Source organism: Onychomys torridus, chromosome 5 (assembly GCF_903995425.1).
Source record: "Onychomys torridus chromosome 5, mOncTor1.1, whole genome shotgun sequence".
Lineage (NCBI taxonomy): Eukaryota > Metazoa > Chordata > Mammalia > Rodentia > Cricetidae > Onychomys > Onychomys torridus.
This window is the reverse complement of record NC_050447.1, coordinates 15,858,040-16,002,218: the sequence shown is the minus strand read 5'-3', so window position 1 is coordinate 16,002,218 and position 144,179 is coordinate 15,858,040. Positions and strand designations below refer to the sequence as shown.

General features: G+C 50.5%; 1 protein-coding gene across 3 annotated transcripts; it reads right to left on the bottom strand.

Moving 5' to 3' along the window:
• Window positions 1-25,356: 25,356 nt before the first annotated feature.
• On the bottom strand, window positions 25,357-95,477 carry Nkd1 (NKD inhibitor of WNT signaling pathway 1). Of its 3 annotated transcripts, XM_036188579.1 has the most exons (10): window positions 95,182-95,477; window positions 95,028-95,060; window positions 94,286-94,419; window positions 44,402-44,468; window positions 34,963-35,069; window positions 33,026-33,121; window positions 29,010-29,157; window positions 28,463-28,547; window positions 27,425-27,552; window positions 25,357-26,839 (listed from the first exon to the last, which is right to left on the bottom strand). In XM_036188579.1, exons 1-10 carry the CDS (start codon window positions 95,204-95,206, stop codon window positions 26,247-26,249), a joined length of 1,416 nt encoding a protein of 471 aa, XP_036044472.1. In that variant the 5' UTR covers window positions 95,207-95,477; the 3' UTR covers window positions 25,357-26,246. The 3 variants fall into 3 exon arrangements, with proteins under 3 accessions (XP_036044472.1, XP_036044473.1, XP_036044474.1); XM_036188580.1 differs by lacking the exons at window positions 94,286-94,419; window positions 95,028-95,060; window positions 95,182-95,477 and adding an exon at window positions 50,184-50,276; XM_036188581.1 differs by lacking the exons at window positions 44,402-44,468; window positions 95,028-95,060; window positions 95,182-95,477 and having other exon boundaries at window positions 94,286-94,337.
• Window positions 95,478-144,179: the final 48,702 nt, after the last annotated feature.

Here is a 144,179-nt window from a genome sequence, read left to right as displayed (position 1 = left end):
ACAAGAAGAAAAGCACCCTCCCCCACAGAGACCAGACCACACAGGACGCCCTCCTGCCTGCCATCTACCTATGCACATGTCTTCTCTGAGCAGGGCAAGTCAAGGCACTTTTATGTCTTGGAGCCTGAGAGCTGAATGGCAGCTGATGGCTGGGAGAGGCCCAGCGCCTGTCCTTATGCTGGCATGACAGGCAGACACTCTGACAGGATGATGTCCCTCAGCCAGGTGTCTGGAAATGCCTTCTCAGAGGAAGCCTTGTGTCTCCAAGGGTGCAAAGAAGCCATTGTGGAGCCCCAGGGAGGGAGTGCAGGATGTCAATCCTCAGGCCAGAACCTAGATATCAGGCACCAGCAGAGAGAAAACCATCCCTAGTGACTGGCGCGATGGAAGAACATGAGCTGAGGAGCTTGTGTTAGGTGCACATGGTCCCTTCCATTACAGACACACGACCACAGTTAGCCTGACAGGGAAAGAACCTGCTGTGTGACAGTCCCAGCAGTGGACTGACTGGCTGCTAGCTGGCTGCCTCCGATCTCACACACACAGACACACACACACACAGACACACACACAGACAGATACACACACAGACACACACACACACACAAACACGTGTCCATGCACACACACACAGACACATACACACAAACACACAGACACACATGTGCGCATACACACACATACATACACACAAACACAAACACATGTGCGTACACACACAAACACACACAAAGACACACAAACACGTGTGCATACACACACACACACACACACACACACACACACACGCACATGCACACTCTATTCTGCTTCCTCTGTCCTGCTTTCTCTGCTCTCAGAGAGAAGATGGCAGCAAACTCTCCAAGATCACATGCTCTTTTCTTGGCAACCCCAGAGGACTCTCTCATGCAGGCTTCTTGTGAGGTCTTCCCCTGTAGGCTCTGTGGGAAGCATACACTGTGCCTTCCTGAGGGACCCAGAGGGGACACTTCACACACCGTGAACAATCACAGCTAGCATGGGCATCTGGGTAGGCTTGAGCAGAGAGTTCTGGAGCATACTGTTTTGTGATCCCCTTTGTAAAGCACAGTTGTTCATAACTAGCCTCTCTCTACAGTCTATAACATTCTTAGGCTCTGGTCTTCCTGCTTTCACTGTGTTCTGATGTCTCTGCCATGTCTTACCACTAGGGCACACTTTCCTGTGGTAGCCGGACACGTCTTTCTGCACCAGCACACCCTCCCATTGATCTCTCACAGTGAGGTTTCTGGATTTCCAGACCCTTCTCCAGAATTTGGACATTGCCTTTTGGTTTACGTTTACATTGACCAAAGTTGTCTGTTTATGAAGCATCCACACTTGGAATGATTTTAATACTCCTATTAAAACTATTTCATTTCTCCTCAGAAAGGCAGCGCTAATAATCTTCCACCTCGTAAGCGTGAGAGCTGTCTATTCTGTGTACCTCCTATAGCACTGTCATGTTATACTGATAAAGCTGGTCCTCTGACTATTTCATACGTGTCAATAACGCTGTCATCCTAAGCTGGCCTTATGTTCAAGTTATGTTCCTTTCCCCAGGCTCTTCCTTAGAGAGATGGCAGGCTTGATCCGGCCGTTCACCAGATGGCCAGCAGAGGGCGCTCAACACCCAGTGCTCCGCGCTGAAAGAGCCCAAGGAAAAGGTCGCATTTCTCCAGGAAAAACGCGACTTGGCAACGCTTTCAGATTAGACAATGCTAGGGGGAGAAAAAAAAGGTTGCTGCGCTGCCTCCGTCACTATCCCCCGAGTTTGTTGGGGTGCCCCAGGTGAACCCCACTTGTGATGTAGGACTTCAGAACTCTTTCGGTTCCCCATCTTCCCGCTCCTGCAAGGGGAACCTGCACCTTCCCACAGAAAGGCAGCTTTCCACAGAAAGGATGTTTTCCTGGAGCGAAAGCCCAACAGCCTGTTTAACCACCCCTCTTCCCTTGTTAGAGAACCCTTCCTGATTCCACAACCAGGAGTCTGTTCGTGCCCATTCCAAGAGGGAGGGACTGGGCGCAGGCTCCTCCTCCGATGTAGCCCCCTACCCCCACGGGGATCCAGATAATGGCGGCGCTGGGGTCCCTGTCTGAGCTGGGGAAAGGAAAGTTTGTGCTCCCAGGAAGGCACACCTGACTTCCGAGGCCCCACTCAAGACACTGTCCACTCCGTTTAGAAATGGGAAGAAGGCCCTGAGGTCAGAAGGGCTGGAGAGCTGCCCCTGCCTGCCACCAACAGCAACACTCTGCACCTCCCCTGCGGAGCACAATAGAGCCAATCTTGTTGGCAGAGGTGTTGTGAGCCAGCCCGAAGTTGTGAGCATGCTGTCCCCATTACTCATCTGTCATGTGGAGGCGTGGGCGGGGGAGAGATTGCCGCCCACACTCCCATCAGTGCCTGAAGCAGGTGGGAGAGCTGGCCCTGAGGTCAGGAGGGCAGGAGAGCTGCCTCTGTCCACCAGCTGCAGCAATGGGGAGAACAGGCCCTGCACCTTGTGTGGGTAGCACAATAGAGGCAACCCCACTGACAGAGATGGGGGTGAGCCAGAACTGATATGATACTGTGAGAGCTGTCCCCATTACTCACCTATCATCTGAGGGAGGTGTGTGTGTGTGTGTGTGTGTGTGTGTGTGTGTGTGTGTGTGTTCATTCGTTTGTGCGCACGTCCCATCTATCAATGCCTGAGGCAGGTGGGAGAGCTGGCCCTGACCCTGTCTGCTTCAGCATTCTGGAGAGAGGCCCCTACACCTCACCTACACAACACAGTAGAGCTGGCCCTGAAGGAGTAGGTGTGGGAGATAGGACCCTGAGCTGCAAATGGTGAACTCCAAGGCAATGCTGGAGAGCTCACCCTGGTGGTGAGGACAAGGGAGAGCTGGCCGGCTGACCAACCCTGCAACTACCCAGGCCCAGAATCAGGGTTATGGGTTGGCCCACCCTAACATCCACCCCATCTGTGATCTGCTGGAGTATGTGAAGGGACCTGACCCTCAGACCCAAACCAAACCAATGACTCTCTGCAATGAACACTTACAAGTAAAGATATATGGATACAAGGGTTTTGTGACTCACCCTGTCATGCTATAGCTCCCACGATGAGATTTTTTTCCCCTTTTTTTTTTCTTTTCTCTTAAATTTTATTGGGGGTGTGCTGCAAGGGCACAGGGATGGGAAATAAGTGGGTTCAAGATGCACGATGTGACTGATACAAAGAATAAATAAAAAGAAAGTTAAAAAAAAAAAAAAAACTTTGTTATGTGCATTGATGTGAAGGTATCAGGTCCCCTGGAACTGGAGTTACAAACAGTTATGAGCTGGGAATTGAACCTGGGTCCTCTAGAAGAGCAGCCAGTGCTATTAACCACTGACCCATCTCTCCAGCCTCTATTCTTGTTCTTGAGTGAACTAAAGTTTGGTGATGATCCATTGCCATGTCCTTTCTGCAGAAACACCAGATCCCCTGCATGGGGACTGAACTGCGGACATGGGGACTTTGGCGGTAGGTAAACCAGAGTCCATTTTGCAGGAGACGAGAAGAAAGAAAGCTTTGGACAGCTAACGACATTGTTCATTCTGACAGAAAGCCTTGGGGTTTGAAGGGGGCATTCAGTGCACATTTTGCAATCTTCTGAAAGCCAGTGTCTTCTCTTCAAATGAGATGGGATACAACACACAGAGACCAAAGCTGGGATTGTGAGACAGGCACACCACCATGGCACCCACCACCAGGACAGCCTCATCCAGTAACTCTGCTAACAGGAAGTCTAAGGTCACAGAAGACATGAACAGAACTCAGATCTCCAGTTGTCTCCCACTTGTTCTGTTCCAAGTGCATAGAGGGACCAATATGGAGGTTGGACATCCATTTTTTCAAAATGGTGCCCGGTCTCTACCTCGTCATATGGACAGAATCAATCAGTCATCATATTTCAGGGCCTCCTTACAGTCCTACTGCATCTGCTTGGGGTCCACTGGGACCCTGCGCTTTTCTCCATAGGGTCACCTGCTGGCTCTACTACCTCACCTCTCTGCACAGCCCTGCACAGCTGGGTCCTCAAATGTTTTGCCCGACCTCTTGAGTTTCTGCCCCTGGAGTAAAGAGACTGCATGTGTCTACAGATGGGATAAGATGCTTCTGGAATGTTCTTTGGGTCAATGAAGAGGTAGAGAGGCAAGGCAAGTACCTCCATCCAAAAGATCTGTGCAATTGTCTGATGTGGCCTGCCCAGCTCTTTCTGGAGTTAGCACCTGACTACCCTCCACCCCACAGGGAACCAGCTCTCCCTGAGTACTAGACCATGTCCTCCAGATGGGCAGGGACACAGCAGCCCTCACAGCCTCCGCTCATTCCACCTCAGTCCCCATTTGTAGGGGGGCATTCTTTCCCTAGAACAAATGACCACAGTTTAGAAGATTTGAGGCAGGTTTTGGAGCTGAAGTCTGGCACCCAGCTACAGGTTAGGACCTGCTCCCTCTGAAGTCAGGAAAGAATCCATCCCCTGCCTTCACCCAGCTTCTGGAGGTGTCCAGAAATCCTCAGCATTTTTTTTTTTTTTTTTTTTAGGGATAGCTCTTTCCACAGCACACTTCCAGATGCAGCATCTGGCCCTCAGAAGCCCTTGTCACCTTCCTATCTTCAAGACTCCCCTCTTCTGGCCAAGCGCTGCCCCCATGCCTGTCTGCCCCCCTGCTTTTAACCATTCCCTTCCAGTACCTGCCCTCTTCCACTTCCTGCTGGTTTGACTCTTTGTCTTGTGCTGGGGTGGAGCCCAGGGCACCACCCATGCTGGGCAAGCACTCTGCCACTGAGCTGCACCCCATCCAGACCCATTTATTTTTTACCAGGCCATGCTTTCATCAGTCTGTGACTGTCCCCCAAAGGTCTGTGTGGTAAAGTCTTGGTCCCCAGAGCGGTCTGTTAGGAGGTGGTGGAAGTTTCAGAGCTGGGGTCTGGGCGGCCACAGGAGGTGTGTCCTCAAAGGGGACTGTGGGACTCCAGCCACTTTCTTTTTCCTGCTTCCTGGCCATGCTGTGAATGGCTTTCTCCATCACTTGCTCCCCCACCTTTGACTACTGGACCCCAAAGCAACTGAATGGAATGACTTTACCCTGTAGGTGCCTGTAACCCCATAACCTCTAAGTTGTGAAGCAAAATAAAATTTTCTTCCTTATAAGTTGATTATCACAGATGTTCTGTCATAGTGATGGAAAGCTGACTGACAGCCATATCCCATGGAGATAATCTGGGGGTCCCTTTGTGGTATAGCATACTATCTTACATCTACAGTCCTACAGGGTCTGTGCTTGGCTTGTGGACACATGAGTGTAAGGCAGAATTTTCCTATCATGATCCCCTGCTCCTAAATAACCAACACAGAGACTCACTATTAATTACAAATGCTCAGCCAATAGCTCAGGCTTGTTACTGGCTAACTCTTACACTTCAAGCTTTGCCATGTGGCTTGGTACCTTTTCTCAGCCTGGCATGCCCATCTAGCTCTCTCTGTGTCTGCCATAGACTCTCTCACTCTGTCCTTCATCCCAGTATCCTCAGTTTGTCATACATAACTTTATCCTGACTTGCTATAGGCCAATCAGCTTCTTTATTAACCAATGAAAGTAATACAGATTCACAGTGTACAGAAGGACTATTCCACAGCACACAAGACCTTCAACTCCCAGCTCAGGGTTTTGTTCCCACTGGACGCAGCCTTTCCAGGCTGTGATCCATGATGCATCAAGGGCTGTGACTTCTGTCATTATGGAAATCCCTGTGGCCAGACAGACTCCATCCCTGGTCTAGTTAACCAGTTGAGCTGCAGGGCTGGCAGGGGAGGGGCCCACTCTCGGTATCAGAGCTCAGGTGAGCAAGTCTGCAGTTGCAAAATCACATTTCCACCCAGGACCTGCCAGTGACTGCCTTGGCAGCCTCTGCCAGGGGGATCAACCTGGGCTGCGTTTTAAATGTTCTCTCCTTTTGCTGTGATCAAAGGAGTTGCTTGTTCCCCTGATAGGTGACAAAGGATGTCAAGGAGACTAATGAGGTAACAGGGCACCGCCCCTTTCCTTTTGCCTGGAGGACAGACACTCATGTGGCTTTTAGGACTTGGGGGATGGTGGAGATATAAGGGCAGAGGCTGCCACAGGTACAGAGAAGGGTACCCCAACCTGGCAGGCTCCAGCAAGTGACATCAGTAGGGTGAACTCCCAGCATTTTACATCCTCCGGGCAAAGCACTTAGTTTGTTGTGTGGGATACAGCCTCAAGACTACCCCAGCTCCGAGGCTGTGTGCAATCCAGAACCTGCCTGTCATTGCGTACTTCTGGCCATAATGATGGATTTTGAGGTGAGCATGTGACCTCATGAGAACCAAGGAGAAGTGGCTTTGGGGCTCTTTTAGATGGACCACTGGAGGATGCTTCTTTCTGCTGATCTTGGTGTGACAGGGCAGGACTGGAGCTCCCAGGGAGCTTGTCCAAGAAGAACCAAGGAAACAGAGCCCTAAACAGTGAGAACCAGACCCTGCGTTAGTCCAGTTGATTTTAGCACCTAGATCAAGCTGCACCTGATTGGTAGGTTCCTGTTGGTTTGTTTGCTTAGGCTGTTGTGATTTCTCCTGTTTGTGGCTGTAAAACAACAACAGCCATTTCATGATCTTTTATCACATGAGCACCCAGACACCACACCCCAACGGCATCTGCCTTCTGTAAATTCCCTAAAATCTTAGCAAATCGCTCCACCCATCTCTCTACACCTGTAGACACCATCTTAACCCCCTCTGGGCTCGTCACACACCAACACGGTAGAGCCTGTGCAGCCAGACATGGTGGTACAAGCCTGTGATCCCATCACAGGGCAGGCTCAAGCAGAAGAGTTGGACATTCAGGGCCAGCCTGGGCTACAGAGTAAGACTGCCCCCCAAAGAACAGCAGGGTAACTCAGAGGGCAAGGGTGTGGGTGACCAAGCTTGAAACCTGTGTCCATTCCCCAGGCTCCACCTGGTAGAAAGAGAGAATCGACCCCTGTAAGTTGTCCTCTGACCTCCACAGGTGCCGTGGCTTGTGTGCCGGTGTCTGCACATAAACACACAAATAAATACAAGCGATTTCTAAAAACCTCTGCTAGCAGGTGCACGTCTAGAGAAGGAAACTGAGGCCTGCTCAGTTGGATGCCGCAGGATAAGTGCCTGGCAGGGGCCACACCTGCGCAATTGTTTCGGTCTTGACGTCCTCCGGCAGAATGAGACCCAGGGGAGTGGACCAGAAGGCCTGGAAGCCCAGCAGCTGCCTCTGCCTCTCTTCAACCTGACAGTCCCATTTCACAGGTGCAGACACAGAGGTAGCAGAGACATTTGATGCCCCTGCTATTTTAGGCAAGAGTTCCTAGATGAAAAGAACTGAGTGTGTGTATCTGTGTGTGTATGTGTGTGTGAGAAAGAGAGAGAGAGAAAGGGACAGAGACATATCATACATGATATATATTCTCATTAAATATCATATGAACATTAAATTCAATGTATATGTAACAAAAGGGACCTCTTAGCTTGGCTTACATGAATTGGGCCTGGGAAGTCCACAACCATCTGCACACTGGAGAGGCTGAGAACATGGTAGTTGCCCAACCCACAAAACTGGATTGCTTCCGTAGCGCCAGTATGGTGCTGAAAATATGGAAGATTCCTGGAGAGCCACTGGCCTTGATTCTGAGTTCTGATGTCAGCAAAGGGTAACAGCCTCAGAAGCGGTGGTGACAATGTGACTCACGAGCAAAAGGTAAAGGCAGGCGGCACTACATTGTTTCCAGACTTCTTTCTGTCCAGGTGACCTGTTGGAAGGTGCCAACCACTGGGGTGTTGGGGGGGGTGTCTTCAGATAACCCTTCCTGAACCTTTCCTCATAGACCCATCCAGAGGTGTGTCAGAGTTCCATAGAGGCTGTCACTCACTGGGGAGGCTGACAACCAATTAGCTGCTCAGCCCACAACGCTGGATGCCTCAGCGGTCCCAATCTGTTGTTGGAAGCCTGGAAGTTTTCTGGAGAGCCGCTGGTCCCTAGTCCATGATGGAAACCTGGAAATAGTGGCTCTGACATCAGCGATGGAAGCAGCTTGGGTAAGTCAGCTCCAGGGCAAGAGGGAGGCCCAGCTAGCAAAAGGCAGCACCTTCATTCTGTTTTGCTTTTTTGTTTGGACTGCTACCAGAAGGGGCCACCCACAATGGGTGTGTGTGTGTGTGTGTGTGTGTGTGTGTGTGTGTGTGTGTGTGTGTTCTCACAGCAGCTAAAGCAATCAGGACAGTTTTTCAGGTGTAGCTCCCTACTCAGGTGATTCTAATTTATGGCAGGTTGTGACATCAAAACCAGCTATAACAGGTACGATGGTAAATCTTAGCTGTCTGCTCGACAGGTTCTAGAATCAACGGAGACACCGTAATTTGAAAACTGGGCCCACGACCTAAAAGACACCAACCACTGTCATCTGCTTCTCTGTTGCGGTGACAAAGCACTAACCAACAGCAGCTCGTGGGAGGAAAGGTCTCGGTTTACAGCGTATTATAGGATACAGGCCATCATCTGGGGAAGCCAGGGCCTTCGCTGCTGTTGTGTGCTTGTGTTTGCCTTCTGGGGGACATGGCAGGATCTGGCTTTGTTGCCCAGGCTAGCCTCAAACTCTTGGATCTTCTTGCCTCAGCCTCCTCCTAAGGGCTGGGATTACAAGCCTGAGCCACCGCACCTCATGGTCCCAATCCTTAAGGAACTCCCAGCAGGGAGGGAGAGGACCAGGCAGATCCTTGCTGAGATGCCACAGGCAGGCACCGTTTCTGTGCTGACTCTTGTTAACAGCCCTTATGTTCTTCCTGTCACTCATCAAAACAAATAGCTTCAGTGCTTTTGTCTGCACAATGGAGACAGTAAAAGTTGCACAGAGTGCAGCTGGTGAGACAGAGAACCTCACGTAAGTGGGGGCCATGGGATCTGAGCACAGTTGTGCTCTGGCTCCACCCTCGGCATTTGCCTAGACAGTGGCTCTTCCTCCCCATTCCTGGAGAGGTGAACTTGGCGGTGCTTCCTTCAGACTTTCTTTCTTTCTTTTTTTAAGATTTACTTGTTTACTTTGTACGCAGCGTTCTGCCTGCAGGTCAGAAGAGGGCACCCAATGTCATTACAGATGGTTGGGAGCCACCAAGTAGGCACTGGGAATTGAACTCAGGACCTCTGGAAGAACAGCCAGTGCTCTTAACCACTGAGCTGTCTCTCCAGCCCCTCCATGAGCAAGACGCCTCCAGGCCACAAGGCTTAGCTGGGCCTTGCTTTCAGCCAGGGTACATGACTAAGGAGGCAACTCTGGCCCTCCCTCCCAATCCATGTGGTCCCAGGAGAGCCACCTCCGTAATCTTGTATCCCAGGACCCAGAGAGGGCCAGCTCCAAGCACCACTGATGGTTGTCCACACACAGATGTGGTTGCAAAACCTACCATAGGACCAGCAAGGCCACCACACCGTGAGAAAGCCGAGCCGTGTCGCTGGTTAAAACTAGGAGGGATGGCACCTGCCAAGCCACATGCTATGTGAGCAAGAATGAAGATGACAAGTGTCATCTCCCAAGGGACGTCTCAAAGGATGAACGGAGCAACAAGTGGTGTCTTTCCTTACAGCCTCTGTCCCTCACCAGGCTCTGGCTGGGCTTTGAGCAACATCTGGGCAGCTACTGGACAGTGCTTAGAATGTCACTGCTTTTCACGCTGGTTCTTGAACCTGTGTCATGCTCGACTTCTAAATAGACAGTGAATGCTTATCAATTACAGCTTGCAAATCAGCAAAGTGATCCTTCATTAGCTTAATTGCCTCTTCTATTTTATCAGGGTATTGTGTTGCTCAGTTCCTAATCCCCATATCTGATGCTGACAGCTGTTAGCATGTGATGCTTGCGGACTGTCTCGAGGACGCTGTCTGTCCTGCCTGTCATCTCCACACAATCTCCCCATTTACTATCTTAGGGAAGGAGCTGGCAGCCTCCATGCCTGGTCCAGGTCAATCTGGTCCCCAGGTCAGAAAGAACTGGATCTAGGTCAGCATGTGTTAGAATATGTGCATGGCCTTCTGCACCAGTGTGGACTGTGGACACCACCATCCTTGCTGACAGCAGTGTGGGGATGGCCCTCCCTGCTCACACTTACATGCTACCCCCACTGCATGGTAGAGAGAAGTGTGCTAAGATTTGCAGAAGAAGAAAACGATCCACCCAGGACTACAGAGCAGATGGATGGCCATGAGAGTCAGCCATGAGGGTCCTCCATGTGGGTGGGGCATCCCCTGGCACATGCCTGCATGTGAGACAGAGGCAGAAGGCACTGCTCTTTGGGAAGTTGCTCCTTACTTCCACCGCTGTAGGCTGGGCCATGTGACTTGCTTCAACTAAACACATGGGAGCCAGTGAAATGACCACAACAGCCCTACATCTAAGTGGTCAAGAGATACTCAGAAAAGGAAAGGAAGGCCTGAGAAAGGAGGCTGGGGGATGGGAGCCAATACAAGCACATAGCACAGGGCATGAGCCCCTGGCCTCACATTCCTCGCCTGTAAAATGGGCATGATAGAAAACCTGCCGACCACAGCGACTTTAAGGATTAACGGCAGAAGTTTTCCCAAGGGCTGCTTTCCCTCTTGCAAGCTTTGGGCACCAGAGCAAGGAAGGGTCCAATAGTCCTGTCTACCTACTATCAGGCCTGGAATAGCGCATCTGCCTGAGCTTGAGCCAGGGCACACCTGGAAGAGTTGAGTGTTGAACGAAATGTATCCCAGACCCATAGAATTGTGGCGGCTGACAGTTTACATGTCCTCCTAGGACCAACTCGCATCTTATCTTCCTGACAATCCTAAGGCCTTCTTCCTGGCAGGAAATGAGGGATCCACACTCCTAGCAGCATACAAGTCACAGAACAGCAGGTACCTGCAACCACCATGCTTCTGGCAGTGGGGCACCCAGAAACACTTCGTCCTGGTCTGAGAGGTCCCCTGCCCCCAGCAATATCCTCAGCAACACCCCCTCACACTGACTGGTCACCTCCAGCCTCACTCTCCGCTCAGTCTACATCTTGGAGAACCCAAGCTAAGTCCAGGGGAGGAAGAAGAGGGAAACCAACAGGCAGCGTCGGAATGAGCGGCAACATGCGTCAGGAGGAGAATCAGGAGAACTCCTGATGTCCAGGGACCTCAGGATGAACAGTACCATAGGAAGCCAGACAGTGCAAGTGGAAAAAGATGGGGTGGGGAGTGGATGAGGGAGTTACTCTGAGACCCAGCCTGCCCTTGTCCCCGGAGCCATGGGATGCATCCGTGTGGGGAAACATGCTCATATTGGTGTGCCAAGCATGCTTTTTGTCTGTGGTGTAAGGAGCCAACAGAAGGGAGCAAGCCCATAAGGTTGCTGTCCCCAGGCTGGGAGACAAGGGAGGAATTGTGGCTGGGCTCCTGAGAGGACTGTCCTTGTCAGTGGCTAAATTGGGAATGAGGTTTAGGATGAGAGAGTGAGTTCAAGGCACATGTCATTAGAACTCTGTTAGCCTAAAGATGGTCTCTGAAGCCATGGAGTAGATGGGACCCAGTAAGGGAGTCTGTGGGGAAAAGAAGGGGGTCAGGACTGAAGTCCGAATGATATCACTATTCTAATAGCTTTTTAATTTGTAAACAATTATATGGGTACAGCAACCAGCAAAGAGATCATAGACAGGTGCCATGCAGTTGTGTATGACATCATTTTATAAGGAAGGTTAGGTAAAGCTGAATGCCACAAACCCCAGGCTGGAAGAATTGGAACAAGCTATGATTTCAGGAAAGCATTTCAGTTGAGATTTGGTTTGGCTGCAATTGAGAACTCAAACAGGAGTGGACTTGATTTCTTCTCACAGAATAGTCTAAGCACAGACACCCATCCCCGGCATGGAGACCTTGCTCCTCCAAGTCCTTAGGGACACAGCCTTCTTCCCGCCACTCCAGCATCTCTAGGGTATAGTCTTTGTCCTCATGATCCATTTTGGTGGCTAAAACCATGGCCATCATATCTGCTTTCCATATAGCTAAACAGAGAGAGGCAGGGTAGAAGAGATGGTAAGTGTGTAGGAAGCCATCTCTAAGGAAGAGCCCCAAGAGTTACACTATCGATCAGAAATTAGTCACAAAATGTGATTGAGACAGGGAGAGAAGTGTCTGTATTCTTGAACTCAGAAAGAACCAAAGGCTGCATAACCAAGGAAGAGAGAGGGGAGACAAGGAGCAGGTGGGCACCTTTGTGGGGGTCTAAGGACAAACAGTGAGTTAAGGGGAGCTGTGGTCTGCACCCTGACAAACTGCCCTGAGACCAGGAAACCTGCTACAGAAAGGTCTCATGGGTTCAGAGACAAGGAAGTCCATAGCAACAGGGCAGAGACCATGACTATTGTCCATCTGACCGGAGAGCCCTTGACTCCAAGGGCCTTATTCTTTCCAGGCAGATGTCATGAAGATGGGGAGGTGAGAATAATTCTTTTTTTTTTTTAAAGGTTTATTTATTTATTATGTATGCAGTGTTCTGCCTGCATGTGTCCTTGAAGGCCAGAAGAGGGCACCAGATCTAATTGCAAGTGGTTGTCAGCCACCATGTGGTTGCTGGGAATTGAACTCAGGACCTCTGGAAGAACAGTCAGTGCTGTTAACCATTGAGCCATCTCTCCAGCCCAAGAATAATTCTTAAGCAGAGAATGTAAATGTAGATCTCAAAGACTCTGGGAGAGGACATAAGTGGATGAAGAGGAAGGTGGCCAGCACAGGGTAGCAGTGGGGGGACCTAGCAGGAGCAGGGAGACGGAGGACTTCCTGTCTTCTTTGGAGGTGGATCCAGAGTGGGGCCCAGGAGAAGGTGGCAACAGGAGAGAGAAAGGGGAAGTCTTTGTGGAGGCATAGCTCACAAAACTGACACCTGAGGTCCAAGCATGTCAGAAACCCGTTGATGCCGATGGGATGTCAGTGGGTAGGGACAAGTCGCTCCAGCAACTCCAGCTACGCTGATACACTTTAACCTTCTCAGGGTCATTATCATGCCTCCCCTAGACCTGGATGGGCTCCCAGGAAACAGACTTCTAACCTAACCTCACCTGGTCCTCTGAGACGCCCCCCCCCCGCCCCCACCCCACAGCCCTCTCGAAAGCCAAGATTGGGATCCTCCAGCAATCCTAAACCATAGGCTCTGCCTGTACAGGGATCATTTGACCATTTCCACCGCCCACACCTGCCGTTCTGTTTAAGCCTCTCTGTATCAGCACAGCTCTTCCTGCGCCTGGTGAGCTAAGCTGCCCTCAACAAGTGACTGACAGGAATGAGTGGATAATCTCCCAGCTCCTTGGCTCTGTAAGGGTGGGCATAGGGGCGGGTGTCTACCGGAAGCTCCCCATACTCTCCTGGAGAACAAGACTAGGACAGAGTGTCCCTCAGCGGCCCCCTCCCTCTGCTTGGCTTCCTCCCTCCCCTCCTGGTGTTTTCCCTCAAAATAAACATGTATCCAAATTACTGTCTTGAAATCCTTTCCAGAGAAAAGCCACATAGCTGGACGGCTGCCAGGTACTACAGGAGCGGTAACTCAGTGGTGGCCTCTGGGCCCCACACCTCACTAGTCTCAGGCAGCTGGCCAGATGGCTACAGCCTTAACATTTTACAAGTACCTCATGGGCTGCACCTTTACATCTCAGAGGCCACAACCCGGCCACGTGACCTTACCCAAACCAATCACTGGCAAGACCCATCGCTTTGTCCAGGCTGGTTTAGACTATATAACTTCCAGACAGAAAGGGTGTCAGGGTCAGCTATAAACCTAGACACATCACCTTTTCCAGAATGAATTGTCCAGGGTGGGTTCAGAAAATCATGAAAAGGCAGCTGGTTGACCCTCCTTGCCAAGAAGCTCCATCATTTTCTCATCTCATTCATTCATTCTCCGAGCATGCATGGAGTGTTCACTAGGCCCCCTCTTTGGAGCTCCCTGGCTAACCGCTAGAGCCGGGGGTGGGGCATGCAGACAAAACAACACAGGGAACTGTGTATGAAGGGGGTGGGGTGCAGGATCCTGCTGCTCCCACAAAGTGCCTCTTCCAAGGCCTCCCCAAACCCTCCACGCTTATGAGCCCCATTGAGTGCTCCAGGCCTGTGTTGACATCTCCTTGGCTGGCCTAGAAGGGTCCTGGTGTCCCATCGCAATGACACTTGGAAGCAGAGGCTATGTGAAGAGGGCTGACCTCAGCCTGGGCAGCCTCAGGCTGCCACCTCAGACCCCACAGGAGGGGCACAGCCCCCCCCCTCATCTCCCATCAACTTTTCATAAAAATCAATTTCTGTCCCATTTTTGCAGTGTACATAAAAGGCTGTGGCATCAATTAGCCTTCGGTCCCTCCCATCCTTCCCTCCTGTCTTTTTTGGAAGCCTCTTTGTAGGAAAATCTCATATTTCAGCAATTTGCATCATCCACACATTCCTCTTTGAAGTTCTAAGTTATGGTAAGAAAACGACCCACTTATCTGCCCATAAAAAATGTTCAAAGCTTATAAAGTCCTGAAACAGATGTACATTATCATTGGATTTGCGGCCTTTTTGCTGGAGCGCGCCTAATAGTTTCCGCCGCCCCTGGCCCCCTTCCCACCCCCATGAGCATAGCTTCTCCATAAAAGCCCGCCCGCCCCTCGGCCCTGCTGCACACACACACACACACACACACACACACACACACACACACACACACACACACAACCCCACCCCCAGCTCCTCTTCACAGAAGCCCGCCCCTCGGCCCTTCTCAGCATCTCCTTTCCACAAAAGCTGGACCCCGCCCCTCCCACGTCTCCTCTCCACAGAAGCCCTCCCCCTCCTGCATCTCTCTCTGCAGAAGCTGCTCCCCACTGGGCCAGCCAGACTTCAAAGGTCCTGGGTTGCCTGTGAGAAGCAAAGCGCAAAGTGGGAACATCGGGGCTTTTAAAATCCCCCATGTTAAAGTCAATATTGTACCTCCCCCTCCACCCTTCGCTGGCAGAGGGGCGCAAGTCCGTTTTTCCCTTATTGCCTCCTACCACCAGTTCAGCAATTGCCAGGGGGACATGCCGGCCCCAGATGTCCATCCTTGCCTGCCCCACCCCCTTCTTTTAAAAAGAGTTTGTTCTTTGACAATTTCATATATGTACATGATGTATTTTGATCAAATTCAACTCCATCTCTCAATCCTCTTATCCTCCCCCACTCCCTCTGCAACTCCTCTTCCCGATAACCCACTGAATTTGATTTGGATGGCTGCATGGACATGGGCTGTTTACTGCACCCCGGCGACTTACCACCTGCTGCGTCAGAAAAGTGAACTCCCCTCGCCCAACACTCATTAACTTCCACTCACTCCTAGTCATGGGGCTTCCTTTACCCTGCTCCACCCATGGGAATGGGTGCACTCTCAAGCACGTAGCCTCTCTGAGATTATAAGCACGGCGGCCACATCATGTCCAGAAGACAGCACCTCACTTCTCTGGTTCTTGGCATTTTTTCCTGTTTCCTTGTCTGAAATGTTTCTTGAGCCTTGAAGGAAGGGACTTGACAGAGATGTCCCATTTAGGGATGAACACTCAACAGTCACTTTTCAGCACTTTGACCAGTTACGAGTCTGCATGAACTACTGACCACTGCAAAAAGAAGCTTCTCTGACCAGGGCTGAGAGCAGCACTGATCTATGGCTATTTACAAGGTAGTTTGATAGTATGACCATTTAGCAAGACAATAGTAGTAGGGTCCCCCCATTCCCAGGGCTATGAACTCCCCAGCCACAGGCTTTTGACCGGGATTTTCAGTACCAGGCATAAATGCCCTCCTGTAGAGCATGCCTCAACTGCAATCAGAAAATGGTTGGTTGTCCCTGGAACTTTGTGCCACTATTGTACTGGTGGGCACATCTTCCTGGAAGGTCAGTATTGAGGCATCCAAGGGTTCACTACTGGGCAATACTGATGACCTTTCTCCCCCAGGAGTCTGAGTATCACCCCTGGCACTATGAAAACTAGTCGTTAGGGAGGAAGTTTTCAAGTGAGTTCTAGCTTGACTTCTCTCTGTCTCAAATGTTTGTCTTCAGTAGTAGGGTCTTACTATCCAGTTATGATGGCAACCAAAAGCAATGGCAATTGCTGTATTGGGGGCATCTCTGGGGCCTCCCTGACTAACAATGGATAAAGGTATCTCAAGCCTGACACTGGGATCTTCATTTAATAAATTATGGCTTCTAGGAGCAACATTCTCCACTCATAGACGGCACCTCTGTTCAAACTCCTTTTTCAAGATTTATTTTCAATTGTCTTACAAAACAATGGGTTTTCATCAGCTTCCCCGTACACTCCTAGTTTCACTTAACCTTCCCCACCCTCCCTCCTCTTTCTACCTTTTCTGCCTCCATCCTTGCTTAGACCCACCCACATCCTTATGTTCCTTTCCACACTTAAAGAGATGTGGTTTGACATCAGGAACAGTAGTGTTGGTCCAGGATGGAGACAGACTAGTGTACCTAAGCACCTTCATGGGGAAGCATGTCACAGACACCCACACTAGATGGGTAGATGTTGAGTCACCATGTGCCTTATAGTGAGGATCCCCTGTCCAGGACACTTTCCAATCCCTCCACCATGTACTAGCCAGGGGCATATGCTGTCTCCCACTGCTGAGCTTCCAATTTTTTTATGTCTCTTAGGTTAGAGGACACCATTTGCCATGCCCTCTCCTATAGCCTACCAGCCTTGGCTGGCTCCCTTGCCACACTCATGCACACTGGCTCCCAGCCATTCACCCAATGCCTCACCTTCTCTTCTATGTCATGGTCTTGACTGGCTTTCTCCCTGGCTAATTCCTCATCAGTCTTGCACTCTCACCTACATACGGTTCCAACTCTTGCCCCCTCAGTCTGTTATGTGCTGTTATACCTCCATGTCTCCACAGAAGGCATCCCAGCCCGGAGCAATGCAACTGTGTGACAGATGCCCCCACTCCCACTGGCCTATGAGCCCTGTGAAAGTCCATCAAGATGGGGTCTGCTTGGTTCACATGAGCATTTTTGATTGACATGAACACTCTTCCTGACACAGTTGTTGATCACTATATACTGGAAAAGTATATAAGGACAGAGGACTCTGGAGATAAACGTGGTATGGGTGTGGTCCAAGGAATGGCCTGCTGAGTCTGAGATGGTCATCTCTGAGCAGTGAGGCCCAATTATTTGTTCTGCCCAAATCCTTCTCAAAAGCGCAAATGTGGCAGCTCCTTGTAACAACAGACTGGTGAGTTATAAGTAAACTATAGTAAGACATTTGGGGCACGCACAGGCCAACGCTCAGTGGAGGAGGAGGAGGAGGAAGGAAGCCTCCCTGGAAAGGCTGGGCCAGGAGTCTCAGGACCAACCACATCACAATCAGATGCTGCACTCTAGAGGTCACAGTCGGGGGAAGTGGGACCAAGTGGGACAGCCAGGCTCTCTCTTCCAACCCTGGGACACGGATCCTGCTAAGACCCCACAAGACAACATCAGTGCCTCTGTTCTCTTCTGCACCCCAAAACATCCACACAAGAGCCCAGTCCTCAGCCTGCGCCAACTGCCTGGGAACAGAACAAGCATGCTACAGGAGCCTTGTAGCAGGGTTCTGTGACAGCAACGCCACTACCCATTTGTGCTTCTAAGCCAGTCACCCAAGACACTTCTCTGGCTGGTATTAGACCCCATGCTGGGTCTGACTGGAGGCTGTGCAAGAGCCTAGAAGTGTGAATCCTTTCCTCGCTCTACAGGACTCTAACTAGCACTCAGCTGGGCCCTTGATCTCTGGTGAACAGACAGAGATTTAGTGGAAACCATATAATTGACATAAACAGGTCTGAACAGAGGGCTCCATCCTTGACAGATGCCCATACTGTGCTTTTAGCAACCTGTGTAACTTCATGTGTAAACCCAAAGTTATTACCTATGGCATTTTCATGGTCATTCATGGAGTTGCCTGACTGCTCATGCCCAGCTGGGATGAACAGGGCAATGCCCTGGTCTCTGGTTCCAGCTTTTGTCTTATAAACATATGTCCTTGTCACAATTTCTTTCTGGGCTTTGCTCTGTGCTGGGGATTTCGCTGTTTAAAATAGTCCCTCGGCCTAGAGCAGGACTGCCTGGTTCCTAAGCATGGGGAAGCTGGGACTGTCTCAAGGAGCAAACGCCAGGCTGGAGATGTGGTCCTATGTCCAAGCTCAATGTGAGCATCAATATCCAGGAAACAAGTGTCTTTGTGCACTGACTGGCTGGTGGCAATGTCACGACAGGCAGGCAGGAACCTCTCCCTCTGTTTCCCCAGGACCAGCAGATGAGGACTCACATACTGAGTGTTCAAGGCAACTTGATTGACTAACTGCAGAGGTGAATGAGCACAGCCTAGCAACAAGCATGATCAGCCCCGAGAAAGAAGGAACCGTAGGATTCATGAGCTTCTGGGCCCTTGGTCAGCCTGTAGTCTCTAGAACGCTTTCAGCTGTCTGACTTGAGGACAGTGATGGTGGCCCATGGAGAATGAGTGGTCCTGGTTGTCTCAGCCAATGCCTGCTGGCCATTCAGCCACAAGCTTTAGAAGGCTACTGTTTACGAGGAAGGGCCCCACAGGCTGCCAGTCTCCAATCCTATCCACGTCCGTGGGCTCAGAGCTGTCACTCCCTAGGACTGGGGCTGGGGCAGTCTCATTGTGCTGTATAGCAGCATTTCCAAGTCCCCACCACAAGCCAGGTATGGAAGTAAAGAATGACCCCATGGAATGTGGTCGGGAAAAACAACAGGTCAGGCAGGGTGATCTCAAGTATGTAGCAGAAAGGCCTCTGCAGTTGGGGTGAGGGCAGGGCAGCACCTACTTCCCATGGTCTTCTGGGGCCGTGTTCTCCTCACAGAAGCTGGCGTTGATGACTGGCCTCCCACATGCAATGGTCTGTGCTACAGTTTCACGCCCATGGGCCCTTTAATCTCATCCTTTCAGCTCCATGCGGTGGGGACTGTAATGAGTCCATTGTAAATCAGGAAAGCGAGGTACAGAATAGTCAGGACACTTGTTCAGTGTCACACAGCAAGTAAGCGGCATTCTGCCAGCCAGGCCACCTGGGGCGGTCCTCCTGAACCTTCAGAAGCCACAACTGCACAGGCAGCATTGGGGTCCATGCTGAGCTCTCCAGACTAGCCAGCAGCCTTCCTGCTTCCCTTCCTGGAGAGCTGGGTGGTATTTGTTCAGGGAGCTCGATACGGAAGGCACCCTTTTCCCATCTCCTATCTTGCTGAAATCGCCAAAGACCCAGGAGCTTAAAGCTAAGTAGATCTCGTCAGGCTACTTGACAAACCAATCAAGGCTGGGGGCAATCTTACCCCTAGGGCTTTGCTATGGCCAGGCTTGCCCACCTGAGTAATGGGCTATGTGGTGAGGGCTGGGGGGACTCCCTGACACCTTCCTGTGAATGTCTTCTCATGCCTGGAACACCCCTACTCAACTGGATCCAGCTCAACTCACAGTCAGGGGAAATACATGCTATGAGCTCTAAGGCAGTTAGACCAGGCTAGGAAGGCTTGGGGCTTAGGTGATGGGCCCCAGGTCCTGGGGGTGCTTGTGCACTACCTGAAGGACCAGACACTACTCAACTCTGATAGGAATGTGATTTTGATTTTCTGATTCTCATTTAAAAAAAAAAAAAAAAAAAAGCCAGCAGCCTTGTTTTTTTAAGTGAAAACTTTAGATTTTGGACATTCATTTAAAGTCTTTGAAACCCTGAAATGAGACAAACATGGTATACTGGACCTTTCTAGGTCTGTCCCAGCTGTTGGAGGTTAGCATAGGAGCTGAGTAGGATGGGTGGGAGGGGGAGGGTGGCCAGAGCTCTGGGAAACTTGGCTCATCCCTGTTCAATCTACCCTCTGCCATGTGCCGCACAGGCATGTGGTCCAGCGCTTACTACTGAACTGGCCTGCCCATCACTGAGATGGCTAAGCCTTGTCAATACCAGCAGACTTCGGTAGCCTGTGAAGTCCTGACCAGGCCCCTCCCCAGCTTCCAGATACTGGCTATCTGGAACAAACGTGTGCCTTTGTGTAGACAGCGAGTGCCTCAGGTATTAAAGAGCGCTCGCTGGAGCTGGTCTAGGATTGGCTTCTGGACAAGTCTGCCTCCTGGAGTCTCCAATCTCCTGTATCTATGGTAGAAAGATCCTTCCCATCCAATCACAATCATTTGTTCAAAACCACAAAGAACTTTTGGCTGAATCTTCACTGGTTCTGGGGGAGGTAGGAACCAACCAATCAATCAACCAACCAGCAAAATGAGAACAACACAATGTGGTTTGTTTCCTTTTAAATAAACTAAATGGTGCTCTTGTCGTTTTGTTGTATTGGCTTTGCTGCTGCTGCTGCTGCTGCTCCTGTTCTTGAGATCAAACCCCAGGCTCTGCACAGGCTCTGCAAGAGCTCTACCACTGAGCTACATCTTAAGCATGGTTTTCAAAACAAAAGCAAAAGACAGCAATGCTGCTGCTATGCACACTTGCATCCCTAAGACCCCAGCCGGGAGGATGCCAGGGTTCTCATGAGGCCATGAACTTTCCCCACCTTGCAGTGGGTGCCTTGTCTCCCTCCCCATCGTGTTTACTCTCCTATTTACTAACCACCTACTGCACCCTGGGCCTTGAAGACCCCCACTTTGGGAGGAGCCCTGTCTTCAGGCGCTGCGGACATGACAGAGACACTCAGGACCAGGTTCCCAGGCACACCCTGCTTGCTGCCCTCTGCTGGATTTGCTAAAGCTCCAGGAAGAACAGCCTGGCTGGAAAACGATGAACTGCTTAGGTGGCCAGCTTTGATGAAGGCACCCGAATTTTGCTTTTGGAAATAGAGAAAAAGAGTAATAATGTTAGTAACATAGGGTATCAGAACTCTGGTGGAGGTAAGGAATGATCCCGTCAATGCTGAGAGCCTTTATGGTCTTTGACCTCTGCTTCTCATTCTAAGAACTAAGCTCCAAATGGCTTCCCCATCCACCTTTCTTCCTGGGGACAGGGGTCTGCCCAAACACGATCCCCAAAGCTGGCTCCCACAGTGACCTGGTAGCCATCGGCTTGGAAACAAAGTGGTGGCCACAATGAGTTCTATACTGCCAAGTCAACCTTGGCCCAGGGGTCCAAGGCCAAGTGCAGGAATCAGGAAGAGGGGTTTTAAGGAGTATATGCATATGTTATTAATGCCAAATCTCATCTCAGGTGAAGGAGGGCAAAACTATGTCCATGTCTCTGTCACTCGGGGACCACTCCAATTGGAAGCCACTGGGTCTCAGTAAGTCCAGTTCTCTGCAATGTTTGTGGTTTTGTGGTAATGGAGTGGGTGGGCTATTCAGAGCCAATGGCAGCACAGCTAGGAGAGAAACTTGGCCTATACAAATGGAGGTACTGAGCACTCTAGCCTGGTCCTCTCCTGGGGTTATGGATACTTGTTCTGATTTCCATGAAGTTTTCTGGACCGTTAGTGCGCAGTGGCAGCGGCAGCGGGTGGGTGTGCATGTCCTTGTCTCCCTTCTATTCCAATTCACATATTCCTTGAGGCAGGGCCAAAGCACAGGCTCCCAGCATTCTCAGGATGGCCTATGGGACAGATACACCACCATGTCCAGGGGTGGGATCTTGTTAAAAATCACTGTCCCTGTATCCTAACCCTAAGCCCTTAATCTAGGGGTGAGCCTGGGAGTCTATATTTAACATGCTTCTTCAGTCCTAGAATTCAAGTATTTCTCTCAAAAGGTCTTCTGAAATTATCTAGGGGACATTGCAAGGCTCTAGAGTATCACCTTGGCTGTGTAGCATACCATCTGGGATCCTGAGCTCTTAATAGCCAAGCTAATTCCCAGACCCCCAAATCAGCATCATCAGAGGTGTGACCAAAGGACTGGCCTCTAAAACCTCCTCCAGGTGATTCTGAATGCAGTTTCCACCCACTGACAGGCTGGCCAATTCCCAAGTCACATCAGGAGGGACTTGGGCTGCAGTAAGTAACTCTTGGCTGCCAGCCTGATGGGCTACATGGAGCAGGATTACTTCCTCTACTGCTTGGAAGGCTAGGGGAGAGCAAACTACTCACTGACTGGGTCAGCTGGAAGCAGGGTGTCCAAGCTTAACTCCGCCACTTCCTGGGACCAGATCCTGGGCATCAGGAGCCCTCCAAAGGAAAATGTATCAGAGCAGGAAAGACATCCTAGAGCATCAGCTCTGGAGAAGAGGAGCTGGCTTTAAGGTTCTTCTGGCTCAGAGCAGACCAGAGCCCCAAATAAAGGGGTCTTGGGGTAGGAGTAGTTTAATGATGGGAAGGGTGACCCGTGCCTGTGTCTAGTTCCAGTAAGGCAGGTAGCTGATTTATCTCTACTGTCTCTACAGACACAGCCCTGCCAGAGTGGGAACAGCAGGAGACCAAGGCCAGCACCAGGAGATTGGTTGATGGAGTGAGCCTGGGCAAAGGGTAAGGTTGCTTTGGAGAACTTGGAATAGGCAATCCCCTAGTGCCAGTAGTGTGGCTGGCAGCCCTGACCTTCACACAACTGAAGGTGTTGGGTGGTGTCCATAGCCTAGGTCATGAGTCACAGGGACTGCTGATTAGTAGGACTTTGGATAGGTAGCCCCGCTCTTCCCACCTCTCTGGCCCAGCAGCAATCTGAGATATGAATACTGGGCAAAGGAGAAAGTCAAACAGGTCCTGGCTATGCCCTTTGCCAAAATGTCTACCTGGCATGGCTGGGTGTGTGCTGCTCCCCAGACAGGGGAGGTGAGAGCAAAGTGGATATCCATCATGCCCTCCCCCTCCTATCACCAAGCAGCGAGTGCCATCCATGTACACGTGTGCCCAAAGCTGCAAGGCCATGATGCCTTAAATCTGAAAAATACCCAGATACTTCTCCAGGCTCCAGGGAGGTTGGGTGCTCAGAGCTCAGGGGCCAGGGAAGCAGCAACTGTGCCCGGGAACTGGGTCACATCTACACACAGAATCCAACTTTGTCTCCTCTGCCTTCCTCTCTCTCTTCTTTCCTCCTAATTATTTGCTCTAACCGCTTTTAAGAGGTCACTTACAATAGCTTCAAAACGGAAACCACACTTGATCTGGAAACGAGCAGCTCTAAGTTGATGCCTTCTGTCACCTTCTGTCTCCTGAGTAGACAGTGAGACAAGTTACGTACAAGGACCCTCTATGCAGTGTGTCATGGCAAAGGATGAGAGACGACCCACCGGCCTGCCAGGCGGTGACAGTGCCTCTGAGCAAGAGGGCTGAGCAGCTGTTCAGGGGGACAAAGTTCAGTGACTCTGGGGGAGGTTCCCAAGTACACTGGGCTGCAGAGAAGAAAGCCTAAGAATGAACACTATGCTGCTCCTTGGATAAAAATAAAAGAACAGGGTGAGGAAGGGACTGAGCATAACTGCCAGGTTTTCTCTCTTAAAAATAGATCAGAAAGAAATAGTGCAGAATGTCAGTATTTGAAACTTCTGGGTGGTGAGTTCAAGGTTACTGTTACACAACTGTTTCAAACTCTGTTGGGAAATTTAAATTAACAAAATTTAAATGGGAGATATTCTATAAAATGCATTTATTCTACTCAGGAAAACAGCTAGCATCTGGATAGTGCTCACAAGGGAGGAACTAAGGCATAGCATTTCACCTGCAGTAGTACATGCTGTGAGGAAAGGGAGTCAGGTCTTGAGTCCCTGCAGCCTGGCACCAGCCTATGTCCCAACCACCACACTGCACCCACGGTCCTGGAGGGCATCTGGACATGGATGCTGGGATGGAGCCTGGTGAGTTACCTTTTACTCTAAACTTCCATGGGCTTTTACAGGTGAACATGGCACTATTTTTATAAGTGACTTTTAAAAGTTATCAAGAAGTGAGAAAATCCTGGAGCAGCAGGGGACCTCCTTCCCCAGGCCAAGGATCCATGTCATAAAGCTAGCTCCCACTCCCTAGTTATCACTGCTTGTGGCACCTGTGGGCCTGGGTTTGTTTTGTTTTGTTGTTTGCTACACCCCCACCCCACCCCTGCTGTCCTCAGTGCTGACCCTGCCTCCTGTGGCAAGTGGGCACATACCCGGTGGGCCGCGCTGATTGGTCCAAACCCAGTCAACCACCATCCCTCATCAGGCTTTTGTCTCCTAGAAAGTTCTTTCCTCCTGGTCCTGGACCCAGAATGACGGTAGTTCAGGCCTGCTGACACAGGGGTGACTCAGGGACGAAAACTGTTTCGTTCATACTGGATCCTGTCATCTCGAAACCAGCTCCCACAAGGCCTTGCCCATTTGGTTTGGTTACAGTCACCTCCTGTGCGCTGGATTCTAGCCAAACAGAAACTGAAAGCTTCCTGTGAGGAAAGGCCAGGGCTCAAGTCCTTCATAGTGTTAGGGAACCTGACAACGAGGACCCAGCACTGCCACCTACCGTGTGTGTCTCCAGTGGGTTCTTGACCACTCTGAGCCTCAGATGCAGTCCCTGGATTTCTACTTCCTGTTGCCTCATAGTGCCGTCTTGAAGATTGCATCAACCAGTCCCAAGCAACCAGGAAAATTAACACCATAAAAGCAACCAATGCTCACTACCTTCAGAAGTGCATGCTTACCAACCATGCTAAACTCAGGAGACAGAGGGGCAGATGGACAGCTGCGATCATTTCCTTCTGGGGTCAGACTCTCTCAAGGCCCTCAAGAATAAAAGCCCGCACAACTGCTACTCCCTCCCAAGACCTTCAGCAGATGCCACTACAGAAGGATATGGAAGAGGCAGGGGAAGGAACCAGGACATCCACCCCTGGGGGTTCCACACAACCGGCTACATTCCCTGAATGGAGGTCACAGCTCCTAGGTGCCTTTCAACCTCACCTTTCAGGTACAGGGGTAGCTTAGTGCTGGTCTGGGTTCTGCTGTCTCTTTACCTTTGCTCCATTGTTGACACCCAACCTTGTCTAGCCCCCCTCAAAGTACTCAACCTGGGACTGTCATGTTTACCTAGGGGCCCCAACTATGTGACAATGGTCTTTTTCTGGTCTCCCTAGGCCCTTGTCCAATACTCTGTCCCAGGGTCTCAGGTGCCGTCCCATTCCACTCTAAGTTTCTATACCCAAGCAGGTCTCTCCAAAACTGCAGACTTCAAACCCGAAGAAACGACCTCTGATAAGAGGGAGGTGGCTGCTCGTGTCTGAGGGACAGGCAGCCCTTACATGACACATGGGGTCCATCTGGGTTGCAGGAGCTTCCACAGAGCAGCGCAGTGATTTCTGCACACCGGCAAAGATACCTGAGAGTGTATTTATAGAAAGATACAGAGACACGGACAGGCAGCATCTACCTATAGATACAAAGGCTGCTAGAGAGCCACAGAGTGTATTTGCTGATGGCAAACTCGGGTTTCACATCCTCCGTCACACAATGGTGCCATCTTGGGAGCCCACGCTTCTTTACGTGGTCGCTTCTCTCTGTGGCGGTTTCCAGAAGAGGAAGGCTGGCTCCGAGGACAATCATTAAACACAGGCGCATCCTTCAAAAGCAAAGGGGGGCACAGGAGGAGGAGGGGCGCTTCCACATTGCGCATCCCCCCCCAAAAGGACGGGGCTGTCTTGGGCCAAGGTGAGGGAGTAACTCCAGAAAGCACAGCTAAGGTGTCTAGGTCGAGGTGCAAAAACACAAGCGCAGGGAGACATCGACATGGCGGCAGTCCACTGGGATCCCCTGCAGCACGTTACAATCAGTTAAGGGCCAAGTCAAAACAGAATAACACTGAGAGGTAGCAGCTGTTGTCCTCTGGAGCTCTTGAGGGTCTCTGAAGCTGAGCCAGGCAAGGGTGCTCTCCTGGAAGAGCTGGAGTGGGGCAGCTGGGCTGAGGGCTCCTGCGGTTTGGGAAGATCTGCCTGGACCCTGCAGCTGGGGTGGCCCAAGGACCCTTCCAAACCCAGTCACTTCTCGGGTGAGTTATATAATCCCCACAACATATAAATAAAAGTTTAGTTCTGTGTTTCCATATATCGTCTACATGAAGGGCTAGCTAAAATATTAGTGGAGTAACAATAATTATTAATAACAATAATTGTCATAATAACAATAATTAATAGAATAATGATGCCTTCAGGCGTGGGGGCGGGTCCTTCATGTGGTGGCCTGGTGGGGTTTAGGGCTGGTAGAAGTGGTGGTAGTGGTGGTGATGTTCATGGTGGTGGTGGTGCTCGTGTCTCTGGACAGCCTGCCCAGCCTGGCTCTCATACACCACGACAGCAGGCAGCTCCCTCACCTGCTCCCGCCCCATGACGGTGGCACCTCCTGCAGCCAGTGGGGCCTGCAGGCCCCGGCAGCTTGCCTGGTTCTCCTTGGCTCGATGCTTGTGTTTCTTGTGGCCCAGAGGTGCCAGGGTGGGGAGGAGGGCTGGGCTGGTGGCCAAGTGGGCAGAGGGGGACACAGTGTGGGTGGTGGGCATCAGTGGAGGCTTGCTTCTTGCACCTCTGGCCATGTGGCCCATTCCCATGTTCTTGCCCTGGGCCTTGGGAGACCTCACAAAGTGCTTGCTCCCATCCTGAGTACCCCGGAGCCGTTGCTGGAGCTCTGACGCCTTGGCAAATGGGGTGTCAAGGAGGTGGAAGGAGCCCGGGTCCACACCTTGGGGCCTCCGGTGTGGTATGTGAGCAGCTTCTGGCTCATGGGAGCGAGAGCGAGTGGGGTTGGAGATTCGAGGGGGCAGCTCTGACTTCTGGGCCACTGAAGGGGAGCCTAGGAACCAATCCGACAGATACTTCATGAGTGCCCACTGTGTGCACTGGGCTGCCCTGGGGTTACCAGGAGCCATGACCTTTTCATCTGAGCTATCAATTTACTGTCCTTTGCTGCTCTGCATGAAAGGGAACCTTCCCATCTGCTGAGAGGTGAGGCAAGATGATGGCAGATGGGTCGAATTAAGGTGGGTGGACATTCCAAGTGTATAAAAGAACACAGAGGACACCAGAGGGAGCTCAACTAAGAGGGAGCAAAGGTAAAACAAGGCCCAAGGGCACAGATGCTGGCAGCACGGCACTTTCGTGGACCAAGTGGCCCCCAGAGCTGTGGCTGATGTGAGGCCAGAGCTGGGACGGCCTGGGAGGGACTATTGTTTTAGCTGGGTTTGAAGCCTTCCCATTCTCTTGAGTTTTGCTCAGCTCTGTCCAAGTATTACTTTCCTTTTGAAAACATCTTTAATGTTACCTCCTCTGAGAAGAGCCTGGGCTGTGTTCAGTAGCAAGCTCCCCAGCCCTCAGGGAACAATGGCCACTACCTAGCTCTGTGTTTCTGTGTGCACACACCCCGCCCCCAGTCCCTTACCAGGTCCAAACTGAGAAGTGTAGTTCTCAATCCCCGCCAGGTCTAGGTAGTGGTTCCTCCTCTCGATGTTCTCATCCACACAATGGTGGTAGCAGCCCGGCTGCTCCAGGTGGCTGTCACCTTGGAACCTGTGACAAAAACTGTGTTGAGTAGTCTTCTGGGAAGCCACGGGGGCAACCACGCAGCTTATCACTCGCTCGAAGGGGGTCCCGCAGAAGCCTCTCAGTCTGTGCCTCCTTTTCCCTATGCCCATCACCATCTGTCCCGTCTCCCCATGTTGTACCCCAGCCCCACCTATCCCCAGGCAGCCTGGAGCCTTCCATCCAGTCCACTGCCCACCCAGCAGTGCCCTAGAGGCCCTGTCTTTTCCATGCTCACACCAAGGACTGATCTTTCTCTGGCCACGCCCTTTGGCAGCAGATGGGAAAGATCCCCACCCTTGCCAGCTGCCCTGAGGCCATCTATTTTCTCTAGACAGCCCACCTTCCCTCTGCTTATGCGGAAGTGACAGAGGGACGGACAAGTGCAGGCTTATGAGCCCTCACCTACAACTGTGAGAGCAAGAAACCTGCAGATGAAGGATCTCACGCCCACAGCAGCCAGGCCATCCGAAGGGCTGGGAGGTTGGGGGTCTGTCTCTCTGCTGGGAAGGCATGTGCACATAGACCCCGGGGGAAATACCAGTAGTGCTAGGTCCTAAGGTGCTGCTGGAACCCCGTCTATGGTACATAACACATCAGAAACAAGCAACACATAATCCAAACCACATGCAGAGAATCTGAAGGATCTTTCTATGGAATACAGGGAAGGGCTATGGTTGGGGTTTTTTGTTTGTTTGTCATTTTTTATTTTCCTGTGTTTTGTTTTTAACTTTAGAGTCTGATTTGTAAATCTGTGCTTCTGAAATAGGTCCACGGCCCCTGCAAAGGACCTAGAATAGAGCCTGCTGCTCAAAGCCTTTCGGATGTATGTATTCAGCTGGTATTCAATATATGTTCACAGGCATGAGACTGCTGCCTGTGCCTGTACATACCATACCTGAGAGGAGATCGCTGCTTCTTCTCCCAGCCACGAAGCTCCTCAGCAGGCTTGGTGTCCGCTCGGGGCCTCGTGCTCTGCAGATCTGGGTTCCAGATACCCAAGAAACACTAGTCAGTGCCTGCTCCTGCTCTGCCAGGGACTGCCTGGCACTGTGCCCTCAAATACCACCCATCGGGGTTCACCACAGCTTTGTGGTGAACTTTGTGGCTGGCTTGCCCAGTGAAGACCAAACCAGCTGCCTGTCCCATTCACCTCTCCAGATTCATAAGCTGCCCTCCAAGGCCTGGCCTGCTGCCCTCTCCACTATATGTCCCCGTAGCTTCTTGCGGCCCCCAGTCTCATCTCTACACCTTTGCTTACACAAGGCCTTCCTTATGCAACCCACCCCTACCCCCAGCCTAGAGGCCTACTCCTTAGGGGGCTGCTGAAGCCTTAAATTCACAAAGCAACTGTCTGTGGAAGCTGGGCCTCCTCCCACCCTCCCAGGCTGACTTGGGTCCTTCCTGTCTTTCCCAAAGTGGGTACCCATTCTGTCAACTCTCACCAGTGTGGTTGAAAAGGACACTCCTCTTGCTCTGGCTTCCATCAGGGGCCACAGTGAGCTTCACCCGCAGTGTCTTGCTTGATGTGGGTGAATGGTTCACAGAGGAGTCAACCACCTCATAGATGGTGTGCAGCAAGCTGGTAATGTCCTGTTTGGGAGGAAGCAGACACCCCATGGACTTCAGCCACAACACTGCCACCAGCAACCTCAGAGTCGGTGGCCGCCACAGTGTTGAAGTCCCCTGGCTCCTTCAAAGAGAACTAGAGGCAGAATGTGATGGTGGGTGTGGTTTAAAAAAAAATCTCAGGAGGAGAGAATGAGGAGCAAGAGAGCCAAAGGAAGGGAATTCATGAACTCAGAGTGGCTTGTTGACTGTGAGTGACTGAGGCCCTCAGCAGCATGTGGAACCTCCCAGAGAAGCCTCATCCAGGAGGGAAGAGTTTAAAAGCCAGCTCTCAACGCCCCCAGGTGAGAGGCACCCAAGGATGCTACATACCCCTGCTCTTAGATGGGAAAACAGAAATGCGATCCTGTCCTTACACTGGACTGGATTATGCCCTTACCCATGCAGCTGGACTCAGTGAGGATGGCGGTGAATGAGGAGGGTGGTGAGAGATGGGAGAGGGGTATGTGGGAATAGAGGCTGCTGTTCTGGAAGCTCACTGTTCTCTCCCTGTAAGAAGGCAGCTGTCCACAGACTAGGAAGGGGGTGCTCACCAGAACCATGGAAGCTACTGCCCCAGCTCTAACTCCAGCCTCCAGGATGGAAGAAGATGAGTCTCTGTTGTTGAAACGTGAGGTAGTGTGAGGTAAGTGTCACTGAAGACCAACTGATCTGTGAGAAACTTGACCAAACAGTTCTGGCCTGTTACCTCTTAAACCAGAATGCAGAGTTCGGCAGTGTCCTGGGAGAATCTCAGAGACGTGAGTAGGAGATAGAAGTACCCTACTAGGACTCCTATGCTCTGGGTATCTGTGGTCAGCTGTGTGAGGGACAGCCATTTGCTTAAAAAACCAACAAAACGAAACTACCCACCAGGCACACTCAGTTATTGCCCAGCAATTCTATGACTTCTGACAGACGTGGCCTTGCCCTGTCTTCCCTTAGGCTGAAGCAGAGATGAATGACCCTAGCGATGCTGTAGCCAGGCAGATGTGTGATGCGCAAAAAGCATGGAGGGTCCATCATGGCACAGGCGTATCTGTGAAACATGGTGGACATTCCGCTGGCTGACTCTACAAGATGGGACCACTTTACATCAGAGAAGCCAGAAATCCAGAATCTTCTGAGAAATATTCCAAATCATCAACATGACAACTCATTTAATTTTTAACAAAAGCCTCTGACAGACCAGACCAGAACATGTGCAGGACAGACTGTGGGGGGCACCGTTTGAGAGTCGGCCGCCAGCTGCTCCCTCCTGGCATACTCAGCTGTCTTGGCTCCTCTGGCAAGGCCACACAGAACTCTCTTCTTGTCTCTCCCCTGGCTCCCCACACAGCCGTACCACCCACTCTCAAGCTACATCATCTTCAAAAGCCCATGATGGAGGTGACAAACTAGGAAACCAAGGGCCACTGCCAACATTCTTCAAGTGTCCTACGCCTCAGAGGGCCTGGGGTCCTGCTTGGTGCCTTCAGCACAAAGCTGAAGAAACTGCTGGCCACCATCTTAGAAACCAGGGTCCAGCACACAGGAACAGGCTGCTACTGTTTGGTTCTAAGTCAGTATAGTAAAGGTGTGGTCTTGGGTTGGCATATGGGAAGCCAGTGGAGCTTTTACGGGATAAACCTTGTGGTGGGCCTTTAGGCCATTGGAGGCATGCTCCCAAAGAGGACTGTGGGACAAGGTCTTTCCTTCTCTCTCCTCTTGATCCCAGGCCCCAAGGTGAGCAGTTCTGTTTTACCATGCACACCAGCCAGAACATGCTGCCTCACCATAGGCCCCAAACAACAGAGCCAACTGACTGTGGACTCGAGCAAGCCCGTTCTCATTTTGAGTAGCTCAGTATTTGGGACAGTGACAGGAAGCTGACAACATAGGTGACCTTAACTGCTTCCTACGTGACTGAAAGCCTGAAAGGTTCACATGTTCAGTCTAGACACGGGCTCAGGCAGCAGATGCAGTGAGGCAGGAGGTTGTCTGCCCAGGCACACCAAAACCTATGCACTGCACTAGGAAGAAGAGAGGGAGAGGTATGTACAGCAGGCTTAAAGAGGAGCTTTGTGGCTAGAGATAAGGGAAGGCACCAGGCAGGATCCTCAACTCAAACCCAGCATCCCAGCTCCTCAGAAAACACAGCCCAGAGGCTTGCTTCAGGCTATGCCAGACCACCTGCCTTCCTTGTGGCTCCTTCTCATCACCAAGGATGTGAGGGAGAAAACAGAAAGGATGTCTGCCCCTGGTCCTTCTTACAAGGACTCTGCAGTAGGGGATATGCACAGGAGATACCTCAGCATGTCTACACTAGGGAGAAAGGAAGAAGGTGGCCATTAGGAGCTGCCATTTTCACTGTGGTATGTGTGACAAAGATGCCATGGATGGCCCTGTGTCCTGTGTGTCCAGGCTGGCTGGCTGAGAGGCCAGTGAGATTTGACTCTGGGCTGTGTATGGACATTCTGAATGGGAAGAATTCCTGAGAGGGAGGGGTCCAGGCTAGAGCTGCTAGTACTCAGGGCCATGGAGAGTCTGTCCAGTAAGAGGAGCCTGGAGTGAACAGTCATGAGGAAGACCTGGCCCTGCACATACTTGAAGGAAGCCCCCAGAGCTGAATTTCAGGTGCCTGAGCCAATTTTTGCCTTTTGCTGTTGGCTGCAACAGGATAAACTAGGATCCTGTCGCAGGCCAGGGTCTTGCATAGTTAAACATTAGTTAGCCTCTTCCTCCCACCTGGTTCTGGGACAGAGGCAGGCTTTGTAAGCCACATCCCCCTCTGAGAGCTTAAAGGTGACTTCCTGCACATGCTGTGGAGAAGTTAATACTTGTCCCAACCTGACTGGGATAAGGAGATATGGAAGCTAAGCATTCATACCTCAGGAGACCCTGCAAGCCCACAGGCTGGGCCACAGTGGGGTACAAAGCCCACCCACCTGTTCTTATATTTCCACAGAGGTGCCAAGCACCATCTCTAACAAAACCTCCTCATAATGCAGGCAGGCCTGGGGAGGCAGAGGGAAGTATGCTGAGCCTGAGCCTGCCCTTGGCTTTCTTGGCACCTGGGATGAATTCGGGTTGCTTGCAGGGCCTTAAAGAACCACTATATCTAGTCTGCAAAGGGGCCACAGGCCAGTGAGTGTCCTTCAGTTCCTAACCGGAGATCAGCTAGGCAGGCACACGCCCAGGCCAGTGTGCTGCACGGCTGAGCCAGCTTAGCACTGGGCTGGCCCTCCAAGAAGCTGCTCTCTGTCCCATGGTCCCTTCTGTCCCATTGGCATTTTCTGCCTCATCGGGTTGTCAGAGTAACACTTGGAGAACTGAGACTTTCTCCCCTGAGCTGTGTGCTCAGCCCCACACAGCTGCTGCTCCATTTGCAGAGACAGAGGCATGGAGGGGAACCTGGGAGGACTTGCAGGAGGCTCTGAAAGGAGAGAGGGGTGGAGACTAGCCACAGCCACTTCTTGCTCCTGTTCTGTGTGGCTGGCCTTGGGGGCTCGCTGAATCGGTCAAGGGTGGCTGCTAGCACTTGGACTGCAAGGATAAGTGAGTAGGGACAGGCTGTTGGAACCTGGGGTCCCTCTCTGGGAAAACATTGGACTTTGCCACTGTCTCCCACCTCTCCCCAGGGGGTACTTCCCCCCAACCCCGGACTGTGTGAGATGCTCAGCTATACTCATTCTGTCCCTCCTCCCCACTCAGAGGTGCCAGCGGCACACCCTTCAGGACACTCCCAGAAGCCTTTCTCCACAAGTCTTTTCCTAGCCCCGCCCCCAGCAGGCAGGAGGGGTCGGGCAGCAGACTCAGGCCGAGTCCAGCTCCCGTGCCCCGAGGGCTGCCAAGCGTCAGTAAGCACACCCACCTCACGGGTGACTTTGCCGCTGTTGTCGAAGTCATAGAGAGTGAAAGTCCATTCCTGTCGGCTGTCCTCCTCCACAGAAACATCACACTGAAGCTCCTACACAGAAAGACAGTTATCAACTAGAGTGCTACCTTGGGCCTGGGGAAGGCCATGGGCACCCCTGCTATCCCCCGATGTTAGGAAATGCAGACAGACAATGACAAAGATGTGACCAGCCAGAGAAAGAGGCCAGAGCCCGAGCAGGGCATACAGGTCCCAGGGCACCACTAATCTCTAGTGTTCAAAGACAAAGGAGACACATGGACTCTGACAGGAGACTGCGGCCTCACAAGGCCAAACCTCAACCAAAGGTGAGAAGTTTTGGAAAGGCAACAGCGACCAGTGACTGGGAAGCCAGGCAAGATCCCAGGATGGGCAAGTGAGCTGGGCGGCAGCACACTGGACATGAAAAGGGAAAAGTCTACCGTCTGCCCAGATTTCTGCCCCAACAGCTGTGCACCATCCTGGGAGGTCGCTGCATTTCTGGGGCTTCATTTTCCTTTCATATCAAATACAGAAAATGATCCTATCTATCCTCTGTCCTGTAAGGTTGTCAGAACATTACGTCCCCTGCCATGGGGCCCTCCACCAGCTCAGAGTTCCCAGTTCCCCTGCAGCTATGGGGACAGTCCACAGAATTCCACCTCAAGGGTCCGCTTCTCTGCCAAGGGCAGCCCTCCTGGGCTAGGCATCAAAGACCCAGAGGTGACCGATCAATAGCAGGACAGGAGTCAGTGCAGACACCATGACCCAGCTCAGAAAGAATGGAGACAGGCCTCCCCACCACAAGGGGAGACAGCTGCTTACTGGAGTGTGCGTGGCAGGCAAGGTGTTCTTGCCTACAGCTGCTGCAGCTGAAAGCTGGGTCCCTCTAGTTCTGAAGTGGGCCATGCTGAGTTCAAAGCCAGCCTTCCCTCATCCATGACATGCTAATCGGACACCTGCCAAGTGCCCACTCTACTCTTGAGGAAGTGTTTGATGTGATACAATACATGGCGCACGCGCACACACACACCCCTGCACATATGCACCACACACTGGGTTCACTAGCTATGCACCTTGACCACACTGCGGGCACCAGGAGCCCTACCCATTTCATTACTGGCTTCTGGCAAGCAACAGGGGCTCCATTAGCACTGGAGAACAGAAGGAAGCCCCAGTATTCCTAGCAAGGCGACCCACTGTATACTCTGGGGTGGGAGCACCACATGCCTCCAGAAGCCCTGCAGATACTCAATAACCCCATAGTCCAGGGAGGCTGCCATGTGAAGGGACTTGGTCTGAACTCATAGCTCTGTGCCAACATTAGAGCTGTGCCCTGTGGTCTCAGGAAGGGAGGAACAGGGAAGCAGTGAAGCGGTGAGGGATGCCAGCACCCTCCGCTGAACTGGGCCTCACTCAGCCCTTACTCTGTGCTTGGTGCCTGAAGGATCTCTGATACCCACTCTGCTCCACTGCTGGGGTCAGAGAAGGGCAGCAGGATGAGCCATATGGTATGCCCTTCTGTTGTCCATGTGGTTTGGAAACCGAGGCCCAGAGAGAATTGAGGCCCTGCCCAGGGCCTCTGGTCTTAGCTTCTTCCATACCATAGGAGGCCCCCGTATGTCCCAGGTCAGCTTCTGGGGTGAAAGGGAAGGCTTGAGGAATCTGAGGGCCCTATCAGAGAGCAACAGACCCAAGGACCAGAGCCCTGTCTCCCCACGTACACCCACACTTTGTCATAGGGTCCTGGTAGTGTGGACTGGCCACCACCCATGTGGAGAGGCCATGGCTGAGGTGTTCGCACCCGAAGGCACCAGGAGGGAACTCCCATATATGAGGTCCTCCCATTTAAATGGGCCTCAGTTTCCCCCTTCTAGAGGATCACCATGAATCACACCCCTCAAAAGGAAACTTACTTCAAATTTCAGCTGCTTCTTGGAGCCAGGGACAGGCTCACTCAGTTTCTCCATTCTCTTCTCATCTCCACTGACTAGGCTGTCAGTCTTCTCAGGTGGTAGAGCCACTGTGGGGAGGTACAGGGAAGAAGAGGCAGTCAAGATCAGGGTGGCTACACTATTTCCTCAGGCCAAGAGTGCTGCCCCCACCCTGCACCCCCTTCCCTGCTTGTTGGCTGTGTTCCATGTCCTTTGATTCTTCGGCCCTGGTGATGCCACAGACTGCCTCAGAGAAAGCCTTTGTGGTGTAGACACACCAGTTACTCAGGTTTCCCTGTAGCCTCTCAGACTCCTACCCTGCCCCAACTTTATAGCCTAGATAAGCAGCCTGCAGATTCAGTACCTGTAGAGACAACCAGGCACTTAGCAGGACTGGGCATGGAGAGGTGTTTAGTGACTGGACAAGCCGTGGGACCACAGCCTTCTGTAGGTACTGCCTCCTATACTGACACTGTGGGCAGAGCTGAAGGATAGGAACTGAGTTAGCAGTCTGAGAAAGGGTACACGTGTTATGTGTTGAAGGACATTGTGCACCACACAATGGCTTCTTCAGGGATTGCTCCCTGACTCTTGCCCTTGGCCTCTGCTCACCTGGGGGCCTCCCCTCTGCCAAAGGGTGTGGTCCTCAATGTGTCTGACTTTCAGGAGCACAGGGGAAATGTGAAATTTGTGGCCCACTGGCACCATTTTCCTGTGTCCAGGAGGTGCCAGTCTGGTAACACCATCATCCTAGACCCAGAACCTGGGCTACAGGTTTCACCATGTAACAGAGTGCGCGATAAGAGTCCTTGGGCCCTTTCCATGTGACACAGGGGGCTTCAACTTACTTTTCTAGAAGAGGCTCCCACCTTTTCCCTCCCAGAGTTCCCCGATGCCCTGGTACAGTGGCTTTCTTGTCTATTTTGAAGGGAAACAAACAGTGTGGGTCCTGACCTAAGAAGGCTAGGTTACCCGTGGGCGGCTGAGACAGCTTACCTAGACAGATAGCTCAGTTGAACCTTCTGGGGATGTCAGGATCCTGGCAAAATGAGGCATAGGACAGGAAAGTGGGGCTCTGTCCCTACCCCACTTAATTCACATATCCTAGTGCTGCAATGAGCCCCTAAGAGCAACAGCGGAAAGGGGGTGCAGTGGGGGAGGGGCGCACACCCCCCTTGCTTTGTTCATACTTTCCAAGTCAGAGCTCTCTTCCTGGCGTCTGTTTGCAGCAGTCCACATGGCACTCTGGAACCAGTGATCACAGCATGGGCAACAGGCTCACACAGTAACCGGACCCCACAGTCCTTAGCACCGCTACTCACTGACTCTGCTACCTTCACTGGGACCTTGTGAGGCAGTTACTATTATTAGCTCCATTTTCCTGACAGGAAAACCAAGGCATAAGAATACTCCAGATTCTCAGAGACTACAGCCAACTACAAACCGGCCTGCAGCAGGGGTTCTGTTCCCTGGGAGCCTTTCTCCTCTCTCCCTGCCTTGGCACAGCCAGTACCCACGGGGGCCTCCAGCCCTTAGTGTCCACTAAGGCAACAGCTCCTGAATGCCATCAAGATTGCTAACTGTGGAACGGCTTGTTACTGCAGAGGAAGGCCAAGGGAGCACAAATAAGACAGCCACCTCCTCAGAAGGCTCCTGGGGCCCAACACCCTCACTGCCAGGCAGGCCACTGGCTCTAGGTACTTTGGATTCTATCCTTAACAGTCCCACCCCAATCCTATTGGTCACATATCCTTCCCCAAGGGACCCTGAATCCAGGAAGGCCAGGCTGGTGACTCACCAGGGACTCAGACCATCAAGTATCAACTACTCAATCTATCTAGTGCCCATTGGGCCACAGATGCTACCATGAGTCCAGCCAGGGCACAAGGTATGGCCATGCCTTTCAGGTACTGGGGCTGGTGGCCCTCCAGCTACTCCTTGAACCAGGGTGCTCTGCTGAGGCCATTAGTCACGCCAAAATCTCCAGCAGACACAGCTGGGCTGCACAGGAGCACCACAGTAGAGAGTGGCATTTGGTACTTCTACTTTTCCTACCAGGCCGCTTTAAGAAAGTCTGTACAGCCAGGCGGTGGTGGCTCACGCCTTTAATCCCAGCACTTGGGGGGCAGAGGCAGGCGGATCTCTATGAGTTCGAGGTCAGACTGGTCTACAGAGTGAGTTCCAGGACAGCCAAGCTACACAGAGAAAGTCTGTCTCGAAAAATAGGAAAAAAAAAAAAAAGTCTGTCCAGTGGAGGAAGGGTGGTGTCTCCCTCACAGGGACGCTGATTCTCAGTAGACAGCATCCTCACAGTTCCAGGAGAGAACTAGAGGAGGCTGCTGGTCAACACCATGGTAGGTACTCAGCAAGTGCTCCCTAAGTGCTGACTGTGCCCTAGTCCCAGCTGGTAGCCCAGGTCTGAACAATCTCCTTTGCCCCAATCTGCCCCTTTGTAGGAACTATAGAGACATCACAGCCTGCAGAATCCTCCCCTCCCCCTCCCAGAGAGAGAGGAGGAAGCAGAAAGCAAAACAAAGCCGAGTTCCATCTTCAAAGCCACTGCCTGGCTCTGCAGAGGTCCTGCTGATGCGAGCTGGCCAGGCTTATCGAAACCCGACTTCAAGTTCAAAGGGAAGTTATCAGACAAGCACCTCCAGGTTCAATGTTGCCTTTCATGTTCCACTTGATAAACCCAAAGACAAGGAACCGCTGTTCCGTTCTCTCTGGAGTGCCCTTGCTGCCATGCTAGAGAGCATGTCTTCCTTCAGGACCTCCCTCACCCCTTCCTCCCCACCTGAGGTGGAAAGCACCCCCTTTTATCCTCATGTGTCTCTCTAGAGACCACAGTGGCTTCAACCGTTCTCTTCCCAAGCAGGTCCCTCATGTTGTCCTAGCCCACCAAGCCTCCAGGAACCCCCAGGTGGCCATGTCAGAAATGAATAGTAGGCCTGAGAGACATGCTGCCCCAGGGTTGGGAGCCAAATAAGACTCCTTGATACCTGTGCCCTACCAAAGAAGACTTTCATCTCTAATGTCCCCTGACCAAGTGCCAGAACAGGTGGCAGAGAATCCACAGAAAGCCATGCAGGCCCAGGGTCAGAGGGAGGGGCTGGGATTCTAGCAACTGGCATGGGATTCACAGATGACCCCTCTGAAACCACACCAAGGCAAACAGCATTGCGCCCAGGCAGCTTCATTGCCTATGGCCACTGGCATGAGGGCCAGGTAGCGAAGCTGCTCACTGTAGGCTCCCCAAGTCACATACCCAGGAAGTATACTATGCTGCCAAGGATTCTAGTACCCAAGACCTCTCTCTGCTCCTTGTTCCTGCTTGTTCCTTGGCTGCCAGTCTCAAACACATCTTTCAGAGGTTCTCTGAGCATGCTCAGACTGCCAGGGAAAGCCACAGCAGGGCGCATTGCCAATGTGGCTGGAGAAAAGGAGTCAAGGAAGGAGGACAAAAACATGTTCCACTGCCCAAGAAGCATGTTTGGGTGACAGGAGCAGGGTGTCAGCTGTGCCTGGGGAGCCACTGGGCCTGCAGCCTGGCTTTCTAAGTAAAGCTTAATGAGGTATACCACACACACTGCCCTGGCTGCTTCTGCTGCACACAGGAGAGCTGAGACGAGTCATTACAAGAGCCCTTGTGGTCCGCACAGCTTAAGATAGGAACTGTCTGGTCCTTTCCAGAACCTTGGATATTGCTGCTTGAGGCAAAGGCAGTTCTCCACCCCTTGCAGGTATATGCTTGGTAAACAGGGCACAGCTTGGAGTTACTGAGTTATTGTGACTTACTGTTTGGCTAACTGGAAACCCTGTGCAGTACCCAACCTGCTCAATCATTCATCGTGGCCACAGAAGAGAAAAAAATGACATTTCTACTTTCTCAAAAGTGCTTCTCAGCCCAGATGGACATGGGGGCTGTTTGTGGGGCTCCTCCTCTTTGCAAACTGCTTTCTGTCCTCCTCACATGGAGGCCATGGCCACTGGAGCTGGCTGGCTGGTTTTGCACATGATGGTTCTCTCTACACATCAGCTCCAGCCTGGCCGCACTCCACCCCCAGCAACTGCCAGATTAAATGCATTACTTGACCATCTTCACCCGGCTCCCTTTGAAGTTCCCTTCTCAAGCTTCAAAATACCTTTTGGAGGGAGATCAGACAGCATTAAACAGAATTACTAATTAATTAAGCAAAGTTAAATTTTAAACACTGTTTGTTGTGTTAGCCAAAAGCCTGAACAGAACAGACTTCTTTCCTCCACCAAGATCAAAGACAGCCTCTTTCCCTCTCCCCTCCCCCAGTTTAAAAAAGGGAAGGAGGAGGAGGAAGAGAAAGGGAAGAGACTTGGGAACCAGGGGAAGGTGGCAGCTGTGATTAGGGCCTGGACTCCTTAACCTTCCCCAGGGCCAATAGGAGGCATCTCTGGGATCACATGCTGGGAGAGTTCCCCATCACTTTCTGGGGACTGTTTACCCTGGCAAACAGCAGTGACCCAGAGAGCAGCCTGGCACAGCCCACCCAGCCTGAGTGCTGACAGCTGGCGCCACCCAAGCAGCGGGAGGAGAAGAGGGCTAGGAAACCAAGCGGACCCTCCTTGTGCAGCAGCTCTCTCCTAAGCTGCACAGGGCATGCTCACCTAGGGCTCTTGCACTGTGGCTGGGGTCATCTGGGGTCATCTAGGGTTGCTGGGAGACAGGCTTGAAAAGCAGGCTCTGCACTGCTCAATTCCAGAAGTGTCATTAACATGACACCAGAGATGTGCATAAGTGTACTACTTCCAGCTTGTCTCAAGCAAGACAGGCAGGTGTGGAAGGAGGAGCGCTGAGTGCTGTCTCTTAATTGGTACAAAGGCATCTGAGCTGGCAGGGCGTGGTCTGCTTCCATTCAATCTGGCAATTCATTCTATACAGTCCCATATGGGGCCCTCTGATGACCTCACAGCAGGCGCTGAGTCTACAGACAGAACTCTGTCTTCCTGGAGGCTGGTCCCTGGTAGCTGCCACCCTGTACTGCCCACAGGATGTGATGCATCTATGTACCCATGCAGAGTAGGAGTTTTCATAGGCATGAGCCCAGCTGTGCCATGTCCTACACACAGGCATAGGTAAGCCAGGACAGACAGATGCTGTCAATCCTGGCTTGAGCAACATGGAGGTTTAGTATGAGGAAATGGTTGAAAAATGGGGAAAAATCCAAACTCAGGAGACAGCAGCCAGTGTCAGCTTATTTTAACACAGTTCACAAAAGCCTAGTTAACAGCAAGCTTGGATAAAAGTGACAAATTGGAAACCAGGCTATGACCACAGCAGTAAAGACCCAACCTCAGTAAGGGAAGAGTAGCAATAACATGGAGAGTGTGGCACACGTCTCTCCATCTGGCTGGCCAACAAATTTTCAAGCAGACACAATAGAAGACCGAGGCTGGGGCTTCTGTGCTGAAGTTTGGACACGCGCCCTCACATGTGATCCCCTGCAATTGTCCACACAAAGATATCTGTGACAAATATTCTGGTCTAAGGGTGGCTTGCCAAGGATGTTTCTGGGCCTCCAAACCTCCAGCAGCAGCTGTCAGGGGGAATGCAGATGGATTTTAATATTAGCCTATGCCAAAAATAATTAGGAGGGTAAATCTGTGGCCGTGAGGAGAAAGATCGTGTGTGCATTCCAGACCAAATGGTTTCTTGGATGACTGGCACAGGCCTCATGAGAGAAAAGGCTCTGGAGATGCACAGGTGTGCCAGCCAGGCACAGGTCAGGTTGGCAGGTACACATGTTGTTCATTAAGTCCTTACTAACATAATGTAGGGGTGTCACCATTTGGATTTCACAACATTGAGACTGAAGCTTAAAAAGCAAAACTGAAAGCTGGGCAAGGTGGCACATGCCTGTCTTAGGAGGCTACGGCAGGACGGTGAGCTTGAGCCACCTACCCTACACCGTCAGGCTACTGTACCAGGACTCTGTATTTTAAAAAAGGAAAGTGAAGGGGAAGGGCAAGGGGAAGGGGAAGGGGAAGGGGAAGGGAAAGGGGAGGGAGGGAGAGAGGGGAAGGGAAAGGGAAAGGGGAAGGGAGGGAGGGAGGGAGGGAGGGAGGGAGGGAGGAAGGAAGGAAGGAAGGAAGGAAGGAAGGAAGGAAGGAAGGAAGGAAGGAAGGAAGGAAAAAAAGAGTGTATTCTTAACGGTCTCTCCCTACCCCCGCCATGGTTCTAGAGTCAAATCTCACAAAGCTGGAGCTTCCCTGGTTAAGAAAATGAGAGCAGAATTTCTGCAAAGCGTCCCGTGACTCAGCAGCCATGTCGTGCCCGAGACAGCACTGCACATTCCACATTCACAGGGTGGAGAGCTCAGAGCTGGAGTTTTGTGTCATTGCTCAAATTTGGATGGGAGGGGAGTTGAGCCAAGTGAACTGACAGGACAATTTAGGAACTGGGGGAAAGAAGCCAGGGGGTGTCACTAACTACCCTTTCATGGAGAGATGTTCCTGATGCTCCCCTCAAAACCCATCTTGGACTTTTGAGGGACAGAGGACAGAAGGAGGAGAGGGTGTGTGTGTGTGTGTGTGTGTGTGTGTGTGTGTGTGTGTGTGTGTGTGTGTCTGTGTCTGTGTCTGTGTCTCTGTGTGTGTGTGTCTGTGTGTGTAATGCATATGCTCATACTAGGTCCAGCTTTTAGCTTTTTATGTCTTAGCTTTTTAGGCAATCCTATGCCTGGAATTTTCAATTTCAAAAGCTTCAAGTTCAAGCAAGCTTGGTTGAGCTTCCCAAAGAGCCCAGAGTTCTGGATTGAGGAGCTTCCCTGTGAGGCTCTGCTTTTCAGGGAACCACTACCACTTCCCAGGCAACAGTAATCTGCCCAGCAGAGCCCCCAAGCACTCCCTGGCTTCCCTCCAAATGTGCATACTCCCCTCCCACACGCCACCACTGGGCCCAGATCCCAGCACCGGTTCTGCTTTAGAGACACTTGTGACTGAGAGGAAAGGAGACAACTTTCTGCAAATACTGTCCTGTCTTCATCCTTGGAGGTCTGAATAGAGCTGGGGGGAGGGGGGGACGACGACGACGACATTGTGAGTGTACCCTGGACAAAGAGAGTGGTATGAGCCTGCTATGGTCATCCATTCTGCCTGTCATCCCTCTCCCTTGTGAAAGCCCAGGAAGGAGCTTAGCTTTCAGACCTGGCCTCCACAGACACAGCTAAACCTCCCTGGCATGGCAGAGGCAGAGTCTCCACTGTCCATGCTGCACTTTCATGGAGAGCAGATAGGACGACATCAGGTCAAGTTCACTCAGTGGAAATGCCTTAGAGATGCTGGGGACGGGAGTGTGGAGACTGCTGAGCCTACAGGAAGTCAAGGCAGGGAGGGCCAGCGTGGCTGCCTGCTGCTCCCAGAGGCCTCCTGGGATGTCAGGCACTGCCAGCCAGCCTGTAGCTGGACCTGCCCTGGAGTGCTGAGTGGAACTGCCTGTGGCCACTTCTTGAGAAGCACTTACCTTACCTTCTAGTTCACTGTCCTTTAACTCCAGTCCCCAACAGCCAGGTGGCTTGACCACCTCAGCACCTCCACTTGGATGGCCAGCAGGGTTTTCAACTTGGCATCCCTAACCAAGTGCCCTGCACCCAGTTTTTCTCCCTGTCACCCAGGCTTCTCTAGGGTTTCGTTTGTTTGTTTGTTTGAGACAGTTTCTCTGTGTAGTTTTGGTGCCTTTCCTGGAACTCACTCTGTAGCCCAGGCTGGCCTCGAACTCACAGAGATCCACCTGCCTCTGCCTCCCAAGTGCTGGGACTAAAGGTGTGCACCACTACTGCCTGGTCCAGACTTCTCTTTGTCCTTACCCAGACACCAAGCTCCTGTGGGTTCTGTTTTGGGGGCCTGGAGGGGAGCTGACCCAAGGAGAGGGGTCACAGACTTCAGTAGCCTCAGCAGCCTCATAGGTTGTAAAGAACCAATGGACTGCCAGGTTCTGCAAAACTAGTTTTCTACAGCAGATGTCAAGTGGGCACTGGGGTTGGTAGAAATGCTGCTTGGAGCCCTGAGATGGAAGTAAGTCAAGAGGCTGGGTTGGGTAGGGCCAGCTTCAAATGAGAGGCAACAAGGAGACCTGGGGATAGGAGACATACATAAATCAGGGGGAGCCCATGATGGATAGAACACCCTTGGATGTATCATGGGCCTGCCTACCAAGACAGTACTGACTTGCACTTAGGGCACAAGCCTGAAAGGCCATGTAATTGCTGGGAGTGAGTGAGGGGATGCCCTCCCGTCCCTGGCTGCTGCTGGATCCTCAGAAGAAGGGTCCTTCTCCTTTCCACACCCTGCCACACAAGCCTGCAGTCAGTTTGGAACCTCTGATGTTTACTTTGTTCTTTCCCAAGTTCAAAAGGAGCTCACAGCCCTGCACACCAAGCCAGCCTTAATCTCCTGCTTCGCTCCCAGCTGGCCAGTTAAGGCGGCTAAGACTCGGGATTAGGGGCAGCTTTACAGAACAACCCAGGAGCCAAAGCCCTCCTCTCCTGGGATGGCCAGAGACTCCTTTTCATCTTCACGCCTCACATGGCCCTTTTTCTCCCTTAAACAGCTCTCTAGCAGCCAAGAGGCAATGAGTTTGGCCAACGGAAAGACAAAGACGACATTCAGGAACAGTTTTCTCCCTTAGCCAGGAGCATAGAGGGATACCACAGCCCCAGATCCAGCAGGTGTATGGCTGTGTGGCCAGGACTCAGGGGCATCTGCTCTTGCCAGCCTGCCATGCCCAGCCATATCCCTGCCCTAGTGTGGGTGAGCTTGGGCTACTACACTAGGAGTAGCAGGAGAGCCCCAAGTGGACAATGGGTCCAAGATTCTTCTAGGGCCTTAAAGAATAGATAGGGCCCTTGCTTTCCTGGGCTGCTCAACACTGGCCAGACTCTCCTCCTGTAAAGCCTGCCACAGTCATGGGAAGTCAGCTGAGCCATGTGGGCGCCCGCACAGCAAAAGGCACTGGCTCCCACTCTTACAGACAGTGACACAGGCATTGCCAGAGACAAACCAGCAGGCTAGAAGCTGGTCCATGCCACTGTCACTAGCTCTACAGCATGGCACTTCGGCTGCAGAAAGGAGGGGTCTTGCATGACAGATCAAAAGCAGAGAGGCCAGAGGCAGGCTGTACCAGCATGTTTATGCTAGGGCACTGCATAGATGGACTTGGGGGAAAAAGCGATCATGTTCAGAATCCAGCCAGACACTCATTCACGATCACTGATCCCATCATAGGAGGGTAGCCCTGTGATGGCCTGCCTGAAATCTGGTAGCTCCTGAGCACAGGGTGTAGGTGTAACCCTGAGTACTGTGAAGGGCGTCACGTCTCCATCTACCCCTTCTGGGCTCTGTGGGCCTTTTACCAACCCCAGTGCCATACACAGAGCTACTAAGACCCACATACCTTCTAGCTGGAAGTCATCCTCGTCCTCCTCACCAAGCGCCTCTCTGGAAGTGTCACCCACAAGCTCCTGGGGAAGACAGGGCAATGGGTCACAAGACAATAGGACCCCTCAGGAACCCACCTGGCTAGACGGACAGGTGACAATGAGCACAAAGTACCAAGCTGACAGGATGGGCCTAGTCATGGGCTTCTTGACCAAGTGCAAGTGACTTCTCAGTGCACAGCACCCTGGGAAAAACTTCCCAAGATCCACTAGGACCCACATCTCCTAGAGACCAAGTCCACTCCCCCACTGCAATGCCAGGTAAGATCCCTTACCCCTCCTGTCCAGCCAACTTCACAGCCACAGACTCATAAGGCACCAAGGAAAGACCTCAGTCTAGATTCTTCCTTCAAACCAAGTGGGGCCCTCTATGCTCTCTTCTCTGGTAAATCCCTATTGCCCTCAAGACCAAATGTAGCAGCAACACATTGGCTAACACCCTGGGCCTGTATGCTCTGACTCCAGTGATCCTCGCTGGAGCCTCCACGTCTTGCCCATGGCCCATTTTCCCACTAGCCTGGTCTAGGCACATGCCTGATCTGTCCCCTCCATGAGCTGATGCTGTTTAGAACCAACATGGCAGGGGTCCTTCCTTAGCAGCCTTGTCAAGCTGCCATATTGACAACAGGAATTTTGCTGTCCTCCAGGCTAGGGAAAGCCTGAGATGTCAAGAGACTAAAGCCCCAACTGTCTGACTCACTCCAGCAGACTAGAGATACAGAAAGACTAGACTGTATCTTGCAAAATGGCTTCTCTATTTATTGGTACTCAGATAGGAATTGTGAAACCTAAGATTATTTAGATAAAGCTAAACAAGACCTCTTAATGTAAGACTTCTCAGGGCCTTCACTATAGTGAGCAACATGTGAATCTCTGTTGATATATATTGCAGTGTGGGGCGCACATCCCAAGGACCCAGTTTGGAAAACACTTTCTTGGAGAAGAGGAAGTCAGGGAGGGGTATGCCATAATGGTTGGTCTGATGATGCTTCTAAATCTCAGCAAACGGTAAGCACTAAAAAGCCCAAACACACCAGCTGCAACCAATGCCTCTCTGTGACCACAAAAACCTTTGCCTTGGCAAAATTTTCACAGAATATAAACCACCCAAACTCGGCACTTCAGATGCTTAAAGAATATCCAGGATGCCCTTGGCCTGCAGAGCAAAGGATGCTGCACACAGTGGGTGGCTCACTAGTTAAAGCCACAGGGTGGTTTCTAATCTCAACTTTTGTTTTAGAGACAAACAGTCCTCTGTTTGCCTCCAGCCTAGACCATTCTAGGCACCCTTCTTCAAGGTGGTTGAAACATGACTGTTTCTGCTCCGATGTCCCATTTACTTCAAACCCTGGTGACTTTTTCACTCCCGACTTGCCAATTATCATAATCACTGAACATTTCCCAGGCTTGTAACTTGGCTGTTTGTGTTAACAGCACCAGAGTTGACAGGGAATCTGGAGACAGCAACAAGAAAGATACACACAGAGGTGGCATCATCAGATGGCAGGCACACCCCAGCAGCCAATTAAAGCCCAACTTTCATGCCACAAAGAATGCTGCCATCTCTTCGGCCCTGAAAGGCTAGCAGGCAGTGTTTGCGACAGGAGCAGCAGCAGGCTGTAAGGGACAAAGGCCCTTCATGCTGGGTCTTCTAGGAGACAGTGGGCTCAGCACTGACCTCAGTAGCCCTGACAGCACCACAGCAAGGATGCTGGCCATGATGAGCCTTTGAGGTCCTGTGGCTTTCCACTGGTATTACTGCCATATCACCCCAACAGGGCGGCCAAGGGAGCCATCTACTGATGCTGCACACTCGCCATCATTGCTGGGAATGACAGATCTAGCACACCCGCAGAGGACTGAGCTCACATGAAGTATATGCTCTGTAACATACTGCAGCGCTCCCTGGGCCACTCCAGGGTCTCGGACCAAAGTGTTTGTGGTCTCTAGACCCAGGGAAATGTGGTGTGTGAGCCAAACCTGGGTCATGCCCTGGCTTCTGGGCTCTCCTGGCATTTGGACTCTGGTGGACTTATCTGTACAGTGGCCCCAGTATGAGCCACACTATGGGAAGAGAGCTAACACTTACCATACACTCCCTGCACAGCAAGCAGTGCTGATATGTGTTAAAGAGCCTCCTCTGGCCATCACACCAGTCCTGCTCTGTCCACCTCTCAAGAAATGAGAGCGTTCTCAGAGCACTTGTGCAGCATGTCCAGCATGTGCAAGGCCTGCGGGTCCCACTCACGGCATTGCAAAAAGGGAGGGGATTGGAAAGGAGGGAGAAAGGAAGGGAGTGGAACCCTCTCTACTATACATTTGAGGCCAGCCTGGGCTACACCTTACCTCAAACAAACAAACAATGCATGGAATGGGGCCCAGCCATCAGCTCTGGCGGCTCTGAGGCTAAGCACTCCCAATCTATCCAGTGGGACTCAGAGCAGTACAGCTAGCCCCTCCTCTGTGGTGTGGGCTTGGTCCTGGCTCCAGCCTTGCCACAAGCCCATTCCACACAGCCACAGACCTATAGCAACCTCCTACAGGAAGGCAGGTGCTGTTGGAACTGCACACTCAGACCTCGTAGCTGTCATGAGCCCCACGGGGCCTACAGCAGAGGACCCAGAAATGAGATCAGGCAGTCACGGGTGGTGCAAACACAGCACACTGACAAGCTACGTCTAGAAGGTGCAGCTCTACCTCCCATGTGCCTTGGTTCCCCCTCCACAGATAGGGCCACAGCACACTATTTCAGGGTGACTGAGAAGCAAGGGGGTGCTCCACCTCCATGCTGGAAGATCAACCAGCAGTTACTGCTCATCGATTCCTTTGTATTCAACATCAAACACTATCAGTACATGCCAGAAGTGCTGGAACTGACCAGCCTTAGCTATCCTCCAGTGGCAATCACTGTGGGGTATGCTGCTATTATACCCACTCTATAGATGAGAAAACCAAGGCAGAGCATTACTGTGACTTTGCCAATGCTATAGTTCTTACACACAAGAGAGCCCGACCCTTAACACTACACTTTCTTGTAAGAGGCCTGAGTCTGGAACTTAGACAGAGGATTATCTCATTCCCAGGCCCCAGGGCCTAGGCCCCATCTCCTCTGGCTTCTAGGACTGTGGGCCTCAGACTTACTCCAGGTTCTGACTAAGGCAAGAGGCCTGACTTGGTATTCTGTCAGGCCACGTGGCCTACATGTGCCTCTGAAGTCCCGGTGCTGTCCCTCTGCTGCCCTGGAGCCCAGCCTCCACCCCTCACTGGGCCCCAGGAAGAGCAACTTCTCCGGTCACTGGTGTGCAGTCGGCCCAGCCCTGAGCTAAGAGGCACAGGCATACTGCCTTATAAGGCCTCCGGGACGGAAAACCACATCAAAGTGGGGCCTTGGGGAGTGTTGGCGCAGGCTAGGGATTTTCCTCTTTGTCGTTGGGACCTCATACTCCTGAACTCAGTCTCCCCCACGCAAGGCCCCAGCAGGTCTCTGTCAATCTTTCTGTTCTCTAAGAGGTAACAGATGTGGGTGCCACACATTTTCCAAGCAAACTCTTGGTGCCCACGGAACACAGTACCATGCAGACTCAGGAATGCACAGAACTGAGACATTCTGGGAAGAGGGGGCACAGCCCAGGCCACCCCCAGAACCCTCAGAATCATGCAGCCTATCCTAGTTAGCCCCTGAGATGAATGCATAGCAAACTCTTCCTTCCATGAACTCTGCAGACGCAGCCCAGCCTCACTAGCAGCACGCTCCATCTTCTGTCGCCAGAGGCAGGACAGGGCCGGTCCAGGCTCCAGTGCCCAGGTGGGCCCAGCTCGGGCTCCAGCCCCTCTCCATAGCTGAGTGACAATGAAAGTGTCACTAAACTTGTCCACCCCCATTTGCCTCCTCTGTACAATGGAGATGTTTTTATGTCAGAGGAGCCAAGGAAAAGGTGGGATCAAAATGTCCAGGTGGCCTCTGTTACAAAGTCAGGAGCCCAAATGTCAGCCCCTCCCGTTCTTCTGCCATAGCCTCCTCTCGTGCTCTTCAAATGTCCTCATGGTCCATCCTGATAATTAACCACCTAGTTCCCAGCAGCTCCGCCCCCTCTGAGAGCCCATTTAAGTTCACTGACATCTAGGGCTAAGAGATCTCCCCAAAGCCACCAAAAGATACTGTGTGGTTCTTCACTGTGGGGTGGTGGACTCCTCTGCCTGCCACAGAGCATGTCCCAAGGGAGGAGCGAGGGAACACATGCAGAGGATATGATGCCACCACTGTGCACCTAGGAAACAGTGACTGTATAAGGGACCATGAGGCATACAAGAGGCCAGAGAGTGTATGGAATGGATGCCCTGGTCACCCACTGGGAAGGGAAAGAGACACAATCTCAGTCAGAAACCAGCCTTCTCAGAATCCTTCTAGTGCTCAGAGATGGGGACAGTGGTTCCCTGGGTTCCATAGGGGCTGATTCCAAAGACGTCCAAATCCTAGGACTCCGGGGGCTCTTAGATAAAACAGCACAGTATCTGCAGAGCCTAGATACCTCCCTCGAAGTCTCTAAGCCATCTCTGGATGACGCTTAGTTCTGACAAGTGCAGCTGTGTAAGCAGCTGTCACACTGCCCTGTTTAGAGAATGACAGCCAAGAAAATAGTCTGTACTTGTTCAATACAAAGGTTGTTTTTTCCATGTGTATCTTCCACGGGATGACTGGGTGGGTGTGGAACCCACAGACACAGAGGGCCAGCTGCACGCACATCCACGTGCCACCCGGGTAATGAAATCCTGACCTAGCAAGACTGCAGATGATTACCCACTTCACAGAAGAGTGACCTGGAGTCCAGTCAGATGGAGAGAAGGGTCCAGGAGACCATGGAGAAAGGCAGTAGAGAAGGCTGGGGTCCTCTAGGCCCAGGAGGCTACGGTTTCCTAGTTTCAGGACGTCTGGGGTGCCCAACCACCACCACCACCAGCAGCTGATTGCTTTTCTGTGGTACATCCAGGGAATAAGAGATGGGGAACCAAGGCTTCTCACCACCTGGGCGTCTCTCGCAGTGTCTAGCACACACCATGAACCTGGACCTCCGCCCTCTCAGCTCCTCAGGCTTCTCTAGCCTGAGAGTCCATTCTACTCATGGGCACCACAGGCTGTAGGTGCTGGAAACACCCAGGCCAACAATGAGCAACATGCAGGTCCGGAATACAACGCAGTCGCCATCCAAGGGCTAAGAAGATGGACAAGGCTCCCAGAAGCACTGGTTCCCATGACAGGGAGTTGGGGCACCCCCTCCCCAGGGGCAAGAAGAACACAAACTCATTCTGCCCCCAGAAGAGTATCAGAACAAAGATCTCAGCAGGCTGCTCCCAAAGATGGGCAGTTTCTCTCCTCAAGTATACAAGACCGTAAGGTAGAGCCCTCAACTCCTCTACCAGTCTGCCAGCCTCAGGTCACCAGCAATGGATCCTGGGTCTCTCAGGAGAAGGTAAAGACACCTGTCTCTCTGGCTGCATCTTGCCTCAGCTCCAGCTCCTGAAGTTCACTGCTTCAGCCCAAATGCAAGTTAGGGAGCAGAGCTGGTGAATAAAAGGCTATGGGCCACCATCTCTGAAAGCAGGCTCCACACAATGGGGCCTAGCTGATTTTGTCCTGGAATAGTACCCGACACATTCATTAAGTGTGTGTCCAACCTTTGAACATTTTGACACAGTACTAACGAAAATCTTGCAAAAACTAGGTGTTCTAGGTAAGTTTACCATTTTGTGTTAAGTTGCATTCATAGATTCCTGGGGCGCCTGCGACTTGTGGGCCATGGGTTGGACACATCGGTTAGGTGCTGGACAAACGTGATAAATGTCTTCTGGATGGATTTTGGCACAGGAACACTGCCCTACCTATCCTGCAGTCATTGCAACCTGGGAGGGATATAATTGCCATCACATTAACCTCTTCCCTTGCAACAGCAACTCAGGTTAAACTTGTCTCTTGCTATACAGTCTTGACTCTTATAGACCCAGGACCAAGCCACAGCCTACTACAACTGGGATCTGAGAGTCTTGCCCTGTCCAGGAGCAGTGGGAGGCTTGCCTGTGCCACCCTTGCCCATGGCCCTTCATTTCCCCAGCTGGCCCCACCGCGATGCTCAGAGGAGGGAGGTAGCTCTCAGGAGGCACTGGCAGGTCTGGCCTTCTGCCTCGGCTCACAAGGAACAGCCTTCGTGGCTCCAAAGACACGGAGCAGTGATTAAAATTCCTTGCATTGCTCCTATTTTTATCTGCCGAGGATGTAATCAGAGTGCTCCTTGCGGCGCCCCCAGCTGGCCCCCCACAGCTAAGCATGCAGCCTGGATGCCTAGTCTGCTGCTAGGGAGATGGACATCAGACATCTGGAAGGACCCCACAGGACACAAATGATCCCCAGAGATGGCCTTGCACATTTCTGGCATCAGCCAGCCACAGATCAACAAAGTATACTGCCCAGACTGTCACTCGGCAGGCTGTGGACATCTGTGTGGCAATAACACCACAACTTCTTCAAGACAGTTCCTACCTAAGCTACTTAATATTTCTCTCCTCCTCCCCCTAGCCACTGGAGCACTGGAGTACTGAGGGATAGAACCCAGGATTTCTACCAAGCACTCTACCACCGAGCTCCCCAGCCTTCTTTTTATATTTATATATATATTTTTTTTTATTTTGAGACAGAGTCTCAATTGCCAGGCTAGCCTTAAAACTTGTGATCCCTGCCTTGGCTACTGAGTAGCTGGGATTACAGGTGTGCAGCTGGCTAATATTCAACTTCTCTAAGTATGCTAAATATCCTCATTCTCTCCCCCATCTCCTCTCCAGTCAATGAGATCGGTGAAAGACAGGATATGAGTCCTCATTTGAGGCTTCTGAGGGATGTTTCACATTAAACAGATACAGTCATTAAAATGCCAGATGTCCATTCCTTACCATCTCAAGACCCACCCCACAGAAAAATGATGCCCAGGCTTTGAGAATGGTAAAAAGCACCATGGTGCAGCCCTGCCCTGTGGCAAGGCTCGCTCTAAACTGGGGGGGCAGGGGGGGCACAGAGCAAGGCAAACATCAGGGACTCCCAGGCTCTTCCCACAGGATAGCAGCTACACTTAGAATGTGATTTCTATGGATGGAGAAAAGAAGGCTGAAGGGAAAATAAGCCCAAACCAACAGAATGTGGTATGCTTTCTTGTGCTGAATCTCAGAGTTTGAAGCGGGAGTTCTGGGGCAGTACAGACTGTCCAGAACAGCCAGGGAATGGGCCTAGCCAAAGTTCAGATACACCTCAACAGTAGAGCCCAGGAGCTCACTGGGGGATGGGGGTACTAGGGCCATAAAGACCAAGGACACAGTGATCACAGTAACTAACGTACATTGAGTGTAATAGCTGTTCAGTGCTATCCTCCGTCCGGTACCACTCTAACTAAACCTTCCACAGCGCAGGGTCTGGGGCCTGCTGCTGTCCCAACAGGAGCCCTGAAGATACAGGTTCTGTCTGCTCATCAGTGTCCCCAACTGCTGTAACAGGGAAATGAGTTGTGAATAAAGCAGTGAGCTCACATCTGGAGCAGGAACTGTCACCCTCAGTTCCCTGGCTGAGGCCTTCACTATCACCCCACTGCCCTCTCCTCTCTGAGGTCTTTAGGGATCAGACATCTATGCTGCCCCCAAAGGCACATGGTCAGGCTGTTGCCTTCCCTACCCCCATGTTCCACGAACACTGCCAGGCCGCTGCCTGTCACACTGCTCACCTGCCCAGCCGCGGCCTACTGCTGCATAGCTGAGATCTGATGACAGGGGTGAGCAAGTACACTTGAGCACATCTGACCTGCCTGCAGCTGTGGCGTGGGCTGTGGTGACTCCAGTCTACTGCCAGGCTATATAGCCCATGCACCTCATGGAGCAGGGCGGCTGTGAGCCAGGCCACTCACGGCAGGCAGCACTGTCATCTGTGGACACAGCAGCAGTCCCTCTGCAGCCACCAAGCTACCTGGCTGAGGGGAAGGATGTGTGTTCTGGCCTAGCCCAACAGGCAGTCAGGAGCTGGGAAAAGAGGGGTCAGAAGTGAGTTTCCTCACTCAGCCTCAGAAGTGAGGTACTGGGCTTCTAGCTTTGTTAAACAAATGCACATATGAGCAAGAATTTTTCTTTCTGTCCTCACCATGCAGGAACATCTGGAGAGGGCAGGCAAACAAATGTCTTGGCCAGACTCTGGGATACTCTTGTCTGGACACACACACACACACACACACACACACACACACACACACACACGTGCGCGCGGGGTAGGGTGGGGAGGGTAGTGCTCTATCTAGCCCTAAAGGACACAGACACAGACAGACAGAGAGACACACAGACAGACAGACAGACAGACACACACACACACACACACACACACACACACACACGTGCGCGCGGGGTAGGGTGGGGAGGGTAGTGCTCTATCTAGCCCTAAAGGACACAGACACAGACAGACAGAGAGACACACACACACACAGACAGACAGACACACACACACACACACACACACACACACACACACACACACACACACACACACGGGGAGGTGGTGCTCTATCTAGCCCTAAAGGACACAGACACAGACAGACAGACAGACAGACAGACAGACAGACAGACACACACACACACACACACACACACACACACACACACACACACGGGGAGGGTGGTGCTCTATCTAGACCTAAAGGGCTCTGGGTAAAGCACCTGCAGAGGTCACCTCCCGCTGGCCCTGCTCCTAGCACCCCTAGGCCTCCCTTCCCAGCTGCCCCCATCCTGTTCTACAACCCAGCATTGAAGGCTTGTCAGCCAGGGCATGGAGGCAGAAGCAGGCAGATCTCTATGAGTTCGATGCCAGCCTGGTCTACAGAGTGAGCTCCAGGACAGCCAGGGCTGTGTAGAGAGACCCTGTCTCAAAAAAAAAAAAAAAAAAAAAGGAGGAAGAAGAAGAAGGAAAGCTTCTTGTTGCTCTCCCACAGATCAATGAGTCCAGCTCATCATGCTGTCAGACCCAGAGCCCTCTGCCCTTCATAAGGGTAGTCTCACACCTCCCTGCACTAGTGGGGGCATTTACCACACTGCCCCACCCACCCTCTATTTGGGCAGAATCAAGTTTCAGCCTGGGGACTGATCTGAACCCCAGAGCCTATGCTACCTGATGCACAGGTGCACGAGGCTCACACAGGCAAACATGTGAGACTGGCTGCCAGGGGGCCCGCGTGACCAGTCTGGAGCCCTTCCTGCTATGGGATGAGTGGGCAGCACAGCCACTGCCTGTGGGACCCAGCAGACAGGAGCGCCTGGTGCCTCCTGCAGCTGTCTCCCCGTCTGTACTGGAAAACTGTGACTGCTCCCACCCACTCTCTGATCATGCACTGCCTTTACACTAAAATGCTGATTGTTGTCAACACTAAAACAAAGATGTAGCTTCTGTCAGACTCACCTGAAGCCCATGCATCCCACACCAACCCACAGCTTCTCCAAGCCCATCTCCCTTGGGTCTTCCCTGGCTTCAAATATAGCAGTCTCCACTGCTGCCCAGGCCAGCCCACGGGAGTGAGCTGATGCTTCTCCTGCAATGCTTCCTTCCTTCCATCCCCATGTCCTGTTGGCTCCACCCTCGAGCCACAGGCTGGCACCGCACACTCTCACCTCTTCACGTCCCCATATGTCCCGGCACTGACACAGGGACACCAGTGATTATTCCCTGCGCTCTGCTCCCCACCACTGCTTCACCAGCCCCACTCACTGCACATCATCCACTGCTTCTTGACCTCTGTCTGCTGCAGTCCTGTTCGACACCCTCCCTGCTAGTGTGGTGTTTAGCACACGGCCTACTCAGGCCTCTGTACCTACAGCATCCTCTGCCTGGCCTGCTTGCTCTCTAGGAAGCCCCGCTCTCCTTCAGGGTTTCACTATGAAGTCTATTTTAAAATGCAGCCCCTCCCATGACATGTACTCACTCCCTGCCTCAGTCTTCTCTGGGGCTCACCACCCTCTGTAATACTATACCAGGCCTCACAGGAGGCATGCAGCAGGCACATGCTGAGCAACCAACGCAGCTCTCTATTTACAGACTGAGAAAACATTCCCTGCATTTTCTCCCAAGAAAAAAAAAGCAGTGGCCCATGAGCCCTGAGAATGTGATTGCCTCTGCTAAAATTATCCACATGTTCCCATACATCAAGGTTACAGAGATGGCACCAAAAATGTCCTCTAAGGCTCTGCCAGCTGGCATGCAGGTCACCTGATGCAGCTCAGTAGTTCCTCAACTTAGCCACAGCCAGGACCAGGTTCTGCGTGCATCCAGTTCAGCCCCAGACAACAGAAAGACCACATAAAGAATCCAGGTGTCCCCGTGTGGAACGTCTCACACCTTTACTAATATCTGCATTAGGACCTTGAGAGCCTTTCTTGGCACATGGGCTCCCAGAGGTCTCCCAGCGACCACCCATGTGACGTTTCCTTGGGACCCACCCTGGCACCTGGTCTGAAGGCTTGGAACTGGGTGGTCCTAAGAAAGGCACAGGAGGCTACAGCCCATGGTGAGTCTGGGCACACTCTGAAGAAAAGTCACAATCTAGAGGTCCTTACAGAGCCCAGAGCCTTCCCAGAAATGGCACCTTTACCTCTTCCTTCACTTGACTGTCTCGAGACATCCTTAAGAAACCAGAGACACAATCCTCAGGCTCTGCTTCTGTGGTGCCTGATGTAAGATGGGTTCCCATTGAATTATCTGTGGAGTTGGGGAGCTCCAACCCCCAAGTGGTGACCTCCCAGGCAGTGGACAGGCCCCTAGAAGCCCAGCTGCTTGGGCTCATACAAACCAGACAGAGCATGGGTCTATCTAGGCCCAGAAATCACAGCAAGGTCAGGGTCTTATACCAGGCCTGTCTCTGTTGGCAGATGGGAAGAAACATTTCCTCTCTTCTCGTCTTTAGGGAGCTCATTTAAACACAGCCAGTCCTTTCTGAGTGCGTCATTCCCAGGGCTTTTCTCTCATATCGTCCATCTGCAACTCTAGGGTGGACGTCAGGCCACTCTCTGGGGGATCTGAAGGCTAGCTTTGTCCCTCCTTTTGACTATGCATGTTGTAGCATCTGTGAGCCGGAAACTCCTGTCCAGCCCCTCGCAGTGTCTGTACCCGCCTCTCTAGTTACTGATGGCCTCCAGCCAGTGTGCTGGGCATCTCAGACATGACACATAACTACATAACTGCTTAATGTGTGGCTCTCCTGTGCAAGATTTGAACAGATTTAAGATTTTAAAAAAAAAAAAAAGTCTCTATCTGGAATTCCAATAGAATAGGGAAATCCCAGTCACCCCCACATCCACCTGGTGGTCAGGGTTGACTTCTTCCCCTAACCACGATGACAGGCACAGGATGTAGCCTAACCAATAAGAACTGTGCAGTGTCCCAAGCCAGGCCAAGGAGACCCAGTGCATTCTCAGGACATCTGTGATACTGAGCTAGGAATTTGCAACTGCTGGAAACATTTGCTTCCTTACAGGAAGATTCTAGCTGAGTAAAAAGCGAACACAGGAAATCAGGGTTCAGTGAAGCAAGAAAAAACAGGTCCCAACACCATCTGAGGCCCTAGATCAAACCATGCCTGAAGCTAGGTCCCCTTAGACATTTCAATGATGTGAACCACTAAATCTCCCTCTTCCTGTTTAAACTAATTTGAGCTTGTTTTCCATCATAGCTGCTGAGTCCTTTTATCATCAGTACATTGTCAGGCCCAGAATGTATGTCCCCGAACTCCCAAGTTTACCCTTCACTATGGGTGGCAGGAATGCCTCAGCTTTCCAGTCAGAAGGGTTCAGCTCTCATCTAGCCCTGGCCATCCTCACTCCAGTGCCTGAAGCCTCAGCCTTGGCCTTCACTGCTGTGAACACGCACACCTCCCATCATTGTCACAACAACCAGAACAAAGGGAAGATGCTTATTTTGATCCATGGCTTGTAGGTACATCCACATCATTGCCCATGGACCACATTCAGGCAAGAGTAGCCACAAATGGATCTAAAACAAAGATATAAACTCTTAAAACATTATCAATCTTTTTGCAGTTTTTCAGGGGGGAAGCATACTTGATTGACCAGTTCTTGAGCATCAACTTTGATAATGGCATCATGTAGGTAGGATATGTCTGCTAGAGAGTCCAGACTACGGTGAGGGGCCACGTCATTCTGAAGCTACTGGAAGGTGCAGCTGGCAACAGTGGGGAACGAACTACTGGCCCCATGAGGTTGTGGAGGAGGGGAGCTAAGATCCCAAGGTTCCCTCCTAGGGCATAGTTCCCAATGACCTTCAGGTTCTCAAACTCTGGGGGCCCAAGCCTTCAACACATGGGCCTTTACACCCACCCCTGCCACGGCAGGGTCCCTAATGATCACACTGCCCCAAGCAGAGCACCTCCAAGAGTAAAAGCTGTTATGCACAAAACTAGGAACACAAGAGCAACCGGCACTCAGGGTGACTGACCTAGGGCTGTGCTGCCCACCACTTTCTGCCCTTCCCTCAGCTGGCACCGCCACCTCCTTTGCCTGGCTTCACTCCCGTCACTGCCCTCTGGGCAAATGCATCCTTCCTCCTCTCGCCACCCCGAATCATTCCTGCAGACCTCCAGAGAGGCCATCCAGGAGATGTGGCGTGGACCCCCTGAGGCCCTCTGTTCTGCAGTGCCCTGTCTCCTGATGTACTCCCTCCCCACGCCTTCACACTCAGAGGCCTGGCACACCATGCACGTGTACACATATGCACACATACACACGGCAGGCAGTGGCAACATCAGCCGTTGCTTCCTTCGGGAAGACTGAATTTTCTCAGTGTATTGTGGAAACCATCCTCAGTGACCTGCTAGACAGAGGCAAAGATTGGGGACCAGGCATTGTGAGTCAGGGTAGGTGCAGTAGGGGAGGGTGGCAGAGGTAAGACACTGGCCCTCCAATAGCTTTCGCTGACCTGAGGCCAGAGACAGGCATCAGCTGGCCTCTGCCAGTCTCTAGCCCTGGCTCCTATTCAAAACACAGGCCAGCACTACTGGTGATGCCACCAGCTTTCAGCAGCTCAGTTCCCTGCAGCAGCCAAGGCACTGCTCAGAATGCAAACAAGACAGGTGCAGAGGCCACTGATAGAGACCAGCACCCCAAGCCTAGATTCCACTCCCAGGAAAGTGGTTATCCCGAGGGCCTGGTCCTTCAAATGACCACTTTGGGCTAGCCTCTAGCTGTTTCCTGGTTTGGCAGGGCTACAGCCTGAGGCCAGCTGCTTGCTCCTAGCTGAGGTCAGGTGGATATTCCTCTCTACATTGCTTTGCAGATTGAAGAGTAGAGTGGACATGGCTGAGAATCCTGCTTCCAAAATGCTTGAGGTCAGAGTTCCCCAGGCTGGCTCTGAACTCACAATTCCTCTGTCTCAGCTTTCTGGGTGGCTGGGGTGACAGGCCTTCACCTAACACTTAGATTTCTTTTCAGCAGTGAGGTCACACAGCGTGTGAGAAAAGGCTCCAACGTCATAGGCATGAATGGGATCTGTGCTGAACTCTGCCATGGATACCAGAAGCAGGCGCTATTACCTGAGAAAACCGAGACAGAGCAGCTAAGAAACCCAAGCCAGTGGTGCAGCAGTGGCAGCAGCACAGTGCTCCTCTGAGGCTGTGCTCTGGGTACCTTGGAACCTGAGCACCAGTGCAGCTAAAGCAGCGCCATGGTCCCAGACATACTGGGAAGCTGGGGTCAGCATTGGAGCAGGGCACCCTGGTGGTCTGACAACCCCTGCTATTAGCCTGCCTGTCCCAACCTGTGCTGGAGCTCAGCCTATCCACTCACAAGAATTTCTCCCCTGCAGAGGTTTCCCTTCCCAAGCAAGCAGCTGCAGGACCACTCGGGACATCAGGGTCCCCGCAGCCCAGGTGTCACAGGCTGGCTCATCCACTGACCACGCAAACAGACCATCCCTGAGACAATGTACCACCCTTCAGGACCCTGGGAATCAGTGTGCTCTGGTTTGTCACATGACTCATCCTAGGTCCTGCAGAAGGAAATAGTTCTAATTTGATTCTGTTGCTCTCATCAAACACCGTGGCCCAAAGCAAACTGGAAGGGAAGGTTTATTTGGCTTACACTTCCAGGTCACAGTCCATCACTGAGGGAAGTCAGGGCAGACACCTGCGGAAGGAGTTGGAAGCAGGAACCAGGGAGAAATGCTGCTTGCTGGCTTGCTCTCTGGCTTATGCCTAAGTGGATTTTTTTAGGCAGCCCATGACCACTTGCCCCAGGATGGTGCTACCTACAGTAGCTGCCCCTCACATTAATTAAAAACAAGGCAATTCCCCACAGACCAGCTGATGTAGGTGACTCCTCAGTTGAGGCCTCCCCCTCAGATGACTAGGCTGTATCAAGTTGACAATTAAGATTATCCTGGAAAAGTGGTAAGATGTCTCTCCCTATGGAGACTCTCAGATCCATCAAGACATGCAGACTGCAGAATAAATTTCCATAAGTGACTGCTTCCAACTCAGAAAAGAGACAAAAATTACCTTAGTATCAATAATTAGTCTCCTGAGCAATATACTCTAAGCTGTATTGAAATAAGTATAGTAAGCTCTGGGTTCAGCAAGATCCTCTATAAATAAAGAGCAATTTGGGCAAACACCTATTGTCAACTTTGGGCCTCCACATGCACATGCCAACATGTATATGCACACCTACACACACACACACACACACACACACACACACACACACACACACGTCCACCCACATGCATGTGATGATGCATATACACATTCATGAACAGACACACACACACAGTATCACAGCAATTCCATGGGAGGTGATGATTCTACTACCATGAGATTAGAGACCTCACCTGGAGAGTGATATGTTATACCAAAGAAAGACACACTGTTCTTCTCTTCAAAGTGCGAGCTGAGGCCTAGCAGTCTCCACAGGCAAGGAATCTATCAGGCCTCCACCTGACTTACCAGGTCAGAATCCCTTTTCAGGACCCTCCTGTAACTCATAAACACATTCTAACTTGAGAAGCCATGGTCTAGGGAAGAGCTGGTCTTCTTACACTTAGCAGGGCTGGGGCAGGGCCAGCCACAGGTGAGCCCAGCTCCACAGAGTAGCCTGTTAGCCTCAGCTTCTGTCCCGCCAAAGATGACTTGCACCACTGTAGGGATATGGCTGGAGTAGTGCCAGTCTGTAGGAGCCCCACCCCTGTCAAGCTGGAAGGGGCCAAAGGGTGGTTTCGAACAGGGATCTGCTCGATTGGAAATATGGACGGTTAAGGTTAAGCAAGTCTCTCCTTGATGGCAGCTGCCATCACTGTTCCTCCTCCTATAACTACCAGTTCTAAATGGAGAGGAAGCAACACTGTCAGGCCAGAATGATAGCACATGCCTGGACCCTCAGCATGGGGGGCAGGGTTCCAGGCCAGCCTGGACATGGTGAGACCCTGTCTCAAAAACAACACACACACACACACACACACACACACACACACACACACACACACACACACTCAGAAAAAGAAAACTTCCTCCAGGCCAGGCAGAGCTGCGGAGCCAAACACCCAGCATCAAGACTGGACTAAACCACAAAGCCCAGTGTCCGGGTCCAGCTGAACACAGAGCCCAGGGTGTGCGCTTGAGGGCAAGGGGCAGGCCTGGCTGTGTAAACGTTTGGCTGCTGGATTCTGGAGGCAGGGAGGCCTCCAGAGAGCCAGCTCCACAGTCTTAGAAGTCAGGCCAGCTTTCCATTCCCAGCATTCCAGCCCCAAGTCCCCGGGCAGGCCTGCTGGCCAGAGCTCTTAGTTCCTTCCAGGCCTGGATATACTTCCAAGGCAGCTTCTTCTCAGGCGGGGCCAGAATTCTTTGGCCAGCTATCTACGCTGACAGACCCCAGCTGCTGGGTACCACTCCTCTCTCTTCCCATCCTCCACACAGCTCCTGAGCAGACAACCTGAGAAGTGCCCAATATTCAGTACCAATGCCTGGACTTCAGCGATTCTTACTGGTCCTTAGTGTCACTGGTGAAATCTGACTGGTGACTGGTCTCACTGTCTACCCACTGGGACTCTCTCCAAGGCCTGAAAAGGAATCCTGTGAAGGGAGATATCTGAGTTCATCTGTGTCCTGAGGCTTTGGGGGCTCAGTACCAGCTATGCACACTCACACTGAGCCCTCAGATACTTGGGAGTGACAGGATGTGTTCGGAAGAGAAGATACTGATAGCCCATGCTGTCCATCACGGAGGACTCAGCAGAGTCACCGATAGACAGTACAGATCTTTGCTTATCCATGAAGGCCAAAAAAAAAAAAAAAGACACCAAACAGCCCCAGTGGAGATCATGTATCCATGTGCCTGTGACCTACAATGGTTTCTCTGATGGCTGGTGTTGGAATAATTGTTACCATCTGGCCAGACACTGCCGCATGCCTTATCCCTGCCTTCTTTTGAAACCCTTGCGACATCCCGGACTCTATGACTACACCAGTTTGGGGTTTTTGCTTTGTTTTAAATGTTACATGTATGGATGTTTTGCCTTGCATATATATCTGTGTGCCACATGCATGTCTGGTGTTCATGGAGACCAGAAGAGGGCATTGGATCCCCTGGAACTGGAGTTACAGATGGTTGTGAGCCGCCATGCAGGTGCTGGGAATCAAACCCTCTTCCTTTGGAAGAGCCACATGCACCTTTAAATGCAGAGCCATCACTCAGCTCTCAACCTTGTGACTACAAGTTTTATAGAGAAAAAAACTGAGCCCAGATAAACTTCCAAAGCCACATTTGGATAGTTACTAAAACAAGATTCTGCCCAACGCCAGGGCCTGGGGGCAGGTAAAAGACCTCTGACCCCAGCTGGGGTGGCTACCATGTCAGTGGCCTCATTTGTTTCCATTTCCTTTGCTGTGTCCCCACATGTGGGTCTTGAAGGCTTAGTCTCATGACTTGCCAATGGGACAGGAATAAAAGTAATACAAAACCTGATAGCTCACTTTGTCTAAGGCCCATCACTATGATGAGAGATGACCATGGAACACATGGGAAGAAGAGACGACTTGTCTAGGTCAATTCCATTCTAACTCAGCTAGCAGCCAGCCAACCTATCCACTGTCCTCAGAAGCGACATAAATCCAATCTAGTGCAACTCAGAGCATCCCAAGCATGGTCAGCCCTGCTCAGAGTGGTTCAACCCAGACCTAGCCAACCCAGCACAGATCGGTTCAACCCAGACCTAGCCAACCCAGCTCAGACCAGTTCAACTCAAACCTAACCAACCCAGCTCAGATTGGTTCAACCCAGACCTAACCAACACAGCTCAGACCAGTTCAACTCAAACCTAACCAACCCAGCTCAGATTGGTTCAGCACAGACCTAACCAACACAGCTCAGTCCAAACCAGATCAACTAGTACAGCCCTGGCTAGATCAGCCCAACCCTAATCAACCCAAATCCTTACCCAATTCAGATCAGCCTAGCTTAATTTAGACCAATCTCCATCAGTTCATCTCAGTTTAGATCAGATCTGCCCATCCAGACCAGCCCACACCAGCACAACCTAGATCAATGACACTGCCCCGACCAGTTTGTACATGTGAGGGTGAACAAGTGGTTGTTAAAACACTAAACACTGGGATAATTCATTACACAACAATTAAGAACTACACCAACCATAGTGACCATTCTCTTTTGACATAGGAGAAAACCTTGCAGTCAATCTTAGCCAAAAGCCAAGGAGCAATGGAAATCCTTTCCTAAAAGACAGAGGGCAAACAGTCACTATAGAATGAGCGCCCCCTACTTGAAATGAGTGGACCCAGCATGTTGGAGACTTTTTTATTCTTATTTTTAACATGTGTGCACGCGCGCGCACACACACACACACACACACACACACACACACACACACACACACACACACGGGTGGCCAAAGAAGCCAGAAGAGGATTCCCTGGAGCTGGAGCCACAGTGGTTTAAGAGGCTCAGTGTGGGTGCTGGGAACCCAAATCCAGAAGAATGGCAACAAGCAGCTGGGCAACTTAACCGCTGGGCATCTCTCCAGCTCAGAGACTTTCTTTTAAAACATCTTTTATTTCTTTATTTTGGAATATTTACATCCATGTAGGTAGATATTCTGGGAAGGAGGCCCACATCTAAACACAAAGCTCACTTGTCTCATACATGCTCTATACATGGTCTAAAGGGAATATAATTCAATATTGTTAGTGTAGCCATGTTTTAAGTACACCTGCCTACACAGTGTGAAATTTTCCATTGTGGCGTCGTGTTGGTGCTCGAAAAGTTTCAGGAATGAGGAGAAAGTTTGGTTTTTAAATTACTTGTCCCACAAATATGAAAGCCAAGTTCAACCTCTAAAACCCACACTAAATAAGAAAAGCCAGGAATGGTGGTTCACATCTGCAATCCCAGTTTGGGGGAGGGAGAGACAGGCAGAGGCCCTGAAGCTTACTGCTGGCTTACTTGGCCAGCTTCAGACCAAGGAAACATTCTGTTTAAAAATAAGTAGATAGATAGATAGATAGATAGATAGATAGATAGATAGATAGATGATAGATAGATAGATAGATAGATATAGATGATAGATAGATAGATAGATATAGATGATAGATAGATAGATAGATAGATAGATAGATATAGATAGATAGTAGATAGATAGATAGAGATAGATAGATATAGATAGATAGATGATAGATAGATATAGATGATAGATAGATAGATAGATATAGATGATAGATAGATAGATATAGATAGATATAGATAGATAGATATAGATAGATAGATAGATGATAGATAGATAGATAGATAGATAGATAGATAGGAAGGAAATATATAAATAAACAAATGAACCTGGACTTGAGGTTAATCTCTGGCCTACTCTCTTTCTCCCCCAACCTCTGTCTCCCTGCACCCAATCCACAGAAACACACACACACACACACACACACACACACACACACACACACACACACTTTTAGATTTTGAAGCATTTTTATTTTGAAGCAATTTAAATTTCAGATCTTCAGATTACAGATGCTGGAGTCATTTCCTACTTGAAAGATAAGCTCATTAAATCACAGGGGGCTGTGCATCCTGGCTATAGATAAACCATGAGAAAGGGCGACCTTTAACCCTGGCACACATCTCTTTGCCCATCACACATGTGTACAGCCCTAGGGACTACCTTTGCCCTCTCAGTTACTCATGAGGCAATGTTGTACAGGTGACAGGGCACACTTCTTCCATGCCCTACTGACATGAAGCCACCCTCTCTTTGGATCTGTTATACAAGAGCCACTTCAAACTCAGAGGCTTACCCTGGCCCTGGAGCCATCTCTGGATGCTTCAGGTTTGGTCTCTGCTGAGGAATTCTACAGGTTACAGCTGAGTCACTGGTAGCTCAGCCTGACTGGCACCCCAAAGTGGTCCATTCTGTTCTAGCATACTACTGGGAAAGCTAAAAGGCTGAGATAGTTTGGCTTCAAATCTCTGATGCATTTAGCCTTGGAGTCCCTCCACAGGGCTTTTCTAGCAAGATGGCTCAACTTCTCACATGGACCTCCGGAGCACTAAAGAGAATGCTGCGCTGCCCAGCCTCCCCCCCCCCCCCCCACCACACCCCCTGCATCCCTTTCCACTGCCTGCTATTGGTTAAAGTAGTTCTAGGAGGCCCGGGTTCAAAGTAAGAGAGGACACTCTTCCAAAGGCAGCAAGTTCATCAACCACAACCTCTGACACAGGCATGCAGCCTAGCCCCAAGTCATTGCAGCCTGGGTCCTGAGACACAGTAGTGGGACATTTTGTCCCCTGATCTTCACCAGGCAGCAAGCTTGCATCAAGCCCACAGCATATTCAATTTAATGAGCAACTGGTCCATTTCCATCTGACCCAGGATGAAGGCAGTGGCCCCAGCCTCTCAGGATAGCTGCCAGAACCCTCCAGAATGAATATGTGCAAAGACCATTGAATAGCAGTGAACCCCATCCCCAACACACAGAGGTATCTAAAGACAATGTGCCGCTGTGCGCTTTGCCAAGACCCCAATTCAGAGATGAGTACTTTGAGGTCTGGACTGCTTGGAAACCTAAGGTAAGGCTCTCTCTCCCAGGACAAAAATGACTTGCCTACAGGCTGGGCGCTGGACACAGCTGAGAATGGCCCCACCGAGCAGCTGGAAGAGTTCACCACCAGTTAACTATAATCACCATCAAGGCATAATTAGCAGACGGCTCCAAGTGTGAGATCTGAGGCCCATCAGCTCTAATGGCTAATTAGCTGAGGCATCCTTGGGCAGGCAATGCACTCTGGCCTTCCAGAAACATATCAAGGAGCTCTGCACATCAAGGCTGGGATTCAACCATACAGCTGGGCAGGTATGCTGCTCTCTGGCATAATAACCAGGCAACCTTGCCGCCGCCACTACCACCGCCACCCTGAGCATTGGTCCTGCAGCATCTGAGTGCTGGGAAGTGAGAGGCATGCCTCCTGCCTCCTGCTCTACCCAGTCTTCTCCAAATTAATGTGATTGGGGTAAGAAGTTCACACCTATACATAATGATTCTGTCTTCCCAGGTCCCAGTTTGCCCCAACAGGCTCACAGGCACTAAGAGCTATTACATCATCATGAAGTAGAAAATGACTCACTGGATGGCTTAGTGGTTTAAGGGCACTAGGTGCTCTTGCAAAGGACCTGAGTTCAATTCCTAGCACCCACATGGAAGTTCCAGGGGAGTCAACACCTTCTTCTGACTTCCATGGGCACATGGTACACATACATACAATCAAACATTCATACACAATAAATTTTTTTAATAATAAAAAAAATGAACTCACCCGCTCTGTGTAGCCCAATAGTATCCAAAGTCACAAACTCAGAGAGCAGGTACTTGCTCCCTGACCAGCTCTCTCAATCTAATTGCTGGTGACAGAGACCCCAAAAGGCAAGAAGAACCAGAAACCTCAGTTGTAAGACGACAGAAGGCAAAGGGTCAGCAGAGGTGAATCTGGTGCAAAGCCCTCAGTGTGTCTGGGACCACAGCAGGTGCACTCCAGAGTACACGGTGTCTGCTGAGTGACGCGGTAGCCAAGGGAGAGAAGGTGGACCCTAAAGTACCACTGCAGGGGTCTCAGGCCAGACAAGCTTGGAAACAGGTCATTTAAATGAGAGCAACCCTGAGCTGAAGCAAAGCTCACATGCAAGATTCAGAACACACACTGGCACAGTAAAGGCCCTGAGAAGTCCTGCAGTAGAAAACGTCATTGATCACTGTATCTAATCTTTCTGAACTCATTTTCACCCAGAATCCGCTTTTCCCAGAATCGAATGGGGTCATGTATTTGGGAAGACTGTCTAGGAAGCAGGGCAGGTGAGGCAAGTTCCACTGGAAACCTACAGGAGCGAGGTTGCTCCAGCGTAAAGTGGGAGCTCTAATGTTTGCACAGGAAGCACATGAGAGCACTCTTCAGCTCCACAAAGAAAGACATTCTCATTTCTCTGAAAACAAAGAACCAGTATGGATCATCACTATTTAAAAAAAAAAAAAAAAAATGAGGAAGGAAAATAAAGAAAGCGAATAGTGAGAAACAAGCAATAGTGTTACTGGGTACCATGGGCTCTGGGGACATGAGCTGTCCACATGGGCTCTGGAGACATGGGCTGTCGACATGGGCTTGCCTGTCCACATGGGCTTGCCTGTCCACATGGGCTTGCCTGTCCACATGGGCTTGCCTGTCCACATGGGCTCTGGGGACACAGGGCTGTCCACATGGCCTCTGGGGACACAAGGCTGTCCACATGGCCTCTGGGGACACAGGCCTGTCCAGAGGCATAGCTTCCCTGAGCTCCAGTTAACTCTAACCAGGCTAAGGAATTAAAGTGTGTGGTGCAAACTCAGGAGGCTGAAGTAGAAGAGTCATTAATTCAAGGCCAACCTGGGCTACATGGTGGACACTTAAGGCTGGGGATACAGCTCAGTGAGAGAACACTTGCCGAGCATGCACAGGCTCTGTGTTCTGTCCAAGCATGGCGGCATAAAGGAGAGGAAAGAGAAGCTGTTGAGTTGTTAAGACCAGAGGCACAAGCCTTCCCATTTTTATAGGAAAATCCAAAATCCAGACTTCTAAGTGAAACTCCACATTTTAAAATGTGCGTCAGGGGGCTGGAGAGGTGGCTCAGTGGCTAAGAGCATTTTTGCTCTTGCAGAGGACCAGATTATGATTGGTCGCATACAACCATCCATAACTCCAGCTCCAGGGGGTCTGATGTCCTCTTCTGACTTCTGTGAGTACCAGACATGCACAGGAAGCACAGACATGCATGTAGGCAAAACACTCACACATAAAATAAATCTAAAATGTGGATCAAATGAAACCTTCATGGGAACAATAAAACTCATCAGGTTGCAAGCTCTGCCAAACAGGACATAGTGATGCTCATTAATGGGTGCTTTCATCAAGTCAGCTGGCCAGGGGATCCCCTAGGAAACAGTGCTGTTGAGCCCCACCATGCCTGCCCTCAGCTGCTACAATGTACCTGTCACAGCTAGCCTCCTTCAATGTCACATGCAGACAGACACAAGCTCTGTCTCTAAGCAGGTGATCCCAGTACCATGTTCTCTCTTGGCACACATAGGAAGGGGCAAGCCAGGAGAGTGGCACATAGATGGCCAGTACATCACAGGGACCCATCATGGTGTCACTGTAACACTCCTGGGTTACCTTTCAGAAACTGCATTTGTTCACAAACTCAACACAGACAAAATCTGGAGAGTCCATGGATGGCAACACCACCCACACATCCTGCCCATAGTCAGGTGGTTGGGCAGCAGAAGCACAATGCACATGGAAGACATGGGAGGGCCTCTCCATGGTCAGTGTTCTGAATGGCCAGGGTTTAGAGTACCCTACTCCATCCCATCCCATTCTGAGACAGGGTCTCACCATGTCGCTCAGGTCAGCATCAAACTCTCCATCTTCCTGTCTCAGTCTTCCTACTGCGGGGATTACAGATATGTGCTGCCATGCCCAGCTATTTGATCTTAAATATGAGTCCATGGATATAAAGCAATTTCCCAGGGAGTCACAGTGATAGTAGCTGCATTTCCAGAGATCAACAGGGCTCCTAACAAGATGAGGCATCACCAAAGTAATGACCCAAACTAACAGTGATGCTACAGCTAGTGTAGTGCAGACTCTGACACATGCTAATGGTGTGCCCAGTGAGGGTGTCCAAAGTGTTAAGTGTGGGTCCCACAGAAAAGCATCAGCAGGCCTCAGTGGCAATGCCACTCCAGGTGGTAAAAGAGGCAAAAGCTTTTACAATGTAGAGCTAGACACAGGCACCTGAGGGAGCCACAAAGGAGGCCCAGACATCTACAAAGGAAAAAGTACCAAGCTGGGTCTTGAGAAGAAATAACTGCAGCCCCAAGATCACTACTTCCTCACATGAGGTGACAGCTCAGATGGGCCATCTCCCAGCAGCTCTTGGGTCAAAGTGGGGCTGGTATTAATTCCCACTAAGGGAGCCTGGAAAGAAGTGGGACTTGCACCTGGTGGCCATCAATTCCAGCAGATGAGAGAACTTAGCTAAAAGCAGGCAGAATGAGCCACAAGATGGAAGTCACCTGGGCCACCAAATCACCTTGAGGCCAAGAGCTACCTTCAAATCCACAGACTTTCTTAGGGCTGGTGCATGATGAAATTCCAACATATTGGGCCAAATACAGTGGCAAAGTTTATTTGCGCTAGGGTTGATTCATCTAAAACAGGAGCAAAAGGAAAGAAAAATATCATGGGTGAAGAGACAAGTCCTCAGTAGGAGAAAAGAGCTCAAGGCAAAAAGCAGCAAAGGAAAAATCTGCTGGATAGGATCAGCCCCACCTTCTCCATGTAGCCCTCCCACAAAAAGGTCAGCTCACAAACTCCAGGACTCAGTTCTGCCTGCCTTGATCAGAAGTGAGTTCTAGGAGTTGGGAGATGGCTCAAGTTGGTAAAGCCTTTGCAGCACAAGCATAAGGACCAAAATTCAACCCCGAGCAGCCATGTAAAAAGTTAGCATTGTGGCACAGGCATGTGATCCTGGCTCTAGTGAGGCACAGACAGGTGGATTCCTGGAGCTCACTGGCCAGTAGCCTAGCCTAATAAGAAAGCCCTGGTTCGCAGAGAGAGATCTTTTCTAAAACAAAACAAAACCAAGGTAGATGGCACCTGAGGACAATACCCGAAGTTGGCCTCTGGTTTCAACATACACACACACCCCAACACGAGTGACTCAAAGAGAAATGGTGAGGAGGCCTTATCCTAAGTGAGACAAAAGATACCAATTTCACAGATGCTGAAAGGAGAATGGAGGCTGTCAGAGGAGGGGCCAGGACGGTAGAGGAGAGCTATTACATTGTAACAATATTATATCAAAACTGTATACAATGGTGTATCAAAACTAACATAGCTAACAACACTGTATCAAAACCTTAAAACTTCCTGAGCTTTCTGCAGGGATAATGCACCATCCAGCTCCTTATGCTGGGATAATGTGGGTGTCACACCCCAAATCTAGCCCTGAGCAGTACAGACAGGGCCACTCCCTTCCTGGTCTGTCACCACATGATCTCAGCAATTTCACAAAGGCTTTATACTCTCACTAGTCCTCAACTAATGTTTAAACCAGTGATCCTCATGGCTGGAGCCTTTCATCTCCTTTGTCACCTGGGGGAGAAGTGACCGAATGCCTTCACATCACTGAACATGGCCACAGGAGAGTGGTTGGTTCCTCCAGGTTCTGTTACTGGCTCACTTGTGCAATACACACATCTGCCAGTTACCAAGAACCCATCTGTCCCTATCTTGTTCAAGGAGGGCCCTGGGGAGAGTGAGGCCAAATTAGTATATAATTCCAATTTTGAATAAAAGGCAGCTAAAGGCCAAGAGCCTAGCAACCAATCGCAAGAATTCAGAATCTTTGAGAACATTCTGAAGCCCAGGGGGTGGACATGGTGGGTGGGCTCTGAGGCCAAGTGGAGGCCATGTACACCCTAGAGGCAGCTTCTCATCTCAGCCTTGGCCTTACTGAAGTTAGGCACCAAAGCATTCTGTTATGGAGGGCTGTCTTTAGTACTGTACGATACTGGAGAACACCCTTCTCCTCTGCCAACTAGATTCAGGGTACTCCATCCAGACAGGACAGAAAGCACTAGCCAATGACCCTCCCTGAGAACCCTGCTAAAATGAGCAAAGATTGATACTCAGGTCAGGGCAAAACCTAAATCTGCTGGTTCCTCTCCATTTTAAAATTCAGGCAACTAATTAATTTCACTTTTTTGGTGCTAGGGATAGAATATAGGTCCTCACAAGTTAGACCAGCACCTTTACCACAGAGCACGTTATACTCCAAACCCAATGAAATTATTTATGTAGTCAGAGGCACAAAACACACAGTCATGTCACTAGTTGCCACCTCCACCAGCTCTCCACTGGGTCCACAAGGAAAAACAGTACCTGCTTCCTAACATCAAGTCTCTAAGTTCCTGAAGGGCCACACTGTGACCCATAGCCCAGGAAAAAGCCCCATGATATATGAGACCTGAACACGGCAAACACAGGCAGATGAGAATCCCAGTCACTTCTGGGATGCCATTCCCATCTCACCTGCCAACCCTCCTCCTGCACCATCTCCCAGGAACCCAGGTCCAGATGTCCAGAGCCAACTCCTCCCCTTCCTGCCTTCTCCCCCAGTATGACCACCTCCTGCTGATGTCTTACAGCAGGCACTGACCAGTGCCACTCTATAAAGCAACTGATACTGGCCCATAGCACATGAACGTTTTTGATGTGGACAGGCCTCCTCCAGGAAGACCCTTTTCCTCCCCCTCCAAGCTACAGAGTCTGAATCTGGGTTACTAGTGGGGAGGCAGTGGAGAGTTTAATACATCTCAGAATATGCCTTTTGGCTAAGGAACACACACACACACACACACACACACACACACACACACACACACACAGCTTTGCAAGCCTCTGAAGCACAGCCCTCAGAAGTCCTTATAGTACCCAGCTGCATCAAATCAAGCTGTGAGACACGCCGGGTTACGCTTTTCAAGCGCACCCTGAGCTGATCTGATGTTTAAAGGAAAAAGGGGAAAGTTTCCGAGGCCTCCATAAATCCTGAGGAGAGGAAGTCTCAAACTTGGGTGTTCGCAGTCCGTGGCTCCCGCATGGAAACAGCTTGGTTTCATGTATTTGGTTTTACAGTTCAAACTTTAGGTCTTTTAACTTTTTATTTTTACAGGGCTCAGAAGAGGGAGATGGAGCCATTTGCTCACTAAATGCCAAAGAAAACCTTAGCGCCTCCCTCCAAGGACCTCTGCCGAGGAGCAGTGAGGCAGAGATGTGGGGGGCTCCTGGCACACCCCTTGAAGCTACTCCCATCCAGGGAAGGCCAGGCCTGCGAGGCCAGATACTAATTAGCTCTGACAAGATCAACTGAGGCCAGTTCTGGGGAGCAGAGACCAGGCTATCACTGAGCTGTGGCCACCACCACCAGCAGCAGCAGCAGCGGCGGCGGCAACAGGAACAAAATGGAGCCTTTCTAAAAACAAGACAAGGGCTGCCAGGCCCCAAGGAATCCTAAATTTAGTCTCTGGGGAAAGATGGCTATGTGTGCCCAGCCAGGGAGGCCCACAGAAGTCAACCAACCTAAGAGCTCCCAGGACACTCCAGCCCCAGCCGTGACTTGCAGGTGACTCCCACCACTTCCCTTAGCCTCCCTCCACGTTATTCTCCAGGTGCGGGCCCACTCGCTATCAGAGAAAACTGAGACCCCAAAGTAGCAGCAGGGAGACAGAATGGCAGCCCAGACTTCACACCTGACCAGGGGCTCCCACTGACTCCCCACACGACCAGGAAGAAGGCACTCTGCCATGTAGAGCCTGTTTGTTATCAGCAAAGTCAGAGTGGGAATGCCTACTTCAGAACAGCTTGAAAAGATACAACACGTTAGGGTGTGTGTACATAAATGCCTTTTGTTTCTTTGTTCATGTGGTGTGTGCATGCTTGTGGGGATGGTACACATGTGTGCACATGCATGTGTAGGCCTGAGTTCCAGTGTCCCACTCTATTGCTTCCCACTCTATTTTTAGACAGCCCTCACCAATTCAGCAAGGCTCCTGGAAGTCTCCTTTCTCTGCCTCCCCAGAGCTAGTGTTATAGGCCTAGACTTTTGTTGTTCTACACGGGTGCTGAGGAGCCAAATGTGGTCTACAAGCATATTACTGACCAGGCCATCTCCCCCGCCCCACCCCCACACACTTTTTATACATGGGTTTGTGTAACTGTGTGTCTATGTGTTTTAAGGCTGCCTCCAGGGTCTTCTCCAGACATACAGCACATGTGGCCACTGCTTGTGTCCACTCAGCCTACCCCACCTGGTGGCAACAATGCCCTGCTGTCCCTTTGGGTGGTCCCCTTTCCTGCAAACTCCCACAGAGCAGCAGAAGATAGGAAGGGCCCAGGACCACTATCCCACTTTCCCTGAACCTCCAGAAAGAGTGTCATGACCTGAATCTGAAATGTTCCCCTACAGGCTCTTGCTTCAAACACTTGTTCCTCAGCTGGTGGCACTTTTGAGGAGACTGTGGAACCTTGAGGAGGTGGAGCCTGAATGGGAAAAGTAGGTCACTGGGGCAGGCCTTTGCACATTACACCACCCTGGTTCCTGACTATTTCCTCCTCTGTGTCTGTGCTGATGTGAATAGTCTCCTCCACACCCTTCAACTACCATGAACTGAACTCCGCCATGTATGCCCAGGACACTGCCCATCTGTAAAGCCCCTCAGGATGGGCCCTAACCCTGCTTGAATCCATGTGGAGACCAGCCGAGTTCCAGTGTGACTCTACAAAGCACAGGATAATGCCATGAATCAAAATCAATCTTTCTGGGCCAACAAGAACCTTTAGAGGGTAAAGGCACTTTACTGAGAACCTGGGATTTAGCTGGCCATCTGAGTAACTTTACATACCACTGTCCAAGGGGAGGTCCACTGACAGCCCCATTGCACAAATGGGAAAATTGAGACCTCAAGACAGTAACGCTGCCTAAGCTTGCACTATTAGTCAGCAGCAAGCTCTGGGTTTAAATATCTGCATCTGTAGAGTCATCTCTCTGCTTCTTCTGTGTGGGTAGGTCAGCATCTTTCCCACCTCTCCCCCAGTAGCAAAGCCTGGCTCTAATACATCCACGCCAGTAAAGAGCCATGGGCTTTTTTGGAGGTAGGCTCATTGGTGCCCTCCAAATATCTCCATTTCCCTGGGTCAACCAACTGATCCTTGACACCCACCTCCTACTCAGCTAGAGCACAAAGAATGGGATGTTCAGCTGACAGCCAGCCCCAGGAACATTCCACAGAAATACCAAAATCTACTACCACCGCATTTCATGGTCAGGAACACAGAGAGGGAATGGCACTTACCTAAGACACACAGCAAATCAAGTTCATTCCCTAAGTACAAAGCCATGCCTGGTACACACTCAGCATTCTCCTGGCCCCTTGTGGCAATAACCTGTCAGCACCAGAGCGGACAGTCCTGCAGGTGAGCAGTAACCCAGCTGTCATGTGAAGAAGCCACCGGTGGCCAGTGAGAGAATCAGAGGTGCCCCAAGAGTACAAGAGCATGTACAAAGGCCCAGAGGTGGGACCAGAATGGCTGGGGCAGAGATGTGGGGGAGGGGGGCAAGACAGCAGCAGGCACTCACTGCTCCATCTCTTCACCCAAAAGTCACAGAAGTCACTGGAGAGACCCAAGTGACAGGAAAAAGTGATGCCTTTCTATACTGTAAATGTGGCCTGGCTGCAATGCAGATAGGCTCAGAGGAGCCCTCCGGGGGCCATATGCTGGTGGCTGGCACAGTGGTGAACAGTGGACAAAGGTGGCCGTCTATTGGCTGCTCAACCAGGAACAGAACCAGGTCTGAGCCTAGACAGGCCTCTGAGACAGACAGAGGATGCCTTGGACAAGCTGGGTTCATGTGTGTGAGCAACACAGAGGGAGGAGGTCTGTGGATCACTGAACCCACACACCTCCAAGCCTGACATGCACATGTGCCCTGCTTCCACCAGGCTGTGGTGCCCCTCCTGGATGTGCTGTGACTGGCTATCTCCAGACCATGTGTCCACCGGAGGCACAGCCTGGGCCTTTGCAGGTGACGGCAACATATGACCAGCTGACACTGTGAGGCTGCCTCTGCATTTCTAGGGCATGGTCCAAGTCACCACCGAAGCCTTGATGGGGACCTTTAATCCAACTTCTGGGCAGAACAGTCAACGGGCCCCTCCTGCCGCCTTGCCTTGCACAGTCCTCCCATTGAAGGTCACCCTGGGAAGAACTGCTAATAAAGCCTGGCCCAGAGAGCTGGATGGAACATAGCCAGGAGGCTCTGTTTCAGCCAAGTGTGGAAATCTCTAGAAACATCCCAGCAATGTGCAGAACCTTCCCACAAATCCTTCCAGCAACCCATTTCCCAGACGAGAACATAGAAGCTAACAGATGTGGTCACAATGGAAGCAGAGTCCTTCCTTCATACTTGTGACATACTTTATGAGTAACACAGCTGCCTGCCTGGAGTTGCCAGCTTTCAGGGGTTGGGGGTCTCACAGCTCTCTACACCAGAGTTCCATGCTCACTCCAGTTTACAGGTAAGAAAAGAGCTGGAGATGAGAGGGCATTCACCGGAAGTCACACAGCCCACCCTCCCCCACGCAAGGCCCATTCAGATCCTCGCTGTCCACAAAACATCAATGATACGGACAACCTATTTGTTTATGAATAGCATATATGGCTGAGCTTACAGTTTAAGAGACTAAGATTTTTAAAGTCTAAAGAATCAGTCTCCACTGCTCTGGGGACAGTAGCTAGCCTCTTAGAGAGCAGTCTATAGTAGAGAGTAATGCTGTCCAATAGAACACAGGGATGGAAGTTCAAATTCCTAGAAGCTACATTTTTTTAAAGTGAATTTAATCCTGATGTTATCAAAACCAGCGAATGCAAATGTTTACATTTCAAAAGTGTCACTATATATAAAAATGATTTTTTTTTTTAAAAAAATGTTACTGCAAGAGAGGGGCTAGAGAGAAGGCTCAGTAGTTAAGGACACAAACAACCCTTGCACAGGACCTGAGTTCAGTTCCCAGCACCCTCTGAAGCCACTGGTCTCCAGGAACATCTGCCTTCATATGAACACAGACACAATTAAAAAACATTAGAAATAAATCTCTTTAAAATGGTTACCGGGAACTCTCATCTTTCCTTTCCCACACAAAGGCTTTGGGACACCCTGTGCCTCTGCACCCCATGCCAGCCATACTTCTCTGCCTGTCAGCTCGCAGGAGACAGGGGAGGCAAACATGGCGGGCAGGGCCAGCAGGCCCCAGCCACTCTACTGAAGCTAGGCTGTGTATCTTCCCCAGAACTCTCTACAGCCCAGCTCTAAGGAACCTTTGCCACCCAAGAGCCCTGGACAGAGTCTCCATCAACCCCGATGGGCACCTTCTGCTCTAGTCCTTAGCACCCGCTGTGGGAGAGACAGGAGGAGCATCTTGGGGAGACGCACAGAATGCAGGGCACCTCTGCTATGCAATGTCACTCTGTAAAGAAGAGATAAACTGCAACGCAGCCAGAGGTCAACCCTGTAAGCTGCTTCCATGAGAGCATGTACACACTGTGTTTTATCATTATTCCCTAAACACAGAGCAACAACTGCTTCAGGCATTTCCTTTGTCTTGGGTATAACAAATCATCAGGGTTGGTTAAAGAATAGGAGGGTGTGCCTAAGTTACATGCACATCTTGTCATTTTGTATAAGGGACTTGAGGAGACGCCCAGGGACCAATACCACAGGAAGGCTATGTTTACTAAAAGCTACTGATCCCCAGGCCCTAAGCTTTCCCACTCCCTTTTTCTTTTTTATCCTCACTGTTAGGAGATGGGTTCTGACGACTATTCATCTTCCTGACTGGGAAACCAAGGGCTGGGAGGGCAGGTAATCTCACCCATACCCCTCCGACTTGGACAACCCAAGAACACATCAGCAGAGCACTGTGAAAGCTCGGGGGGGGGGGGGCAGCTGAGGGAAAGCTTCCAGAAAGGGAGGAACATGGCACACCAGTGGCCTGGGAAGGAAGAAGGAAGCAGGTCCTAGGATAAGGCAGGGCACACATGGAAACACGGACCAGGCATGCCTGGTATAAGTACAGGGTCCTCGGAGCTAGGCAGAGGCAAGAATTCTGGAGCTGAGACAGATGCTATACACAGGCACTGTGTGAGAAGGGTCCAAATTCAACCATCCAGTCCTGAACAGCACCCACTGCCCACTCCTAGGCCCTAATGCCAGCTGAATCCAACTTCCCAAAATATTTACCAGAAGGCTCTGGGCACAGACTCCATTCTGTAAACTTGGATGTGATTCCAGAGCTGAAGACACAGATCGCCCGGAAAAGCAGATAAACTCTCCCTCGCATTCTAACTAACGAGAAGGAGGTGGGGAGGAGAAGGAAATAAATCAAGCCTCCCCACCGCCCAACTTAAAAGGCATTATGGTCCAGCGCAAGGAGGGAGCAAAGATGCCGTGTCCTTATCAGGCACAAGGCCGCTCCAGACACAAACAAACTTTTGGCAGGCACTCTCCTTCCGCATCAGAAGGGAAGCAAGCAGTCCTCATGCATAGGCTCAGCGCCGTCCAGAGTACATGGCAGGCTGATCTTCCTCCCAAATTTCTGAAAGAGAAGGGCCCCTTCTGGGAACCAGGGCACCAACTGTGGCTTGGGCAACAAAATGCGGCCTGTGAACTCTAAGTCCCAAGGGTGGCTAGCCCAGAGTTCAAATCTCCCACTGCTTGGGTCCCAGCAATGCCAAAAGGCAGGGTCAGCGGACTCAGTAGCATGGGTAGATGATGTCAGCCCCTGCCTCCTAACCACTGCCCTCAGCATCATGGGTGGAATAAAGGAGAAAGCAACCCACAGGGATGGCCACACTCAGCCCTGAGGACACACCACAAGGCAGGCACAGCTGCAGTCTCCAGATGACAGATAAGCCAGAGTCCATGGCAGCACCAGCTCCGACCAGGCCTCCAGATCTCATCTGGGGCCTCCCTGCTGGTGTACCCACCCCCAGTTTCTGGCTCCATCTTCCAGGTCTGCCCATCTCCATCCCAGCCCAACACTCTTACATTGCACAGCCCTAAATGCCCCAGAAGGGAAAGAGAACACGGGTGCATGTTCACCTCCCTCCTCCCCCGCATGCCATCTCCTGGCACCCACTCCCATTCTAGAAATGCAGCCTAGCCTCCTCAGTGGCCCATCCAAGAAGCAAGCTTTCCAACATAATATTTTCCTCCCACAGAACGTGAGAATAAAGGGCTCTTTGCTCGTCTCCTGAAATAACTGGCTCTCGCCATAAAGCAATCCTCTGCCCAGTACAAATATTTCTGTAAAACTTGGTAACTCTATCTGCGGCTCCTTTTCTGAAAGTCAGAAACCTTGGAGAGTGAAATACAGCCAAGGCAGACGTTATGACAAGCTCATGAAGTCATGTCTACCCCAGGCAGTCCTCCTGGGCACAGTGATTAATTTGCTGTTAACCACAGGGACTTTGTGTCTTAATACACTCAAAGCAAAACACCAGTTCACATTTCTGCCAGAACAATACCCACCACCCCAGTACAGGGACAGCCAAGTGGGCAGCAGAGCCATGACTGGGCTCAGGGGCCTGGAAGGATTCTGGAGAGCAGAGAACCCCTGAGGTGGCCATGATACACAGGCAAGTCGCCCTCTGTGGCCTGGCCTTCGTCATGGAGGCAATGGACTTTATAAAATAAGTTAGAGGTTCTTAAATCAATATAAAAGCACTTAACCTAACTCACTCCAAGACATGAGGGAAGGCACGGAGCACAATGTGGAAGAATCACTTTAGAGAAACAGACCCCAGAGCCCTCTCAGCCTCTGCATCCACTACATAGTAATCAAGACCCTTGCAAGTGCTGTTTTAGACCCAAAGAGATAGAGGTGAGCTTACTGGAAATTTTCTAGTATATGTGGACACAGATATTACCTAACTGAATCCTAGAAACAAAAAGGAGGCTGCTCCCACTACCCAGAAGAAACAGCATAAACCCCTGTCCAAAGCTGCACGCACTCAAAGCTCTGTATCATCTTTAACTGGCAGATCCATATACAGGTGGTGGTGGTGGCGGTGGCGGTGGCGGCGGCGGGGTGTGTGTGTGTGTGTGTGTGTAGAGGGTAATGAGAGGAATGATCAAAACATTATTTTATTATTATTATTATTATTTTATTTTTATTCACTTGTTTAGACAGGGTCTCACTATGTAGCCTTGGCTGGCCTGGAACTTGCTATGTAGACCAGACTGGGCTCCAACGCACAGATCCACCTACCTTGGCCTCCCAAGTGCTAGGATTAAAGGTGTGTGCTACATGCCTGGCTCAAAAAGTTTTAAATGCATGTATGAAAATGTCACGGTTAAAATCATGTGTTGCTTGGGTGTGTTGTTTACAGTGCTGGGAATCAAATCCAGGATTAGCACACACTAGGCAAGTCCTCTACCACTAAGATACATCCTTGACCTTTTATATTCAATGCAAATTAAGGCAGAGTTTTTGACTTGAGAACTTCGGCTGCACTGGTATTACAGTCAAGATGAAAAGCATACATCCAAGGAGAAGGATACATGGACTTCTGAGGGCTGCCATCAGTACTCAGGCAGAGGAATTCCCTGGTATTCCCATGGAGAAGCAGAGAGCTGGGAGGAAGGAGGCTTCTTCGGGCTGTGTAGAGGAAATGGCAAACCACACAGGCTTTTCTGAAACCCAATGGCCAGCCTCAAAGCTCAGCTACTTTACCTGATAGCCTGTCCCCAGCTGCTACCCATTTCTTTGTTTGGTGAGTCTTCTGCCCAGGGAACTACATACACAGTCTTGGCTCTACCCACTTGCCAGGATGTGTAGCCTTCCCCTGGGTGATTTCTCTTACGGATACACCCAAGGGGCTCAGCTGAGACAGAGGGTTAAGGTGACTCAACTCTGCAGAAAAGTAGACGGCCCAGGTCAAAACAGTGGAAGCCTAGCCTGGAATTTCCTGGAACTTCAGCTGAAGACAGCAGCTTGAACGGCTGAGAAGGAAATCCACACTGACCAGAGAGAGACTGCCTACTAACGAAGCCAACCCAAAGTAGGCAGAGATAACTGCTGCCATCCTGCCCTGGGACGGGCAATCTGAACTCCAAATGAGCGACGTTCTGTGAGTTTGACCTTCTTTCTTCTCATTTTTTATTTGTATTTTATTTAGTCACAGACATGATTTAGAAGAAAGGTGAGGCCCTGCTCACAGGGCAAGGGAGAAGCAAGTCAAAGCCCTCTGTGAAGACCCAGAACAGAAACTAGCACTGAAAAGCAAGAGCCTGAATCCTAGCTCCCTACACATCTGTGACCGTCTCTCCAAGCTCCTGAGATCCTCCGAGCCTCAGATATTCTTTCAGCATCCAGCACCTGCCAAGCAGTGCCCAGCCCACAAAGAACTGCCCCAGGAATCTCAAGTAGGAGCTCAGTTTCTCCATGCAAATAATCCTGGCCAATTAACAAACCACCATGTGCAAGGCTTTGGGAATCGGAAAGCCTCTGCTTGACCTTCAGTAAATGCCCACCCATGCTTCGCCAGCCCAGACAGGGGTTTGTCTTCTGGCACCCAAGAGCAGCGTGTGTCGGGTGCCCACCCAGTCTACACTTGGAAGAAGCCCCACCTCCAAGCTGCACAAGAAGCAGCATGCAGGGATCCAGAGTCAGGTGTCTGTGAGGTAGTGCTCCCTTCTACTCTACTAGAAGGAAGCCCAGGGTCACAGAAAACCATGACTGCGCCTGTCAGTGGCCAACGAGACTGGCTTTTCCTGCTACCACACATCCACGCCTGTCTCTGATGGTCCACAGGGAAGGGTGGACTAGGGCTCCCTTTCAAAAGTGTAGAGAACAGTCTTTCCACCACCTCCCACAACAAATACATCTTACACAGACAGAGACAGACAGACAGACAGACAGACAGACAGACAGACAGAAAGAGACAGAGATACAGAGACAGATGCAAGGTCAAGTTTAGTCAGACACACCTCAGCCCAGGTCTTGCCCCTCAGATCAGAGCTGAGCAATGTAGGCAGCCATCATTAGCTTCTGGGGGCTCTTTAAATTTGCATGTCAATCACTCCAATCAAGTCTATCTTACTATATAACTCAGTCGCTGGACCAAGCTCCCACACAGCACACATAACCTGGAGCGCTCTAATCACAAGAAAAACCATCAGACCCAACGACACTGCCTACTTACCCTTTGACTATCCCTTCATCCCGCCCCCAGTTCAGAGACCTAGCTGCCCTGTAAAGAGTAGCCAGTTATCAAAACGGCCAGAGGAAGGATACGTCCTCCTGGAAGTTCAGACAGCCACTGCCAGGAGCAGAAGAGGAGACAGAGCCATCAACTGAAGCTTGATACCAGTCAGAGTCCCACAGGACCACCCACTGGGACCCACACCTGCCACTCTGCTCATTTGGTCTTGGCCAGGCCAGCTCTGGACTTGTGATCCTCCTGCCTCAGCCTACCACGTGCACTCTGTGTGCCACACCACTGGACTCTGCTTTAATCAACCCGGGAGAGTCATCCCAACCCTCAGCCCCTTCTGGCACCTCCCTGAGCCTTCCAGAGAAGCTTCCAGGTGCCACTTCCTCACCTCTCTGTCCCTTCTTCCAAAAAGTATGAGCCCTACAAACTCACTCACCTCCAAAGTCAAATAAAGAAGTGAACAGCGTGAAAGTAAAATTCTCTACCTCAGTGTGACGGTGGAGCCTCCGGGTCTTCCTCTACATATCTAAATACACCTAGAAACAGGCCTGGGCAGACATTCGTGCATAGCTGTTCCCCAATATGGAGACTGGCTTTACGACTCCCCTGCCATGGACACAGAAACCTGACAATGTCCAGACCCTTCTTCACAAGGCTCTCACTCTGCTTCTACCTGGGACAGAATCAGTGAAATGCTCATGGACTAACCGGTGATTGACATGCGAGTTGTCACCAGGTTCTCTCATCCCACGCACATTTCTGAACATGTGTCCTTCTTCAGGCACACCCTCAGTTCTGTTTTGACCCTCTGGGGTACTGCCTTTGATGTCTCTTCACAAGTCAGCACCTGTGAAATTCAACTGTAACAACAACTTTAACAATCCCACCACACCTACACCTCACGGACACTGCCCCCCACCACACCTCACGGACACTGCCCACTGCCCCCCCACCACACCTCACGGACACTGCCCCCCCCACCATACCTCATGGACACTGACCCCCCACCACACCTCACGGACACTGACCCCCCCCACCATACCTCATGGACACTGACCCCCCACCACACCTCACAGACACTGTCCCCCACTACACCTCACGGACACTGCCCCCCACCACACCTCACGGACACTGTCCCCCACCACACCTCACGGACACTGCCCCCCCACCACACCTCACAGACACTGTCCCCCACACACTATACCTCACAGACACTGTCCCCCACACACTATACCTCACAGACACTGTCCCCCACACACTATACCTCATAGACACTGTCCCCCACACACTATACCTCATAGACACTGTCCCTCCCCCACACACATATTCTTCTTTAAAAAGTTGTGCCCATCAATAGCTTTCCTTCTAAACATACTCTCTGGTAGGCAGCAATGCTCCCTAGTGGAGATCTCAGTTCCAGTATTTAGGCCCCCATGGTCCTTTCCCTAAACTCTGGGCTAGAGCTATGGCCTGTTGTACCCAACAGGATATGGGACCATCGGCTCTAGGCCTGAGCCTAAGAGTCCTGGCAGGGCACTCTTGGGAAGTGAAATTAATTGCCAGTGGATACTGCGGCTGCTAAGTAACAGGAGGCTGGCTTCCCCTGGGCAGACCAGGGCTGCTCAGCCATGTCTTTAGGCTCAGACGGTGACCTCTCAAGTGCAAGGCCATAGGATTATTCCTCATTCTCTTCATCTCCAATGAAAATAGAGTGGGGTCGACAAGAAAGCTCTCACTCAATGTCTGGGAGCTTGGACAAAAAAAGAACCCACCAAGTCAAAGGCTCTGAAGCCAAGAAAGAAACTAGAGGCACAGAGAAGTCAGGAAACCTGCCCAAGGCTACACAGCTTATGAGAGCTGAGCTGGGGCTTGAATCCAGGTATTCCGCTCAGAATCTAGAGCAATGGCCAAACACCAGTGTTTTTCTAACACTTAGATCATGATCTACAGTAAGTACTACATTATAACGGGCTTCTGTGTATATGAGCATAGGCATAAACACGCATATCTAAACTAATACAAAAAGTAACACAAACCAATGTCTTACTGTAAGTGATATTTTGCTTTCTTTTATAATTTTCTGGCCACCAGTTGATTTCAGGAATGGAGTTGTGACATAATTTTGAACCCACTGGCGTGTCTCTAAGACGACTCTACAGTTTAGCAGCCTGATCTCAGCCTTGCTCCAGGGAGGTCCTATAGGTCAGTGGCTCTCCACCTTCCTGACGCTATGGCCCTTGAACACAGTTCCTCATGTGTGCTGACCCCCAACCATAAAGTTATTTCGCTGTTACTTCATAACTGTAATTTTGCTGTTATGGATTGGAATGTAAATATCTGATATGCAGGATGTTTTTGATATGTGACCCCCAAAGGGGTCATGACCCACAGGTAGAGAATAGCCATACCAGATGAAGAGGGACCAGAACTATTCAAATACGAGATGTTGTCCCCAATGGCTCAAGAACTGAAGTCCCGGCCCTAGGTAGTGGCACTATCTTGGGAAGGCACTGAGCTCTTAAGAGACAAGGGTCTAGCTAGGAGCAGGTCCTGAAGGGGAAAGTCTTTGGGGAGATCTCGTCTCTGACTCCTGCCTCTGCTTCCTGTCCCACATGAGCTACTCTGGCCCTCAGCCTCCAGCCCTGAGGGCCTACATCCTCTGAAACTGTAAGCACAACAGACCCTCCCACTGGTCATCTTCCTCTAGCATTTTGTCACAGCGACAAGAAAAGTGACTCATACGGGGAAACAGCAGTGCCTACCTCATCAGGATGCTGAGAGAACTGAGCAGTGCGGACAAGGATGCCATGGCCCAAGGCCTCTTGGTGGGCACCCAGGCTTTCCAATGAGGCCGTCCGTGCACACCGGCAGCAGCCACGAGACATCAGAAGAGGCATGTGCTCAGGACTACCGCAGACACAGCCTACCACAGGCAGAGGGCCGGAAGAGGACCCCAGCACCCACAGACATGGCAACTGTGCCCCCAGGTAACCCAAGTTCCCTTAAGTCCTCTTTCATGCTTGCGATCTGTCTAAACCACAGCGAGAAAGGGGACAAAACAACAAAAAACCGAGGTCAAACCAGCCCTGTAACAAGACACCCTGTGGAGGCCAGGTGGGGCGCAGGTGTGGGGCACAGGTGGTGTGGGGCGCAGGTGTGGGGCGCAGGTGTGGGGTGCAGGTGTGGGGCACAGGTGTGGGGCACAGGTGTGGGGCGCAGGTGGTGTGGGGCGCAGGTGTGGGGCACAGGTGTGGGGCGCAGGTGTGGATGCCTAACCAACACCTCAAACCCACTAGAAGACGGGCCGCTGAGTGAGGCACCTGCCCAACCTTCTGAAGTAGGCAAAGGAGAGGCCCTCTGGTTGGCTGTGGGTCTGCCTCTCTTCCACAGCCTAAGGGCAGACTAACTCTTTGCTGTGCCTAACCCAACTCCATAGTCAAGAGTAGGTGCTCACAGCCACAGAAAGAGGAGTCAGGAGGGCTGTGGTGAGATTCTTCCCCCTGATCCTCCACAGGGCCAGGTAGAGCAGCAGCTGGAGTCAGGAAGGTCTGCAGCAGACATCTGATCTTCCCACAGGATGTGGCACCCATCACCAGCACCTACTCCAGCAGGCATGGCCCACCCTCCGCTGGTTCACACTCCTGACCTGACATCTGGGAGACCAGACTCAGACTCCAGGGGGAGGCTAAGGGCTTTGAGCTTCTGCATCTCCCGCCCTCGGCCTGGAAGGTTTGTGCCAAGCCCTCATTGCCTGGCCGTCTCCTGCTCATTCCTTGGGCCTCAGTATCTTCAGCATCACTCCCTAACCTGAAGCATTAGCCCCTCACGCTCCTTCACATCCTGTTCTGCAGCACACTCGGATGCCCACACTCTTGGCATGTATCTGTTTGATCATGAGCGGACACTCTAGAAAGCTTTGAGAGGAAGGGTATCTGTTCCATTTCCAACTTGCTGACACGAACTTATTTTACCCTCAGAGAACTCCATGTGGTGGGAACAGTTCCTTTACCCATGTGTGAAGATGGAGGATCTGAGATGAGGCCACCCCTCAGGAAGCACACCTGGGATGTAGACCTAAGATGTCAGACTCCACAAACCACAGCCCTACCTCTAGAGCAGCCGCACACACACACTGGTCCTCAGCAACAACAGCCAATCCAATCTCTCCTGCACTCGCCGTCTGCCCTCCGCTGTCCTGCCACAGAAACAAGCCGTGGCTTCCCAGCTCAGAGGGCTACCTGCTCTGTTCCGTTTGCAGCCAAACCCAGCTTTTCCTGACAGGCCAGCAGTTTTAACTTAGAAGTAGGTCCCTCGTCCACATGATGAAAGTGTCTTCAGGGGGCAGATCTCACAAGGTGATGTAAGCAATGCGTTCGGCTCCACACTTCGTCCAGCCTGCACAGTGTCTGATCACTAACTCCCTGTATCCACAGGGCTGATTCAGAAATGATCACAAGCACAGTGCACAGGCCGAATCCAGCTACCTGCTCATCCACAGGAAATGTTCCCTAAAACCTTCTTTAGTTGACTTGTTTTGTTTTTTTTTTTACAAACAAGCTCTCATATGCCCAAGGTGACCTCAAGCTTGTAATCCTCCTGTCTCAGCTTCCTGGGTGGTGGCATCACAGATGTGCGCCACCGTGCCCACCATGTCTTAAATTCAGAAGATTCTGCATAAAAATCCAGGTATTAGATTCTCTAAACCACCAGGTGACAACTTCAGGACCATGTTCCCCAGAGGCTAAGTGCCGGCTGGCCCTAAGTGGCACTGCCCTCTTGAGGCAGGGTGTGTGACCAATCACCGATACCTCCCCCAGCCTGCTGCACCTACTGTCATGACTTCTCTGGCTCTGTGGTCCCTGAGAACTCAGTGTCAGCATTCCACAAACCCCTCCACGTGCCTCCTCCTCCAACCGCACTTCCAGTCAGTCCTACCCTTGTCCGTGGGTTATACCTTAAAGAGCCCTATACAAAATGGGATTCTTCTTAACCATGCTAGGAGGCAAACAGTACTACCACCCCAGTTCCCAGGTGTGAAAACTGAGGCCCAAAGATGATTACTCTTCTGTCATGGCATGTGCACACACTCCCTACCTTCTCTATGGTACCCTAGGGAAGTCAACCAATCCCTGGGCACTAGTTCCCTCTGAATTCAGCCAAGAGGAGGACCTGGAAGATGGAGAGAAAGTGAAATAGATCTTTCCACCCTTTGCCACCCCCACACTATGGCGCTGACCTCAGCTAAGCACCATGCCTACGACCTCTCCTGGCCACCCTGTGCCTTAGCAGCAGCTGGTGCCAGACCCCATGTGTTTCAACAGCTGGCAGCTCTCTCCCATCCTTGCTCGCAACTCTGGGACCTCAGGAATCTTCTCATTTAAACCATCTACAGTGCATCTGTTTCCCACCACATTCACTGGCTGGCCCAGAGGCCTGGCTTAGAACCCGAATTCTCAATGAAAAAGCGTACAGCGGAATTAGAAGCCAGATTGTGGGTCTCCACAGCTCCTGCTCATCTCAGTCCATTCCTGTTCCCCCTACCCCCCGCAGCCTCTTCAAGGGTCCGCTGGATGGCCTCCAGAGAACCAAGTGTTGAACCTATTCCAGGGAAGACCTGGGGATCCTCACAGAGCTCACGTTCTGTCACTTGAGTCCTCTTCACCTTCCAAAGTATTTTCACAGCAGGGAATCACATTCTTCCCTCCACAGAGCAGATCACAGAGCCCATCCTCACATTCTTCCCTCCACAGAGCAGATCACAGAGCCCATCCTCACATTCTTCCTTCCACAGAGCAGATCACAGAGCCCTCTCATCACCCTGACCTCACACATGATTCCCCTCTGAACAAAGACCTTATCCCATAACGCAGTGAGAAGGTAGCCAGGGGTGGGTATGATGGCTTGTGCTTTAAATCCCAGCACTCAGCAGGTAGATCTCTGTGAGTCTGAGGCCAATCTAGTATCCCCAGAAGGTGATCAGGCCAGCTATGACCTCTATCCATAGTGCCAACAAACTGTCCAGTGCTCTGTGGCTTCCTACCTGACACTTAGCAAACATGCAGCCTCTGTGACATCCCCTCCCTCTCTGCTCCTATCCCCTACCCACCTCTGGTACTTATCTCACACCCCAGTAGTTCCTGTTCTAGACTCAGGGCCCCCAGAGTGTCCTCTAACCTTCCTTTAACATCTTCACTGCTCAACAACTACCTTCCGTATGTGAGCCAATCTAACCCAGAAACACCCATGCAAAGACCTAGTGTACAGCAGCTGCACAGAAAATGCATTTGGTATTATAGGGGACAAGTATAGAGCACTCCCATCACCCTTATCCTCACCCATGAATACCAAAATTTACAATGCTCAAGTCCCTTATATAACAGGGAACCATACATGTATGGTATACTTATATCAAATCCACATTGCTTATAATTCCTAATTGGTAGTTTGAATGAGAATGGCCCCCATAGGCTCCTATGTTTGAATGTTGGTGGCACTGTTTGGGAAGGATTAGGAGGTGTGGCCTTGGAGAAGGTGTGTCACTGGGGGCAGGCTTTGAGATTTCAAATGACTCATGCCATTTTGAGTTAGTTCTCTCCACCTCCTACTTTTGGATCAAGGTGTGAGCTCTCGGCTGATAATGCTGCCATGCCCTTGCTCCGCCATCATGGACTCTAGCCCTCTGAAACCTTAGCCCAAATTGCAAGTTGCCTTGGTCATGGTATCTTATCACAGCAATAGAAACATGACTAACAGACCTAACACAATCAAATGCTATGTAGTCATTGGGGTGTCTTGTTCAGAGAAGGATGACAAGAAGCGAAGCCTGATCAGCTTGGATGCATTGTTTTCAAATGTTTTCAGTTTTCAGTTGGCTGAGTCCATGGATGCAGGGCCCACATATGGACAGTTGACTCGATAATGTGTCACAATAAACGGACTTACTTCAGAAGTACAAAGAAGTTGAACACTAGGGAATTTAGCAATGTGGATTACTATAAAATAACACATCAGCCAGGGATGGTGGCACTCACTGTAATCTCAGCAATCAAGAAGTTGAGGCAGAAGGATGGTGATTTCCAGGTCAGTCTAGCCTACACAGGAAGATCCTTGTCATGGAATAACACCAGAAACCCAAATCATACACCACACCAGTAAATGATCCATCCCAACAATGCACTAATAGCATTTGATAAAACTGAATGATTATTCCTAATTTAATAAATCTTAGAGAACCAGGAATCAAAGCAACTTATTCTAGCTAAACAAATAACACACATGATACCTTGCTGTTACTCAACAGAACTCAGGAAACACTCTAAGTTCTGAGGTAAAGATAAGCTGTTCCTCAGTTTCCACAGCAGTCTAAGCAGAAGTAATTGCCAGTGTGTGGAATGAACAACCATCCATACGAGCTCTGAGCCTCAAGGCACTCTGTCGCTGAAGCATATGTCCAACTTATATTTTATTATTTGCATCTTAAAACAGCTGTATTCTACCAGGCTGTAAGCCTCATGACAATGGCTTTTGGTCAGTGCACAGAGCGGATGTACATTCCACTACAGACACACAATTAGTGGGACAGAAGGCATTCTACACATACAATACAACATTAGAGTGACATCATCTCACTCCTCAGCAGGAGAGGCCAAAGTTCAGAAGAGGGGAAAGGCCCTTTAGGTGATGTCATGCTACAGCAAAGCCCACCGTACCCTGAAGCCCTCTAATAGCCCTCAGCCACACACAGGGTCACATGCCATAGCCAATGTGGCTCAGCAAGCCAGAACAGTGACGCCCAAACTAATTCCTCAGGGCTGCTAAGCAAACATGGCCCTGGACAGGCCCCTCGGACAGAGTCACACTGGCTGGCCAGGGTCCCTGAGTGCCCTGCAGAAGCTAAAGATGACCTCAGCAGAGGGCTACAGCTTTCCTCCTGAGCCTTGTGGCTGGTACCCACATGGATAAACATCCCTCTCAGCTTGCCCAGGCATCTATCAAAGAATTACTTATACCTCTGGAAGTGCGTGTTTAGAAAAGGCTCCCCACCCACCTGGGCTTGGCAGGGTGCGGCCTGGCCGGACTCTTGGGCTACCCTTTATAGGTGGCTACCCTTCATGGAGTGGGCATGCCTTGCCTCTGCTCCAGCCTGAGAGCTTGCCCCTGTCCAGCAGAGAGGCTGAGGCCACAAGGAGGCAGGCAACTTCCCAGGATAAACGGAGCAGGGTGACATCAAAGCTCAGCTTCCAGATCCAACAAGTGAAGCCTTCAGCTCTCTCTGGCCTTTCGTCAAGGGTGTTCTGGGCTCCTGCCTCACTTCCTTCTGACAGGAGGATAGATGTTTGGTTTGTGAGGAACTGGATTCTGTCCTTTCTCATGAAGAGGGAGCTAGGGAAGAAGTAAGGGTAAGAAAACAAGAGGAGAATGTGAGAGACAAGAGCTGCAAGAGGAATGTGGGAGCCAGAAAGAGAGGGGAGCCTGGAGGCAGCTACAGGAAGTACCTGGATCCAACACGCAGCCAAAAAAGTTCCCAAAGTTTGTACAGCTAAGCAGAGTGTGAATTCACAGCCCTGGGCACCTGACTCATTATGATCCCATCATGGGCTCCGTCCCTGATTCCAGGGTCCCTTTGCCGAGGCCTTTTGTTGAATTTGGAAAGCCTGGACAAGGAAGCTCATCCTCACTGTACTTCACGGCACAGCGCACTCACTTTGGGGCTGGCTATCAGCAGCTTCTCTCCCCCGAGCCCTTGAACTGACCTTCTCTGCCTCATACCCTTAGTTTCCTACCCACACAACTGAGTTTCTGGCCCTTAAGCTGACTTCCACCTACAACCTGGCTCTAGAGTGCCACCAACCCATTTAACCGCTGGGTAATGTCCCATCCTAGATCAATTCCAAAGAAAACATAGCAGCCTCATGCACCTGTCCCTGGACAGGTGTTCAAGCACACCAAGAGCTGTTCACCTGCAGGGCTTTCCAAGACTCAGTTCCAGGGACACTTCCAGTCTCCACCAGCTACCGAGTCACATTCCCTTCACAACCACCTGGCCTTCCCACCACACTCTAACCCATCTTCCAGTGAAAACATCTTCCAGTGTGGGCCATCCCTTCCCCTGTACACTCTGGTAGTCTTCCAGCCCTCCGCCTATTCACTTGCTGACTTTTGCTTCCTTCATTAATCTCTTTCCACTGTTTCCCAATGCATGATACTATGGGAAATATTAACAATATATTGCTACTACTGACTAATCAACTAAGTGCCTGCCTATAAGAAAGGCTTGGTTCTACAATTCCACTAAGGACAGTGGACTTGGAAGAGTTGAATCCTGGCAGCAGGAATAAAGGGTTTAAGAAGCTGGCAAGGAGGAAGGAGGCAGCAAGGACCAAAATGGTGACCAAATTTTCTTTCTTCATTCATACACAGCGAGTGCCTACTATGCACCTCAAGAAAAAAATTGCATTTTGTAGCTGGCTTTTTTGATGTTGACAGTTCAACTTTGACCATTTTAAGTGTCCAAGAAGACAGGTGGTCACTGATGGGGGAGGTGAGCTTCCCGGTATAAACAAAGGCACTCTCGCCCTCCCACTAGGCAAGGAGGTAACAGCTCTACTCCTAGCCACTCACCAGCCATGCTGTCTGGATTGTGGATGGAGATGCACACCCCTGGCTTCCAGGGGACAGACAGCACATATGGCCTGGCTCAAGGAAACCCAGTCTCCCTCTTAAAGAAGTTTTAAAGGGAGAAGAAGTACTAGTTAGAGTGCCTCCAAGAAGTCACACAGATGTGTCACAGCAGCGGCCGATAACACCACTTGGCAAGACCAGGAGCACACAGCAGTGATGTCTGGCATCTGGCACAGCTCAGGCTTTCCAGGACACTCCTTGCTGGCTCCCGGGCACAGGTAGTTCTCAGGACTGTGAAGCTGAGCCTGAGTGCCATCAGCCAAGGAGACCCTCCCTAGGCCACTCAAAGATGCCCATGTCTGAAGGCACCGTGTCTTTACCCTGAAACCTCCACCAGCCTCAAAGCAAATCGTCTTTTAATTCTTAAAGACCACGTCAAGCCCACCTCCCAATACATAGCTTTGAAACCACGTAAGGAAGTCTAACACTTTCCATATGGTGAGAACATGGAGCCTTTTAATTGTGCCAACTGGTATCATTCAAGGGTAATTCCCCTGGAATCCAGAATGCAGGCAGCAGCTGGAAGAACCCCCAATCTCATCACCCAGCCCCACCCGACCCCATGCAGCATGCCTGCACCCTCCTAATCTTCCCCAAATATCAAAATGTGCTAGGTGCCCCCTAATCAAATTACCCAAGTGCCTGGCAGCCGCCTTTGATCTACAGGGGGGCTTGCTTGCCCCCAAGCCCCCAACCTATATCTGCAAGCAGTTTTGCTATAAAAGAACAAAAGGATCACAGTGCACGGAGTAAAGGTTGTTTTGACTCTGGTTACACACATCCACACACGCTCACAGCGTGGCCATGGCAAGCCGTCCCCCCTCATGCCTGAGTCCACTCAGTTGCTCTGCCTACCTAGGAGCTTCGCCGTTCAGCCACTGCTCACCTACCATTGCCACTGGGCTGACTCTGACTGCCTGCTGCGTTGTTTCTACTTTCTCTTGGAGGTGAGTGTATTTAGCCTCTAATTCTGCTCAGCACATGTGTCTCGGGTATGTACTCGGCTCCGCCTACTGCCCTTCACTCACAGTGCTGTTGCATCTTCTGTCATTCATCACTTTTCTCCTCTGAGCTTATATTCCCTTGAACCTCATCAAGCATCCACGGAAAGGCAAAAGCCCAGACCTTCTTCGCCTGGGTCCCACCAGGTGAGCCTCCAGTGGAAGGGTGTAGGGGGAAGTCAGGGTCCCTTCATAAATATCACCCTCTCAGCCCAGGTTCTACTCTTTTTCACGATTTATCTCCCTCAACTCTGACATGGATGAGCATGGTGATAGTTTGTGTTCTGACAAATAAAGCTTGCCTGAAGACCAGAGGATGGAGCTCGCCACTAGTTTTCCATAGAGGCCAGGAAGTGGTAGCACACACCTTTAATGCCAGCATGTGGGAGGAGGAGGCAGGAAGATCAGGAGTTCAATGATACCCTGAGCTACAGGAGATTGATCCAGTCTAAAAGAGAAACAGAGCCAGGTGGTGGTGGTGGTGGTGGTGGTGGTGGTGGTGGTGGTGGTGCACGCCTTTAATCCCAGCACTAGGGAATTGGAGACAGTAATGTAAGGCAGAAGGAGACAGGACCTCAGTCCTTTTGGGTCTGAGGAGTTGTGAAGATAAGAGGTGACTTTGGCTGTTCCTTACTTCTCTGATCTTTCAGCATTTACCCCAGTATCTGACTCTGGGGTTTTATTATTAAGACCAATAGAATTCGAGCTACAGATGAGAATATGATTGTGCCCATTTTACAGATGTGCTTATCAAGATACATAAAGTTAAAGTGACTTGCACGAGTGACAAGCTACTGTGCAGAGCCTGACCTCATGCACTTCCGTATTTTGGGGGGTAGGCTTAGCTGAGTGCCTGTGTGGCCACGCTCATGCCCAGAGGCTATGCATGCAACTTGGATCCTGCCACAGACACGGGGCAGGTAGGGCTCCTCTTGCTTCTTCCTCCCCAGCAACTAGCTCCTGTGGACATGGTGGTAACTGTCTGTGAGCCCCTCTCTGGGAGCCAAGCGATGCTGGGCTTCACACACACAAACTCTGGAAAGGGAGACAACGTGGTCTACACCAGCTGGCTGCAACTCCGGAGGGTTATAAGGAGATTAAAGTAATAGAAGCAATGTGCTTGGCACACACAAGCACTCAGGCAATACTGGATTTCACAGCAATAATCATGTTGTCAATTGGATAAGCCAGTAATGTGTCCCCAGCCACTTTGGTGACAGGACAGGTAGAGAAGTGGACACAGAGGCCCTCACCAAGATAGGCCTGGTACTGGCGACAGGAAGCTACCAGCCCTGGAAGTTAGCAGACTGCTAGAGCCCACACCCATCTACATCCTGATGATATCATGGAAGGACCTGCCAGCCACCCCTCCCATGCCAGTGAGATTCAGGAAAATGACAGGACTGAAATGTGCTCACCACTGGCCTGTCCAGCACCCTCAATGTCCCCACCATTTCAGCACTCATTCTTACATTCCCAACTACGACCACTTGAACCCAGTATTTTTCCCTGTATTGACTTTGAACTCACCTACCTCTTTCAACTTGGATTCACCCTAAGTGATAACATCCGTGAAATCATGTGTTTGATGTCCCAGTTATTTTTCTCTGATTAAAAAAGATAGAGACCTATAAAGATTAAAGACATTCCCTCTAAAGACCACCTGAATTGCTCCACAGGCCACCACCAGTGCAGCCCCACACCGGCTCAGCCTGGTCCTCTCCTAGGGTCGACGCGGGGCCCCACTACTGTGACCACCACGGTTGGAACCCAGGCATCCAGATCTGTTAGGATCCACTCTGGAGGAAGCAGAGACCCCCTCCCCCCACTCAACGTCTTTGATGGCTGGCCCACCCCCTCAACTACCCAACACACGTCATGCTGATGGCTCTACGCCTCACATCTTCAAAAGGACTTTGAACAAATATTAATGACCCCTCCTTTTCAGAGAGGGGGGTGAGGCAGGAAGGCAAGCACCATCCATCCCATGCTGTCCTCAGCTGGGGGAAGAAACCAGGCAACGAAATTCCGTGACTTCAGCAAAGCCACAGGCTTAAGCAGGGGCCCCCTCCCCCTTCATTTCCCCCAATGGCAACTTTTACTGGCTTGCATTCCTCTTGCTGGGAACACTACTATTTAATTAAAAACGACAGACTTTTGTTTTCCTCTGCTCCTTCCCCCTCCCTCCCATCCTCCCAGCCTGGATGCCAAGGAGACCCACCAAAAACATGCGGGGAACATTTGTTATGGCTTTGAAGATAAAAGTCAATTGAAGCAAGCCCTCGCTGTATTTCAAGTTCCCCTCTAGCATGGAGTAAAAGCTGCCTGGCAGTTTAGAGAGAGGAGAGAGAGAAAGAGGAGAGAGACAGAGCCTAAATAAATGTCATTCTGCAGGAATACTTTATGAAAATAAACAGGCTGAAAAAAAAAAAAAAAACTTGATTAATGGAAATCCTCTCTGTTGGCCTGTATTGAGCTGCAAATGCATCTGTTCATATGTCCAAATTGGATTGTTTTCATTGGTCCTTAAATAAATAAGTACATCAAAAACTAGGGAAGGTGGGGGAAGGGGAAGCTTGTGGTTCTGTTAAAAGGCTCCAAATGCCCTGCCTCTGCTCCCTGGGCCCCGTTCTGACCTCTCTACTAGGGTAGCAGGCCCAATTCCAGCCAGCCAGCAAATTGGAGGGTCAGGGAAGAGAAAGCCTGCGCCACAGAGTAGAGAGGGAGTTTATCCCAGAGAGAGAGTCCATTTAACACACCACACACACACACACACACACACACACACACACATACACACACGCGCACACACACACACACACACACACACACACACACACACACATCTGAAGACTCCACCAGCCTCACCCAAAGAACAAGACCAAAGAACTAACCAGACCTGAGGCTCGGTCTGTTCCCCCTCTAAGTTTAAAAAAAAAAAAAAATTAAATGTCACATCAAAAAGTTGATTCATCCTTTGATCCTCAGCTTGCAAGAGTTCCACGCAGACCATCTGAAAGCCCTGTGCAGAGTTCTGGAGCTCACAGGACATCTGTGAACACCAGTCCCAGGCCAGACACAGGGGCTGGACTCACTCACTCCCCCATCCCACTTGCTCCTGCAGAACAGCTTTAGCCTTAAGAACCCCCTGGGTGAAGAAAGAGGGTGTACCCAGACCACTATACAGACTCTCCCTAACCCCCACCTCTGAGGGCCACACTAACGGGACAGCCAGGTCTCAGTGCCTCCAAACCCTACACTTGGATGGCAGATGGTACTGATGAATGCCACAGACACAGTTGGAGGTGGCCACAGATCCCAGGCCAGCACAGCTCTGCCCTCTACCCAGACACTCCTGCCTGCCTCTAGTCCTAACCCCTCCCTGTGGAAAAGCTGGCCACAAAAGCAAAGCAGAGGAGGCCACCACCACCCCCCCACACACACACAACAAAGCACAGCTTCCCCACCCACTGGACCTGTATCACCTCCTCCCTGGCACTTCCTCCCCAAGCAACCCTCTGCCCAGCTGTGTAGGAGATTGGTGCCAGCTTGATCGACAAGGATCCTCCAAAACATGGGGCACAAGTAGGGCTGGTGGGGCACACTGATAAGGGATTGGGGGACCTAGACAATGTGCCAACAGGATGCTAAGGGGGGGGGGGGGGCGCAGACCCTCTCCAAAGATGAAAGCGTGGAAAAGAGTGGGGACCATACCCGGGTGCCTCGACCAACAGTGCCTGCCAATCTCAGCTGTCGGGGTCCTGAGACGCTGCCTGGACAGCGCTGCCTCCCGATCCACTCCTCGATTCCTTTCCTTGCCCAAGCAGCGCTCACAGCAAAGCTGTCACCTGAGGCGGGAAGAACACGAAGACCTTGAGTCTGGGTCCCCCCTCCCAGCTGGCAAAAAGTTACCTGAGAATGCAAAGAGGGAGACAGAGCGGTACGGGGAGTAAAGGCTCGGCAAGAGGGTCAAGCGCCGCTGGACGGAGCAGAATCCAAAAGAGGGAGGTAGCCAAAAAAGGGGGCTCGGCGAGATCCTACTAAGTGCAAGGATTCAACGGATGAAAGCGAGTAGACAGTATCCTGACTAAAGGAGTTAGGGGATCGGAGGAAGGAGCGCGGGAGTCAGGGACTGTGGAGGAAAGAAATGAGGGTCAGGAGAGGGGGTGCAGTGGGTGCAGAGGCCAAGTTCTCCTGAGAAGGGGCTGGTAGCCAGAAGGAAGGCGCAGTATCTTGGGGGTCTGCAGGGAAGACGCCGCCAAAGTGGATGGGGTTAGGGTCAGCAGTGGGAGCACTGGGCTGCGGGGAACGGGTAGGAGGGACAGAGGGGCCCCAAAGAGCGCTTCCAGGGCGGGGCTGGGGGCTGGGGCTGCCCTGGTAATGAGATCCAGCGGCTGGGCCGGCCGCGCCGCCTCCTTCGCGCCCCCCCACCCCGGCCGGTGGCCCGCGCTCCTACCTTCCGGGCTCTCCCTGCGCTTGCACACGGCGGCTGCGGGAACATCGCGCGCGGCGGCGGCGGCGGCGGCGGGAGCCGGAAAGAAAGGAGAGGGAGAGTTAGCACCGGCGGGAGGACGCGGGGCCGCGGCGGGCGAGCGGGCGGGGACACTGACCCGGCTTCGAGTGAAGTTTCCCCATGCTGGGGCGCGGCAGCGGGGCGTCCTAAGCCATGCGTCCGGCCGCCGACCCCGCGCCAGCCTCGCTCGCCTCCTCTTCACAGCCCGCGCGCCGAGCGCAGCCCCAGGCGGCGCCGGGACGCGCTCCTGCCGCCGTCGCCGCGGCCGGACTGACGCCCGGGCGCGCCGAGCCCCCTGCCCGCCGCCGCGGCCCCGCGCCTCCCCAAGCGCCCATTGGCCGGCAGCGGCCCATCAAAGGCGAGGCGGACGCTGCGAGGAGGGTAGAGGCGGGGCCTGCGGGTAAGGGGCCTGCCGAGGGGCGGGTCCTTAGAGGGCGTGGTCTGTGGGCGGGGACAGGGGCGGGGCCCTGGTGGGGAGGGGCTTTGGGTGTGCTGGGCCCTAAGCCCCCTGCGCGGACCTAGGGGCGGGAATGGGGACCGGGCGGAGGCTCTGGCCGCCCGGTAGTGGAGCAGCGCTGCCCTCGCTGGTGGTACTGAGACTTCCCTCTTCTCTGCACTTCCTCGGAGCCGTCAGAGTGATGATACTCGATGGCTCGAGTTCACAGGTGGGGAAACTGAGGTCGCCACCGTTGACCTCAGCTGCTTGTCGCACGCGTCTGCTGCTCTCCCGCGGTGTTGAACCTTCCCAGACTTCCGGTGCCCAGCCTTCTGCAGAAATTGGTCCCTTGTTTCCAGACTCACGCCCTTTTCTTTGACTCCTCTAGGTTTTAAAGGGTTCTTTTGGTTTTTTGGTTTTTTGGCTTTGTTTTTTCATTTGAGAGTCCAGCAGAAATCACCAGGACACCTCGCAGGCCAGTGCGGGTTCAGCCCACTCCGGTTAATGACAAGTGTCCAGATGCCCCGAGCTGTCCCCAAGTCGCTAGCAACTCTTCGCCCATGGGCTCGTGAGTGCCCAACTGGGGTCGGGGCGAGCTGCCAAGCTGTGAGGCCGGGAGCGGTGAACCGCCGGGTCTTTGATCTTTCTTAGTTTCCGTTCCCCCCTCCCCCCTGCAGTTCTCCAGACCCCAAGGGCCTGTTTGTTTTGTCTGGGGAGGTCTCTGCAAAGGGGAGGGCCACTTGAAGGCTTCCACCCTACCTTTGTGGTCCTCAGAATGCCTTCTCTGCTGGCCACACCAGGGTCCTGCGCTAAGCTCATCCCGGTGTCTGGCAGCCCGAGCGCGGGGAAGAATCAGTTCTGCTCTTACAGTTAGTCTCTGCTGCTCGCCTCAGTTTTATGATCTGTATGATGGATACTTAGTTCTACCCTTTTTTTTTTTTTTTTTTTTTTTTTTTTTTTTTTTTTTTTTTGCCTATTCCCTGTGCAGCGCTACTCAGTAGAAACAGATGAGCTACGTTTGACATTTTGGACACTTCGTAGGAGGCACTTTGTGGGAGGGGCTCTGGGACTGAAACCCAAGCCATTGGTCATGCTGGGCAAACAAGCACTCAGCATATGAGCTATGCCTTCAACCTTAGACACCACAGTTTTTGAAAAGTTCAAAGAAACAGGTGTTTCAGCCAGATGGCTCAGCTGGTAAAGGTGCTTGCCCCCAAGCCTGGGGATCTGTCCCAATCCCAGAGACCACGTGGTCACAGGAGAGGCCTATCTGCTGCAAAAGTGTCCTCTGACCTCTACATGAGTGCTGTGGCACTGAGTATCCACATACATACTCTCATACTAGGTAAATAAATGTAATTTAGAAAATAAAAAAGAAACAGGTGAAATTAGTGTGATCAACTATAGCCAAAATAACACCAATGCTTAATAAGTTGTCACGTTCTTGTTGTGCACTCTTTTAAGTCTGATGTGCATTTTACCCTTGAGGCACATCCCAAGCAGAAGAGCCAAACTGCAAGTGACCTTGGCCTGTGGCCAGTGACTACTGTACTACGAAGCACAACTCTGAGCATCCACCTGTCTCAAAGGACAAAAGAACCCAGAGCTGTGTGACCGTCCAGAGTGGCCCAGGTCATAGGTCCTGAACTGACAGGGAACATCCTGTGGAGCCCCTGCTACAGAAATGGAGTTCCTGTGGGGTCCCTGCTTGTCTTTCTCACCCACACCCACACCAGTGCCAGGGGCTTCGAAATCAAAGCAAAACTCTTTCTCACAGAGCTTAGAACGTTGGTTACTTCCTTAAACCTGTCATGGCTTTCTTCTTTCATGAGAAAACAGTATCCCCTCTGCCCCTTGGGAACGTCTCTTTGCAGTTCAAAAAGAGATAAAAGCAAGGACTAAAACTCTGTAGTTACCAGCTCAAGTCTTAGGGGAAGTAAATCCCAAGTGTCTGGCCAGACACAGGGCCCCACCAGGCGCCTGGGACTTTGCTGCCGCCGGACTCCCACCATTTCCAACTATGCATTCCCCTGACCCTGGCATGAGAAGCCAGAAGGTAGGCCAGGATCACCTGTCCAGAACTCAAAGGGTGAACTCCCTAGCTGCCACCAGGGCACCACTACCTGGCTCTTTGCCCTCTGTGAGCTCCCCATCCCATCACTTACTGCCTTTTTCTGTTTTAATAATTTATCTGGCCCATTTTCTTGGGCTGTATACTTACAGTGACACATCTCTTTCTTTGAAGATTTACCATCCTTTGGGGGAGGAGAACAGGAGAGGAAGGCCATGAAGAGATAAGAGAAAGAGGTTAGAACCACCGCCTGCATGGGGCTGCAGATTTCATGAGGCTGATTTGGAGAAATCTGTCAGATGAAGGGCAAGATTTTTTTTTTCTTTTTTTTTTCAAAAACCCCTATCACTCTGGTTGGCTGCCCATATCCCAAGTTAAGCTATCTGATCTGGCTCCTGTCAAACGCCACTTCCTGGGATAGAAACCCTCCTGGGCCTTTCATACTAAAGGCATCTTTCTAAACAGCCAAGCACCTACCCCTCTGCATCCAGTTGGTACTCCTTTGTTTCTACTAAGGAGCCTATTTTCCCTCCTGTGACTCCTTGAGGACAGGCTTCCCACTGACCTAAATCTCCTAGTGTAGTCCCTAACATAGTTCCATCCACGATATGGAGCCTCAGCCCTGGGGTGAGTTATAGTCCACAAGAAGTAGGAATATGATCTGGGGCCGGGCATACTGGCTCAGGCTTGAAATTCCATCACTCGGGAGGCTAAGGCAGGGGCATTGTGAGTTGGAGACCAACCTGGACTACAGAATGAGACTATGAACAGGGGGAAATTAACTCCCAGTTACCCCTGGTTCCTTGCAAGCCTCTGACTTGGTGGAATTTCTGTGTTCCCTGGGAAGCTAGGACTGCTGGGGTCAGGGGACCTAGTTGTGAGGTGGGGGGATGGGGTGGAACCCAGGAGAAAGGATGGAGATCTCCAGACTAAGAGGCTGAAACAAGAATGGTAATTGGAGGCCCAACAAAGATGCACATCCAGGGAAGTGAGGGAATGGCTAGTCCGGTCTAGAGTGCAGTGGGCAGCTGTCCCTTGCTTAGACCTGTGCTGTGGCCTCTCCCCACTGTTCTGAACCCTGGGTGAGCTCTCACCACGTCCCTGAGCCAGTGACAGCTCATCCATAGGACACCACCACAGGTGTAATCTAGGGAGCCACAGCTGACAGAAGGACTGGGAAAGAGGCAGCCAGGGCTACACAGCCCCAGCATTGGCTCTGGGAAATGCAGTGGGAGAAATGGGCTCCCCAGAACAAGCAGAGGTTCCCTCTGTATTTGGACCTTAAAAGAAAGAAGCTGGAAGGCAGGTACCCATCTCCTCCAAATCCTGGCTGAATGGAACATTTATGCCAGGTACTCCCCCTTATCTGGAATGTTGTCCCAAGCTCACAGCATAGACATCCCTTGTTCCTCTAAGAAGCTCTCCAGTCATTATTTTACAAGAGAGAGAAAGTCTTTGGGGTTTGTTCATTTTCCATTAAATGCAACCAGCATAGGCTCAAACCACACACCTAGTCTTCCTGTCCATAAACAGGAAAGGACAGATCAATAATATATATATATATATATATATATATATATATATATATATATATATATACATATCACTAAATCACCATGAAAATAAAATAAAATCTCAGAAACCATGAGACAAAATGAATCTTTCCTCATTTTAAGTTGCTTATGTCCAATATTTTTTCACAGTGACAAGAAGCTGGCTAAGACAGATGGAGACATGTAGAGACAGACGCACAGAGAGATGACTGTCATGGTCCATGATCTTGCCTGTGTTCTGATCTTAAACCCCTAAAAGCTTGTCAGTCATTCTTTGTTGGACTGATGTCAATGTGTGTGTGTGTGTGTGTGTGTGTGTGTGTGTGTGTGTGTGTGTGTGTGTGTGTGATGGGTGTGATTGGTGGGGGATGTACATGTGTATGTGTACACATGCATGGGGATGGGCAGTGATAAATGCAGGTGTCTTCTTCACTCACTCTTCACTTTATTTTTGAGACAGGATCCCTCAGTGAACCTAGTGCTCATCAATTCTCCTAGACTATTATATGGTTTGCAAGCCCCAGGGGCCCACCTGTCTCCTCCTTCTCAGCTTTGGGATTACAGGAGTGTCTATCTTTGTACCAGTTTTGGTGGTGGTGATGGTTTGGGGGTTTGTTTTTTGTTGTTTTACTTTTGCTTTTTTTTTAAAGCATAGTTTCTGGAGCTAAAATAGGTCCTCGTTCTTACATAGGAAGCACATTACCAACTGAGCTATCTCTCCAGCTCCACAAGTTTTTTGTTTTTTGTTTTTGTTTGTTTGTTTTTTGTATTTTGTTTTGTTTTTTTTTTCCCTGCACAACTTGCTAGGGCCTTCAACAAGCAGTTGAGTTTTGCAATTCCCTAAGAGAAAGGCCTCATCAATAGAGTTTCTTGAACTTGCCAGACCAAGACCAAGGAGCCCTTTGAGAAGTATCAGTCTCAAAAAGCATTCCTGGATCATGCTGGACATGATAAGTTCTAGCTCTCCTTCTAGGTTCCACATCCCAGGCTAAACTGGGATTGTAGGGGGACGATTACTGGAGTCAGAGTCAGCATAGAAAGCATACTAGAGATAAAGGGAGGCCCACTCTCAGTGACACACCTCCCAATCCTTCTCAAACAGTTCCACCAACTTGGGACCAAGTGTTCAAACTTATGAGCCTGTGGGGGGTGGGGGCGTTCTCATTCAAATCACAGTGGGTAGTTCTCACTGCAGAGATCACCAGCAATTGGCCTGAACCACCAGCTCCCCATCCTGGCTCAGAAACCTTCCATCCCACAAACAGGGGTTTGGGTGGCCCCTGCCCCCATATTGACACCATCTAACTCTTCATTCCTTGGACATAGCTGATTGGATGCTTCACCCATGAACCTGACCAATGGAGATCTTTTTGCAGCACCTGAATAGAAAGGCCCAGGGGCAACAGCTGCTATCTGGGTACCATGTAGACTGACTGGGAAACAGCATGAAGAAGAACCAGGGATAAGAATACAGATGATATTGGAGTTTAGATATGATGTGCCCCCTAAAAGGCTCTCCCATGTTGAAGGCTTGGTCTCTAGTGGTGCTATCAAGAAGTGATTAGATGCATAGATGCATTCATAGCTGGGTGGGCTATTGAGAAGTAGGGCCTAGTTGGAAGATATGAGGAAGGGGGCGGTGGTCATTGACGGTATGCCTTTGAAGGAATTGGCTTTTTTCTGCTTCTGGATGCTACAAGGTAAGCAGCTTTTCCTACCATGCCCTCTGCCTCCCATAAGCCCAGAAACTTAGAGCTGAATCACTGTGAAAATAAAATCTCAGAAACCATGAGACAAAATAAATATTTCCTCATTTAAAGTTGCTTATCTCCAATATTTTGTCACAGTGACAAGAGGCTGGCTAAGACAGATGGAGACGTAGAGACAGACGCACAGAGAGATGACTGTCATGGTCCATGATCTTGCCTGTGTTCTGATCTTAAACCCCTAAAAGGCTGTCAGACATCCTTCATTGGACTGACGTCAATCACTGAGTCTTCTTGTATGGGACATGTACTCTCAGCCCCAGGGCCTTGTTAAGATGCTGTACCAGTGAGGCCTGAAGAGCATGCCTATAACAGATCCCAAATGAGTGTGAGGCTCCACAAAGGTGAGCCGTCTACTGAGGCTACACACCATGCCTCTATATGAGTGGAAGCAGGGCAGGCAGCCAGGACTGTGACAGGAGGCAGGAAGGAACCAAGAGTCACATGTGCTTCTCTTTCATTAATTCCATTGTGCAATGAAGATGGCTAGATGTCTCAATTCTACCAGAGTTGCATATGTATAACACGGATAAAAATGTCTCATCGTGAAGCTCACTGGCTAATGAGGAAGGCATCCCAGGAAAGTCAGTAAAATATAAAGTGAAAAAAAATCAAGTGAGAAAAAGGAAGAAGGCACACCAGGACATGCCTTATGATTTGTTTTGTTTTGTTTTTCAAGACAGGGTTTCTCTGTGTAGCTTTGTGCCTTTCCTAGAACTCACTCTGCCTCCTGAGTGCTGGGATTAAAGGTGTGTGCCACCACTGCCCGGCACCTAATGATTTTATATAGACAGGCCAAAATGGGCAACAAAAAAAAAAATTCAAAATCTTGAGTCAGTGAGATAACTTGAGTAAAACACTGGTCACACAGTCACACAGACCTGATGATCCCACAGAATAATAATGAATGAATAAATACATTTTTAAAACTTCAAAATGCTCAAAGATGACACTATCCTCCACCCCCATGGCATCTCCTGGCTTACCCTAAGCCCTGCCTATACGCACCACTTTGTTTCCTCTAGTTTTATGCTCAAGAGAAGAACAAGAGATGGAGAAAGCAGATTTCAATATGTACAAAGGTCCTGAAGTCACTACAGACTGGACACTTGGGAACAACCAAGAGGACACAGGCTCTGCAGTAGAGAATATGACACTGAAGGTGACAGGGAAGATCATGAGACTTTTAGGGGCCCCAGCAAGGACTTTAGCTTCACTCAAGCAGGACAGTAGCCACTTGAAAGGAGCTAGATTGAGGGGGGACAGCAAGAGGTCAGGCCCAAAACGATGGTAGCTTAGACCAGAGTGATAGCTGGGGAGGAGATGAAAGGAATTGTAGCCTAAATATTCTGGGAAGTCAGAGGCCACGAGATCAATGAACATAAAGGACCTGGGGAGAGACAAAGAAAAGAAAAGTATTAGGGAAGATTAAAAGTTGGAGACTGAGCAACTGGATGAATGGGGTTGCCAGTGAGTGATGGGATGCGCACAGTGGAGCTGGCAGCAGGCTCAGACTGGGGAGGGGTCTGTTGGGAGCAAACTATTCTGAGTGAACTGAGTCCAGGGATCAAGAGACAAACAGCTGGAACCACAAAGTTCAGATGCAAGCCACCTTGCCTGCTGCCTGCAGGTGTCGTAAAGCCAGATCCAAGCCTGGAAAGATCCCTGGGGACTGGGTGGGCAGCGACAGAGAGAAGACAGCCAGGCACGGAGCCTGGGGCTGCAAGTCAGTGTTCAACCTCTCATCCATTCTTCCTGTCTCCCAGCCCCAGAGCACCAACCAGAGCAGCTTCTCAGCCCTCACTCAGTCCTTATGAGTCCACTCCTGGTGACCCTTCCCGTACCTGCTCTCCACCCCGCCCCTCCTCAGCGCCCTTGGCAGGCAAGTTCTAAGACAAGCTGAGCTCTCAAAGCAGTGCTTTGTTCTGTCCTCTGTAGAGATAGATGAGAACCTGTGTGTGACCTCAGCATCTGGCAAGGGGCAGGTGGGGAGGAGGACAGCCCCCTGGGATGCCTGGCATCCCACTGCCATTGGGGTCCTGATCCAACTTCATCTCCTTTGGGCCCACCTCACACGATGTCTGACCTGGCACACAGTAGGCTTGCCATAGAATAAATGGCAGAAAGGAAAGGCCCATCTGGCCAGAGATGACACCACGCATCTTTGCCCCTCAGCATCTCCAGGCTGCCTGTGCCATCCTGCAACTCCGAGTAGCCTGTGCTGTTTTCACAGCACCTCAGAGAGGGCAGGAGAGCAGATGGAGGTTGATGCTCCTGCTCCAGAGCACTGTCATCTCTCGCCTGGGAAACCCTAAGAGACCAGAGGCAAGGACTGTCCATCTGCATCTCCCAGCAGCAAGCCGCCCGGCCTCCACCTGGCGCCTTTTTAACATCATCTTCCGAAGACTTCTCAGAGTGACAAGTATCTTTGTGCAGAGCCCCTCCACCCTCCCTGTCTCCTTGGATCCTAACTCTCACTGGCTTCCTTCTGCACAAAGGGTCCATTGAGAGGCAGGCAGTGGGGTGCCGCCTTTGATCTGGGCTTCTAATAATGTGTATGTTTGCGTCCCAAAGCAAGGCAGCAGCCTGGCTGGCTCAGAGAAGCTAGGAAGAGAAAGTCTGGAGATGGTACCCCAGTGTGCACATGGGGGGCACTCTGACGCAGTCATAAACTGCCCAGCCAGTGAGGCAGCCATCGGCAGGCCTATCCTCAGTCCACCTGAGGGGAAGGGCCAAGTAGACTTGTGGGCAACTAAGTGTCATGCCCAGCATAAGGGGGTGGTGGCACTGCCACACTGTCCAATTTAATTTGCAATCTGCAAATTAAAAAAAAAAATTGGCAACTAATTTTTTTTTAATGTGACCAGGTATGGTGATGCATGTATTCCAGCACTTGGGAGGCTAAGTTAGGGGGATCATAAGTTCAAAACCAGCCTGGACTATAGAGTAAAACCCGTCTTAAAAGAAAAAAGAAGGGAGTATGAAGCAGTGGGTAAGAGACAATGATGCTCATAGCCTGCTGGCTGGTCCATGGTCACCAGCTCCTCCCAGAGGAAAAGCATGAGGACTAGTAGGAATCGTGCCAGAAAGCCACAGAGGGAAGAAACAACTGCCTGCTACCCATCTCCCGGGGGTGCTTGCTGTCCTCAAGATGACCCTACGGGGCCCTTGGCAGATGGCACCTGGTCAGTCCCATGTGCCAGGCAGAGCTGGACATGGAGGGTCATGAATTAGATATGGAGATGGGAGTATGGGAAGCTGACTTTCCCATGCATGGAGGTTCTGTACAGGGTCTGTACACAGATTGTGATCGAGGAAATCCCAAGAGAGATGAGATGATAGTCACTACCTCTGCTTGGTGGATGAGAAAATAGGTGAGGGGCAAATAATGGGATTTCTGAGCAAAGTAGCCAAGAGCAGACTTCAATCCCACTGTTAGTTGGCCGAGCTTGTGGCTGGCTGCCACTGTCTACTGTCCTAGGCTGCAAGGCCAGGTACCCAGTGTTCTGATTAGCATATGCAGTGCTCCCCCCAAGGCTCATATGTTGAAGGCAAGGTACCCAACTGCTGGAGGGAAGTAAGTCACCAAAGGTGCGTTCTTGGGGTCTCTCTACCATGCCCTCTTCCTGGCCACCAGGACTGGCGTTCCTCTTTTCTTCCACACCCTCTGTACCATGGTGTCCTGGTTCACAGCAAGCTCAAAGACAACGGAGCCAAGTCATCATAGAGCCAAGCCTTTTGAATCACGAGCCAAGTGAATCTCCTGCTTTAATTCTTATCTCTCAAATATGATGTAAGAGCTAATTAGCCCCGCCAGGTTTATGGCATATAACTCCTGGAATTGTGCAGGATGTGCTCTCTGCAACTAGAGCTGCCAACCCTGTTTGTGGCAGAACAGACAGATTACAACAAATTAAGCATTCATCAAGGTAAGCACAAAGCCTGGGCTTAGCCCAGAAAGGAGAAGTGACCCCCTCATCCCTCTTTCTAGCACACAAAAAACATATTCCTCATCCGCCCAGACCTTCTCCTCCATGGTCGTTAGAAGCAGAGAAGGTGAGAGCCAGCAGCCCTTAGAGATCATTCATTGGCCCTCAGTCTTCTTGCCTGTAAATGGGAATCTTCAGTCGTCCTCACAGACTTACTGCAGGCTATGCACCCAGCATCCCCTGAACTACCGGAGAGTGATGTGAGGCTGCACAGAGGGCTGCTGCCCACGCCTGTCCTCGCCCCCAAGCTGTGTGTGGACAACTGTGTGCCTCACTCATGTTATCTGAAACATCATCCACAAAATGCTCAGCGGGCCACACTAGGAGCTAGCAACCGTGACTGTTGGCTCATGGTTATAACTCCATGACTTACAATGGAGCCAAGCCCATCTTTTCCATACTGCTCCCCCACTCCATAACTCTCTCTTTCTTCAGGCATCAGGCCAGCTTCTTCCAGAGCTCACTGGCAGCATAGCCGACCTTTCTGGTAGTATTTGGTGACACAGAAGCCAAGGGGCAGACTCCCAGACAACAGGACATGAGATGGGCTCAAACTGCCTGCTAGACCTTGAGCAGGGGGATGTGGCATAAAGCTGTAGTCCGAGGCTCCTTCATCTACTGCCTGGTTTCTGACCAGAGATGTTGCTGAGAGAAAAGTGGCCTCGCCACACACATCATGCAAGGTTGTCGGTGCCACACAAACTGAGTGTGGTGGCATACACCTGTAATCTCAGCACATAGGAAATGGGGTGGGAGTGGAGGGGATTGGACATCCAAGGTCATCTTCCTCTACTTAGTAAGTTTAAGGTTAGCCTGGGCTACACAAGGCACTGTTTAAAAAAAAAAAAAGATGTCGGAACTGAAATTCTCTTCTCCCGGACTAGAAATCACTGGTTGACATAATGTCTCAAGACCCAAAGCCTGGAGCATGGTCATTTCTGGACTGCAACTCTCCGTGGTTTGCCCTTCCCAGGGATCTTTCTGTTGAGGTCCTCTCGTTGAGGTTCACTGTCCTCGCATGTCCCCAGAGCCTCTTGTGCCCCTGCAATTCTAGAGTGTCCAGGAGCATCTCTCACTACTTTGAGGGTGAGTGGCAGGAGTCCCTGGTCCAATCCCCACTTCCTTCTCATCTTCTCTTTGTTCTCTGAGGCCAGCCCCCTTATCCAGGAGGCCAACCTGACCACCTTGAATGATGTGTGTGATGAGGCCACCCTCCCTCAGCAACTGCCCTGATCAGAAATCAGGCAGCAGGTGAAGGTGCCTCAATTTTATCTTCATCCACTCCTACCTGCTTGAGGCTTGCTTAGGCAGGCACTCATCCAACTGAGCTACTCTCAGCCCCTCGATCCCAACTTTGCTTAATCTCCAATAAAAATGCTCATTTTTCTGTTTTCCCTTTTTATTTGTTTGTTTGATTGATTGATTATTTTTGAGATGGGCTAGAATCTCCCTCTGGCCAGCGCCTGGCTCCTAAGTCTGAGCTTTTTCTCCGCCATTCTTCTCCAGCTACTCCAACTCCTGAGACTCCTGGCCATCCTCAGGCTTACCTGTCCCCTCTTCCTGCACCAGCCAGTTGGATCCCAGAGGAGGCCTCACCAGCACTCCAGGTGTCTCAGCAGAAGCAGAAAGCTCCTCATTACTCCCTCCCTCCCTTCACAGCTGGGGAGGGACTCTGGAGCTAGCTATAAGAATAGTAATAGGGGCTGGAGAGATGGCTCAGAGGTTAAGAGCACTGGCTGCTCTTCCAGAGGTCCTGAGTTCAATTCCCAGCAACCACATGGTGGCTCACAACCATCTGTAATGAGATCTGGCGCCCTCTTCTGGCCTGCATGGGTACATGCAGACAGAACACTGTCTACATAATGAATAAATCTTAAGAAGAAGGAGGAGGAGGAGGAGGAGGAGGAGGAGGAGGAGGAGGAGGAGGAGGAGAAGGAGAAGGAGAAGGAGAAGAAGAAGGAGGAGGAGGAGAAGGAGGAGAATAGTTGTAGGTGAGATGGCTCAGTGGGTAAAGGTGCTTGGCTAAGCGTGACCACCTGAACTCAGTCACCAAGACCTATGTGGTAGAAAAGGAACTGATTGCAAAATGTTGCCCTCTGCCACAAGCACTAAGGCACGCCCATGCCCCCCCCACACAATAACAATAATAATAATAATAAAATGTGAAAATTTTGTTAAGATTAACGTTAGGGACTGGAGAGATGACCCTGAAGTTAAGAGCACTGGCTGCCCTTCCAGAGGCCATGAGTTCAATTCCCACCATCCACATGGCAGCTCACAACCATCTATAATTCCACTTCCAGGAGCTCCTAAATCCTCTTCTGTCTCTACAGGCACTGCACATATGTGGTGCACAAACATACAGTCAAAAATGCCCGTGCACATAAATAAAGCTTTTTAAAAATTTAAAGAATAACGGGTGCAAGGAGTAGGGGGTGTAGTCTGCACTGACGCTCCACTCAGTTCACAATAGATGCCATACACTTCACTCTAAGTTGATTCACTGAGGGGCTGCCATTAGGTATCCACGCATCTTCCACAGGCACCCAGAGGTTCACCAAACAATGCCAAGATAAACCCAACCTCAAGGAGATAGTGTGCAAGGGAGTGCCACTATGCACACACATGAAAGATAGATTGATATCAGGAGCCAGTGTCTGCCAGCACTTGGCACAGAGCCAGGTAAACAGTAGGCCTGCAGCAAAAATGGCTGTTATCCCTTTATTATCACGTTTAGCATCAAAAAGTAATGTTTTCCTTGGGATTTTTGGTTGCAAGGTAAATGATTTGAGTGAACTGAGACAAGCCTGAGCAAAGAGGAATTTCACGGGATCACATGACCCAAGTGTTGGGTGGCAGGTGATGGACAGCTTCAGACTAACAACCTGGGGAAGAGTGTAAAAAGAGAGATTGGGGTTTCTTTGTTTGTTTTTGAGGTGGGGTCTCACAGAGCCCAGGTTAGCCTTGAACTACAAATCCTCCCTCCTCTGTTCCTTGAGAGTTGGGATTCCAGGCATGCATCACCACACTAGGCATAAGAGAACTATTCTTCCCCAGCCTCTGTGAGAAAACCGTGGAAAAGAACTCTGGTCTAGCTTGAACTGTATGCTCATTCCTAAACCAATCACAATAAGAGCCTGGTTGGTCCAGCTCAAGCCAGATGCCAAGCCCTACGATCAGACTGATGGGCAGCCTCACTTCAGCCAAGTACAAGATGGGAAGGAGCAAGTGGCCCAAGAGAAGAGAAGGGGCAGCATGGGAAGTGTGGTGGGATAGCCCCACAACTTGACTCTCAGCCCACTTTACAGATAGGGAAAGTGAGTCTGGAAGCTTCGGAGTAGCTTATCCACAGTCATGTGGCATAATGGTGACCTTGGAACTTAGTCTAGAAGTGTTGGCTTCCATCTATTCCCCAGAGCTGCTCTTCTGAGGGAGAAGGACGGCCTGAGCTGCTGCAGACTTTCCCATACATGCCACTGACTGTCTCTGCCAGTCCCTGTGAAACCAGGCTTTAGTCACCCTACAGGTAACAGTGACAATAGGAAGCCAACTTAATAAGACAGTGATCACTTTAACCCCAAAAAGTAGAGCCATGTGTATGACATTGTGATTGCCCTCCAAGGTGCCTCAGCAAGGCAACTTTGGGATTCTGTCCCTGTGAACAGAACCATGTGAGCTCATGGCCTGGGGTCTCTCAAAACTAAAGGAAACCTTGAAGAGGTGGTACCATCAAGGCATGTCCCAGAGTGATTCAAGCTTTGGTAGCATACGGTCTGGGGGTCATGGGAGCCCATCCCTACACATCCCCTGACTGTTCACATCTGGCTTCTTCTGTAGCCCTCTTCTCTGGGAATAGCCTGGAGTTTTCCTCCTTGTCACTAACATTTTCAATCCTTTGTCCTCTCCTGAGTGTTGAATGAGGGACCCAGCTCCTCTGATGAGCTGATGCCCCTAGTGTAACTGTAAGCAAACTTTCCCTCCAAGGGCGCACACAGAACACAAACTGAGGGGCCACATTGGAACTCACAGAAGTGGCTGTCCTAAAAATCATCAGAGTGAGACTCATGGGATTCCCACTGCTTCCTTTCTAACTCTCCCTTGGTATAACAAAACGTGTATCAACTTTCAATAAGAAAGGATGTGTTGGGGCTCATGGTTCCAGAGGCTCCAGTTACTTGGCTCTGTTATCTTTAAGCCTATGGTGAGGAAGAGCATCCTGGTAGAAGCCTGCAGTGAAGGCAAACTACTTGCTCACTTCATAGTGGCCAGGAAGCAAAGAGAAAGGAGGAACCAGTCTCCCAATATCCCCCTTCTGGGGAGTTTCGAAGCTAGGCACCTAAGTAGAAGAAGTAGACCACTAGAACATGTTGGGGGATATTTGATCACACTGTGTGAAGATGTGTCTCTGTCCTTCCTTGCTTGCCTAAGGCACCTTCTGATTGGTTTAATAAAGAGCTGAACAGCCAATAGCTAGGCAGGAGAGGATAGGCAGGACTTCTGGGCAGAGATAGGAACTCTGGGAAGAAGCAGATTCTCAGGGGATTCACCAGCAAGACATGGAGAAAGCTGAATATACAGTATGAAGGAGAGGTAACAAGCCATGTGGCAAAATGTAGATTAATATAAATGGGTTAATTTAAGTTTTAAGAGCTAGTTGGGAACAAGCTGCGCTAAGGCCAAGCTTTCATAATTAATAAGAAGTCTGTGTCATTATTCAGGAGCTGGTAGTCCAAAGAAAGACCTGTTACAGGAGCATGCCTTGGAAGGATGCATCTTGTGGCCCAGTCCTCCCAGTAGACATCAGCTCTTGAAGTTTCACCTCTTCCCAGGAGCACTATGTGTTAGGACCAAGCCTTTAACACCTAAGCTCTAGGGCAGTGGGCTGAGACCTCTTCGGAATCACATATCAGATCATCCTGCATATCAGATATTTATATTATCATTTATAATAGTGAAAAATTACAGTTATGAAATAGCAATGAAATAATTTAATGGTGGGGAGTCACCACAACACAAGAAACTGTATTAAAGGGTCATAGAATTGGGAAGGTTGAGAACCACTATTCTAGGGAGATATTTAAGATCCAAGCATAATAATGACTATGTCTGTCTTGACTAAATCTCCCCTGAGACTCAGCTACTCCCTCTGCACTGCATTACCCATCTGTGGCTGATTGAAACAGCTAAAGTAAATTACCCATCGCTGCCCAGGAATCCCTTGGATCAGTGATGGCCCTGTGAGCCCAGAATTCAGGAAGTAAGACCTGGGTGACAAAGGATGTCACACAAGCAGTTTGAAGATTCTAGCTCATCTCAGAAAAGAGAGAGAGAAAGAAAGAAAGAAAGAAAGAAAGAAAGAAAGAAAGAAAGAAAGAAAGAAAGAAAGAAGCAATGAAAAATGAGTATTTTATTGGTTATTAAGCAAAGTTAGGATTGAGGGGCTGACCATAGCTCAGTTGGATGAGTTTAGGCATAAAGCAGGCGGAAGTGGATTAAGGGTAAATTTGAGGTTCCTTCACCTACTGCCTTGTTTCTGACCAGGGAAGCTGCTGAGGAAGAGGTGGTAGGAATGAGGCTGGGGGGCAAAAGCCTGCTAGAAGATGAGCCGCTTTTGTTTCCTCCTTCCATGAATGCTCTCTTAGTGTACATCCTTTGTGAGAACCCAGCTGCCATGCGGCAAGTCCAAGCCAGGTGGGGTCATGCATGGGTATCATCTATTAGCTCCAGCTGAGGACCCCCTGCCAGCCAGCAACATCTGCTCACCCTGGGTATCTGTCTGTCACCTTGGATTTTGAGCACCAGTGAGTCTCCAGGTGACTACGTCTGAGAGAACATCTCATGGTACACAGCTGCCCCACTGAATGACTCATGCCTGAGGTCAGCCGAGGCAATCAGTTGGTGTCTTCAGCCACCAAATTTTATGGAAGTTTGTCCCATAGCTGGAGATGAAGAACACCAGGTTCAAGTTCCCAGTCTCCACAGACACCATCTTCCCAGCCATCTTGCAAGGCCAGTACTGGTCATGGCATTCTTCTGCCCGAAGCCTCCAGTGGTACCTCATGATGCCAGCACAGTCTTCTTGTGTGGGGAATGCAGATCAAAATCACCAGGGCAGCTTGTCGAATGCAGGCAACTGCTCAGAGGCTTGTAAGCAGGCATCCTGCTGCAGCAAACACCCTGTGTGGCAGATGAGGGACTTCTCCTCTACCTGTATCAGGACTCCATGTGGGCAGAGGGACTCTTCTACTCGGGGTGTTTGACTCACTCGTGTGATTCATTTCCTCAAATGAATGCAAGCAGAAGCAACATGGTGCCGGTTCCAAGCCAAGGGCTGAAGAGGCAACGCAGACTTCTGCATCTTCCTCTTGCATTCTTGCTGTTTCTCACGAAAGTCTTTGTTCAGGCAGCCTGGGTCCCAAAATGAAGACCATCCAGAAAAATTCCAATCCCAGCCCCCACCCTAGACCCCTGCTCCACCAGTTCTGGTCAAGTTCATTTGTTACCTCAGCCGATTTGAAGATCTGTAAAAAGAAAAAGAAAAAACGTCTCACTGTCTGTCTTGAGAAGGGTCACTTGTTATGAACCATTGCTGTAGTCAGTGCTGACTGATACAATGGGGAATTCTGGAGTGCATCCCTAATGAAGAACCATTAGACCAAAAATTGCATCTCTTCCTCAGTCTAGCACCTGTGTTTGTCTAGCCTCATCTCCCAGCTCCCCAAATTTGACTTTTGGTGCCAAAGTCAAATTCAGCCATGATTAATCCTACCAGAAAGGAATCAGAAGTAGCTACAAAATTAGACTGGAAAAAAAAAAAACATACAAAAAAATCCCAAAACCAAACCAAACCAAATAAACAAAAAAACAAAAAAAAAAAAAACAGAAAAATCAGGCAGCTGGGGCCAGAGGCCACAGGCATGTTGGAGTGGAGCCCACCACTGGGTCCTGAAGCTACTGCTTACAAGGACCAGCTCTTCCTGTCTTAGTCAGGGTTTCTATGGCTGTGATGAAACAGCATGATCAAAAAGCAAGCTGGGGAGGAAAAGGTTTATTCAGCTCCCACTTCAGTGTTGATGTTTATCATTGAAGGAAGTCAGGACAGAAACCCAAATAGGTCAGGAACCTGGAGGCAGGAGCTAATTCAGAGGCCATGGGGGGATGCTCCTTACTGACTTGCTCAGCCTGCTTTATTATAGAACCCAGGACCAGCAGCCCAGGGACCGCACCACCCACAATGGGCTGGGCCCTCCCCCATCAATCACTAATTAAGAAAATGCCCTACAGGCTTGGCTACAACCCAATCTTATGGGTTTTAAGGAGGCATTTTCCTAATTGAGGCTCCCTCCTCTCAGATGACTTTAGCTTGGGTCAAGTTGAGGTAAAACTATCCACCTCACTTCCCATTGGCTCTATTATACCCTTGCTATTAGGCGGTAAGAAAACATATGTACAACTCCTAACAGAGAGGCACACACTGGGCAGACCAAATCCCCACAAGTGCCCCTCGTTCACACTGTGTACAAGTAACAACGGTATTTGTATGTACAAAGCAGAACTCTCTTGAATTAGTAATCACTCATGTGAATGCTTCATGAGTAAATGTTACAATAAATGAATGAAACACAGAGATCCTGGGCCTGGGGCTAAATATGCAGCCCCCTTCCTTTCTTTATTTAATATTTTAATTTCTAAAATTAAAATGTAATTACATCATTTCCACTTTCCTTTCCTCCCTTATTCCTTCTGTGTGCCCACCTTGCTTTCTCTCAAATTCATGGCTTCTTTTTGTATAACTGCAATCTGCTCAGTCCATATAATATTACTTGTATTGTGTGATTTCAGGGAGACTACTTAGGGAACAGCCAACTACTCAGGGCTAGTGACGGGTCTTGGGGAGAACCTCCCACCATCACTTGACCAAACCAGCACAATCTCTAACTACATTCTAAATATTTGTCCTTCTACCCACTGGTAAGTGGAGTTCTCATCCCTCATCTAAGAAATGGCTCTTCACAACACATGGAGACCACTGGAAAAAACCACAGCAGATTACTAGAGAACAAGTGACCTTGTGAAGCCCAGCCCCAGCTGATAAGTCTACAACACATCTCCAACACCTAAGGCTCAGGGATCATAGCAGAAGAGAGGACAGGAAGATTTTAAGAGCCAGAGGAACAGGAAGTTTGCTGTGAGATTGTGTCTCCTAGAAACGTCAGAAGCTACACCCATGAAGTCTCATTAACATGGCTGCCTAAACAAGACCTGAACAAGGACAGTGTCAATAGACATGCTAACACACGGAGCAGGTAGATTTCAGGGACCCCAACCCCAGACAAAGAGCAACTAAGAAATGCTAACGGTGGAGGAATATTCTTCCCCAGGGCAAAGGTCCCCCACTGGTTATTCTCCTTCTTTTTAAAATGTCACTACGGAACCCATGGTGGCCTGGGACTCATAATCCTCCTGCCTCATCTTTTGAGTGCTGGGATTACAGGCATACACCACCATGCCAGCTTTGGGCTGAGATTTCTTTCTTTCTCTTTTTTTGTGGGGGAAGGTGGGGAGGCAGGGTTTCTCTATATAGCCTTGGATGTCCTAGAACTCGATCTGTAGACCAGGTTGGCCTCAAACTCACAGAAATTCGCCTGCCTCTGTCTCCCCAGTGTTATGATTAAAGGTGTGCATCACCACCACCACCACCACCACCACCCCTCTTGGACTGGGATTTCAACAAACATTCTTGGTTTTAGCTTAGCCCATAGCACCTGGGTTTCCAACCCTCCTGTTCAGAAGTGCTTTGTGAAATAGCCACTCTGAGGGGAGCACCCTGGCGCTCAAGTGGGTGAGTCTGGCCACAGGGGCAAGGCTGCCTAGCTGCACTTCTGTGACTCAGCCCTAATTCCTTCATGAAAGTCTTTCCCTTCACTTCAGATCTGCAGAGGTGACAGAGTCGGGTGCTTCAGGCTTGTCTCCGGAGTGCCTTGTTTCCCATCGTCAACAGGCTGCCTCAGCTTTCCAGGGACCTTAACCAAAGGCTAGCAGGGTAGGGTTGTCAGTACCCCAGGTCACTTGTTCCCTGCTCATGCAACCCCAAGCTGTGACTTTTACTCTTTGTGGGACTGTGCTCAACCTCTTCTGGCCATACTTTCTCTCCTGCTGTCCATCTCCTCTCTGGAACTTAACCTAAGAGAGGGAAGGGGAAAAAAGTAGATGCTTAAAAATTCCCGTGCTTGCTGCAAAGCTCACTCGGCTCCTAGACCCTTCGCGTGCTTGCTGCTTTATTAGCTCATCCACCTTATACGGGGTCTTGATCCAACTTAAAAGATGAGGAAACAGTCTCTGAGAAGCTAAGATGCTTGCTCGAGGCAAGGTAGTTAACAGCTACGCAGGTGAGACTGTACACACTACCTTCCACTAGGAACACATCACTAATAAGGCCTATCCACCTATTTTTCTGAGTTAAAACGTGGGATAAAAACCACAACCCAGGGCCAACAAGATGGCTCAGCGAGTAAAATCGCTTGCTGGGAAGATTGGTGATGTGAGTTCAACCCTCAGAACCCATGGAAAGGCAGGTGAGAACCAACCAGACAAAGGCGTCCTCTCATCTCTAGTCACATGCCTGGGCACACAAACCCACACACGTGCATAAATGCAATAACAAGCAAACAAATAAAATTCCATCTGCTGGCCATGGCTCAGTGGTAGAGTACTTGCTTAGTATATAAGATGCCCTGGGTTCAGTCCCCAGTGCTGCAGATAAAAAAGGCAACCCAAAACCTAACTACTAAACAGGCCTGAATAATAGCATGGGGATCCCAGGCATGGGAACTGACCTCACTTGTTGTACCCCCACCCGACCCCAGCCCAAGCTGATTTTCTTTTCCAATCCAATAGGATAAGCATGCAATCAGACTTTCTCCCCCACCCCCAATCCTGGAACAGAGTCTTGGAGACTGAATGTGACTTCTCTGGGATTCTCAGAGTGGAAGGCAGAACACTTTGGCCTGGCCCTGTCATTCTCTGGCATGAACCTCCAGATCTGACTCCTCAGCCCTTCCTCCATTCTTGGGTTCATTCCAACAAAAGCCCAAAGAGTTCAGATTTTCCCCAGCCTGTACTGCTGATGACTAGACAGCACCAGTGATGGACAAGCTGGTGCCCGGAGTAGCCAAATGGTTCATGAGTGACATATGAATGGAGAGGGCTAGATAGCCTTCTGGAAGCCACAGTCCTCTGCTACTTCTGGTGATGCAAGCATGACCTTTGCTTAAAGTGTGCTGGCACCTGTCAAGCTGAACACCCCAGCATGTGGGGTGGTCACCCATTCAGGTGGGGCTTCACCTGATTCTTCCAGATAGAAATTGGCCTTACACATCATCACAGAGACAACTAGATAGTGTGGCAGGAAGCTGGAGCCTGGGGGAGGGAGGGAGACCTTGGCTCTAGCTGCACCCTGATATTACTGTAATTAATGAGGCAATTCCACATAATTTATCGGGTAATCAAGAAGAGTTTATTATTGGGATAACTTAAAGCCAATAGGGGTTGGTTACAGGATCTGGGAGAGATGAGGTACCATCCAACGGAGAACTCTGGCTTGGTGTCCCATCCAGCTTCCAGGATCACGAGGTATCCAGAAGGGCCAAGCATGTACACACCTCGAGTCTTAAGGGGATCCCTCTCAGCTGCACCCCAGGGGCAGGTCAGCCCCAGGGGGAGGTCATAGGCAGGTGTGGCAGTTACCTGCTGTCACTTTAGGGACAGCGTTTCAAGGTCAAAGCTGGAACAGCTACCCACTACACCCTGACTTTCCTGCATCCACTGGGTGGGAGAGAAGACTCACTAAAGTCATCTAGCTCTCACAGGGTTGATTGTTGAGAAACCCTGAGGACACCTGCCTGGCCTATATCACTGTGCACTGGCTGGATGGGAAGGGTCCAGGAGGCTGCCAGCCTGGTAACATTGTTGAGATTCGAGAGCCTATGGGTGCCATGTTCTTGTTCTTCTCGCTCCTTAAGATCCTGGAGGAGGGGTGTCGCCAACACCAGTCTTCTCTTGATCTTGTCTAGTTATGGTTGGCCCCACAGCAAGATTACACTTTTCCCTAGCAGTGAACGAGAATGTCCCCTGTTGTCTCCCCACATTTGAATACCTGGTCCCCAGTTGGTGAGACTGCTTGGGGAGGTCTAGGAGGTGCAGCTTTGCTGCAGGAAGTGTGTTGCTGGAGGTGGGTTTTCAGAGCCAAAATCCTCCTGCCACTTACAATTCGCTCTGCTGTGTTTGTGGTTCATGATGTTGACTGTCTACTTCCTGTTCCTGCTGCTCTGTGCACTGCCTGCTACCATGCTAACCCCAGACACTAATCCTCTGGACTGGCCATAAGTCCAAATAAACTCTTTCTTCTACAAGTTGCCTTGGTCATGGTGTTTCAGCACAGCAACAGAAAAATAACCAACGCACCGTGCAAATGGGCCTGAGCAGCGCAAGTTGTGTCTGCCTTCCGCTCTATTGTACAGAGTAAACCCCAGCTCCAACCCCGGGCTAGCCAGACAATAAGGTGGGAGCTCTGAAGTCCTCGGCCCACAGTATGGACTCCTCTCACCCTCCTGGCTTCTCACCTGGAGCTTCATGCATGGGAAAGAGACTTTCCCCAGAGCAGCTTACCCATCCCCAGAAGCTGCTTCCTCGCCCACCTCATGCCCAGTTCTCAAATGCCTTCCCTACAAAACCAAAAGCCAACCTGCACCAAGGAGACAACAGGGGGGACAAGGAGAGAACCAGAAAGACAGTAGTTGGCAGACACCCCTCTCCACTCAGTCATTTAGAATTGCTAACTTAAAAGCTACCATGGCATCATCAGAAGCAAACATGCCCATTATTTTTCTTGAAGTGACAGTTACTTTGTTCACTTTTGAGAAAACATCTGCTCAGGTCTGAAAACCATGATTCCTATCAATCCTTCCCCATCACCTCAGGTAAAATGGTGCTGGGGATGTCAGCTCACATCTCAACTGCACAAATGATTTGCTTGTGACAATCCAGCTTCAGATGCAGGAAGAACACAGGATGCGTATTTCTGCTTGGTTGCATTGAATGTTAAAACAGACTGTCCTCGAGGGCAGAGAGAAAAAAAAAAACAAAAAACAAATTAACAAATGTTCCTCCTTTGGGGACATTGCAAGTGATTCTGTCTCCTCAACTGGTTTTTGTGCAACCACAAATGCATCTCCGCCTGATAGGTACCACACACGACACTGGCAGGTGCACCTGCTGTTGTTCATGCACCATCCATGCAAATGCCAACTACTGAAGAAGACCAGTAACATCTCACTGTGGTAGGAAAAAACTTGGACTTTAGACACCCCTGAAAGGGCTCTGGGGTCCTCCAGGCCACGTTTCAGTATGTGTGGCAGTCTCTGTGCTGCCTTTTGTCACCAGCATACACATGCACGCATGCGCGCGCACACACGCACACGCACACATGCATAAACAGAATTTCACTCATTTGATTTTTAAAGTGGTATTTGAATATCAAAAAGCAGAAGGACGTCATCTCAGAAGAAAGGACGGCCTTTAAAACAAGTTCATTTGGTATCACAAACAACTCCACATTGTCCTCAGGCTTCTAGTTTGCCAAGGCCAGGGGCAGATGTTGGCGTGGAAGGCCAGTGTTTGGAAACAGCCTCCAGTCAGCCTGGCATGCCTCTCCCTGTGCAGAAGACAGCAACTTTGCCTGAAGGGCTGAGCACCAGAAGGACACACAGCTGGAAATGGCTCGGCTGAGGCTACTGGCCCCTCTAGGCAGGGTACAGACCCACAGGAGGGCTTGGACTCCCCTCCCCAGTCTCCCTGGAGTGATGGAGCAGACTCACCTGCTAGTGTGTGAGGTTTACTAGAAATAGGCTGAGGCTGAAGTGGGCGGGGCCACTCCAAGAGCCTAGAAATGGGTTCATTCATTGACTATCACATAGCTGCTCAAGGGCCCAGTGCAGACTCTGTGACCCAAGTCACATTAGAGGGACCACACTATTAGCATTCAGACATGCCCCTTGATGTCTGGTGACTCACACCCAAACCTCACACTCACACAGTGTTCCCCTCACCAGTGCCTACCTTCCTCAGCCCTCTGCTCACCAGTGCCTACCTTCCTCTGCTCACCATCTCACACATCCACTGTCCTTGGGGACAGTCATAAAGACCAAACTCTGAGGGCTGGTCTCCAAGCCAGCCATTATGGCTTTTAAAAGTCTGTGACAGTAAAAAGGTGTGTGTGTGTGTGTGTGTGTGTGTGTATGTGTGTGTGTGCGTTTGCCTCCAAGATAGCCTCCTAGATTTACTTGTCTTTGCTCAGAGAAGAATTAAGTTGATTTCCCCATCTGCGATAAGTGTAATCAATGTTTTTTCAAAGGGCTGAATGAGAGAGCCCCAGTGTCAGAACCACCTCCCACAGACCCCTCCTTCTCCAGATGCTCAGAGGGTGCAACATGGTTGAGTTGACTAGTTCTATGTCAACAAACTAGGGTCATCTGAAAGGAGGGGACCTCAATGGAGAAGACGTGTCCAAAAGTTCCAGCTGTAGGGCATTTTATTAATTAATGATCAGTAGAGGAGGGCCCAACTCATTGTGGGTCGTGCCATGCCAGGGCTGGAAGTCCTGGGTTCTATAAGAAAGCAGGTTGAGCAAGCCATGATGAGCTAGCCACTAAGCAGCATACCTGCACGGCCTCTTCATCAGCTCTTGTCCCCAGGTTCCTACCTTGTTTGAGTTTCTGTCTGGCTTCTTTCAGTGATAGACTACAGTATGGAAGTATAAGCTGAATAAGCCCTTCCCTAACTTGCTTTTTGGTCATGGTGTTTTATCACAGCAATAGAAACCCTAAGACAATGGTTTTTGGATGCCAGCACTAGAGAGGCAGAGGCTGGCAGATCTCTATGAATTTGTGGCCAGCCTGCTCTATAGAGCAAGTTCCAGGACAGCCAACACTACACAGAGAAACCCTGTCTCAAAACAACAAGAAAAACACATAAATAAAAAGTAAATGTTATTTCTCAGTTAGCTGTCATGTTGCACACTTGTAATCTTAGAACTTAGAGGCTGAGGCAAGACAATCAGGAGTTCAAGGCCAGCCTGGGCTAACTAATGAGACTTCATCTCAAAATAACGAAAGTTATTTCTCGTGTTAAGGAACACACAGAAGCAGGGCTAGTGCCGCAGCCAGCTCTGGTCAGCACAAATCAGAAGCCACGGGTGGGGGAGCATGTGAAACAGGCAGAAACGCACCCTTAGAAGAGTCCTGTGCCAAAGGAAGCTCGGCCCTGCTTCCTATGTGACTAGCACACTCGCAACACTGATGGGCAGGTGCCCCAGAAGCCGGGCTCCTCGAAGGAAGAAAAAGAAAGTGGAAGCGTTCCTGATATCCCTGGAACCAAGTCTCCCAACACACACACACTGCAGGTGCTCCCCAGGAAGAGACGTGCCACATAATTGTGATACCAGAAGGAAGGACCTACTGCCCTAGCAAGTTCCTGCTGAGAACTTAGGGTCTAATGTGACCCGAGAGAATAAACTGTCTTTGCAGGCTTTCTCGGGTGAACAGAGTCACCAGTTTATATAGAGTGGAGGTAAGGTAAGGGATGGTGACAGAAGCTTGGTAGACACTGTGGACTTTGGGGGCCCAGCTACTCAAGCTCAGAGATGCACAGCTCTGCTTACCGAGCGTGCCTGGGCCTCATCGACTCCACAGCAAGCAGGTGATGGTACCCGTAACAGCACCTATAGGGTGTGCAAAAACTGGGTGGCAAGCCCCCACAAAGCCCCACAGAGTCTGCTGGACCCTCTCTTGGCACTAAACATCTTGGCAGTGCTGTGTCCTGAGCTGGTGACACCGAGGGATGTGCCTAGGAAGCTCTGCTTCCCCGATGCAAGCAGCTTGTTTGGCTGATGTCATCTAACCCTCCTAGAGCCCCAGTTTTCTCATTTGGAAACCAAAATGGCTGTCTTATAGTCTTATCATGAAGAAAAATGGCAGTATGGGAAGAACCATTCCCTGGGCTGTCTATGACACTTCCGTGGTTATGCAATTCACAGACCTGAGCAGCCCTACAAAGCAGCCCTGAAGATCATAAAGCAACCAGCATGCGGAAGACACCCCCCCCCGCCCCGCCCCATGCTCCTAACAGTTCTAGCAGGAAGTAGCCCGGTCTTCTATTCTGCAGTCCTGGACTCCAAAAGGCAAACTGCAAAGATCACAGATCTAGGAATACAAAGTCAGAGAAGTGAAGAGGCATCTTCCAGAGGAAAAGCTCCGGGGACACCCTGCACCAGATGAAGGAGGGCCACTCTGGTACAGGTGGCTACGTCTACAAAAGTGAGGGGTCATGTTGCAGCAAATGGCACTGCTGTCTTTTCTGGTGGCCCCTCTGTGTGCACCCAGGGCAGCAGCTCATCCCAGAGCAGAGGAACTAGGAGAGCTCTGGATACTGGCCCTGTCCCTTCTCCCACACCAGTTGGTTAATCTACTTCAAATGGGGCAACTCAGAGGGAATCCAGAATGACACTGTTTTTCTATTACCCTTCATTACGACCACTTAGATCTTTTATTTTATTGCAAACATTCTTTAGCCCAGTCACGGGCTGATCTCCTAATTGGAGCGCCCGCCTCCACCCCCACTCAGATCAAAGCCGCCCCGTCTGTTTGTGGAGAATGGAGGATGAACGTCTTGCCGGCCTTTGAACATGAAGGCCCCTTTGTCTCTCAGCTGAGGTCATCCCTGGCACCAGGCAGGGGTGGGGGGCGCGGGGACGGGAATTCTGTGGCCTGGTCTGGGGCTTGGACCAGACTGAAAATGTGACAACTTTCAGAGTGAGGCCCTTAACTTCTCTGATGCATCTGGGGACAGGTCTTAGCCTGGTAGCCACAGGTACATCTTATTTTTATTTAAATAACAAATTCACATATTAGACATTTTTGAATGGTTGATAAAATGTGTCAGATACGTAACTGTTTCTTAAAGAAATAGAACACACTTCCTTTTAAATGTCTCTTTTGAATCAACATATCTGCAATGCTGGGCCTGCCCAGATAGAATGAGGGACCAGTTTTGGGAGGTCTTTTCTTAGTCTTTAGTACATTTAACTTTAACATGAATGAGGGCTTGTTGGCTTGCTTTTTTGACTGTAGCTGTAAACTATCGGTTCTCTGGAAGGTCTTTCTTCGGTACCCTCCTCAGCCCCACCCCACAGCCCCCACCCTAATTTTACTCCTCCATGCTGGAGATGACGAGTGTGTCCTTCTGCAGAGAGGAAAACTGAAGCCCCGTAACATTCAGATAATTGACCTTAGATCACACAGAGGTTAACCATGGACTCAGAGCAAGAAGTACAAGGCAGAAGTCATTAGGATTTGTTTGTCTTCTGTAGTTTGATAGAACAGTCAGTCACACTAGCTTGAAAAAGAAAGGCTCAGTACTGCTTCTGGGACCTCAGGAACCTTAGTGTTCACACTGAAGGTACTAAATGTGAGGGGCTGGATAGACATCCCTTAATTTACATTCTACAATAGAGACATTCAAGGCTGTAGAGACTGAACCAACAGAAGGTAACACAGTAAACCAATTCCCTTTGGCTCCAAACCTTCACTAGTGGCTCTGGACTGGGTCCGTGGTGAGCTGGGCAAATCTTACATGGAGGGCTTCTCATGGAGCCTCTGGTGTGCTTGACACCAGCCCTGCAGGCTTATGTATCATCCCTTCTCCTATTGCTTGGACCAGCGGTGGACACACAGGCCAAGCTTGGCCAGTCCTTCTTCCTCGGGAGTTTAGTGTCCAACTGCATTCAGCCACAGCAGGGTGGCCAGACCCGCACCAGGCAGATGGGATGATAAATCATCAACCACGAAGATGATGCAGAAAGGAAACATGCTCTGGGGTTGTCAAGGATAGAGCTTTCTGAATGACAGATTAGGAGTTAGACTTCCTGTTAGGTAGACAAATAGGGAGAGGATCATGGCTAAGAAACAAAGATGGTGAATTTCCAAGATGGCCAGCTTCTTCCTCACCCTCAGCTGTTGTCCCTCAGTCCAGACCCCTGCTGCTGGACTAGCTCAACAAGTTCAAGGTGGGATCAGGACATGTCACTCAACAGTTGTGGGCTGGTCAACCACCTTACCTGTCTTCAAACTGACCAACCTGACGTAGGAGAGGAAGACTCTTCAAAGGCTTCAAAAGCCCCAGTCCTCAAGGAGAGGCTTGTCCTTTTCGGCTTTCCAAGTCCCCTCTCTGCTTTGCAGAGGGTCTTTTTCTCTGTGTTGTCTATTGCATGTGTTTCCTCACCCTCAGGCCACACCTTCCCTCGACTGCTGATTCTGTCTGCGATGCTTGAGCTGTCTCTGCTGCCGCCTGCTGTGCTTCAGATTTCTCCTGCCTTCTAATCCTTTAACTGACAGAGAAAATGAACCTGGTCAAGACTCCTAGAAGACATCATGAAGACCAGCGTCACCTCCAGCCCTTTCCTTTGACACCCGCTGTGGTGGTTGGAGTAGGAATGGCCCCCATAGGCTCATGTATTTGAATGCTTGGTCATTAGGGAGTAGCACTACTTGAGAGAGATTGGGGGTGTGGCCTTGTTGGAGGAAGTGTGTCACTGGAGGTGGGCTTTGGGGTTCAAGTGCTCAGGCCAGGCCCAGAGGCTCTCTCTCTCTCTTCTTGCTGCCTACAAATCCAGATGTAGAACTCTCAGCTCCTCTCCAGGACCATGCCTGCTTCCCACCATGATGAGAATGCCCTAAACCTCTGAACTGTAAGCCAGCCCAATCAAATGTTCCCCTTGATAGGAGCTGCTGTGGTCCTGGTGCCCTTCACAGCAATAGAACACTAAGACACTCCCCTGCTATGCCAGTGATGTGTGGTAGTTTGGGAGACCTTGAGCTCCTGGCATTGCACTGGGCTCCACGTGAACACCTCAGACAGACTTGGATTCAAAACCTGATTTTGCCCTTGCAATGCACTCTTTTTTTTTTTTTTTTTTTTTTTTTTTTTGAGGTGGGGAGTTTGAGACAGTAGTTTTGGTGCCTGTCCTGGGTCTCACAGAGATCCACCTGCCTCTGCCTCCCAAGGGCTGGGATTAAAGGCATGTGCCCCACCCTCCTGAATGCTTAAGGGAAGCTCCTTGTCTGTGAATCCAGCATATTGGGGGTTAACTGCTTAGATGCAAGATTGTAAAAGATTGGGGGGGAGTGATTTAGCTTAATGGTAGAGCGCTTGCCTAGCAAGCGCAAGGCCTGGGGTTCGATCCTCAGCTCAAAAAAAAAAAAAAAATCAGAAGCAAACTTCTGCCATCTGGGGTTCCCCCATTGTGCTGTAAGCCTGTATTTAAGACCTCCTCCCTCCTTCAATAAATGACATTCGACATTCAAAAAAAAAAAAAAAAGAGGGGATCAAGAACATGATGGGGAAACCACAGATACAGCTGACCGGTGCTAGTTGGAGCTCACTGACTCTGGACTGACAGCTCGGGAACCTGCATGGGACTGAACTAGGCCTGCTGAATGTGGGTGACAGCTATGTGAATCAATCTGTTTTTGTGGGGTCCCTGGCAGCAGGACCAGGACTTATCCCAGGTGCATGAACTGACTTTTTGGAGCCCATTCCCTGTGGTGGGATTCCTTGCTCAGCCTTGATACAACGGGGAGGGGCTAGGCTCTCCTTCAGCTTGGTATGCCAGGCTTTGTTGACTACCATGGGAGGCCTTACCCACTCTGAGGAGTGGATGGGGGCAGAGTGGGAGGGAGGTGAGGAGGCGGGAGAAAGGGAAGGGAGGGGGAACTGGGGTTGGTATGTAAAATGGAAATTTTAATAAATAAACATATTTAATAAAAATAAATAAATAAATAAAATGGGGAAAAGAAGGCATGCACCACCACTGCTGGCTACAAAACACTCTTGGGCAAGTCATTACTCCTCAGTCCTCCTATGTCCAAAGCAAGAATATACATTCCTGCCTCATAAGCCTCGCGGAAAACCAAAATACCTGTCTAACCGTAGACCCTTGGGCACAGTGTGTGACACAGCAGGGCCTCAATGTCTGGCCAGTTTTCATCACTAATATCATTGTTACAACGTAAAAGCTTTTAGTGGGGACTCAAGAGATGGTACAGCGGTTAAGAGCACTTGTTGCTCAGGTTCAGAATCGACATGGTGTCTTACAACCATCTCTAACCCTGGCTCCAGGGGATCTGACTCCCTCCTCTGACCACCTCAGGCACCAGGTCACCCAGTTGATTCACATACATACATTCCGGCAAAAAGCTCACACACACAAAATAGATAATAAAAATAAATACTTGGATGGTCGACAGAGCTGGCGGTGAGCTTGAACCATCACTGTCTGCCCACTTGCAGATGACCACAAACCAAATGTCCTGGTCTCCTCTGACACCACCGTCCACTTCTGAAGTTGTGCAGACTGCTTCTGTGGTGGGTCAGACTGCTGCAATTGTGAACACAGCTGCTCACGACTGAACCTGCTAAAGCAGAGAGGACTTGGGCGCCACAGCCAAGGGTCCTTGGTTATACACATATTCTAGATTTCCCCAAAGGCCTCTGAGGTGGGAATTGATCCTTTTGCTTTGGACATGGGGGAAACTGAGAGTGAACAGCCCGTCTAAGAGTGCATTAGGAAGAGATTTTTAAGTCACACTGTTTTTGCCAGCAAGAGGGGAGGAGTTTCAGCATCCTTCACCTCGCAGGAGCACAGTACCACCAACAGTCCCCACTTGAAAATGTCTTCACTGGCACCAGGGAGCCCAGGCACCAGATTCAGTACTTAGGCAGCACACAGAAGAGCCTAGGAAGAGGCTGGCTTGGACCTGTTCACGCTGCCTGGTTGCAATCCCCCAAGTCAGGGTTTCGTTCTTACTTTGATCTGATATTTCCTTGCTGGGCCCCCCATCTTTTCTGTTGAAATGGAAATGTTTCTTCCAGGTCACTGTATACTGGAAGTATGTATCTTGTTTTATTTCATTTTATTTTATTTTACTTTATTTTATAAGCACTCTCTCAGAAGACTCTTGGACTTTTTAAACAGTGTCTGACCTGTGAAAAACTCTGGAGACTTTTAAGGTCACAGTAAGTGAATTTGTATTTTGAGGTGGCCATGAGCCTGTGGAGACAAGAGGTGGAAAGTTACGGCTTAAAAGTAATATATGGGGGGAGGGCGTGGGCTGGAGAGATGGCTCAATGGTTAAGAGTGTATACTGTTCTTACAGAGGACTGGAGTTTGGGTCCCAGAACCCATGTTGTATGGCTCACAATGGACTTGAAGTCCAGGGGATCCACCACCCTCTTCTGAACTCCACACACACCTGTATTCACTCACAAATGCACACACACACACACACACACACACACACACACACACACATACACACACACTCATAATTAAAATTTTAAAGATAAATTTTAAATGTGCTCTCTTTGGGTGTCACTTTGACTAGGGGTAGGCTTGTGATGGTTAACATTGACTGTCAACTTGATGGGACCCAGACTCACCTAAGAGACAAACTTCAGGTTGTGTCTGAGGGAGAGTTTCTAGACTTGGGTTAACTAAGAGGTGTACCAATCTAGAGTTCCAAACTGAATAAAAAGGAAAAAGAAGCACAGGAATTCCCCCCCCCACCGTGTGTGTGTGTGTGTGTGTGTGTGTGTGTGTGTGTGTGTGTGTTAGTTTGAATATAATTGCCCCCATAAGCTCACAGGGAATGGCACTATTGGTTTGTTTGTCCTTGTTGGAGGAAGTGTGTCACTGTGGAGACAGGCTTTGAGATCTCATATATACTCAAACCACACCCAGTGTCTCAGACCACTTCCTGTTGCCTTGAGTCAAGATGTAGGACTCTCAGCTCCTTCTCCAGCACCATGTGGCACCATAAAAATAATGGACTAAACCTCTGAACCTGTAAGCCACCAATTAAATGTTTTCCTTTGTAAGAGTTGCCATGGCCATGGTGTTTCTTCACAGCAATAGAAACCCTAAGACCCTCTGCTTCCTGTTGAAATATGGTAATATGACCAGCTGCCTCTCGCTTCTGTCCCCATGTCTTCCCTGCCGTGATGGAGCATACCTTTGCACTGTGGCCAAAATCAACCTTTCTTAAGTCACTTCCCTCAGGCATTTTGTCAGAGCAATGAGAAAAGGAACTACTAGGGCATCTGCACTTCCACCCGACAGAAGAGTTTAAGTTAAAGCGTCTGCAGAAGTAGAGTCCCCTTGCATCGTGCTTTTTATACAACTTCATCAAAAGGACATAGCAGTTACAAATATGTATGTACCCAATGGAGGAGCACCTAAATGGACACAAAATAAATAAATAAATATGTATTAACAAAACTTAAGGCAAAAGTAACTCTATGAGAAAGGGAGTTTAATGCCCCCATATTTTTTCTCTTTCTTTTCTTTTCTTTCTTTCTTTTCTTTCTTTTTTTTTTTTTTTTTTTTTGTTGTTGTTGATGATGGTAATGATGATGACAAGGTTTCTCTTTGCAGCCCTGGCTGTCCTGAAACTCCCTCTGTAGACTAGGCTGGCCTTGAACTCAGAGATCTGCGAGCCTGTGCCTCCTGAGTGCTGGGATTAGAGGTGTGTGCTACCACACCCAGCTCTCACTAATATCATTGACATGGAAAACAAACAAAGAATCACAGACTCAAAAAACCCTGACAAGCAACAGGTTCCACCTGACAGTTTCAGAGGACACATTCTTTTCAAGCATGCAGAACAATTATAGATCATGTTAACCCATGAAATAAATCTTCAGATTTTTAGCAAGCTCAAAATCATATTGAATATCTTTTCAAACAACAATGCTGTAAAACTATAAATCGATAACAAAAAGAAACTTGGAAAATTCATATAAACATGGAAATTAACAAACACATTCCTAACCAGTAGGTGGAAGAAAAATATCAAACTGCAAAAAAGAAAGAAAAAAAGTACCTTGAGATAAATTAAAATGTAAACACTATGTATCCTATAGAATGGAGGGAAATTTTCAAAGGGTGTTATTTATTGTGACAAATGCTTCCATTAAGAAAAAGTAAAGGCTCCTGGCAATGGTGGCACACACCTTTAATCCCAGCACTTGGGAGGCAGACGGATCTCTGTGAGTTCGAGGCCAGCCTGGTCTACAGAGCGAGTTTCAGGACAGCCAGGGCTATTAAAGAGAAAAAAGCCTGTCTTGAAAAACCTAAAAGAGAAAAAGAAAAGGGAAAAGGCCTCAAACAACCTATTTTGTACCTTAAGGAATTATTAAAAGAGGAAGCTAAAGCCAAGGTTATGAGAGAAAGGAGATACTGACAAATCTGAACGGAAATGACCCAGCTGGAGCACAAAACAACAGAAACCACCGATGAAAAGTTCCGTGGAATCAGCCTGTGCTCTAGCACCCACTTCCGCTCATACAAAGGGATGAAATCCACATCTCAGAGATCTCTCCACTGCTCTGTTCCTTGCTGCAACTTCCACCCAGCCAAGACACAGAAGCGATCTTAATGCACCCAACAAATTAGAGCTGTGTATGGGGGATGATGCCAGCACACAGACACTCAGTGTGACTAACCGCCAGAGAAAGGTGATGGAAATGGCAGGAGGATACCACGTGACCACAAGGACCAAGAAAGCAGGATGGGACCAAGTGCCAACAAGTAACCCTCACAGTGGCGGCCAGAGTGCAAAATGGTTCCCCTAATTTTTTAATGTTTTCTTTTCATTGTAATTTATTTTTAAAGGGTTTCACTAAGTGTACAAAATAATGCATTGCAATGAGCTGGTATGTACTTCTGTTGTCCCCCTCCCTCCTCTCAGAGGACACCGCCCTCTCCCCAAACAGTCCTTCTTCCACTTTCTTGTCATCCATATCCACGATGATAAAAAACATGTGTTTACATACACATATGTTTAGACCTAGGGTCTGCACAGGACAGCATATGCAATGTCGGCTGCTTATTTTCCCACTCAGGTCAGGTCCCGTCCCACGGTCTCCCATGGTCTCCCACGGTCTCCCACTGTCTCCCATGGTCTCCCACTGTCTCCCACCATCTCCCACAGTCTCCCACCGTCTCCCACCGTCTCCCACTGTCTCCCATGGTCTCCCACAGTCTCCCACCGTCTCCCACCGTCTCCCACCGTCTCCCACCGTCTCCCACGGTCTCCCACCATCTCCCACGGTCTCCCACGGTCTCCCACCATCTCCCACTGTCTCCCACGGTCTCCCACCGTCTCCCACAGTCTCCCACTGTCTCCCACCATCTCCCACAGTCTCCCACCGTCTCCCACCGTCTCCCACTGTCTCCCACGGTCTCCCACCGTCTCCCACTGTCTCCCATGGTCTCCCACTGTCTCCCACCATCTCCCACCGTCTCCCACGGTCTCCCACTGTCTCCCACTGTCTCCCACGGTCTCCCACTGTCTCCCACCATCTCCCACAGTCTCCCACCGTCTCCCACCGTCTCCCACTGTCTCCCACCGTCTCCCACCGTCTCCCACCGTCTCCCACCGTCTCCCACAGTCTCCCACGGTCTCCCACAGTCTCCCACCGTCTCCCACGGTCTCCCACTGTCTCCCACAGTCTCCCACGGTCTCCCACGGTCTCCCACGGTCTCCCACCGTCTCCCACCGTCTCCCACGGTCTCCCACCGTCTCCCACGGTCTCCCACTGTCTCCCACCGTCTCCCACCGTCTCCCACTGTCTCCCACCATCTCCCACCGTCTCCCACCGTCTCCCACCATCTCCCACAGTCTCCCCCCGTCTCCCACCGTCTCCCACTGTCTCCCACCGTCTCCCACCGTCTCCCACCATCTCCCACGGTCTCCCACCGTCTCCCACAGTCTCCCACCATCTCCCACCATCTCCCACCGTCTCCCACTGTCTCCCACCATCTCCCACGGTCTCCCACCGTCTCCCACAGTCTCCCACCATCTCCCACCATCTCCCACCGTCTCCCACTGTCTCCCACCATCTCCCACAGTCTCCCACCGTCTCCCACGGTCTCCCACCATCTCCCACTGTCTCCCACGGTCTCCCACCATCTCCCACTGTCTCCCACGGTCTCCCACTGTCTCCCACGGTCTCCCACCGTCTCCCACTGTCTCCCACCATCTTCCACAGTCTCCCACAGTCTCCCATGGTCTCCCATCATCTCCCACGGTCTCCCACGGTCTCCCACTGTCTCCCACTGTCTCCCACGGTCTCCCACCATCTCCCACTGTCTCCCACCATCTTCCACGGTCTCCCACAGTCTCCCACTGTCTCCTACAGTCTCCCATGGTCTCCCACCATCTCTCACGGTCTCCCACTGTCTCCCACGGTCTCCCATGGTCTCCCACTGACTCCCATGGTCTCCCACTATCTCCCACCATCTCCCACCATCTCCAATGGTCTCCCACAGTCTCCCACCGTCTTCCACAGTCTCCCACCATCTCCCACTGTCTCCCACGGTCTCCCACACTCTCCCACGGTCTCCCACAGTCTCCCACTGTCTCCCACGGTCTCCCACAGTCTCCCACCATCTCCCACTGTCTCCCACCATCTCCCACGGTCTCCCACCATCTCCCACAGTCTCCCACTGTCTCCCTTGGTCTCCCACCATCTCCCACGGTCTCCCACAGTCTCCCGCCATCTCCCTTGGTCTCTCACCATCTCCCACGGTCTCCCACAGTCTCCCACCGTCTCCCACCGTCTCCCACTATCTCCCACGGTCTCCCATGGTCTCCCACTGTCTCCCACCATCTCCCACAGTTTCCCATGGTCTCCCACAGTCTCCCACCATCTCCCACGGTCTCCCACAGTCTCCCACGGTCTCCCACCATTTCCCACGGTCTCCCATGGTCTCCCACCATCTCCCACGGTCTCCCACTGTGTCCCACTGTGTCCCACTGTCTCCCACGGTCTCCCACAGTCTCCCTTCTGCTTGAATCTGTGTCATTCTACATATGAGAAGAAAACAAGACATTTGTCTTTCTGAGTCTGGTTTATTTCCCTCCAGCCACAGAGGGTGTCTTCAAGCCTGAGGCTGTGTAAGGAGTCTGGAGGGAATTGTATATGCCAGTAGTAAAGCTCCTCACAAATAAGACCTCCTGATTCTGCTCTCCAAATCCCCCCATGTGTAAAACAACCAGCCCTCCTGGACCCTTCCCCCATGAGGCCACAGACCAGGGGCAGCCAAATGTAAATGTCTGCTCAGCCCTCTGGGAGAGGGCACCCAGGTGCTGCCTCTGAGGCATACAGTCTATCTAGGTGACTGGGCAGGGCAGGCCCCAGGCCTGGAGCACTCAAGCTAGGCTAATGCAGTAGCTCCTAAATGAAGCAGGTGCTGCAATGTTGGACCAAATTCCTCCCTTGAAATGGGAACAAGTACCATCAGCACTATAGGGTTTTTTGAAGCAAACGTAATTGTCAAGTGCCAAGTGTGGTAACAGAACCTAGTCTCTGGGGGCAGCTGTAGACATGCTAACAAGGCCTTTGCTGCATTAGACTGAGCCTACCTCCAATATCAGCTCCTTAGGCCATTTCCTCTCCATGCTATTTACCCGTCCTCCAAAAAACCTCATGCAGAAGCTTATCCCCAAAGTCTTATCGTAATGGATTAAGAGGGTAGAAACTTAATCCCCATGATGTTTAGAGATGGGACATTTACAGAGTGATTAGATTAGATTAGGCTACTAGGAGAGAGGCCTTTGATTGAGCCCGAGTAACTTCACAAGGCAAGGGAGAGACACCACCCAGAGAGAAAGACACACATGTTCCTGCCACAGTGCTACTCAGACAAAGGGGCCCCTCACCGGGAACTGCCTTCCAGTCTCCGAAATTGGGTGCTTTGTAAAACTCAACTCTTACAGGGTGGCTTGGCTCTGGCATCTCGCTACAGTGACAAAACAATGACAAATGTACTCCATGTTTTTTTCAACTCGAGAAGCTGTGGTCCCACTGTTCTCAAAGACAAATTCAGACTCAGAGCCTGTGTCTCCACAGTCACCTGCATTAAGGCTGCAGCCCTGCTACTCACTCACTAAAGGAGCTCAGGAAAGCTCATGGTTCTCTCTGGCCAGCCTCCTAGGCCTTCAAGTCCCAAACCCTACAACTCCATGGCTTCTGAACACAAGCTCTCCTTCTGCTCTGGAGGGAGTCCTCAGCTGTGCTCTGGCACTGTCCCTAGGCCACCAGCCCCAGGGAGGTACCCCAGATCTGAGCATTCCACTTTCTGGAAGAATGACCCCATTCTGTCTGTTCATCGCTGTCCAGAGCTACAGGGGCCTCTTCCTCCTCCCTGCCCCTACAGACAATACCCCGGGCCAGGAGGGCCCCTTGCTTCCTGCCCAGCCCTCCCCTACGCTGACACACACTCACTCCCCCCAGTGCTGAGCATCAGGCATCTGCTGTCCTTCTGGAATCTGTGACAGCCAGGGCAAGGCAGGCAGGCCTCCAGCCCCAGAGGCCCAGGGCCCCTGGATGCCCTGTGGACCCCGGGGGCTGTCCAGGTTGCTTAGGAAACCATTTCAGGTCATTGGAGACAGTGAGGAGTCTCATCTCTGTTTAGAGCCAAACAGAATAAAGAAAGGAGGCCAGCGTGTGGAGGGGCTAAGCAGCATCCTCCTCCGGGCTGGGTGCACACACCTCGTGTGCAAGGGGCCGACTCTCCAGCCCACTGCCGTGCGCTCCACAAACACTCATGCAGGAAACTGCTGCCAGGGTAGTAGCAGTGTTAAGAGAGGCTGATGAGGGCATGGGTAGACCACTGGGAAGAAACCAGGGAACCCTGAGAATGTAGATTTAGTCCCTAATGCACGAACTGCTTTCTCAAAGCCTCAGCGTCTGGCATCGGTGCTATGGAAAACTTGTCCTTACCACAGCAACTGTGCCTCAGAGTGGCCTGAACACTGAGGGAAAGATCTGAAGTGCTGCCCGCCCTTTCCTTCTGGGAAAGAGACTGTCTGAGTTAGGGTTCTGATTGAACACCATGATCAAAAGCAACTTGGGAAGGAAAGGGTTATCTCAGGTCACACTCATCACTGAGGGAAGTTAGGGCAGGAACCTGGAGGCAGGAACTGAAGCAGAGGCCATAGAGGAGTGCTGCTGACTGGCTTGCTCCCTCCCCGTGGCTTCCTCAGCCTGTTTTCCAATATAATCCAGGACCACCTGCCCAGTGGGTGGCACTGCCCAGAGTGAGCTGTACCATCATCCCACATCAATCATTAACCAAGAAAGTGCTTGACAGGCTTGCCTATGGGTTAATCTTCCACAGACGTTTTCCTAATTTTGAGTCTTTCTTCCGAAAGGGTTCCAGTTTGTGTCAGACTGATGTAACACTGGACAGCCTAGAGGCATCTCTGCTCTTTCCTGGGCACCCCTCTTTGCCTGATGAGCAGTGGCTCCTTTGACACTAGAAAGCAGATGTCTCAGACTGGTCAATTGTCTGCTAAGGAGATGATTTATTAGGGGAAGTTTTAAGAGTTATTCTCATCATAAAAGACAAACAAAAGAAGAGCCAAGTGTGGTAGTGCACACCTTTGATCCCAGCACTTAAGAGGTAGAGGTCGGAGGATGTCTGTGAATTAGAGGACAACCTAGTCCATATGGCAAGTTCCAGGACAAACAAGGCTACTTGGTAAGACCCTTTCTCAAAAACAAAAATAGCAGAAACCAAACAATAGCAAAAGAAGAAGGAGGAGGAGGAGGAGAAGAGGAAGAAGAAGAAGAAGAAGAAGAAGAAGAAGAAGAAGAAGAAGAAGAAGAAGAAGAAGAAGAAGAAGAAGAAGAAGAAATCAGTGAAGAAGGTGTGAATCCACCCTTAGTCACTGTTCTGGCAGTAAAGAGTGGGCTTGTCTTCTTCCTGACCTGATGTGACTGGTGTAAGACAGAAAGAAACTCAGGTAACGGGGGCGAGAACTTCTTCCACCAGTGTGGGAACCACGCGTGGGGCCTACTTGGCCTTTGGTCACCAGAACTCCATCCCAAAGTGACAGGGATCCCCATGAAGGTTTAGCCAGGGCTGGTCTGTGGTGCAAATCGACTGGTGGCAGAGGTTTCCACATGGTATGACCAAACCTCCCACACTTGGTTTATCAATGTGAGATTGACAGTTTTTTTAAATGTGTGTTTTATGCCAAGCCAAGCCATTTTAAAAGGAAGTCGGCAATTGTCAGTTATTACCAGGATTTCACAGAAGCACGGCCATTCAAACACCCAAAACAGCGATGTCTGACTCATGGAATAAAAGCATTTGCAAACCTCAGGTTTCTGCCTTCAAACACGTTCTTCAGCAGAAGCTGAAAGCTTTGAGGTAGCAGGCAGGCAGCTCAAGCCAGGCTTGGAGGTGCCAGTCTCTCCTCTCTCTGGGCTTCAGTTTCCTCTGTGTGTGTGTATATGTGATATATATGTATATATGTGTGTGTGTGTGTGTGTATGTTTGTGTATGTGCATGTGTAGATGAAGGATGTGTGTGTGTGTGTGTGTGTGTGTGTGTGTGCACGCACGTGCGCACTTAGACCAGAGGTTCATGTTGGATCTATTTCTTGGTCACCCTTCACCTTAGTTTTGAGACAGGGTCTCTCGCTGAGCCTGGAACTCACCCACTCGGCCAGGCTGGCTCGCCAGCAGGCACTGTGAATCTAGCTGACTCTGCTTCCCCAGCACATGGCTTATTGACTGAGCCCTCTTCCAAGCCCCTCCATCTCCTCATTTGTCTAGCTTTCTGTTGCTTGAAATGTCTGAGTCTCTTTGCCCTCTCTCATTTTTTTTTTCCCCAGTGACAGACAGCTTTATCTTCTCAGTCACATTTCACTTCTGTACCCTGCAGGTTTGGGGGCAGCACAAGGCGACAACCTAGGAGAAGCAGGGGAGTGAGGAACCAGGATGGGAGGACAGGCGGGTCTAAGCAGAGAGGAGAGGTCGGTGGCCAGTCCTGCCTGGGGAAGAGTTCTATGATGGTCTAGAAGGAGCATGAGGTAGCAAGGACACATCTCCAAAGCCACGTGGCTTCCGGATGGTTCTTCTGAGCATATAAGTTGTATCCTGTAAGTAAGTGGGGGTTAGTTCTCAGGACTTCCCAGTTGGGAGACCCAGACAGAGGGATGGGAGAGGAATTGGAGCCTCTGCTTCTGTCCTGAGGCCGTGGAGAACTCCAGGAATTGTCTGTTCCCTCCACCACTGGCCTGTCCCTGTGGGTGTATGGCAGGAGCCACAGGGCTCCGGCACCTGCGTTTGCCTCTGGCATCTCTTCTCCTCAGCACCCTTTGAGCATGGCTTCATCTGCACCTCCCCCCTCCATCTCAGAAATCCAACCCTGCAAGTTAAGGTGGATCTAGATGCAGGACCAAGAGCAGTGAGATCATCTGACTCAATCATCCCTCACTTTGCAGTCAGGGAAACTGAGACCCGAAGAGAGCCGCCTTCCCACGTCAACAAATCCATGGCAGGTGAAAACAGTAATAATCCTAATGACAGCGGGGTTGGATTTCAGTCATCGTTTCTCCCTCCATGATGTCAGCTGAAGCCTCGGATGCTGGGGCAGACTCACTTTCAGCCCCACCTGGAGGTCAAGGTGCAGGAAGGTTCTCTACAGAGGCACCTTTGGGTGCACAGGAAGCTGCCCATGCTCCAGCAGCAGCGCCTGATGTGGACAGTGGAAGCGTTAGGGTCTGTTCCTCCCAGTCCCTCACCCCGTCCCTGCCCCCCAGCAAATGGGTAACAGGAAACAACCAGAGCTTCTTAACTTTCTTTAATCTTCCAGCAAACTGAAAAATCAAACGATAATTGTCTGGGTGATCTCATTATTGTCAACAAAATCCAAGCCTTGAAGTCCAAATCCACTGAAACGCTGACACATTAAACACAAAAGGAAACTGTGCTTGCATGTTGTTCAATAAATAAATAAAGCTGGTGGGAGCTTGGCGCAGGCCGGGCATGCAGAGGGAACAGGCTGGCGGCGGCGGGAGCACCAGGACAATCGGGTGTCCACAGAGATCCCGGAATCCTGGCATCTTGGAAAGGCTAGATCCAGGAAGTCAACGTCTAAGCTTTCCTCTTTGTATGAGTCCAGCCAGGCAAGAAACAGAGGGTCCCAAAGGTGACTGAGGAGAACTTAATGGCAGGCTAGTGGAGGACACAGGGCATCGGCACTGCTTGGAAAGCCGTCAGCATCCCAACGCCTGAGAAACAGAGCCAAGCAGGTACTGGACCCAGAGCAGGTGGCCTTTGGAGAGCAGAGACTTGGGGCAGTGGGGGACTCAGCAGCCAGCTATGGTCTGACATTGAAAGGGACATTGTCTTCTGCGACCTGGCCTTCCATTGGTGCCCCCTGTTGGTCAAATCCAAGCAGAAGATGGAGGTTGTGGAAGTCACCATGGTTAAAAAGAACGTAGATGTGGGTGGGGCTCAAGCTAGTCTGATCATGGCGCAGGTTCTGGAGGAGCAAAGAGAATCCTGAGCATGATGAAACACCCCACGTCCTCCCTGCCCGGCCACCCTCAGTGTACGAGTATCCTGGGTTGGGAGCCTGTTCCTGCTTCCACTTGTACCTGCCCATTGGGGTTTGAAATTACAAACCCCAGTTTCTGCAGAAGCAAGGGCTGGCCTTGACTAGCAGATCACCCCACACTAAGGAGGAGGAGGAGGACTAATGTGATGTCAGGAAAGGACCAGAGAGGAGCTGCTGACAAAAGGACCTCGTTGGTCTCCCTTGTTTTGATGAGTGTTGGTCCTGGTTTTTTCTTTTAATCTGACAATCTTAGCAAATGCTGTGACAAGGTATTCAGCATCACCATTATGGCAGTGAGACATTTTGGGAAATGGAAGTGCTATGAGGTCACTTCCCTCCTTCCTTTCCTGTTGTTCCAGGCCATTAGGATGGGGACAGTCGCCTACCAAAATAAAGCCACCATCCACACCCAGAGCTCGGGGGAGCTGCTGTTGACTTGAGCACACACACAGGCTCCTGCTCTGCTACAGAGGCAACAGTGAATGACAGAGGGTGTGTGTGAAGAAACTGGTTCTCTCCTACACGAGCCACTCTCTGATCATGGGACCATGAACAAACTTTTCCCTTTTTCCAGATCTCAACGTTCCACCGTACAAGGACTTGGGTCCTGACCCTGGTTGACGTAAGATGCCCACATGGAGGACTCATCCTCTGTCCTTCCTCCCTTCCCAACTCTCTTAGGTCCAGGAGGGGAGCCTGGGGGTAAATTTGCTTCGCAACTGAGATTGGGACCCTGAGTATCATCCTCAGCACAGCAGGAGAAAAACAAAAACAAACAAACAAAACAGCTGTTCCCACAGTGGAAGCTAAATCTTTTTTTTTTTTTTTTTCATTATTCAGACATTGCTACAGGCACCGTGGATTTTGCAAAGGCCTATGGTATATTGTCCCATGTGGTATTTGCTTTACTTTTTTTTTTTACTTCCTCTGCTTTACTTTTCAGCTGTAACAGGAGCAGAAAGGTGGAGGAAAAATTCGTACTCCTGACCCATTCTTTGAGACTGAATTCCCCATCATTGCCCACATCTTTGGCGGCTTAGCTCAGCTCTGAACCAGTGCCCTCTCTGGTTTAGCTGGGTGTCCATGATGGCTACATAATGGACAGTACAAAGGACTCAGCCAATGCGTGGTCCGTCAGAAGCACTCCACAGACAGGAGGCTATCACTGTCTATCTGTCTGTCCCGAAAGGACTGCTAAGGGACATTCTCCTGAGAGGCTGGCTGTGCTCAGAGTCCTACAGAGACAGCAGATTCACACACATGTGCCTGCCAGCTGACTCAGCCCCAGCCCTGGATTCCCTACAGCCATCACTGCCATCCTGGGCTTGAACGGGAGACGCATTCGCCAGAGAGCCACAGAAACAGGTACCAAAAAACCTCTGCAGGGTGCAGAGAATGCCCTGCTGCTAAGGAGTTTAAAAACATGCTGGTCATTTTATCTGTAGATGTCACATCACCTTGAATAACTTCCCAGCTCTTTGAGCGCAGTAAACAGAAGCAGAAAGTGACTGTTTACTGAACATTGTGGCAGATATTATGTGGGCTCCCTAATACCTGGACTCTTTTGTTTCTTGTAGAACATCGAGACACACCCTTAGTCTTTTGTTTTGTTTTGTTTTTTCTATACAGGGTTTCTCTGTGTAGTTTTGGTGCCTGCCCTGGATCTCACTCTGCAGACCAGGCTGGCCTTGAACTCACAGAGATCCACCTGGCTCTGCCTCCTGAGTGCTGGGATTAAAGGCGTGCACCACCACTGTTCGGCTAACCCTTGGTCTTAAGTACAGCCATGGGTCTGGTGTGGGCCAGTTACTTGAGAGCAGAAGTGTTCTGAAGCATTCTGGTAAATTCCTTAGTGAATTTCACCTGCCACATGGAGTGTGGAGACTGTGTGTTGAAATGGCCAGAATTCCATCTCCTGGGCCATTATCATTCGCAAAGAAAAGCTGCCTGAGGAGAATCTTGGTCATGCAGCAAATTGAAGTAAAATTAAATTTCTGGTGTGTTCAGCGCTGAGGATGTTTGTTACTGTGGCTTATATAGCCTTAGCTGGACTAGCTGATGCAAAATACTGTCTTGTGCCAGAACTTTTTTTTTTAATGGTTGTTGAATCCATTCATTCTTATCTCCCCCTTTAAACCTGTTTTTATTATCATATATTAATCATAGATGACAGTTCATGGTATGTTGTGATCATATTCACTCCCATTACCCTCTCCCTCCCACCAATCTCTTTTCAGCTACCCTCCCTCCCTTCTGTTTTCTTTTTCTTTTTTTGACTTTTTATTGTATTTTATGTGAATCTTTTGCTTGCATGTATGTCTGTGCACTACATATGTGCCTGTGGATGCCAGAAGTGGGGGTCAGATGCCCTAGGGCTGGAGTTACAGATGCTTGTGAAGCACTATGTGGGTGCTGGGTATTGAACCCAGGTCCTCTGGAAGAGCAGCCAGCGCTCTTAACCATTGAGATTATCATTCCAGCCCTACCCTTCTGTTTTCATGTCCTTATTTTCCTTCTCCTCTTCCTTCCTTCCTTCCTTCCTTCCTTCCTTCCTTCCTTCCTTCCTTTCCTTCCTTCCTTATTTATTTAGCTACTTATTTTTTTGTGGCCCTGTGAATTTCATCAGAGTTGTTTACATGAGCATGATGAAGGTTTGTTGATATGAGCATAAGCATTTTACTAGTGGCTAGACCATTGAAGGATCTCTCTCTCTCTCTCTCTCTCTTTTTCTCTCTCCCCCCATCCACCCCCGTGTGTGTGTGTGTGTGTGTGTGTGTGTGTGTGTGTGTGTGTGTGTGTGTGTTTCTTCTCCACATTAACCATTAGGTGCCTAGAAATCATCAGAGTACGACAGGGTCCCCTGAGCCCTCCCTCCTTTCATGGCGGAGTGTTAATGGACTGGTCTTGTGCAGAGAACCACGGCTGTTGTGGGTACAAGAGCGCGGCAGCCGCTATGTCATGGCCAGTGTTCCACACCACGCCCCACTTCTCCAGCTCGTTCTTCCAAAGCTTCTTTTAAAAAAGAAAAAGAAATACGCTGGACGTTGGTAGCGCACGCCTTTAATCCCAGCATTCAGGAGGCAGAGGCAGGCGGATCTCTGTGAGTTCAAGATTAAAGATTTGCCATGGTCACGGTGTCTCTTCACAGCAATAAAAAACCTTAACTGAGACAAAAACCCTCTCTTCTCCAATTTGCTTTTTGGGCATGTGTTTCATTGCAGCAATAGAAACCCTAACTAAGACCCTAGGCTTGACTAAGTACCTTTCACATACTGAGCTGTCTAGCCAGCCCTCATTCCTTATTTTACAATGTTTCCCTGAGTCTTAGAGGGGATAATATAGATGTCACATTATAGCTGAGCATTCATCAACCGCTTATTCTCAGTAATTTGACTAATCATGAGTCTCTATTGTACAAGAACTTTTATTTAAAGTTTATCACAGCCTAAGAGGTGGCTGTTACTATTTCTCCTTGTTCCAGATGAGAAACTGAATGAGGGGTTCTGTCTTTACAGGTAGACAGGTTCCAGCACCCCAGAAAAAGAAGAGAAGCGGCAAGTGACCAATCAGCCAGCTCAATGCAGAGATGCCCCTGGGCAGTGTGGGGATCTCCTTCTACTCTGGGAAAATATGTTCCCAGCTAAAAGTAGCTCCCCCGAGTGCCCCAGCTAAGACCAACTCCAGGTTGGCAGAACTCTTAGATGGCTTGGAATTCCTGCTGGCCAGGGCTCTGCTGGCATGGAAGTGTTTACATTATCCTCAGACTCCTTCTCCCATGCTACCCAGAGCACCAGCCCATATTTGGGATGGAAAAGGAAAAATGCCTCTCAGTGGGGATTCAAAAGCATCAGAAAAATTCCACAGGGGCTGCAGCTTCTTTTCATGAGCCAGGCTCTCGGTGGTTACATTTCCTGGGTCCTTGTACCTGAACACTGTGCCCAGGAGGGCAGTCAGGCCAGAAGGCATGAAGCCCCTCCACACAAAGGTGTTTCTGGAAGCAGTTGGGAAGGCTAGTACAACTCCCAAAGAGAGCCCAAGAATTGAGCAAAAGAGAAAGAGCTAACATGCATTTCTCCTCTGTGGAAAGTGCCCTCCCTCCCTCCACTCACGAATGCACTGTGAGATCACACTGCCTTCATGTGTGAGGACCAGGGAACCTGAAAAGTGTGTGTGCACAAAGGAACTTCCCAGAAGCCCATGCAGCACGTGTGCCTTTCATAAAGCTCAGAGGCAGGCCAAACAAAGCAGTGTGTTGTTCAGATGAACATTTATGTGTGATAAGACCACATGCACACCCACACACGGTAATGATAAACAGACTGAGGACAGTGCAGAGGAAGGTCTTGGCCAGGCTCGACTTTGCTATTGACACCGGTTAGTTCTTCAGTCCAGCAACAGGCTCAAAGGGGTTTGTTATCTTAATTAACGAGCAGTGGTCCGTCATAGGCCAAGGCTCGTGTTCAGTTCAATCCCGTCTCCCTAAGGTCTGTTTCTAACGGGGACTAAATTACTGCCACACTTACCCATCATTCCTGAGTGCCGGGCACTGTGATGTGCTGTCATGTAGATAGCAGGCGTTTGCCTCACAGAACCCTTAGGAATTGGGTCTTGCTTTGCATCCATTCTACAGAGAGTTTACACCACAAAGCTAGTAAAGTGTCAGTCAGCTTTCTACCCCTGTGACAAGTCACCTGAGATAGCCCACCTAAAGGGAGGAAAGATTTCATCTGGCTCACAGTTTGAGAGCTTCCAGTCCATGGTCACCTGCTCACATTTCTCAGGGCCAGTGGAGGCCCACTGGACATCACAGTAGAATCCCATAGAGGAAAAAGTTGCTCACTTCAAGGTACCAGGAAGCAAAGAGAGAGAAAGAGGGAGGGTCCAGGGCCCAACATCCCCTGCAAGGACACACTCACAATAACCTGACTTCTTCCCGATAGGCCCCACCTCCTCAAGTTTCCGTCATTCACTAGTAGTGAGTGCCATAGATGATAAGTAGCCCTTAGCAAGTGAGCCTTCTGAGTCATGTAAGGTCCAAACCATAACATAAGGCTTTCAGAGACCCCTTTTGAATGTGCTACAGAGCAAGACTGCTAAGTACCTCAGACAAAGCCAACATGGGTAGGCTAGTTCTCTGGGCCTGTGACAAAAATGTCACACTACCTGTGCAGGATTTTCAGATGACCACGTATAGTTCCACATGAACCATTTCCTCTGGAGAACTTTTCCCAGTCCAACATTGAGGCTTCCACTTAAGATGAAGGAACATACTGCATTTTATGCCCAGACTCAATTGTTAGCCACCAGGATGGCCTCAAAGCATTCAAAATTCACTTTCTGAGAATGCAAGGGTGAACAGAAATGGCTGATGGGAAGCCACTGAGAGTGTTTGCCTCCATTAGTGGTGGAATTCCCCTGCAAACTCCTGAGAAGAGATGGGGCCTCATTGGACAGGCAACTTGGCCCAATCCTGCCCCATGCCCAGTGCCTTAGCCTGTTTTCTGTTGCTATAACAAAATACCTAGCACTGGGTGATGGATGTAGTGAAAGGGTTGACTTAGTTCATTTTGGGGGAGGCATCTGCTTGGCTCTGGTGAGGTCATCTGGCTCCAGAGCAGCATGGAGGATGGTATTATGGTAGGAATGCGTAAGAGAGAGGGGTCACATGTCCACTAAGGAGCAAGACAGTGAGCCAAGAAAGCCAAGCTTGCTTAGTAGCAACCTATTCTTGCAGGAGCTAACCTTCTTCAAGAGATCAACATTAATCAAGATCAATTCCTAGCCAGGTGGCGGTGGCGGCGGCGGCGGCGGCGGCGGCGGCGGCGGCGGCGGCAGTGCCTGGCGCACACCTTTATTCCAGCACTCAGGAGGCAGAGGCAGGCAGATCTCTGTGAGTTCCAAGCCAGCCTGGTCTACAAAGCAAGAACCACAACTGCTCGAAGTCATGAGAATAAGTTACCATGGAGTGCTCAGCCATAAACAAGACATTCATCTTAGCACCCCCAATCCCATGGCTCAAGGGGCATCTCAACTGTGAAGGTGAAACCATGTAAGCCATGGAGGCTGGGAAGGAATGCTGGGAAATGTAGTCTTTTGGACACAGTAAGCCATGGCACTCATGAGCTCACAGCAGCTCTGGTTACCTAGACGCAATCAAGCTGACGAAATCAGTCAACACTTGAGCAAGCAGCACTAACTGGACTGGGGGAGCAGGTAGCAGGGTGGATATGATCAAGGCACATTGTACACACGTGTCAAGAAAGAAATGAAAGGTAGTCTTAAAGTGGACAAAGGACGAGAGTCCATACACACATGTTCGATAGAAACATGGAAAGATGCCACTGTCAATCATCACGAGTGAGATGCAAATTGAAGCCAGGAGCATCACATCCCCACCCCATGAAAGCAGCTACCATTGAACACCAAACACCAGTGTTGGTGAGGAGCTGCTGTCACTGAGAACACAGTCGGGCAGGGGCTATGAAAGACACCACAGAGATTCATCAAGGATGAGACGGTCCGTGAGCTGATGCAGCCATTCCACGCTCGCACCTAGATGTCTGAAGAAATGAAAGCAGGGACTGAATCAGACATGGCCACGCCCACGCTCACAGTGTCAATATCCACAGGGCACACAGGGCTGCGGCTGTGGCCCACCTACCGTGAGTGGGAACACACCTGGGGAACCACTCATGGGAGGAAGCCCACGTCATCTTCCACTATGTAGGGAGTTAAAGGTAGTCTGAGCTAGAGCACTTGTGTTGAAATTCCAACACGAGCTGCAAGCGGATGAATTTGAGGCCATTATGCTGAGTGAAATAAGCCAGACAGGAAAGGACAAATGCCGTAGGGTTCCGCCTACATACGGTACCCCGAGTGACCACTCTCAGTGATCGAAAGTCAAAAGACTCTATAATCAACTCTACTACCTTTGTATGCAATGTCCCCACCATTGTGAGCCTCTCACCAAGGTGGCTAGGTACGCAGTGTGGTAAAGCTGGACCCGCCATGGTCCCCTTCATCTCCTCCCCTGACTGGGGTCTGGTGCCATTCACATACAGCAGTGGCATCCTCTCACGCCCTATGTCAGTGTCCCCTCCCTGAGCCTCATGAAGTCCTTGCCCAGGAGCATTTTGCTCTCTCTGCCCTCGAGGCCTACCCTCCCATGCACCTGTTTAGTTGAACCTGCTTTCTTGTCACCTCTTCTTCAGTACAGCCCCCAAGGGGAGTGCCACCTCTCTCTCTCTAGGACCTGTAAGTACAGTGGACTCTTTATCACCATTATGCCTCTCTGACTGTAGTTTCTGTGGTCATGTTCGACCACATGGGGCAGGGGTTAACTCCCCATGAGGCTCATGAGTTACACCACAGCAGTGGTTATCTGGGACTGGAGTGGTGGTCGTCTAGTGCGTCAAGAGTTCCAGTTAGGGAAGAAGAATAGTTCTGGACTGGATGGTGGTGATCTCACAACAGTGTGAACTCGTGATCTCACAACAGTGTGAACTCATTTATACCACAGTTACAGGCCTTCAAACTGTTAAGTGGGAGCCGGGGCAGTGGTTCAGGTGATGGAGTGCTTGCCTGCAATGCACAAGACCTGGGTTGGATCCCTAGCACCACAGAAACCAGGCATGACTGTGCCCACCTATAAGCCCAGCATGTGTGAGGTTCAAGGTCATCCTTGGATATGAAGGCTAGCTTGAGATAGAGACCCTGTCTTGAAAAGATTAAATGGGGGGGGGGTGTTAAACTATTATTATGTTTATGTATATTGATTTTGCTACTTAGCCTTCAATTCTTGAACCTCATGAGTGCTGGGATTCCAGGACAGACTATCACACCTGCCTGAAACATTCAATTTTGTGGGAAGTATAATTTACCACAACTTGTAAAGAACTGAATCCGGTGGCTAAAGTAAGAAAGCTTATAGACCCTGAGGTCATTGTGTGGAGGGACTCATTGAAGGAGAAAGCATGATGGCAGAGACCAGAAAGGAATCCAACGCCCTTACACTCAGGCTTCCAACAGTGAGCTTTCATCTTGGGCACTTGGGGCCCACAGTCACATCTTCTGCTTACATGTCCAGCTATTCCCAGGGTTATCGAATCTATCACCAGAACCATCAGCCCAAGCTCTAAGGATGACAGGTCTGGGGACCTCCCAAATTCGGGGTCTGGGGAAAGCAACAGAGACACAACCCCAGCATCTTAGTTAGGGCTTCTATTGCTGCGTCCAGACACCATGACCAAAAGGCAAGTTGGGGAGGAAAGGGTTTATTTGGCTTACACATAAGCATTGCTGTTTATCACTAAAGAAAGTCAGGACAGGAACTCAAACAGGGCAGGAACCTCGAGGCAGGAGCTGAAGCAGAAGCCACAGAGGAGTGCTGCTTACTGGCTTGCTCCCCATGGCTTGCTCAGCCTTTTTGTTGTTGTTGTTTTGTTTTTTGCTTTTTGGTTTTGTTTTTGTTTTTTGTGTTTTTGAGACAGGGTTTCTCTGTGTAGTTTTGGAGCCTATCCTGGAACTCACTCTGTAGACCATGCTGGCCTCGAACTCACAGAGATCCGCCTGGCTCTGCCTTCCTAGTGCTGGGATTAAAGGTATGCACCACCACCTCCCAGCTTGCTTAGCCTTCTTATAGAACCCAGGAACACCAGCCCAGGAATGGCACCATCCACCATGGGCTGAGCTCTCCCCCTTCAATCACTAATTAAGAAAATGCCTTACAGCTGGAACTTGTGAAGGCGTTTT

Excerpts from the sequence above, each read along its gene's own strand:
- Nkd1 (XM_036188579.1), bottom strand. The coding sequence starts at position 95,206 with ATGGGGAAACTTCACTCGAAGCCGG. Across the intron at positions 35,070-44,401 it reads GGATGACTTCCAGCTAGAAG|TGGCTCTACCACCTGAGAAG; the intron begins GTATGTGGGTCT and ends ACCTCCCCACAG. Across the intron at positions 28,548-29,009 it reads TGTCCTTTTCAACCACACTG|ATCTGCAGAGCACGAGGCCC; the intron begins GTGAGAGTTGAC and ends TCTGGAACCCAG.